This window comes from Myxocyprinus asiaticus, chromosome 29, assembly GCF_019703515.2.
Source record: "Myxocyprinus asiaticus isolate MX2 ecotype Aquarium Trade chromosome 29, UBuf_Myxa_2, whole genome shotgun sequence".
NCBI classification, from domain to species: Eukaryota; Metazoa; Chordata; class Actinopteri; order Cypriniformes; family Catostomidae; genus Myxocyprinus; species Myxocyprinus asiaticus.
The window spans coordinates 31,121,415-31,265,593 of NC_059372.1; the positions used below are offsets into that span (position 1 = coordinate 31,121,415).

The following is a 144,179-nucleotide window of genomic DNA, read 5'->3' on the forward strand; positions in this document are numbered from 1 at the left end:
CTTAAAGTCATAAAAATGTCATGGAAGTTTTTCTAGTGTTCCTCTGTTTTAAAAATATCTCATCAGCTAAATAATGCTCTTATGTAGAGTGAAACCTGAGAGCAAGCCATAGTTATGTCTAACTAAGTATCACTGATCACAAATCAGTTTAAATTATTCATTAGGAAATCGGTCTAAATCAAAATGATTTAAAAAAATCTGCATCCAGAAACACAAATGGCTGGAAAGGTCATGGAAAAGTCATGGAATTGTATTGGTCAAAAAGGGTGGGAACCCTGATAGTTTTTATTCTAAAAGATTTTTATCTCAGAATAAAAGTGTCCAGCCGGCAGATGAAAAAATGAGTTAAAAATCACATAAACTTCCTTTGAAAATGCCCCCATACATATCTAGGGATCAGGATATCATTGATACTTGAGAATGATCTTTTTTGACTTGGTCAAGTAAACAGCCATCTAGCAACCATTTAGTAATGCCCTAGCAATACTCTAGCAACGCCCTAGCAACCACCTAAAACATCTAAACACTGCATAATATAAACATATAAATATTTTTTATTTATTCATTATACATTGTTGTTGAGAATCCAAAGGCATTTTTACCAAATACAGGACTAAGATCAGTTTTTCTTCTGTTTTTAACTATTAAAGAGGTAAAAAAGGACCCAAGCATGGATAGTTAAGTATCTAGTCAATAAACCCTGGTCTCTGGGCCCAAAAGTTTTGAATATTATTTGAATATAGAAAGATGCAGATGTAAAAAAACACTTTATTGTTATCAGCAGTCATAACTGACAGCCCTTCTGATTCCAAGAATATTGTATGACCCTATTATTACAAACTAGTAAAGCAATCATTTTCATATTGTATACTTGATTGTGTGGCAATTGGATGTCATATTTCATTGTCTCTGCTCTGATTAAAACATTTGAAAAGTTCTCTGTTATGTCTCCAACCTGGCTTTATTCCATGTGGAAATCTAAGGGGAATACCAAATGTTCAGGAATCCCATCTCAGTAGATTATGATCTTCTTAAAGCTTTAAAAAAAAAAAAAAAAAAACACTGACACTGATAAATTGCCAAGTCAGTAGCAGTCAAAAACAGATTGCTTGCAACAAGGCTTTTTTGTTTGTGAAATGTCTGTTGACATCACAGGGTGAGTCTGGCAGCAGAAGATAGGACGCTGAGCTGATGATGAGTCCCCAAGGTGTTCATGTAGATGCCCGAGTCATAGGAATGCCCTCTGATCACCTTGCAGACTGCTGACGTTATGACAGAAGGGGATCTCACTGATGGCGGAGTAGGAGCAGCGTGACACAAATAGGCCAAACCAATGAGATCAAAGTTCTTGAAGCGGTGCTGTTTGAGAATTACAGTCATGTTCTTCACTCTGCTTCAGAGGCAGGTAAACAATGTTTGGACCCAACCTAATTATGACTTAATTATGTCAGTGTTGTAATAAGAGGGGAGGGAGGGGAAATGATTGGCCAATTTTATTGTCTCTTAGATTAAAGACGGGGGTAAGGTTGAAGATGGCAGGAAGCAGATAACACAATTATCTGAACTACTACCTTACAGGTGGGGGAGAGAAAATTGTCTGCATCCCTTAACAACATATCATCAATTATACCTAAAATGAATTTAACTACCGAATGCTTTTTAAAGACATTCTTATAACTCCCACAAACTAAATGCTCAGTGAAAAGCATTTCACCTAATAATGAATTAAACTACAGGTTCCTTAAAGGGATAGTTCATCCAAAAATGAAAATTCTCTCATCATTTACTCACCATAATGCCATCCCAGATGTGAATTACTTTCTTTCTTCTGCAGAATACAAATGAAGATTTTTAGAAGAATATCTCAGCTATGTAGGTCCATACAATGCAAGTGAATGGCAGGGGTGGAAAGAGTACTGAAAAATAATACTCAAGTACTGTTACTTCTTAAAAAAATTTGTGTTTGAGTAGAGTAAAAGTACCTGTCCTAAAAACTACTCAAGTAAGAGTAAAAGAGTAGCTCATTTAAAAGTACTCATGAGTAGTGAGTATTGAGTACTGAGTTGCGAAATCTATGCCCCTTTATAATAAAAACTCTATTCAGCAATTTAAAAATGTAGCACACATACCATAATTTACATTCCCTTTTATGGCTGTTTGCCAGAAAGAATAAAAAAAATAGGTATTTTATAGGTGTTTGTGACTGACAACTTTTAAAATACATCACTTATCTATGATACAGTAAACACTACATGAATCTTATGACAGAGACAGTTACTGTTGCGCATAAAACATGTTCAAAAAACAAAACAAAACAAAAAAAAAAAACACTAAAAAGCAGGGTCACTTGGCACGTCATGTCCCGCACAATAGAGGAGGTAGAGCAGTTATTTGGTACAGGGGCCACATTGGGCTTCAAAGGAATAATTCACACAAAAATGAAAATTCTCTCATCATTTCCTTACCCTCATGCCATCCCAGATGTGTATGACTGACTTTCTTCAGCAGAACACAAATTAAGATTTTTAGAAGAATATCTCAGCTCTTTTGGTCCATACACAGGTTTGGGAGGGTCACTTTTGAAATGTATTCCACTACAGATTACAGAGTACATGCTGTAAAATGTAATTTGTAACGTATTTCGTTAGATTACTCAAGGTCAGTAACGTATTCTAAATACTTTGGATTACTTCTTCAGCACTGGTAGATTTTTTCACTTGTTTTGACTATAAAAACTCTGCCAGTACAGTAAAACAAAATACACATGTTAAAAATACATTCTCTGAAAAACCTAAATATCTTATGCAGTGTTGTTTCTAAAACAAGACAAATCAAATTGATCTTGTTTTAAGGATTTTAAGATATTTTTACAGGAAAACAATACAAAAATTATTATCAAGAATAAGATTTTTGCCCTAATATCAAAGGTCTTACTAGAAAAAAGAAATTATGATCCAACGTGAACTTACTTCTCTGTCTGCTCGTATGAATGTAACACATCATAAGAAAGTGATCACATCATTTATATGTATAAATGTTTTCCATCTGAAAGGACTAAATATTAAATGAAACAAATGACAATAAAATGCAAAGTAATCTCTTCAGTAATCAAAATACTTTTTGAATGTAACTGTATTCTAATTACCAATTATTTAAATTGTAACTGTAGTGGAATACAGTTACTTATATTTTGCATTTTAAATACATATTCCCGTTACTTGTATTTCGTTACTCCCTAACCCTGTCTATACAATGCAAGTGAATGTGTGCCAGAATTTTGAAGCTCCAAAAATAAGTCAGCATAAACGTAGCCTAATCTATGTCACTCCAGTGGTTAAATCCATGTCTTCAGAAGAAATATGATAGGTTGGATGAGAAACAGATCAATATTTAAGTCAAATTTTACTATAAATTCTCCTCCCTGCTCAGTCAATCTCCACTTTAACTTTCACTTTCTTCTTCTTTTGTTTTTGGTGATTCACATTCTTCATGCATATCGCCATCTACTGGGCAGGGAGATGGATTTCTAGCAAAAATGGACTTAGATATCGATCTTTTTCTCACCCACACCTATCATATCACTTCTGAAGTCATGAATTTAACCACTGGAGTCATATGGATTACTTTTGTGCTGCCTTCATGTGCTTTTTGGAGTGTCATCATTTTGGCATCCATTCATATTGTATGGACCTACAAAGCTTAAATATTGTTCTAAAAACCTTACTTTGTGTTCTGCTGAAGACAGAAAGTCATAGACTTTCATTTTCATGAGAGAATTTTCATTTTTGGGTGAACTATCCCTTTAATGGTGCAGGAGTAGGGTTTCAGCCCTACAATAAGAGAGCTTTACTGACACCAAGTGGTAGTCACAGAGGTGTCCCTTGTAACCCCCAGACGTCTGCTTTAGTTTGTCTCCCGACTCACTGTTGGAGTAAAACGAGGATTTTTGTAAGTAGGTGCACCTCAGATGAGTCACAAAAGTCTGTCGGTGATGCTAAAATAAAATCACCTTGCTTTCAATAGCGGCTAGCAATAAAACAAATGCAGATGTTTAAACTACGAAAACATGCATATTAACCAAAATGAGATACATTTATTGACCAGAATCCGATATGTCGTCATTTTAACCTTATCTCTCAGAGTTGGAAATGCTGTTGGTTCGATGTTCCTCGTTGTTTTCCTTGGTGTGTGGCTCCCCCTGCTGGCTATTCACAGAATGTATCTAAAGGAAAGCACATAATCTCCACTTTCCCTTCTGTCATTATTACTGTATAGAAATGCAATAGAATGTTAAACAAGAAATTTCCGTACAATTTATATCTTTAAGATAGTCTGTTTTGTGGTCAGTAAAATATTGTATGTCTGTACAAACAAATCGACTTATTTTAATCGGGCAGCAGTTGTAAAATAAGGGGCTAGAGTCTATTTTTCCCATTTACATGTATATGAGAGGCAAAATGTAAATAAGTGTCAGACAATGGCAGGCCTCGTCAACATTATCTTATTTTATTATGCCTAATCCCACACTAAAAAAAAAAAAAAAAGCAGCATGAGTACAGTTTTTTTATTTAATTTATTTATTTATTTATTTTTTATCGTTCGAATCAACAGATTCGCCTGCTGATGGGAAGATCCACTCTCTTGAAAAGTTCCAGTGGAAATGACCATTACGGAGGAAGTCTTTCGTCAATCGACTGAGTAAAAACGGTCTAAATCAGCGCATGCGCAATTCATCCTCAGTCTGCCTCCGTAAGGGTGGCGATTCTCAAGCTGGAACATTGGAGGAAAAAAAGATACTGTATTTTTTTTTTTTTTTTTTTTTTTTTTTTAACATAAAACAGGCATAAAGCAACGGATGTGCTCCGGAAAACGAAACGGCTACCGCCCTCCTGATTTTAATGCACAAATTGTAAGTATTGTCATCGTTTTTTTGAAGAGCAAAAACGTTGAGTTTGCCTGTGGATGGTGTTACTTCCCCCCCGTTTTCAAAAAAGGTCCGTGGTTCCCAAAGAATGGGTCGTCCTCCGTAAATCCAAATCTTCTCTTCATACATTTCAACCCGAAACATTGTTTTTAGCACAATCTAATGGATAGCAACTTACTTCTATGGTTTGGAGAGAATGAATCTTTCCTAGAAATAAAGGGGTTGAAATGTCTTCGAGATACAGTGGTTATTCGCAGTCGAGCAGGGAGTACCGTTTATTTCCCCGTCTCTGTTACTGCCTGTTTCGCTTTGTCAGGACGGGATATATATGTGGTTGGGGATCTAAACTGAGTTGTCATCTGTCTATGTTGTGTGTTGTTTATCGACTGTATTTTGTGAAGCCCATGTAGCAGTAGTCGTGCTGCGGGAGTGATGTGTTTTCAGTGTACAGTTATTACAGGAAGAACGAGTGCACCCGGTGTGTGTGTGTGTGTCACGGGGATTACGGGCCAACAACAGAAAACTATATATGTATAACATATTTTTGGTCACACCATATAAGCATATCAAAGTGACCTGGGGAAGGGTGTTATTTTTGTAACATAGTTTTAAATCCTGTACTGTGTGCAATACATCTCGATTGCGCTGATAAATTGTTGGTTTTGGACATCTTTAGTGTTTCGAAGAGTGAAAGCGAATGCACGGATTATAGAGTTGTAGAAGGGGGGTATTTTCAAATGAAACATCTAGGATAAAACTCAGGTTATCATTTCTCACCTGTCATTTATTTTTTATTTATACAATAAATGCGCGTATTTTACGTAGTCGAAGATAATAAATCCCGAACGCTTTGCTATTTCTGGGTTCGCGTGCCTTTTTTCTGTCGAATGATGTTATTTTCGCTCCCTTTAGCTGGCCGTGTAGTAAAGCGCGCTCGCGCTTCACGCGCGGGACCTTCGAGTGAATGAATTTTGTGTGTGTGTGTGTGTGTGTGTGTGTGTGTGTGTGGGGGGGGGGGGGGGGGGTCGCGTTGCGGCGCAGAGCTTTGAACGCGTTCGCGCGTGTAGCTGCGTAGGGCACGCGCTTCGGGAACTGAGGGGAGACACTGCACTCGTGCACCTCTGACGTCACAGAGAGAATCCCCGAGGTTAAGAGATATTTTTGATGTCCAATCAATGGATACATGTAACCTTTTTGTTTCTCCGAGGAAGTTAAGCCTGGCTTTTTGGTTGTTGGCTAAAATGCATGTCTGTTACTTGATATAATGTATATCCCGTCACAGTGGAAATACGTAGGCTTCTTAGTTTGTGGTGACAACAACGAGGCCTATATTTAGCATGAAGAATGACATGTTTTGAAGCACTAATTAAGCTTCCACGTGGGCATGCCAGCCAAAGCTCACCTGATTTGAAATCTTCTGCATCTCTGCAGTACCGCTAGAAAGAGGGTTCAGTGAGCTTAGTTCATTTGGTGCACAAAATTACACTCTTAAACTCACAACTGCCATATAGGCATTGCTAAATAACATTATGTTTGCACTGAATATGTTGTAATGGTTCATCTGTTATGAATCAAACCAGATCTTTATCTTCTAAAAAGCTGAACTGGGATGCAACTGTCCTTACTGCTGTTTGCCCATACTTGGGTGATTCTCCTGTCAGATAAATGTATTTAAGTTTGTTTTCGTAGTATATATATAATCAAATATAAATATATATATATATATAATCGAATCAAATCGAGAGCTTGTGAATCTGAATCGAATCAAATCATCTTAGTTACAAACTAATTAGGCTAGTAGTTACTAGAGATGGGCACGAGGACTCGGGTACTTGGACGTGGCAGCAATTATTGATCATGAAAACGATGATCGATGGTGATCATGCATGATGTGACTTCTCAATTTGAAATTCAGTGACAATTACCTGACAACTAAACACAAATGTGTCAAAGAGGGAGCTTATTTTTAATTTTGAGATTGATTACATTGTGATTTTGAGAGGTACACTGATTGTCAGCAATGTCTCATAGCAACCAAACTGATATACGACGCTGTAATGCTATCGATATGAAAAGAGAGTGTAAGTACCGTGTTTTGAACACCTGTCTCTGCAAAACGTTTGCTAAACACGTTTTATTATAATTTAATGTAAGAATTTTGACTCATTAATGAATATTATTATTATTATTATTATTATTATTATTATTATTATTATTATTATTATTATTTTATACCCTTTTCTCCCTATTTGGAATGCCCAATTCCCACTACTTAGTAGGTCCTTGTGTTGGCATGGTTATTCACCTCATTCCGGGTGGCGGAGGACAAGTCTCAGTTGCCTCCGATTCTGAGACCGTCAATCCATGCATCTTATCACGTGGCTTGTTGTGCATGACACCGCGGAGACTCACAGCATGTGGAGACTCATGCTACTCTCCGCGATCCACGCACAACTTACCACATGTCCCATTGAGAGCGAGAACCACTAATCGCGAACACAAGGAGATTACCCCATGTGACTCTACCCTCCCTAGCAACCGGGCCAATTTTGTTGCTTAGGAGACCTGGGTGGAGTCGCTCAGCACACCCTTGATTCGAACTCGCGACTCCAGGGGTGGTAGTCAACGTCAATACTCGCTGATCTACCCAGGCTCCCAGTGAATATTATTTAATAAAAGTGAATGTTTTTCACTGTCTGTAAACCCCCTTGCCCTGGGTGCCGAAATGTTTGCGTGACGTAACACACACCGGCATCTCAACAAAATGGGAACTGAACATTTCCGCACGAGTTTCCAAGTTAGAAGTCCAAAATAAAGTGTCATTCCGTTGCACTTTCCCCAGTTGAAATGTGGAAATTCAGACTCTCTGGGTTGAATGGAACGCTTCATGAATCATCACAGCAACAACAATACGGAGCATCACGGCTTTCCCTACAGGAGCGAACACACACACACACACACACAAGGCATGTGGCAGTGGACTCTGCACTGAAGCAGGCGAGTGTTTCAAACAGCTAGATAGAGCGCAGATAAATAGAACAGAATGCAGTGTCTTCAAAACTGAACTTCAACTTAACACACATATTAAAAACCTAATGGTTATGGCGTCTCCTGTTAAGCCAACCGCGATTTGAAAATAGATGGTTCAGACAGTCACTAAAAAAACTGGTGCGCACTTACTAAGATTACTACGGTAACCTGAAGGAAGAACAGACAGATACGCGTTGTGCACATTCTTTAATTTGGACAGCGAATCTTCACATAATGACAAAATATGATCTTTTGTACATTTTGTAACAGATTATTTTATAAAAGCCTATAATAATGAATAGACGATACGCTGGAACAACAAGACGCAATGCAGCAGTCAAAGATGTTTGTCAGAGATGTTTTTATATATACAGTTATGTACATGTCATTGCCCCTCGAGTACTCGACTCGAGTAATTAGACCGAGTACTCGAGTAGACAAAATGACCAAAAAGCCTTTCTCTAGTAGTTACTAAACCCTTAGTTTGACCTTTACACTCAAACTTAAGTGAGCCCTTACACATAACTGGTACAACCGTTTTTGGTGGTGCCAGTTAATTTGTGCAGGAAACAGCCTATTTTGATAATATGGTTTGGTCTGATATGTTTCTCATGTTATCCGTAGTAATCATAGTTGTGCCGAACTGGTGGTTAAAGGGCTTGCATACACATTTATCCATTGCATTTACATTTTGTATTTACTGACTTCATAAGATACAGTATAATGATCTAAATTTGCATTTGTTCAAAGCATAATGAGCTACATCAGTAAGGTTTAGAGAGATAGCATAAGGCAGTGTATATGATATCTCAAACCACATCCTTTTGCTAGAGAAAACCAAATTCATTATATCTGCTGTAAAGGCATTATTCAACAGTAGTTCCTGAGTGAACAAAATCAGAGAAAATAGAAAAGCAATGTGACCAGTCACTGGGGCAGAATCCTGAATAAATGATTCCCTTATTCAGAGCCTTAAGGGTTGTGCAGGGTTCATAAGGGGCTAGTCTGCCTCTCTGGAGCCTAATTCAATCATACAACCGCTTAACAAACACAGCTCCTTTTAAAACAAAAGTGCTTCCCCATTGCAAGTTAAAACTGTGCCAGCTTTTACATTGCATAAGGTAATGACTACTGACTTTATCATAGCTTCAGTGAGAAGTTGTTGCTATAGCTGATTGCTTGTACAGATGCCTGCAAGATGGAATTTGCATATTCTACACTGGTTTTGGACCAAAATCTGCAGATTTCTGCTAAATGAATTTATATATGGTAAAACGTGTTAAACGTTGCTTGGAGTACTACACTCCTTAGGCCAAAGTATACAACGGTTGTCCACGTGCCGCGACGTCACGCCGACAGTGTGCATGATGTACATTTCTTCATGTGCACTGTCTGGAAGCAGCCCAGTATATCTAGACATGCGGACAGTCCACATCTGTGAGCATCATCTGCACTTATGACATAAGCTGTCGTAGTGTACATGCATTTTTGTTTGCGTTTTGTTTACTTTGTTTACAACCGGAAAGGCACATGAAAAAAAAAAAAAACAAGTGTACCCTAGCCTTTATGGGTAGCTGAAAGCATAAATAAATTAGCCAAAATATTTAATAGATGAACACACAAGGGCAAGAGGATGTGCAGGAGTGGTTTCTGCACCGCTATAAAGCCACAGCAAAATAAACTATATTTTTCCCGAGTTTGCAGTCTGAATTAAATGTGGTGAGATAAAAAGACTGCATATACAGTACAAATAAATAGAAAACACATTTTTCTATTGTGTTCTTTACAGGCTGCATGCAAAAACAAACATACAAACAATGTACTTTGATGTTGTGAACAAATGACTTTTATGAGCCATTAATAAAAAAATCAAAAAAATTCAAGTGAGTTTTTGTTTTATTTTAAATGATTAAAACAAATATCTCTGTCAGTGCGGCTACTGAATTAACATCTGATTCGTTTACTGACTGGATGCTTATATGAAAATGTATACTTAAGTTCACAAAAGAGTTTTTTTGTAATAGAGGTTATTTCAACGTTAAAATATGTTACAAAAATAGTATTGATTTGTTTAGTATGTAGTTAGGACCAATTAGGTGATTTTGAAGGGGGCTTTCAGTGAAAAGATATAATTATGTAGTATATAGTGATATGTTGATCTTTATAAATGATGGCCGTTAAAATTTCACGGAAATCTACCCAGTAAAGCCCAAGAATGTTTTTCATGATGCTGCTTGTTTCATCCAGTACTGAAACACAATGCCAGTATCATTGCGTGGCAAAACCATGCCCTGACTTGAACATCTTGTCAAAATAATTACAAGAAACATTGTATTCACTTCAGATTGTTTTCATTTGTCATTTTTTTTCTTTAGATTTACAACTGAAAAAGTGCTAGAGTAAAACTTGATGTTCTGACAATGACGTCAATGTGTAAAGAATAATTTGGGGAACAAATTGTTGAGCCCCAAAATTTCAAATAGTTTTACAGAGTTTAATTGAGACCCATACCTGACAAAAACAGTCATCGTACATGTTTTCCAGGGATACATGGGTTGCCCTGTTTGCCAGAACAGACGCAAGTGTATATAAACAACTTGCATTAAAATAGTCGTTTGCTCCATTGGGGTTTGGATTAAAGGAGAAGGCTGAAATGCAAGTCACCAACAGTTTACCCTGGTGTGACTGCTAGAAAGACAGATTTTAAGGAGGAAGTATGAGCCACTCATGTCATTTTGCAGCCATTTTGCTCTCTCTCTCTCTTTCACACTCCTTATCCTTTCTTTATGCTTAATTTACCTTGATATTATATGTAATTCCAATCCATCATGTCTCTGTAAAAAAAAAAAAAAAGGGAAACTAGTGGCCACAGTCTGTCAAACTCAGATATTAACAGATATAGAAAATCAGTTTGGTTATGAAATTTCCAGGTGTCCAAATAGCATTTAATAATGCATATATCACTGAAATATCAAGTTGTGTCCATTGAGAGGCTGGTTAGCACTCCCTCCAACTTTTCCAAACCCTTGAGTGCTCATGTTTGCCCTCCATATCTGCTTTTCTTACGCATTTCCTCACCAATGTCCTCTTTTCTTCCTCGTCTTCTGTTGACTGCTTCCTCTTTTCATGTTTAGCTTCACATCCTCCCCTCTCCTTCAGAGAGATAAAAAGGAAGTAGAGATTTTGGCCATAGCAGACTCAGCAGTGCCTTTTGTTCCCTACTAAGTCACAAACCCTTCTCCAAAAGCTCCGTAGATGTTAGCCGACAGTCCAGGAATGTTTACCTCCCCAAACTTGGAATGTAAGTAATAGTCTACCGAATATGTAATGTCATTGCATGTTCATCGTTTTAATACATTTGCTGGTTGTAGTAATGTTAGCCTATATATTTCCTCCTTAAAGTATTCATTTTAGTGAAAATAAAATATAATATTGGTTAAATAAATTATTGAAGTTGAAGTGAAAGTAATATTTTATTTTCACTTCAACTTCAGTAATTTATTTAACCAACTGTTCCTCGCTGGTGAAACGACCAGCCAAACTCCACCTGAGCAGCTGATTCTCTAGCCACCTTTAAGAATCATCTAAAGACGCATCTCTTTCGTGAGCACTTTATGCAATCCTACTAATGCAACAGTCATCTTTCTTCTTAAAAAAAATAAAAATAAATAATAGTCTTTTCTTTTACCACTGTCTCTCACCTTCCTCTCTACTTGTGCTTCTCTGAGCAATTTGCAACTTTGTATTAGCGCACTTCTCGTTTTTCTGTCTCCTTAGGATGAATCGCTAATCGTTATTTTTCTTATTTGGAAGTTGCTTTGAATAAAAGCGTCTGCTAAATTAATAAATGTATTAAGAATTAAAAAAAGATGGAGGCTTTGTTATTCAGTTATATTTAAGATTACGTGCCACTGACTGGATATGTATGTGACAATGTGTAGCTAAAGATACACATTCATGTGTTTAAACAAGTTTTGTTGTAATAAATGGCATTTAAATGTAAAAAAATGTCAATAACATAAAAAATAGTATAGTTTTGTTTAGAATGTTGTCAGCTCCCCCGTTGCAAAAACAGAATGCTGTAGAAAACACTGTTGTACCGAATTAAACTTTGTAACTGATGTCTGTTCAAATTTTCAAATTTTTCAGAAATCTGCATAGCTTTCTGTGGGCCCAGATTTAATGTGGGCCTACCGATAAGGAATGGGTTAAGCTGCCTGTCTTTTTATAAACATGAGATTGTGTAGCCAAATGGTTAAAGATCTAAGCTTGAAATCAAACTGTTGTAGTTTCCAATTATAAAAGTTCAGATAAAAATACTATCACCATTGTTCCCTTGGATTCTCTAGGAGGCTGTACCTTTAAAAAAAATTTGTCTCTTTGAATAAAATTGTCAGCTAAATGAGTTACAGTTATAGTTACAGTATAGTAAGAGTGCACATTCAAGATCACATGCCATTTTTGTTCAGTGGGTCATGGATAGACGGACCTATAGATGAACATCTGTGAACATCTGTGGCACAGATGGCTGAACATCTGGATTTCAGTCTGATTTTGCATGATTTTCAGGCGATTTTTGGCAGATCTTTATTCAACGCACTAGCTAAAGGACACAAGTTTACAGAAGTTATACATGGTGATGTAGTAAAGCTCAGTATTGGTTAAGTACTTTTTCACACTGAAGATTTGAGTGCATTTCATACACTCACTGAGCACTTTATTAGAAACACCTGTACATCTACTATTCACCCGATTATCTAATCAGCCAATCGTGTGGCAGCAGTGCAGTGCATAAAATCATGCAGATACAGGTCAGGAGCATCAGTTAATGTTCACACCAACCATCAGAATGGGTAAAAATGTGATTGCAGTGATTTCGACCATGGCATGATTGTTGGTGCCAGATTGACTGGTTTGAGTATTTCTGTAACTGCTGATCTCCTGGGATTTTCACGCACAACAGTCTCTAGAGTTTACTCAGAATAGTGCCAAAAACATCCAGTGAGTGGCAGTTCTGCGAACAGAAACGTCTTGTTGATGAGGGAGGTCAACGGAGAATGGCCAGACTGGTTCGAGCTGATAGAAAGGCTACGGTAACTCAGATAACCACTCTGTACAATTGTAGTGAGCAGAATAGCATCAACACGTCGAACATTGAGGCGGATGGGCTACAACAGCAGAAGACCACGTCAGGAACTTTATTAGGACCATAGTGTTCCTGATAAAGTGCTCAGTGAGTGTATGTGTAATATGGGCATTTTGGTAATATGGTAATATGATATAATACAGTAATGGACCTTAGTCACAGTAGACATCATATTTAATTTGAAAGACCGAAGTATAGTCTGTTCAAAAGGTTGTACTGTTGTGTACACTGCCTGGCCAAAAAAAAAGTTGCTTTTTGATTAAAATAAGCAAATACTTAAGAGCCATTGATTGGATCATTATTGCAGTGATTGATATGTTTCAGCTGGCAACAATTGTTTTAACCATAACCGATGCAGTGTGTAGCTTCTCATTTCTTAAACAACCATGTCGGAAGACATATCCTGTGGTCGGGAAAAAGATGTTACTGTGTTTCAGATGACGCAAATTATTGGCCTGTATCAAGCAAAGAAAACAAATAAGGAGATTGCTGAAATCACTGGAATTGGGTTAAGAACTGTCCAGTGCATTGTTAAAACCTGGAAGGATAGTGGTGAACTGTCAGCTTCGTGGAAGAAATGTGGTCAGAAAAAAATCTTGAATGATCGTGATTGGAGATCACTAAAACGCTTGGTAGAACTCACGGCTATGTTTAATAGTGAAAGTAAGAGCATTTCCACACACACAATGCAACGAGAACTTACAGTATTGGGACTAAACAGCTGTGTGACCACAAGAAATCCACTTGTTAGTGAGGCTAATCGGACATAAAACTACTTCAATTTGCTAGAGAGCATAAAGATTGGACTGTGGAGCAATGGAAAAAGGTCATGTGGTCTGTTGAGTCCAGATTTACCCTATTCCAAAGCAACAAGCGTGTCAGGGTAAGAAGGGAAGCGCATGAAGCGATGTACCCGCCATGCACAGTGCCCACTGTACAAGCCTCTGGAGGCAGTGTTATGATCTGGGGTTGCTTCAGTTGGTCAGGTCTAGGCTCAGCAATGTTATGCAGCAATAAATTGAAGTCAGCTGACTACCTGAATGTACTGAATGACCAGGTTATCCCATCAATGGATTTTTTATTCCCTGAAGGCACAAGCATATTCCAGGACAACAATGTCAAGATTCATTGATTCATTCAATTGTGAAAGAATGGTTCAAGGAGCATAAGGAATCATTTTCACACATGAATTGGCCACCACAAAGTCCTTACCTTAACCCCATTGAAAGTATTTGGGATGTGCTGGAGAAGACTTTACGGAGTGGTTCGACTCTCCCGTCATCAATACAAGATCTCGGACAAAAATGTATGCAACTCTTGACTGAAATAAATGTTTTGACATTGCATAAGGTTGTTGAAAAAAATGGCACAACAAATGCATGCTGTAATCAAAGCTAAAGGCGGTCCAACAAAATATTAGAGTATGCAACTTTTTTTGGCCAGGCAGTGTACCTTGTCGAATGATCAGTTGACAAAACTTTTAAAATACATCTTTCCAAAAAAATTTGTCAGTGGATAAAATAAGTCCAGAAAACATTGGTTGTGAAAATTAGATGTGACTTAAGACGTTAAAACTGTTCAACCTATTGAACGGATTGTACTTCTATCCTTCACAGTCTTGTTTTTGATTGTGTCAAATTAAACATGCCATCCACCCTGAATAGAGTCTGTAGCACAAAGTGTGGGAGCCCAGCAAGTTGTACAAGGGTAACAGTTTTGGTATTAACATTGTTTCATAAGTTTATGTGTATAAAATGCTAAATGCCACACTATTTAGATTGACTGTTTTCATTGTAATATCTCCATTAACTATTATAATTTTTTTTTTAAGTCAAACATTTCACATTCTAATGCCATATGCTCATTTTAGCAGATGATTGAACATAACATGCCTGAATAAATTTGCCTAATTCATAAAACACAAAGACAGACTTAATTAAGAGCATTTGCTTGAAGCAACTAATATAAAATCTCTCTCTTTTCTCTCTTTTTCACTCCCTATTTGTGTGTGTGTCTGTATGCATGTGCACATGTGTTTTATTGTTTCTTATATCTGCCTATGTGTCTGTTTGTGTATTTTTGTACATTCCTGCTTGTGCTCTCTCTCTCTCTCTCTCTCTCTCTCTCTCTCTCTCTCTCTGTGTATGTGTGTGAAGGAGAGGTCCGCGGTCTGCAGGGGGATGACATGCATGTGTCCAGGCATTTAACATCATTGAGGATTTTAAGACTAGCAGGCTGCCCTCTGCCAAGCCATGATGGACATTCTGGTAACTGGCTTTTCTCTCTCATTGCATTTGTGTTTGGGGTTTTTTGTGGTGGTTTATTTGTGTGTGTTTGTTGCTGTAGTGAATTGAAGAGCGTTATGATGTGCCTTTAATTAATTTTGGTCATCTCAAGTGATGTCCTCATAGATATTTATGGATATTTGTTATTGTTTTATATAAAGCTGATTAAAATTACTACAGATTAACTCAAACCCCTTGGTGAACATTTTTTTTCCAAGGGGATGCATCCCTCTTAGTGTCTATGTTGGTTATGGCCCTACATAAATGCATAAATATCTGCTTGTACATCTAAACTTTAAGGAATAGTTCACCCAAAAAAATCTGTCTTAATTTTCTCAACCTCATGTCTTTCCAAACCCATATGACTTTCTTTCTTATGCAGAACACAAAAGGAGAAATTTAAATGAATTTAGTCTTTTCGTGCACTCATAAACATGCAAGTGTCACTGAAAAATGACTCGCATGGGCTACTTTTATGATACAGTACTTTTGGGTGCTTTTTTTAAGCTTTGATGTAAAAATATATTGTTCCCACAACGTCAGAGGTTTCAGGTTTTACAATTCTTGTGCCCTCACAATGCAGGCAAACTCTGAACCAAATACACACACATATAGTACAACTTCAGAAAAGGACAGAACAAGAGACCCAGAGAGTTTAATCATAAAACAAAGACTGCTGGTATGCCTAAAGTACGGCAAAAGAGTCAGAGAAGGAGCGCAGTGGAGAGCGGGAGTGAAAAGTCACATGATTCATGGACAATCAGCCAAGGCATCTGGATAAAGTTAGAGAAAAGCAAGATTTAGATCTAAAAACAGACAAGCGGACAGACATTCATTCTGCTTGTATGTGTGTTTGTGGAAGGGAAACTTACACACATGAGTTTCCTCTCATCTTTATTAGCAAAGTTCCCAACACACTCATATCTTCAGCAGTTTGTATGGCTGCATATCTTTATAACTCCACCCAGCCCCATAGACTACAGCTGCCTGTCAGTTCGAGTCATATATTTAGATATAAACCCAAACATCACTGCATGTTCTCTATATCTTTCTCTCCCTGCCCCTCTACTGTGTTTAGTTTCTTGCCCTTAGGAGATCCCAGAGTTTCTCACGCTTGATGCCAGGTCATAGGCGTTCTGAGTTTATGGCAGCTATGTTACTACTCACAAGCTTGTTGATTTTGCTATTGCTTTTAGAAAAGCAGTGGCTGAGTCTTCTATGAGTTCTTTATTTTCTTTTTTCCTTTTTAAAGGAATGGCAGAGTGGTTAAAGATCTGGGCTGGTAACCAGAAGTCTGTAGATTCAAATCCCAAAAGACTGATCCATGAACATCATCATTGTGGCATTGAAAAGTGTCATGAAAGTTGTGGAATCATGTGGAAGTCGCTGTCGCTGCAGAGCACGCTTTGCCGTGATTCTCTGTTTGGCGGAACGTTACTCTTCAGAATCATGGATAATGTAGTTCTTCGTAAGGAATTCTGCTTTTAAACACATTTAATTAGAAATAATGCAAACTGATGGCTTTAACAGGAGCATATACAGTATCAGCGATTATATAGAGGTCACGGTAGGTCTGTCTTTAAAGGTTTATAAGTTATCGTAAAAATGTAAGTGCCATATGGAATACATTTATGGGATTTTTGCTTCTGGAAGCAGACTGTTGCTCTCTATTCTGCAAGTGGTGTCCAGTTATTATCTCAGGCCACATCCACACTAATCCATTTTCATTTCGAAAACTCAGTTTTCATCATCGTTTTCCAAAGTATACGGCACTAGAGAGCACTAGTTTTCGTTGCCTGTTCCAGTGTGGCTGAGAGGCGTAAACGTAGCAAAATCAATGTATTTTCAAATTACGTGGCCTTAGAAATGATTATTTTGCATTTTGAAACCAATTTGTGGTAAATTTAGTCCAAACAAAAACTCAGTCCAAGGAAATAATGAGTCAAAAAAGAGATATCTTTAAAATCTCTTTCAAATAAACCAAATATATTACTTTCAGGTAATCTCTCTCTGGAAATGGAAGCTTAAGTCGAGCACATCGCGTTGCTGGATACAGTATTACTTATTCCATGCACCCTATACTGTAGGTGTAGTACTCTGTTAAATTTATTTAAATGTCCTTTTTGAAGAAATTAGTGATATTAAAGTTAATGATGTGACCCAATCTGTTGTTGGGTGTGGATGAAGTGTGAGCTGGCAAGGTTAGCTCTGTTTTGCTTGCTGTTTCCTCTCCAATGGTAGTACAGGAGATGACTGGGCATCTTGTGTATTCCACAGGTAGGGTGGCGACACTGAGATTAAGGCTTCATCTTCATTTCGAGCATTTCTGCTCGGCCTCATCCTTTAATTTCTAAATGTGAAGTTTAGTAGTGTTGATCTGGACTATGAGTCTGGATGTTTTAAGATGTAGCTTGAAAGTCAATAGGTCAGTGACTGAGCAGAAGAGAAGCTACAGTTGAAGCTCAATGTTGCTTTTATGGGCTGATATATGTGTTTGCTGTGATTTAAAGCCAAAGTTCCTGGTGGGCTGCTGCTCTGCTGTGGTTTCTCTTTAGTAAAACCACTTCCTCTTCTTGTTGTTTCTTTGAGGCATCTCCATGTGTTTCAAACTCTTACTTTCATGGACCACTAATGCTTTTCTGTTTCTTCCACTCTTTCATCTTTTCTTAGACTTTGTTTCTGTACTTTTGTTTAATTTTTCTTTGTGTTTTTACCTGAAATGTATTCCTGGATTGGTTTTCCACTAGAACTACAGCACCACCGGCTAAATTGAATTTCAGTTCACTTCACATGTTCATCCTATATATAGCTGCTGTTACATTAACTCTGTATCACATTTGTTAAGGGAGAATTCACCTTGCTTTTTTGTCACAGAGCCATCTTGTAATTTTCTCTTTTTTCTTCTCCCTCTCTCTCTCTCTCTCTCTCTCTCTCTCTCTCTCTCTCTATTTCAAGTAGGCCTAAATCTCTAAAAGTGACTCATAACTCTTATTGTGAAAAGAGGAAAAGAGAGGTAACGGTAAAGTGTGTAATAATTGTTACCCGACCCGACTGGTACTGTCAAATTTTAACATGACATGGTATCTAAAAATGTGGTGGTGAAAAAAATGTGGTGCAATGTTCAAAGATGTCCGTCCAGCGCATTTACAAAGAAAAACAATTGAAAATGTACATTTGGTGTGAACAGCCCATAAATAGGCATGTCTGTGACTGAACCCCGTTTCCACCTGGTGTTAAGATGCGTTTTGGGTGATCCGATCACATGTGGTCAGCCCTAAATACAGGTCTAAACGTCGTCTAAAGCATTTTGTGATTGGATCACAGAAACCACATACGAATGTGGTCAAAAACGCATGTGACCAGATCACATTTGAGGTGTAAACGCTAATCGTTCTGTATGCGTCCCGGCAGCAGTGAAGCACCGCCCCTCACCAGTCAATCACCCACTGCTTTAAAACAGGAGTTTAAACTTTGCCGTTAAAAGGAAATAACTGTCCGATCGTAAAATAGAACAAAAACGGATACATACACAATCACAAGAGCTTCACTGATCTTCTTTGTGTTTGAAATCAACACAGATGAGAAGCACAAACACCTGAAGCTCCTTTAATACAAGTAATACACAAAAATAACTCTGAAAATAATCATTCTGCTTGACATGTTGCATTTGTGCTTGGATTATATTTCAGCCGCATCTGGGAGAAACAGCACACTGTTTTTTTCATGCTTTCTTTGTCTTTTCTTACTTTATTGTGCTTTATTATCATGCAGTAACACACTGGCATAGTGTCTGATGTATGTCGTCATGAAACAGAAACCCTTCCCTTCCAAAACTGACGACAAGTGGTTACAGGAGTTAACAGCGATGTGTCTCACCTGACCACATGTGACTGGATCACGCAAGACGCATTATAATGCCAGGTGGAAACGGGGTCTGAGCACATAAAAAGCACATAAAGGCAGCATAAAAGTAATCCATAAGATTCCAGTGGTTAAATCCATATCTTCAGAAGTGATATGATAGGTATGGGTGAGAAGCAGATCAATATTTAAGTCCGTTTTTACCATAAAGCTCCACTTTCACCTTCACATTCTTCTTCCTTTGATTTTGGCGGTTCGCATTCTTCATGCATATCGCCACCTACTGGGCAGGGAGGAGAATTTATAGTAAAAGCCTGTTTACATGCACACCAATACGCTGATAACTATCAAAAATCGGCTTATTCAATAAAATTCAACAACGCAAGAAAATCGCTTTTACATGAGACTTGAAAAGATCGAGTTATTCTCTGCTTTTGACATCAAAACGTAAACATGTATGCGCACAACACTTGCACACATTAGATAAGCCGGTAAGAATGCCCGTAAAGGTGTTTACATGCTGAGAAAAATCAGAGTAATGGGAAAAAAATGGGCTGATTGGTTTTTGCTCAACCCGTTAATAATCAGTTTAAGGCGTTTACATGCCATTACATATTGTTTGGCTTATTAAACGTAATTGGTGTAATTGTAAAGCATGTAAACGTGCTTATTTTCATTTCTTTCTATGCAGGTGAGGAATGTGCTGTATATTCAAAAGTCAGCGCTATTTGACTGCCGTAATTAATGTTTTGCTATTACTTTCCACGGACAGTACGGAGGTGGTAAACAGAATTTTAGTTTAACGAGATGTTTGTGTACATTTCATAGTGATCATGGCAGCAGTAATTCATGGCCTAGGTGATGATAAAGAAGAGAGAAATTGCACTGTGGAAATTGGGGTCCGCACTAATTTTTGGGCCTGTTTGTGATGTCACCTTATTTGCATAGTTCTTTTAATCAATCGGGTGCTAAAACAACACAGATAGCATGTACAAATAAATGACACTGCCAGTGTGTACAATTCATCCATTCTTTGTGAATTCCCCCCTCTGTCTTGTTGAAAATGTGTGGATGCGGGAATGACCCCGTTAGTCAATTAGTAACAATGAGAACTTCCATTTGTGGAAATCTAATAACAACGCATTCTTTATTCATTTGCCAGCTCATATACTCAGACTTGTTTAATAATGCTTTTGTAATTAGCGTACAGCTGTGTATTTAATGTTCACATATACTGTACTCTGATATCTTCAGGAGCATGACCTTTTTATGATCCCTAATGAGCTGCAAGGAGAGGGACTGTTTTATTGACTCATGGAGGAAGCTGGCACATCACACTGGCTCTCACCATGGGCACCGGGCTGCTTCTGCTTTTCGGTGCCCTGCAGGTCTTGAGGTGGTGCATGTTAGCTCAGAAATTCCTCAAGTGTCATGTGTCAACACATGACAAAAACCTCAGCTTCTCTTCACATAAATATAAGTAAATTTCAGAAAGTTTCTCAAATATAGAGTCCTGATCTCAGACCAGTCTGGCATTTCTAGGGACAAAAAATATCATAGAGACTTGAGGGTGGGTTCTTCTGACTTGGTCCTGTAGGCAGCCACCTAGAACACCATTGCAGCGCTCTAGCAACCACTCAGAAAACCTTAGCAACCAACTAGCAATGCACTGGCATCCACAAAACCCTAGCATCAAACAGCAAGCTTTGCATGGGCAAGCAGCAAAAAACTTCCAGAAATTTCGTTATAATCTGGATTTACTTATGTGTACTACTCATAGAAGTTTTCATTAATAAAAAATGCATTTAATTTGTTTGCCATTATGTTGCTGTCCCAACTGAACTCTACTCGGCTTAGCATTTTTCTCTTAAGGTGAACTTGAGATTACAGAATCTTCAACGGAACTGACAGAGGCTTCTGCTAGAGTACATAGATTGTGTTACATTAACAAATAACTTACTCATTAGGCAGTGTTGAGTGTGGGCGTGATATCTGATGAAGGGGGCACGTGGGATTGTATGCATATGTTAGCGTAAGCAGTTGTAGTGGTGCTCTCATTGTTTGTCAGGACTGATCCCTATCTCTAGTGTAGTGCTGGTTGTTTGGTTTGATCTGGTTAGGGTGAGCATGTAGAAAGAGGAAGAGACGATGGCTGACTCATTAGGTTTCAAGCACCCTGTGCCACTTACAACATTTGAAGAGTTACAACACTTCCTATTGCTCTCTCTCTCTCTCTCTCTCTCTCTCTCTCTGTCTGTCTCTCCTTCTGTCTTTCTGACTATGTCTGTCTGTGTCTCTCTGATTGTCACTAGTGCTGTACCAAATGTTGTATGGTAAATAGAGACATTTAAGGTTAAATTACACTCAAAGAAAGTCTTAAAGTACAAATGCACACACATCCAAACATGTACAACTTTCTTCTGTGGAACATGAAAAGAGATGTTAGGCAGAATGTCACCATTCACATTCATTTTTACAGAAAAAGGCATCCAACATCGGGCCGAACTGTGTTCTAAATATAATAAGAGTAATACAGTATAATGATATAATTGTTTTAATGAGCTAGCTAGCGTAATCTACCTTCCTGACGAAAAATGTGTGTAGAAAAATAATGTATTAGTTAAACCATCATCATGAGGATAAAACTTTCTTTATTAACCTCACCAAAGTGAACTTTGCCAGCTACCTAGAAACAAATGAGTTACCTTCGTGTTGGCAAATTGACAATCGTGAGTCGCCACTCACCAAAGCCATTTCCTTCCACGGTTAGCTAACCGTGCTGAGAAATTTAGACAGAGAACAGTTTGTATTCATATTTTTTAATGCAGTTATCTTGGGATGTACAGCACAAGTAAGTGTTCTTTTTTCACATTTATATTTACTGTACTGTGATTCAAAACGCTGAAATTTGTGATCGTTACTTACTTGGTTCTGGTTTGGACTTGTACAACATCTCCAGTATGCAACGCACACTTTTCACAATCCAATCCACAACCGATAGATAAAATCAAGTCCCCCCTACATTTGTTTCTTGTTTGATAAGCTGTTTCACTCAGAAATAGGTCACAATACTGAAGAAAATTAGTTTGCAATTTCTGTTTCATGCCGACTTTAATAGGAGTGCCTTAAAATAGCGTGTGAAAGTGAAGATTTTAGGACAGACAGATTTTACTATTGCATTCTAATATAATATAATATAATATAATATAATATAATATAATATAATATAATATAATATTTGCAAGGCACAAAAACGCTTTTACAAGATCAACAAAAGTTAGATTTAATAATGCAATAATGGCCCTGATGATGACAGTTTCAACATTTGGCCCGAAACCATCTCACACTGGAACCAGCCAAATATCAGCCTATTAATGGCTTACTTAAAGCTGTTTCTGTATATTAAGCTGGGCCTGGGATAGGAGAAAGTATTTTAATTGCGCACTTCACATAAATGTTTATTATGATGATTGTGTTCCTATTGGGAGTGTATGTGCTGGAATGTTCTGCTTATCAGTACTGTTTTAAGGCATATCAAGACTGGTTCATTACCTGTACTTCATCGCCTGGGTTAAAAGCACTGCAGTAGTGCTATCTGGTTGTTATTTCATACACAGGCTTTTGCTTTTTCCTGGGAGAGTCGATGATTGAAGTGATTTAAGGGAGAGTGTAAATATACTTCAGCTTGCAAATCCCTGCACTGACGTAGATTAGTATATGTGTGCAGATACGAGTGAAGATTTGAAAACTTGTTCTCTTTGTTGAACTGGAAGCTTGAGTTTCCGAGCTTGTTAGAACAAGATCGGAGTGAGAAAATGCTCTTCTCTTTTCTTCGAGACTCCATCCCTTCTTTTCCTTGGAATTTTCTGGATTCCATAAGTGTTTGTGGTGTGTTGATTTTACTCTGTGTGTATGTCCATCTGTGATAACAAGCAAATAAATCTGCCCCTTATTAGGGATAGTTCACCCAAAAAATGAAAATTATGTCATATATGTTGTTTCAAACCTGTATGACTTTCTTTCTTCCACAGAGCACAAAAGATGATGTTAGGCAGAATGTTCAGCCTCATGTTAGCCTCAGTCACCATTCATTTTGATTGCATTACAATACAATAAAATAAAAGTACAATAAAAGTGAATGGTGACTGAGGCTAACATACTGCCTAACATCTCCTTTTGTGTTCCAAGGAGGAAAGTAAGTCATATGGGTTTGAAACTATGTAATGGTTAGTAAATGACAGAATTTTCCATTTTTGGTGAACTATCCCTTTAAGACCCAGTTAAATTCATCTGCCTCTTTTTGTGTGTTAAAAAAAAAACAAAAAAAAAAACTTTGTTTTTAGAAATTCTTTACTAAAGCCCCCAGGTCTCATATTGTTCTTCAATCACAGCGTTATTTGATTTTTGACAGACCAACCATTCTACTGCAAACTTGAAAATGTCAGCATCGGAGAAACATTTCTAACTGTAGAAGGAAACGTGAAAATATGAAACAGCTACCAAAGTATGTGACCCTATTTATTTTACTAATGCATGTTACGTTACGTCTTATTGTGAACGATTCATCCATACAAATTTGCTATTTTATAAAAATAAAATAAAAATTGACCTTGTAATCTTTAATCAAGATTTCATAACTTGCTCTTCTGGTGATATGATTGACTATTCTCTGCTGACGTATGCAAGGCAGCGCTGCAGTAAAGCCAAGTTTTAACTCTTCAAGTGTCATGTAGATAAACCTGGCATCAAAGCAGCTAATGCAGAGATTAGGAGGTGTATTTTTGACTGTTCCCCTCTCAAAATCCTGTTCCATGCCCCAAACTACCTTGGTTACGGACCCGCTGGCTTGAATTTACATTTCAAAGGAGGAGGAATAACAGCAAATTCGCGATTGTGTTCGAGACATTTAATGCCTGAATGCTTCCAGAGGTGATCACTACTGAATACAATGGGAGTCGGATGCGTCTGGAGTTTTTTCATATTTTTTAATGCAATTATCTTGGGATATACAGCACAAGTGTTCGTTCATTTTTATATTTAGTGTATCGTGAATAGAGCCTGACCGATATGGGATTTTTGAGACCGATATCGATTTTAGAGAGGGAAAATTCACCGATTACCGATAGCTAATTTTTGAGCTGGAATGAAAACAGACCTTTTCCATGTGGATTGTGCACAGATTTTGCACCGATATAACTATGCAAAGGTACTCAGAAAGCTGCTTTCTTAACCCTCTGGGGTCTGAGGGTGTTTTGGGCCATGGAGAAGTTTTGACATGCCTTGACATTTGTGCTTTTTTCAGTTGCTTAAAAACATAATAATGGCTAAAGTCTGATAATACTGTAATCAGCACAAACTGGGCTACAATAATATGTGAACAACATGTATGTACTTGTTTGTATTTTTGAGAAAATAAAGTTTATGTGTGGTTTTTGAAGAAACACAAATTGTAAGTCACTGAAATAAGGTCATATGACACATACTAAACATTTGTTCACAAGACTTTTGAGAACTGGATCTTGTAGCCTAGAGTTTTTGCTACAAAAATGATGTGAAAACCATCCTGATCACTCATTCATACAAAACAATATAGTCATTTAACTTTTGTAAGACACTTTTAGTGTTAGAAAGGCCATATGCAAGGAGGCGTGGATGATCATGAATACTGATGTGATTCAGACCTGAGGAGACAAAGACCCCTCCCCTGAGCCTATCAATGAGGAATGTGACTGAGAGAGAATGAATGTGAGGAGACTTAATGATTGACTGTATTATCTGACTATATATTTTCTTTACATAAAGACTTTATTTAAAAACTTTAGACCTACACTACCATTTAAAAGTTTATAGATCTGTAAGATTTTTTAATGTTTTTAAAAGAAGTCTCTTCTGCTCACCAAGGCTGCATTTATTTGATCCAAAATACAGCAAAAACAGTGATATTGTGAAATATTTTTACAATTTAAAATAACTTTTATATTTGAATATATTGTAAAATGCAATTTATTCCTGTGATCAAAGCTGAATTTTCAGCATCATTACTGCAGTCTTCAGTGTCACATGATCCTTCAGAAATCATTCTAATATGTGATTTTCTAATATGGGCATATTTACAGCACATTTTACACATTTACACCCGAACAGATATTTGCAAGCACAAGCTTTGTTGATGATAATGAGGCAGCCTAAACACTAGTTAAAATCTAATCTAAACATTCATATTATTTTTATATCATACAGCATGCAATTTAAATACCTGCTTTAGCCAAAACAACATTTAAATGTAACTAAAACTTGCCTATTAGGACATATTTCAAATTTCAATACTCTGAATCCTTGCTGGCAAGTCTGGAAATAGTCCAACTAGTAAAATATGTACATGTTTATATAAAATAGCATGTCAACTAATGTAAGTAAAACTAAATGACTTACTCATCCGAAATTGTATCCTCGGCTGGATCAAATCGCTCTTCAAAATGTAAAGTTCATCGGAGTCCCACTCTTCTTCTGAGGAAAATGTGAACTCTTCCTCACCTGTGTAGAGTGCCATCTTCCAAACGTGCAGGAAAGTGAATGAATCTGATGATGAACTTGATGTTTTTTAAGGCATTGTTGGGGGCGTTTACCATTTGCATTGATCGCCTCAGCACATTACCGTATGAATAGCGCCCTCTGCTGGTGGGTGTGATCACATTAGGGATAATGAGCTGAGCCAGGAGAAAATGTACATTGCTTTGTTTCATACAGATTACATTGCAAGAGAATAATTGTTTTCAATTTGAATTGTTTTATTTAAAAGTAGACATTTTAAGCTTTATTTAGACATATGTTTCATGTTTGTGTAATAAGTATTCGTGGAGTTTCACTTCATTTTTGTGACGTGTTTGAGAAAGATGCTCGCGGAGACAGAGACGGCTGAAAGCGCACCCTGTTTATTTTCTTTATTTTACAAAAGCACAAGGTTTTGTTGTTATTGTGAGTGTGCACAAATAAAAGTAGACCCTTTATAGTTTCTAATGATGTCTTACACTTATCTGTATGCCCAAAAATGACGGAGTACTTTAAGTTGTTTCCGCTGCTATGAGGAAAAAATCCAGCAGGACGCGCCGGCGCGTCTGTCGACCCCAGAAACAAATATTTTTATCAAAGAACATTTGACATTATTATTATACATTGTCAACAAATTCTAGAAATGAACACTGAGAAAATAAAGAATAAATACAAATAAAATTAATAGCTTAATAATCATCAGTACAGTTAGTGTAAGTCAACTGCTGACCATTTAAATAAATAATAAATAAAATAAATAAAATAAAATAAAAATCAGTACTGTATGTTTAGTATGTCAATTGCCCACCATTAAAATAAAGAATAAATAAAAATAAAATAAATAGCTTAATTAACATCAGTACTGTATGTTTAGTATAAGTCAATTGCTGACCATTTAAATAAAGAATAAATTCAAATAAAATAAATAGCTAAATAAACATCAGTTCTGTTTAGTATCAGTCAATGGCTGACCATTAAAATAAAGAATAGATAAAAATAAAATAAATAGCTAAATAAAGATCAGTATTACTGTTTAGTATCATTCAAATGTTGACTATTTAAATAAAGAATAAATTAAAATAAAATAAATAGCTAAATAAACATCAGGGGCCAGTTGCACCAGCTGTACGTATGTTACAACTTAGCCTAGTTGTGGCGTAAATGGGCACTAAGTCACAATTTACGCTCTACTAAATATTTGAGCGTTGCACCATTAAATTTATGTAGGACGTAACCCTATGTATAAACTAAATATATACGGCAGCTTCCGACCAGGAGTAACTGATGGAATAAAAAAGCAGACTCATTTAATGACATCAATGAACTCATGTTTTGGTTGACAGGCATCAGTCCTTTTGACATATATGATAGTGTTGGCTTTTACACTCATTTACATTTACGAGGGAGAGAAAAAAAAACTTAAGCGGCTCTTCAGCATGAAACCGATCTAACGGTGCCGTTTTTAGGGTGCGTCGCCCGGTGTCAAGTTTCAACACATTCAAAATATATATATATATATAGGATATTAAAATGAATAAATGTCTATTTTTCCAGCCTGTTGTATTAGTATGTATCACCCCTCATTTATTTTAGATACAGTTCCTATATATTATTATTTACACAGCGCAAATATACTATTTATTAAATCTACTTTTATTACGTATCCTATTTTAATGGCTGGAATACCAGACTTTTAAATATTACATTTAGTAAATGCAACGACTGGAATTGTTCGGTTGAAGGGGGTACGAAACTGTGAATCCTGAACAAAACAGTTTGGTGAATACATGTTTACACATTAGCTTCCACTCAGCTGACAAGCAATGAAAGTAGCTACGTGGTTAGCTAGTTAGCTATAAGCTCATTGTCACATAGAGTAAAAGATGGACTTTATTTACTTTCCAGCATTGTGTCTCACCAACTAGGCAACAGCGAAGTGTGAAATCAACACTCACCACATACAATCCACCACTGCACTGTTGTCTGTTGAGCTGCAAAAAGATGCTCTGATGTTTACCTTTCAATCTGCTACATTACTGACTGCACTGACAAACTATAGCTGGCTAACAGCAAACAGATGTGATAAACATGAGTGACATGGTTGTCAGGGACAGGGTTAACGTTATATTGGTTATATAAAATGATGGGGTAATTTTTTATTAACTTTCCAGTATGTATTTCACAAACTAGTTAGCAATTTAATGAGAAGAGATCGCTCAAATCCACACCGTTTAACTCCGCCCTGTCTGTAGAACCACGGTCAGTTCAGAGTCCGCTCTGTAAACAATGGAGTCGAAACGTGCTCTGCTGGACAAACTACGCTATGACACCAATCCTAAAGCATTGTTTTCTGCATTATATGTTCTGATATATCGGTCGGGCACTAATTGTGAGAAACATTGAAACATTGTGATCTTTTACTCGCTTGTTTCTGATTCATCTGGGCTCTAGCCTCGTTGAAAGCAAAGACCGCAATGTGCTATGTGCGTTTGTGGGCTGGTAATGGGTTGATTTTAGTTAGATCATCGTTCGGTTCTCAGATCAGTGGGGCACAGTGGAAAGGAGTGTGTGTGTGTGTGTCTATGTGTCGACTGCAAACTCGCATTCAGGTCTTCTTCCATTCCGGTATGCAACGCCCACTTTTCACAATCCAATAAACAACCGGTGGATAAAATCAAGTCTTCGCCCTACATTTTTGTTCTTGTTCGATAAGCCGTTCACTTGGAAATACGTCACAATACGGAAGAAAAGTCAGTCACAATTTCTGTTTCATGCTGACTTTAAGTCAAATAACACGCTGTGTAAATACATTTAATAACATACCTCTACACTGGTGACTGTGAGATTTCAGGTAAATGTACCTGCATGTTCTTGCGACAAGAACTGACGTGTGGATGAAATGAAGCCGGCTGATCTTCAGTGCTTGTTTTCATGTTGTACTTTAACACACTATCACGGTTTATGCAGTAAACACAATGTTCATCTATAGAGAAAAAAAGTGTAGTAATAGGGATAAGTGCAGTGGAAGACGGCAATTCGAGAGAGAGCCACATGCAGCTGCCATGTGTGTGATTGTGTTGAGTGTCTTTTTGTTTAAATTAAATATTATTTTAACGGTTCAGCCGGTTCCCGCCTCCTCCTTTCCCAACCTTAACCTTTGTTACATTGGTGCCGAAACCCGGGAAGGAGGAGGGATGCACTGTCGTGGAGTCCTCGCCACTGCCATCCACCCAAAGGAGCAGCCGTGGCCATCCGCCAGGGGACGGAGGAGTTGCTGCCGGCCGCCTGGACACGGAGGAACGGCCGCCATCCATGAGGGCAGGAGGGGCTCGCAGCCGGCCGCCTGGAGCGGTGGAGCCGCTGCCAGGGGCGGAGGAGTTCCCTACCGGCCGCCAAAACACAGAGGGGTGTTCCATCCGCTGGAGGTCAGAGGACTGGCTCCGGTCTGCCCGGGGTGGAGCGGCTGTCATCTACCAGAGAGTGGAGGAGTGATCTAGGACCAGGCGACACCGTGTCTGGGAACCGGCGAGCAAGTTTTTCTCTCCTCTCTCTTTCCCGAACTACCATGTTCCGCTGCACTTATCCCTCTCCTCAGCTGATTAGCCCCCCTCCTCATCACACTAGATTATATATATATATATATATATATATATATATATATATATATACACTACCAGTCAAAAGTTTTGAAACACTTGACTGAAATATTTCTCATGATCTTAAAAATCTTTTGATCTGAAGGCGTATGCTTAAATGTTTGAAATTTGTTTTGTAGACAAAAATATAATTGTGCCACCATATTAATTTATTTCATTATAAAACTAAAATTGTATAAAAATTAAAAAAAAAGATTTTGAAATTGATGACTTGGACCAAATAATAAAGAAAAGCAGCCAATAAGTGCCCAACATAGATGGGAACTCCTTCAATACAGTTTAAAAAGCATCCCTGGGTGATACCTCAAGAAGTTAGTTGAGAAAATGTCAAGAGTACATGTCTGCAAATTCTAGGCAAAGGATGACTACTTTGAAGATGTTAAAATATAATACAGTTTTGATTTATTTTGGATCTTGTTTAGTCACAACATAATTCCCATAGTCCCATTTATGTTATTCCATAGTTTTAATGACTTTACTATTATTCTAAAATGTGAAGAAAAAAAAATTATAATAAAGAATAAGTGTTTCAAAACTTTTGACCGGTAGTGTATATATATATATATATATATATATATATATATATATATATATATATATATACTTAAAAAAATATTCCGGGTTCAATACAAGTCAAGCTCAATCAACAGCATTTGTGGCAAAATGTTGATTACCACCAACATTTTTTTTGACTCATCCCACATTTTCTTTAAAAAAAAAAGGAAAAAGTTAATGCAGCTAGATTATAACGTGATGGCTCGTGACTTATGTGTCACTGTGCATTTCTCATCGTGAAGAAAATTGGCAATATGCTGCTTTATTAATAAGAGAGAGTTTGTTTTTTGGTGAGTTAAAGATGGATTGAAGTGAATAGAAAGGTGAGAGTGGGTAGTCTTCGCCCCATTACACGCTGAAACAAAATACGTTTTTCATTTGTTTTTGTTTTGGCTTGTGTTCCAATATAAATATCTAAAAATACTTTTTAAAACAATGCACATTTTCTTTAGCAGCTATACTGCAGAATAAAAAAGGTTATCTGAGAATGTTGAATATAATATTAAAAATAAAAATATTTTTAGTATATCTAAAAAAAAAAAAAGATGCATTCACCTGAGAAGCAGCATATAAGATATTTAGACTTGCTTTTAGAGATCTTGAATATAAGTATATTTTATATATATATATATATATATATATCGCAGAAGTATAACCAAGTGAAAAAATACACTTATATACAAAATACACTTATATTTAAGATACATTTTCTTAAAGCAAGTCTAAATACCTTATATGTTTCTTCTCAAGTAAATGTATCTTGTTTTAAGGATTTTTTGACAATTTTAAAATGGAAAACAAGACAAAAACACTTGATAACAATAGGATTTTTTGCAGTGAATTTCTTTACTGAACTAAACTTAATAAAAGGTATTTATTTATATTTTTTTTTATGTTTTTCATTTAATTCAATGAATGTCATTTAGAGGTATTTTTAAAAGATGAATTTGTCCCCTATCGTTTTATACAACCTTTGAAGTCAGGGCAAAAGCTGAATAATTGCCTAAGAGCTAATGATTAATCGTTGCAATAATTGCCGTATAGTCAAATAATCGTTCTAATAATCATTAGATTAATCGATTAACAAAATAATTGTTAGTTGTAGCCCTAATGTCATGTGGTGTAACCATCAATAAAAATAAAAAATAAAAAATAAATAAAAAAACTTTCCTTGCACCTTGAATACATGACAGTGTATACACCTTAATCATTAATTTCAAAAAAGTTTTCAAACATATGTTTCAAGATAAAAAATTTTTTTTTACAAATATGAATTTTTGAGTAAAAAATATCAAGATGTTTTCTTAGGGGTACACCATATGACCTGAAGAAAATCTGCCTTTTCATAAAAATGTCAAAATATTGATATTTAATGATAAGAAAAAAAATATTTTTATTTTTTTCCTTCATAAACAATCTTGGGAGTCTACCTCTGTTTTATATTTTGTCACATGACAACAAAATGGCTACCTACATGACTTTGAAATTACTTTGAACTCAATAATTGAAAGCATGTTTATCATAGAAGAGGCGTATTCAAGTAATTGTTTTGTGTGAATTGCATTTGTAATGTATTTTTGTATCATTTAATAGATCTGGACCAAAAAATGAGCATCACGTCATTGATAAAGTGACCAAAAATGTTTGGTCAGCCTACATTTTAGCTCCTTAAATATAGCCACCCTAGATGTGTAGGTTACAGCTCTGCACACTCTAGAGATTTACTCAATCAACTTCACCTTGTATGCTTATTAAAAAATAATGAAGTAGTTCCCATATGGTATATGCTGGACACTTTTCTACAAACTAATTTCAAGCATTAAGCATAAGCTTTCAGATAAAAAATTTGTTAAGATCATGAATAACAAAAAATTCAGTCAAGTTCATCCAAAGTTTGACTGGTATTGTTTTTATATCTGCAGTATATGCTTAACTGGCCACTCTGCTCTCTAGATATCAGCATCAAACCCATATTGGTCGAGCACTAGTTTTTTTTACAGTGGTGGGTTTGAGTGTATAACGTGAATTTATACTGTTAAACGGAATATCCGTCCGTCATTTGAACTCGCACATTTAACCTTTGACCTCCCTTTTTGTACCAGACACCAAATTCCCACCTAAGGTGCGGCAGTGCTGACTCACATCAAAAGAAAGTACCACTTTTATGTCAAAATTAGATTCTACACTCAAATATCAGAGAGTGTGTGTTTTAACTTGTTTTGTACATAAACCACATGTCTTAACCTGTCTGCAGAACTGTGCCAGCACTGCACATTTTACAGCAAACTGCTCATTCATTCAAAACCTCAAGGCAGTTGTAAGAATGACCTAAAGCTACAGTTGAATTTGAAGCTCATTGTCTCATATTTGTGGGTATACTGTAAAGGTCGACCCATATGTGTTGTTTAATGGCTGGGTGGCCGATTGCTGATGTAATACTGATATATACAGTATGATATAATACAACAGTTAGGTCCAGACCTCTCATTTGAATGGCTAAGCTGTGTTCTAGGAGTACTGACAGGGCTCCTGACTAAATAAATGACTAAGGAGCCACTGACTCCTAAACTGAAACATTTAGGAGCCAAATTGCTGTTTTAGTTGCCACATCACAGAATTGCTCAAGTTAGATTGTTGTTCAAAAACAAGATAGAAAGCCAAAGAAAAGACAGCTGATAGCTCATTAATCAGGTGTATATACTGTATAGAGTGCACAAATTTGCATTCCCCTTTTGTCTCATAAGTTTTCACACCCTTTCAGAATTTATACAAATATAAGAGATACAATATATTTTTCTTTATTTACTACTGCCCTTCAGAATCTACATAACAGGTATTTACATAAAGTATAATATGCATATAGTAGTGTGTTGCCTTCTTGAGCATCAGTGAATGTTTGCACCTTGTGTAATAGATGTATATGAGTCCCTCAATGGTCCTAAATATCAAAAGCTGGATCTAACATCACAAATAAATACATTATATATATATATATATATATATATATATATATATATATATATATATATATATATATATATCATTTATTTATGTATATGGGAGTGCATATATTAAATTGATTTTATATATGATACATATTTGTATGTGTATATATATATATATATAGGCGTGCAGTCTTGTGGAACACGCACATGTAAAATGTTCTCACTCTTTCTTTGTTTCTGTCTTCTGATTTCTTTTTTCTTTTTTTTTTTTGCAAGAACAGTATCATGCTGCAAATGACCTCAGACATCTCAGCTCAGGAGGTGCTTTGAGTTCAGTTCGCTTTATTTCCACAGAGCAGTTCATTGTGACCACAACTCTGCAGCCTATACGTCTGTGATTAAAACATAAAATAATACATAAACATGTTCAACTCGAACCATGATTTATATTCAGTGATTATTATCATCATTATAATAATTATTTTTACATTTATAATTGTTTTTATGTCTTCATTTGTGTAAGTAATTTTCCACCTGCATGTTTAGACGGATATTTGCCTGATGGTAAATGGAAAGGTGGCTACTTTTATATATATATATATATATATATATATATATATATATATATATATATATATATATATTTTGTTTTTTTTGTTTTTTTTGTTTTTTTTGTTTGATCACTTCATTATTTTAATTGCTTTTTCATTTCGTTTAGAGTGCAATTTGAATTTAGAAGTGTATTTGATTTAAGTTTTTCATTTTTTAAATTCATTAATTTCATTTTCAATGCAAAATAACTAAATCAAGAATATTCACCGATCCCTCAGCTCGGGTGTTTGCCGATGTAATTGGATATTGCGTGATATATATATATATATATATATATATATATATATATATATATATATATATATCTTACAATGGGAATAGTCCGCACCAGCTGTTTTGACCTTTTCTTTCTTTTTTTTTTGTTGAAAAAATTCACTTAGCTGGGACCAAGATACATTCGCGCCGGGGAAGGTGTTCTTTATCCCCCACGGAGAAAAGACACCGCGGAGACCACATCCTGCCTGAAGTGGAGAATACATCATATTGACATACCAACTGGGAAGTACCACATATGGAAAGGCGTTTCTGCGGTAGGTCCTACCTGGAAGGGAGGAGCTCTACAAGTGCAGCGACTTGTGGCAGAGCAGAACTTTGCCCAAGGGAAGACACGGGTTTACCATCAGGGAAACCGTACTGTGGAAAATACCTCATATGGGGTTACCAACAGGGAACCACCACATATGGAGCACCTATCCCAAGTACAAGGGCTGACCTGACAGGGCATACTTCACGAGTACTGGGCCTGGCATCGAATTCCTCCACCGAATTCGCCTGCCGCAGGGTGCTGGGGGAAGAAAGACATCCAGGGTTCGCCGGTCCCAGGACCTCACATGGACAAAAAAGTGCACGTTATCCCCGGGAGGGGAAAGGCGCTGTGTGCAAGTGGTACACCCGGTCAGCTGACCCAGAGCATGCCCACTCCCAGTTGGGTGTGCTCATATTCCCAGGGGGCACGGCACGCCCTGGCCTGGTATGCCAAAGCAATGGCATCCACAATCCAGTAGGTAATCCTCTGTTTGGAGACAGCCTTCCCCTTACGCTGTCCCCCAATACAGACAAAGAGCTGCTCAGAGTGTCTAAAGCTCTTTGTGCGGTCCAAGTAAATACACAAGGCATGTACTGGACACAGCAACGACAAGACTGGGTCTGCCTCTTCCCGGGGCAGCACTTGCAAGTTCACCACTTGATCCTTAAAATGGGTAGTGGGAACTTTGGGCACATAGCCCAGCCGGGGTCTCAGGATCACGTGAGAGTATGCCAGACTGAACTCCAGATATGTATCGCTGAAAGAGAATGCCTGCAGGTCCCCAACCCTCTTGATGGAAGTGAGCACAGTAAGGAGGCTGACTTCAGTGAGAGGGCTTCTAGCTCGACTGACTCCAGGGGCTCAAATGGGCTCTCTGTAGGCCCAGCAAGACTACAGAGAGGTCCCATGAGGAAATGAGGCATGGCCTAGGAGGATTCAACATCCCGGCACCTCTAAGGAACCTGATGACCAAGTCGTGCTTCCCCAAGGACTTATCATCTACATACTTACCTGTTCATACCCACTTTCAAGGTGGAGGGGAACAGCCGCCCCTCCAACCTCTCCTGCAGGAAGGAAAGCACCGACCTGACTGCGCACCTCTGTGGGTCTTCACCTCGGAGAGAACACCAATTCGCGAACAGATGCCACTTCAAGGCATACAGCTGCCTTGTAGAGGAAGCTCTGGCCTGAGAGATAGTGTCTACCACCGCTGGTGGTAGCCCACTTAGGTATCCCGCGTCCCGTCCAGGGGCCAGACATGGAGGTTCCAGAGGTCTGGGCGTGGGTGCCAAATCGTGCCCCGCCAATTTGCCAGGGAGGGGCTGTCGCGTGGAGTGTGGGTGGGCCAGTTTGGTGCCACCAACACGGCTTGTTCTTCATCCTCCCTGATAGAGTCTGTGCAAGCAGTCTCACTGGGGGAAATGCATATTTGCGCAGGCCCCGGGGCCAGCTGTGTGCCAATGTGTCCGTGACGAGCAGAGTCTCGGCCAGGGAGTACCATAGCGGGCAGTGGGAGGATTCTTGGGAAGCAAACAGGTCTACCTGCGCTTCACGAATCGACTCCAAATCAGCTGAACCACCTGGGGGTGGAGTCTCCACTCTCCTCTGAGCGTCTCCTGTCGCGACAGCATGTATGCTGCGCAATTGGATTCGCCTGGGATATGAGTGGCCCGCAACGACTTCAGTTGCTGCTGACTCCAAAGGAGGAGATGGCAGGTGAGTTGCGACATGCGACGTGAGCATAAACCGCCTTGGCGATTTATATATGCTACCGCCGCTGTGTTGTCCATCCAGACTAACACGTGCTTGCCCTGGATCAATGGCCGAAACCGTCGCAGAGCCAGCAATACTGCCAGCAACTCGAGGCAATTGATATGCCAACGCAGTCGAGGTCCTGTCCCGGAGCTCAAGGCTGCATGCCCATTGCAAACGGCACCCCAGCCTGACCTGGACGTGTCTGTTGTGACAATGACGTGCCTGGACGCTTGTTCTAGGGGAACCCCTGCCCGTAGAAATGAAAGGTCCTTCCAAGGGCTGAACGTGCGGTGACAGATCGGTGTGATAGCCACGCAATGCATACTGCTGCACCATGCCCATCTTGGGACTCGAGTCTGAAGCCAGTGCTGAAGTGGTCTCATATGCATCAACCCGAGCATCGTAACCGCTGCTGAGGACACCATATGCCCCAGGAGCGTCTGAAATTGTTTCAGTGGGACCGCTGTTCTTCCCCTGAATGACTTTAGGCAATTCAGCACCGACTGAGTGCTCCCGCCCGCTCTGTCATAGTGAGTCCAACTCCGTCCCGGGAAAAGAGCTTACTCTTTTCCCAGTTGACCTGAAGCCCCAAATGGCTGAGGCGTCAACCAGCCCAGCACCAGGTCCCTGTGCGCACACCATAAATATCAAGAGTGAGCTAGAATCAGCCAGTCGTATTAGCGGGGCAAGGGCTGCCTCTGCGACTTTTGAAAAGACACGAGGTGACAGGGACAGACTGAAGGGGAACCTTGTACTGGTATGCCTGACTCCTGAGGCAGAATCAAAACATGAAAGCATGCGTCCTTCAGGTCTACTGCCGTGAACCAATCTTGATGCCGGACGTGCTTCAGTGCTCGCAGGTGTAAGATTGGACGCAACCCACCGCCTTTCTTCAGTACAATGAAGTAGGGGCTGTAGAACCCCTTCTTCATCTCAGCTGGAGGTACAGACTCTATCACATCCTTCTCTAGAAGGACTGCGATTTCCGCACGCAGAACAGTGGTGTCCTTGCCTATTAGTGAGGCAGAATGGACGCCACTGAACCTGAGCGGGCACCTGGCGAACTGAATCGCATAGACGAGTTGGATCGTCCTGAGCCAGCACGACGGGTTGGAAAGGGCTAGCCACGCCTCCAGACTCCATGCAAGGGAACCAAGGGGACAGTCACCTTTGACATATCTGTGGATGGGGCCTCACAGCAGGGCGGAGAAGGAGCTGCCACATTGAGAGGCCTTGCATCCCAAACTTGTGGCTGTGCTGAGAGAAATGTTAGAGCACTTACCTCACTCTGCGTACCCACCATAGGACCGGTCTGCGACAGGAGAGGAGGCTGGGCGTCCTTGTTGTGCATCACATACACCTGGTCGTGGGTATTTGTGTGTGTCGCAGCTGGGTGCGCGAAGGCGGGGGACTCTGATACGAATGTTCGGTGTATGGCTGTTGTGACCCAGAGAATGAGGAAACTGCTCTTTTCCTGAAAATAAAACTGCCGTGCCCCTTGGGCATGCGGCAACAAAAGATTCTCCTCCCGGCCCTCCACCGGGAGACAGAGTGGTCCGTGTACTCACCTCTGAGTCGCCCATCTCAGGGCCCTCCTGGGGTTCTTGGCACCAGACCGAGGGACGGGGGCGTCAGCTTCCTGCGGGAGGCTCTACGCTGAGGCCGAGCCGTCTATAGCGGAGCCGGTGATGCTGCCGCAGGTGGACACCCTCGGGGTGCTGGATCTCAGCTGCCTTTAGGTGGCGGAGGAATCACGCCGGGGCAGGATGCTGGATCGCCTCCATCTGCTTCTTGACTGCCGAGAACTGCTGAACTTACAGGCCCTGGACGGGAGCCTAGGATGTTTCTGCCAGGTGGCGGCATTTTGCGGGCACTGGTGCACCGCAATCGCCTGCTCCACCCGAGAAACCTCCGTGTACCCCCTGGCCACCCCGCCATCGAGGGTAGTGAGAGTGGAAGAACCCAAGAAACGGGACCGGGCAGTAAAAGGTGCCCGCCACGACTTCGTGAGCTCCTCATGCACCTCTGGGAAGAAAGGAACTGGGGCAGAGCAGCGCTCTGAGCCCAGGAACCAATCGTCCAGCCGTGAATGCTCAGGGCGGGGTGGAGCGTTCCACTCCAGTCCAACGCCCGCGTCGGCCCGGGCAAGCATGGTCGTCAGCACTGCGTTGGCCTCTGACTGGGCGCGCACACCGATGCTGTGATCGATACCTCATACTCATCGCGAGCCCCGAATGAGACATGAACTCGGACGTTGGAAACGAACGTGCTGAGGAATGGGAGGTCCGTGGGGATTCACCCGGCGTAAATGCTCCCATTAAAGCCCCCAAATCGCCCCCAGCGCTAACCGCCGCGGCCTCGTGCATGTAAGCAGAAGGACCAGGATGGGGAGCGACTGGAGTGGCTTTCTCTCTATGAAAGAAAGAAAGCCACGATCGCAACGTTGCCATTGTCATGCTCTCGCAGTGAGAACATGAGCCACCCACGAACGCTGTCTCAGCATGACTACAGCCGATACACGTGAGATAGCGATCGTGGCCGTCAGAGGATGAAAGACACCGACTGTGACCAGGAACTGCATGTAGACGGAAAGGCATCTTTAAAAAGCCGCTCTCCATCAGTGCTTACTCTTTTAGAGAAAATATACTCATTTATTTCTCTCAAGTGTGGCTGCTGAAGCACCCAGGGGCGTTCTCTGCACTTATCTGTGCAAGAAAGGGAGAACCCGCTGTAATGCGCCGTATATCCAACAGCCGTTTTTACACTTTCGCTTTCAGAGGTGAATGGAACACTAGTGGATTTCTCTACACTGCTCTGCTCCGAAGAACATATCTGAATCAGTGGTTGCAAGCCGTCTTCTTTTATACCCATATGTCCGGGGGAGTGGCATGCAAATTCCACTCACCAATTCTCATTGGCATTTTCTCAAATATCAGAGGTGTTTGGGGCTCCCAAGTTCAACCCCTAGTGTCACTACATCGACACAACGTCGAGTGAGTGACAGATAGGGAACTTGGTCGACCAAGACTCTTCTCATCGACTAATGTTTAGTCGACTATTAGGAGGCAGCCCTAGAAAGCACACATCCTGACTTTCGCCAGCGGCGACTAGAGTTTAAATTATTGTCGCAATAATTTATTTTTGGTCGCATTTGCAACCATTGTAGTTGCAGTCTGGAGCCCTGACTGATATTTCATATACTGTAACAGTACTGGGGCCCAGTTATAGAGCGCAACATTCGGGTTCCTGAAGTAAAAGTACCATTCATTTTCTCCATAAAGGGAATTGTAAGGGGGTTTAGAGGAAAGGAGGAGGCGAGAACCGGCTTGACAACTTAAATAATAATTTATTAACCAAAAACCCAACCAAAAACACACAACTAAAAACACAGCACAGCTGTCTGTAATTCTCTCTCTCTCGAACTGTCGTCCCCGGCCGCCTTTATCCCTCGCGCGCCCCATCAGGCTGATTGGGGACCGGGTGTGTCTCATTCCAACCCGGCCCCGCCCTCCTCGGCTCCACACTCCTCCCGGCGTTGCCTCAGGCCGGGGAGCCCCCGGCATGACGTACATCCCCCCTCACCCTTCCTCTCCGGGGGGGGGGGGGGGCATGCCTTATGCCCCGACTGCCGGCGGGTCCTCCCCGCCTTCCTCGACCTGGGAGGAGAAACACAAAATGGCGAGGGAAAGGCCAACACGGAGCGGCAGAGAGAGAGAGAGGAGAGAGAGAAAAAGAAACTCACCGGTTCTCTGATGCACCGTCGCGTGGTCCTCGATCACTACTCCACCCTCTCAGGCGGACTGCAGCCGCTCCTCCCCGGGCGGACCGGAGTCAGACCTCCGACCCCCAGCGGACAGAACGCCCCTCCGCGTTCCCGGCGTCCCGTGGAGACTCTCCTCCGCCCCTGGCAGCGGCCCTACCACTCCAGGCGGTCGGGGAGTCACTTCCCTCCTCCCCCCCGCGGACGGCGGTCTTCTCTCGACCCCTCCGCGTTCCCGGGGGACGGCAGGGCACTCCTCCGCCCCCAGCAGCAGCTCCCTCGTTCCAGGCGGTCGTGGAGTCCCGTCCCCACTCGCCTCGCGGACGGCGGCCGTTCCCCGCGTCCGGGTAGTCGGGCTACTCCATCCCCCGTCGGACGGCAGCGGCGCTCCCCTGGGTGGACGGCAGTGTCGAGGACTCTGCGACGGGAATCCCTCCTCCTTCCCGGGTTTCGGCACCAGTGTAAGGGTGTTTAGAGGAAAGGAGGAGGCGAGAACCGGCTTGACAACTTAAATAATAATTTATTAACCAAAAACCCAACCAAAAACACACAACTAAAAACACAGCACAGCTGTCTGTAATTCTCTCTCTCTCGAACTGTCGTCCCCGGCCGCCTTTATCCCTCGCGCGCCCCATCAGGCTGATTGGGGACCGGGTGTGTCTCATTCCAACCCGGCCCCGCCCTCCTCGGCTCCACAGGAATTTATTTTTAATGATAACTTTTAAAACTATAACATTTTTGCATCTGTCCATGCTGTTTTTCAATTGTTTTCCTATGTAAAGTGTTAGATGGATGCAGTTTTTCAACGTGTCGTGTAGGAGCGCATGGCTTTTTAGATGCCATGTCAAGTTAAAAAGAACTTCACAGATTAAAACGCATCTCGAGACACCTGTATTCTGTTCTACTCATTGTGCTGTGTCTTGTTGTTTTAGCGCAAAAACGTGTTCAGTCTGAACAGCCCATAAGTAATTTTTTTTCCCCATTCATAATGCTTCATGGGATTATAGTTGTTTCCCTCATGAATGATGTTTAAGAACATAGTTTGTACCATTATTTTATTTATTTTTTTCAAATACTTTTTTGCTTCAAATCAAATTTGTAATGTTGTGATTCACTTCGGAGCCAGTCGGTTTGGTTCATGGCTTAGAACTCTTTATGGGTGAATTGTTTTAAATCCCTATGGAAAAAATGAATGGGAAAAATACTTCTGGAACCATGACGACTGGAAAAGGGAGCGGGTACTCTTGCACTCTATTGGCCGATGCCAATAATCAACAAAATGGCCAAATATTGACCGATTAATCGGCCTGGCCGATATATCGGCCTATCATTAGTACCCTGGGATATTTTTTTTTACCTTTCTGGTGATTTAATCACTGATATGTGTGTATTCACAGTATTTTAGAACTTGTTTTCATTTGTTGCCATTAGTGCTTGAATTCTCCACCCTTCTCTCTCTCTCTCTCTCTCTCTCTATGACTGTTTACTCTAATACTGATCTGTGTGTGATACTATGAGGGAATAATCACACAGATTAATTCTCAAATGAGCTCTTATTGCTTAAAGCCCCGGGGCATGAAAAGCAGAGCTGTATTCAATCCTCCAGCACCACCCAACGCTGCATGTCCCAGCATGCTTTTATTCTGGTTCCCAGAATTTCTTCCTTTGCCATGTGCTATACAAGGACCCGATGACACTGGAGCTTCCAGGGGCCTGTATCACTGTCACACTGTATCCTGTCTCTCTCTTTCTCTCACACATTGTGCCTCTCTTCTATTGCTCATCTGCAGAAATAGATCTCCTCTGGGTTGTTATTTCCGTATTGTATTACAGTATTTCATTAAAATATTGTTCTGTTCAGCTTGACATTCATGACAAATAGCTATTATTCAAGTTGCATTTTCTAAGGAAAATGTGAGTGGTTCTTTGCTGTTCAAAACTTGCCTCCACAATGCCAAGGTGTTGTTGTTGGTAGCCAGGCTGTTGCTATGCGGTTGCTAGGGTGTCCTTGGGGGTTTCTAGGTGATTGCTTATGGTGACATATATTCTGTAAAATCCGGTCCCTAGATATGCAGCCTGATCTCATGAAAATTATGTGACTGTGGCAACATTTTTGCAAAATTATGTTACGTGGTTCCTCACACATATCGTGGAAGTTCCGAGGTGAAATATCCACTGTGTGGTGCTAAAAGTGAGATAACTCTTCTCCCAAACAGATGAGGATTTTAAGGTTAATGCTGTATTTAGTTTTAAATCAACAAAACCTGCATCCCTACCATAAACCTTAAACCTAAACCTAACCAATAGTGTCATAAAATCAAATGTAAGATGAAAAACGCAATTGCTAAAGCAACGACGTCATTTAGTGGTGCTTCTATGTCACTGTGGACTCTTATGTCGCCTTGCATGCTCTTCAGGGCTCGTACCCCATTTTTTTGCATCGCAAGTGCAATGCTCTTTCATTTGAGCTACTGTGTAATTCGAATGCGCTTGGACAAGCCTATAAATGTATTTGACATAAATGTATGTCATGCAAACGTTAAATTTTATCGCCTGAAGTCATGCGCTATAATAAAAGTGTTTTGATGTCATAAGGTAGCATTGTGTGAGGAACAGTGCAAAATTGTACTCATGATTTGTGTGAAAAGAGATAAAAGTCACAATCCTCTCTTGGGATTTTTTAACCTTTTTTATTGGAAATCGAAACTCTTATCTTTTTCGAATTGGTAATAGCACACCTCACCTCAACAAACTGCACAATTTGAGGTATCATTCCTGTCTGTAGTACAAACGGTACAGGAAAAGTTGTGTGCCAAAGGCTGATAATTTGGGCCCTGTTACCCATAGAGAATTGTTGTGCAACATGTATTGTGAAGCTTGTATTGGAATTTGTGAGCCCGGCATATGGTTTTCTCTCACTTCTACTTTTTTTCTCTTCTCTCACTCTCTCTCTCTCTCTCTCTCTGTCTTTGTTTCACACTCCCTCTCTCACTCTTTGGGTCAAATGGAACAGTATTTAGGGTCTCCAAGACTTGTCCAAATCCCTCCTAACAGGATTGGCGGGAGGGTTAACAAGATTAGAAAGAACTTGGCGGCTGCTATGCATCCGCACTGGACATATACACACACACACATTCTCACACAAACATCTTTATATTTGGCTGAATCAGATATTAGACTTAAATACTGCTCATTTAAAAAGTGAATGTGGTGTAATTTTCAGCACTTAAAGGAATGGCTTTGCAAATGTTAGGGACTGACAGTTTCAGTGACCATTGCCTTGCACTGTATGGAAAAAATATGCAAAGTGAATGGTGACTGAGACTAATATAGTGCCTTGCACCTCCTTTTGTGTTTAATGGAGGAAAGAAAGTCATACTGGTTCAGAACAACATTAGAGTGAGTAAATGTTGACAGTTTTCATTTTGGGCAGAACTATACTTTTAATAATACAGCTGTCTACATTTCTGTAAATTCTCTGTGAAGTCTGTAATCATGAAACTCAAATAGTTGTTTACAGGACCTCATTAGAGACTGTCATTGTGCAATCATTTAAAAGCAAACATTTAATATAGATTTTTCAGAGGGAAATATAACACCACGCACTGTGAGAATGAAGGGATGGGGGAGGATTTATCCCTTGTTTGCTTCGACATTATTTGCGAAGTGTGTTGTCAACATTTCTGGCCACCACTTACCCCAGCATAGAAAATAGCTCTCCGGCAGAGAAAAAAGCTGGAGAGGGGAGGATGAATGGGGGTTTGCCAAGAGCTAAAAATACCTCAACAGGCTGTGGCCAGCTATTCAGAGGAGAGCATTTCACACACAAGGGGGAATGAGGAGAGAAGTTGTTAAGAGAGGGAAAAACTTTGTGGAAAACAGATGAGAAAGAAAAAGAAGGAGAAGGAGTTGAAGGGATAACTCTTCTCCCCTCGTTTAAAGTCCATTAGAGGCTGAAGGCGAATGGACGGAAACCATAACAGACCACGTACAAAGCTACAAAGACAGTAGTTTTAGGTTTCATAGATGCCGGTAGTCTCGCAGAACCAGACTTTTGACTATCGGCATAAAGTCTGGTCATCTTTGGAGCTTATATTATTGCTAAGAACCGCTCAGACATGAAAGAGCCTTCAGACTGACATGTAAAATGACCAACCACAGTATATATATTTTTTTATATATATATATATATATATATATATATATATATATATATATATATATATATATATATGTTTTTTTTTTTTTTTTTTATTTATTTATTTATTTATTTATTTATTTTTTTCTTGGTGTTTAAGGGTTGGGAAATCTGAAATCAGTGAGACCACAATAATAGACTGCATTCAACAAAGTGGTTGCACTTGCAAATAAGAATGCAGCAGTTACTTTGAAAGGTTTCCAAAGAAATGAGTGAAAAATATGTTAACAGAATATATGCTTCGAACTGCCTCAAAAGGAACTCTGAATAACTTTAAATATATTTCAGTGTTACAAAATTTGCAAACTTTGAGTCTATAGATGGATGGATAAGAAAACACTGAATTTGGGGAAAAAAGAATACATAATTTAGGAGAGAATAAAACTAATTTCATTGGGCCCTACATGTTTTCCAAGCAGACTGATAAAAACATTGCTGGTACATTTGGCTAATCATTTCAAGGTGCACTTAGTAATTATTTATTTTCTCTAGCTCTTATTTGACTTCCTAAACAACGGATCTTACAGTGGTGTTGGACTTCGTACTGACATATGGATACAGCATCATGCAAAAGCAGGGAAAAAGTCTTTCAGTGAATTGTAATTACATAATACATGGGTTACGTAGCTGACACACGCCAGGCCAAAACCAGGAAAAAGAACATTGTCGGAGACTTCAAAATGAATTGCCATGAGGAGAGTTAAACGTCCACTTAAGGCGATGAAATTGTGGTGAAAAGAGGTTACACACCTCATATAGGTTTAAATCCTTAACTGAGTACAGCCTTCTTCTTGAACTTTAAATTACAAGATAACTTACCCTGTGAAGTTTACTTGTAAACAAACAAGTTATGTTTACATTTATTTAGAGGTTTAACAGACATGTGAAATGCATTTCTTTCCCCATTAATGGTATGAAATGTATATTGTTATAAATATATCAATATCAAACGATGTGAAAAAAAATGATCATGATAATATTTGTGGCCATATAGCCCAGCCCTAGTTACCAAGATAAAGGGGCAAATTCACTAAACTTTTACGCATGGTGTTTCAGCACAAAAACCTGCGTTTTATTCACTAACAACCCGTAATCTAGTTTAATGAGACGCAACCAGCGCCTGCGTCTTAGTATTTAAATTAAGTTATTGTCATTCTTTTCCACACAGAAATGCCTCCTTTTTATTTAAATTAGAGTTATTATACACTGATGAGCCAAAACATTATGTGCACCACCTGCTGCCGTTGATCCTACTTATTGGTCCAGCACATCCCACAGATCCTCAATCGGATTGAGATCTAGGGAATTTGGAGGCCAGGGCAACACCTTGAACTCTTCATCTTGTTCCTCAAACCATTCCTGAACATTCCCTGCTGCAAGAGGCCACTGCCATCAGGGAATACCATTGCCATGAAGGAGTGTACTTGGTCTGCAACAATGTTTAGGTAGGTGGCATGTGTCAAATTGACATCCACATGAATGGCCGGACCCAGGTTTTCCCAGCAGAACATTGCCCAGAGCATCACACTCCCTCCACCGGCTTTTCGTCTTCCCATAGTGCATCCTGGTGCCATCACTTCCCCAGGTAAATAGTGCACACGTACACGGCAGTCCATGTGATGTAAAAGAAAACGGGACTCATCGGAACAGGCGACCTTCTTCCACTGCTCCAAGGTCCAGTTCCGATGCTCGTGTGCCCATTGTGGGTGCTTTCAAAGTGGACAGGGGTCATCATGGGCACTCTGACCAGTCTGTGGCTACTCAGCCCATATGCAGCAGGGTTCGATGCACAGTGTGTTGTGACACATTCCTCCCATCATAAAACATTTCTGTGACTTGTGCCACAGTAGAACTTCTGTCAGTTCGGACCAGACGGGACAGCCTTCATTGCACTCGCACATCGATGAGCCTTGGGCGCCCAACACCCTGTCGCCAGTTTGTGGTTTGTCCCTCCTCAGACCACTGTCGGTAGGTACTCACCACTGCTGAAAGGGAGCACCCCACAAGCCTTGCCGTTTCAGAGATGCTCTGACCCAGTTGTCTGGCCATAACAATTTGGTCCTTGTCAAAGTCGCTCAGGTCTTTACTCCTGCCCATTTCTCCTGCATTCATCACTACAAGAACTGATTGTTCGCTTACCATCTAATCTACAGACCTTGACATGTGGCCTTGTTAGGAGATGATCAACGTTATTTACTTCACCTGTGATAAAGTTAATGGCATAATGTTTTGGCTCATCAATGTATATTGTGCTTTATTCACTAAATTAACCCCCAAAATAAGTAGTATACAGGTGGTCACTTCAATATGACCTGCTTTATTGTCAAACGTACTATTGATTTCTTTGTGTAAAAATTTGAATGTAGAAAGTCTTAGTGCACCTTTAATCAAACCATTTGTCTAAATAAATCACTCTTAATGAATCTGTTTTCATAGTAACCAACTCTCCTCAACACCCACATGAAGAAAGTGTGTTCCTGCTACCATGAGCTCTTTTAGGCCACACACTTTTACTGGCATCCATTTAGGACTCTGTCCATCTCCATTTAAAGTACTCAGCTTTGGCCTATTAGAAATTTCATTTTGTCCATAAAAGGCATGCAGACATCTCCTCATAAGACTTTATATTTCCAGCTTCTTCCATAAAGACAGACTCACAAGACTCATGTTGTGCTGCCATTTTGGGTGTGATATGCTACTTCCTCCTCATTCTCATGGACACTTCCCCTTGCTTTTTTAACTTGTGTTTCCTCATCACAGAAAAACAGCCTTTTCTTCCTTGCAGGCTGGAGCTTGTTCCAGTCTAGAGACATTCAGGGGTTTGTTGTTGGTTTTGCCAGAGGCTGTGGAAGTTTGGTGTATGGATCTGTTGTGTGTATACAGTATGTATGGAAGTTTGGTTTCTTAAATGCTCTCTATCTGTCTGACTGCACTATTAACTTATCATTAAACAACACAAAAGCTTTTGTTTTAATGCTGTGTTTCTTAGGGCCCTATGAAATAAAACTTTCCTTTTATTTTTATTAGTTTTCCGTTAATTTTTTTCTGAATTTATTTTTAAAGTTTAATGACATTTTATTATCAAAAAACTGTCTAATTACAATAAATTAATAAAGAATGAAGAATTGTAATCAAATGAAAAAGAATACAATTATTTTTCAACATACCAGTACATTATCTGTATCAAATGAAGTGCTTCTAAACAGATCCTTACAGCACAATACAAAACACAATATTGGATTTTCTTTTGTTTTTTTGTCAAATGCAGTGCTGCAAAGCAGAGCATCACAGTATTAATGAAAGCATCGATGAAATCTTTTATTCAGTACAACAGCATTCTTGCGTGTGAGATGTTGCTTAAATATATTGTGTCTTTATTTATTTATTTTTTATAATTATTATTTTTTGATTATTATTGATTACTAAACCAAACATTACATTTGACTATACAGTAGTAGTATATTTCTTTAGCAATTTCTTCAATTTCACACTTCTTGTTAAATTGAGCTTTTATTTTGGCAGAAAGCCGAATTAAGCAATTTGAATTTGTATGTTTTTGACGACAGCTTCACACCTCCAGATAAGCAGTTCACTATATGGCTTAAATGTCTTATTAAACCATAAAAGGCAATTTTGTTTTTATGACTAGATTCCATGATTCTGTCTGTGTTTTCCACGTTGCAGAAATCATAAGGCCCTAAGATCTCTTTCCCTTCCTCAATGCACACACTCATTTACACACTTTCATAGTATGTTTGTGGCTCGAGTCTATTGTGATGGTATTAGTGATGTTTGGTATGCGGAGAGACAGGGTCTCTCTCAGGACAGCTGGCCCAAATGTAATTGAAAAAGAATTATGGCTTAGGCCTTTTAGCAAATTAAAAATAACCTCAGAATTAAGAAGGTCATATGGGGAGGAGAGGGGAGTTTAAACGCATCACCACGTTCTCTGTTTCACTTTAAAGGAATGTTCCAGGTTCAATACAAGTTAACCCCAGCAGATTCTGTCAATTTCTGAAAAAAATAAATACATATTTTGACTAGTTTCTAGTTCCTCAGTTTGTAAAAAAATAAAAATCATGGTTACAATAATGCACTTGGGTGATTCTCATGAAACCTGTTAAGAAAATGTTCTGGGCTGCATTTCCCAAAAGCATTGTAAGCTTAAGTTGAACATAGAGACCACTGGCATCAATGGTTTCTACGATCTACTTAGGCTTACGATGCTTTTGGGAAACACAGCCCTGGTCATGTTTAACCCTAATCAATACACAGACACACACACACACACACACACAAAAAAAAAAACATGCAGTGCATATTAGCGTTGTGTTATGAATTGCGGTCTGACACAGATTGGAACACAACAACGCACAATATCGAGCTTGTGTAGCTAAAAGTGTCTTCATTCACATACTTGTGTAGAGTATGTTTTTCCTTTGCTTTAAAAGCAATATTTGCTTGATTTTACAAACTCAGAACGCTGTAGAATAGACGTCTGTGCCATTTAGACAGTTGTTGGTTTATATATGTATATATATATATATACACACACACACACACACACTGGCGGCCAAAAGTTTGGAATAATGTACAGATTTTGCTCTTATGGAAAGAAATTGGTACTTTTATTCACCAAAGTGGCATTCAACTGATCACAATGTATAGTCAGGACATTAATAACGTGAAAAATTACTATTAAAATTTGAAAAAAATGTTCAGAACTTCTTAAACTACTTCAAAGAGTTTTCATCAAAAAATCCAGTTTGTCCAGATACTCAGGTGACATTTTACCCCACGCTTCCTTGTCTTGTCGGGCACTTCTCACGCACCTTACAGTCTAGCTGATCCCAATGAGCTCAATGAGTTTAAGATCCATAACACTCTTTTCCAATTATCTGTTGTCCAATGTCTGTGTTTCTTTGCCCACTCTAACCTTTTCTTTTTTTTTTCTGTTTCAAAAGTGGCTTTTTCTTTGCAATTCTTCCCATAAGTCCTGCATCCCTGAGTCTTCTCTTTACTGTTGTACATGAAACTGGTGTTGAGCGGGTAGAATTCAATGAAGCTGTCAGCTGAGGACATGTGAGGTGTCTATTTCTCAAACTAGAGACTGATGTACTTATCCTCTTGTTTAGTTGTACATCTAGTGTAGACTGTAATGTAGTGTACACCTTTGTATGAAATCTTCATTTTTTTTAATTTATTTATTTTTGGCAATTTCAAGCCTTCATTCCTCAAAACAATGATTGAATGATGAATTTCTAGAGAAAGCTGTTTCTTTTTTGCCATTTTTGACCTAATATTGACCTTAAGACATGCCAGTCTATTGCATACAGTGGCAACTCAATATCAAACACAAAGACAATGTTAAGCATCATTTAACAAACCAAATAGCTTTCAGCTGTGTTTGATATAATGGCAAGTGATTTTCTAGCACCAAATTAGCAATTTAGCATGATTACTCAAGGATAAGGTGTTGGAGTGATGGCTGCTGGAAATGGGGCCTGACTAGATTTGTCTACAACAGCAAAATCTGAACATTATTCCAAACTTTTGGCCGCCAGTGTGTGTGTGTGTATATATACATATATATATATATATATATATATATATATATATATATATATATATATATGCATTTTTTTTTTTTTTTTTTGATAACTTTCAGGTAAGTCAGAAATGAAGGCTTAATTGACAACATTGTTTAAGTACAAATACACTTTTGTGTGTTTGCATTTGTTCACGGAAATCGAGCTACTCCCATATCACATGATGTATCACAATGTCTTGTTTCCTGGTACTCTTTCTTCTGTTCCCTGCATCTGCATCATTTACCTGCCCCATTCACAGACATCTAGACTGCTGACTGGAGGGATCAGGTCACATGCTCACTATTATTCTCCAGTCTTTCTGATAGGTCCCGAGGTTTGGGACCTGTCAGAAAGACTGGACTGCTTTAGGTCCCAAGGTTGAGACCTGTCCCTTTTAAAGGGTGGGATTAGGGTGAATTTGATTGAAAGCGGAATGGCTAATATTTGTCTATCTGTCAGAGGATTATGACCAAGTGGAGTTGTTTAAATGGACAGATTATGACCTCATGACCATGTGCATGTTAATTTCAAGATCAAGTGGATTTCCTGTGTTAAGCATGACCCTGGGACAATGTTTATTATAGGTGTGTGTTTCTGTGAGTTTGTGTGCATGGGCTTGTATACAATATTTACTGGGTGTGTATCAGTACACAGGCCCTGTCCCGGCAGACCGCGAGTCTCCGATGGCGGGGAGCGAGACATCCCCCAGCCATGCCCAGCATCCCTCCCCCACACAGAAACCCAACACCTGCTGCTTCTGCTGGTGCTGCTGCTGTAGCTGCTCATGGTACGACCCACACTCACCTGTGTGTCTGTCTCCACATGGTACAGTCCACTCATCACCTTTGCCAGTGTTAAATTCCATTCACATCTGTTCCTCCACATGATACAGAATTCCAAAGAAATAATCATCTAAATATTCATGTTATATTCATTGTCTCAATTCTGCATTGTTTTGCTTCTGCATTTGTGTGTGTAAGTGAAATTCTACTGTGAGTCAGGAGAGTAAATGTGGTTAAGATTGCTCTCGTTTCACTAAAGGCCCTGGAGGAAATGGGAGCCATATTCACACTCCCACACATCTTTCACACACTAACTCACTCACTGACACACATTCTTTAAGCACACCTGCTGTAAGCAGTGATTTACAATGACTGTTGAGGTCCAAACTCTGACGACCTATTGATGACAGTGGTTTACTGGAGCCAGGTACAAGTATCTTTAGAAACAAGAGTAAATCTGCAACCAGCTCTAGTATCACGATCCTTCTAAATAAAACCGCATGATGAGTCTGAAGGATTGACTAATATTTAACCAGCTCTGATAAAATCTAAAGTTTTGTCAGGGGCTTGGAAGTTAAACATTTATGATTGGTTACCAGGTAATATAGCTGACATGCCCATTGTAGCTCCATATGCTATGTGTCTTTAGCTCTCTGCAGACTACCCTGACTACTGTAGGCTGTATTCAGGGACTTTTATAGATATTAATATAATTTACACGTTACTTGATGTTCTAAAGAAAAATCACAAATGAGATCTCTGAAAGAGTTGTTATAAGAAATAAATTGTTTCTTCCAGACAGCAATAAGATTAAATGGAGAGCAAATGTAGATGTAAGAATTTTGCTTCTGAAGTTTCTCCTAAAAAAAAAAAAAGAAAAAAAAAAAGGTAATCTTGCTTGTATCTCCTTTATAGATTCAGAAGAGGGTCACAAACTCAGATTTGCAAAGACACCAAAGTCTGCAATCAAAAGTCAGAGATTTCAACATTAACTCTCATTTCTCACCAAATGCTTCCAAGTCCAAGCTATGCTATCCTTATTCATTTAATAGCCCAACACTGTCAGCAGCTGTCTTATATGATTTTATTTTTGCATGTCCCAATGAATTTTAGGAGAAACATCCTGGACGCAGTTAATTTGATATATGAAATGATACCCTAAACTATGAAAGGGCTATCTTTTTTTTATTATTTCTGGTCTTACTGTGTATGAATTCAACTAAACTTGAAGTTGTAGGGCATTTTGTGTTTGTGTGTGAGCATGTAATATGTGTCTAGGTAATGTTGTTTTGTTCAGGCACTGCTGTTATTTCTCAATGCCATTTTACCACCTTCTAGTCTCACTGTTAGGAGTGAAGATGCCAAGCGCGGGCGGAGGAAAGCCCAGGAGACAAGGCTGGAGCCCTTTCCATGTGAAACTTGGTGAGAACACACACACACACACACACACACACACACACACACACACACTCACTCATGGTCACAGATTCACATATACATACAGGTGCATATATTGATAGAGCCTAATTAAAAATGTTTAACTGTTTCTGTAACATTACTGGATGTGAGATATTAGATTACAGTTCATTATGTTTATAACACAGCTCTCTGGAATACTTGATTTTAATTGGTCAGTAATGGCATTCTGCAGTCAAATATTTTTGTATAATGACTGCTAAACTGTATAACTGACCATTGTAATTTGATTTCCTATAGAGGTCAACTGATAGTGGATTTTGCCTATACTGATAACTAATATGGTGGGAAAGGCTACTAACCGATTAATAGGTCAATCATTTTAATAAATAAATTCGCAGTCTTTCTTTACTATGACAGGCACAGACATAAAGGGCTACAATGAATAAAATCCCAGATGCAGTTTATTATTCAACAAAATTCAACATTATATTCGCATAATGCAGGACTTTTAAATATAAACATGCACCGGGGCCTCTTATTTAGAAATGACGGAGATTTGGCTACATTACAATGCTTGATATTTACCAAATTAAGCCTTTTATAGCCTATAAAAGGATACAAAATATGGATGAATACTGTCAATGTACTGAATATAAGAGTGTCAGGATTCTGACAATACTGTGGAACCAAGACATTCTAAATAAACCATCCTCAAGCGTCGGCCACAGAGGAACTCTGATGAATACAAATCTTTTTTTTTTTTTTTAACTATTCAACAATCGGCATAGATTATTCGCAGAAAAGCAAAAAAGCAACTATTGGCACCGATTCATGGGTAAACAGATATATTGGTCTACATCTTATTTCCTATGTAACTGTGTTTCTAGTTTCTGTGCTATTTACTCATATCACTCCCTGCTGTATTTCCAAAATCAGTGTTTCATGTCCATCTATTTATTTATTTGTTAGGTAGCCATGTAATAAGTGGGATAATGTACTGTCATTCGGTCATTACTGCAGGTCGAATGTCACAAGTAGTCATAGCTGTACTGAAATTCAGTACTGCAACACAATTGCAAGTGTGAAATTGCTTTTATACTACAGTTTAATAAACAAAAAGTTAATATCGAGTTACTTTTGTAATGACCGGTATGACTGTATGTCATCCGTTACTTAAAGTATGTGTGGTTATGTTGTTCAGTGATTCTTGATCTTGTTTATATTTTGGTGTATTTATTTAAAAGTTGCCTAATGTGGGTGGATCTCTCTCTCTCAGCACCAAACCAACGGTGGAAGATATAAAACAGTGGTCGCAGTCTTTTGATAAGCTGATGAAGAACCCGGCGGGGCGGAACAAGTTCCGTGAGTTCCTGCGGACAGAGTACAGCGAGGAGAACATGCTCTTCTGGCTGGCCTGCGAGGACCTGAAGAAGGAGATCAACAAGAGCGCCATCGAGGAGAAAGCGTGTGTGATCTATGAAGACTACATCTCCATCCTCTCACCCAAAGAGGTAGACACACACACAAACCCCCTTTCTAATCAACACACGCAGTGACAATGTAAGGTAGAACAGCTGTTTATTATAACATTAATGGCTTTCTTATTCAGTTGGACTTGATAGCTGATGGTATACCTAGTAAGGATATGTGGCGGAAATGTCTGTGAAAGAGGAAAGCATCATATTCTATTTTACATAGAAACATCAGACAAATTTAAAACTGTATTTTCCAGGCCTGGAAAATCATGGAAATTGCTAAAGTGAATATAAATTTTTCTAGTTTTTTCTCTGCATTAAAATTTCTCATCAGGTAGATATTCCTCTTGGGAAAGGTGGACCTTACTCCATACTAATGTCTGATTTGTGAGTAAATCATTTATTTGAGTCAATTAATAGCTCAAATATTTCACGTATCTTTTTTCAAAAAAATAATTCATAAGCGAATTGATCTGAATTAAAATGATAAAAAAAAATACAAATAAATCTGTATCCAGTAATCACAAATGACTGGAAAGGTCATGGAATTTTATTGGTCAAAAAGGGTGAGAACCCTTATTTTAATATTTATGAACAAACATCTTATAAGCATCTTAAAAAGAGCAGATTCGCATGCATTCTAAATCATATATGTTGAAAAAACATTTGCTCAGTATCATTCTAACATCCGAAAAGGAACATGTATTGCAGATACACTCTAAAAGCAGTGACGCAACAAGTTTCCAATTTGTCTGTCCACACTGAAAAATGCTGCATGATGCAACACAGTCACAGCCAATCAGAACATATTTGATGTTTAGTATACAGCTATGTGGAGCTGCATTTTAGACCAATGAGATTGTACTGTGGGAGGATCTTCCCAGGGTGACGTCACAAAAAAGAAACTGAGCAATCAACAGAAAGTCTAGTCATCCGTCGCAGTCATGGCTGGTTAGGACAAAAACTCGTTTTTTTTGTTTTTGTTTTTTTTTACGTGGAAGAGCTTATATTGCTTGATATTGTGCGTGGTTAGGGCATAGTGTCAGATAAAAAATTGTCTGTGTTTCAGACCACAGAGAAGCAACAGGCTCTACGTCTGTGGTAAGAGAGCTGAGGAAATGGAGTTGTCCTAATGCATATTGCATAGAGACACACAAATACATTACACAAATAAAGCAGTGAAGGGATTTTCACACATACAGCGATGGTCATTCATTTTCAATGAGAGTTAAATTTACATTGATGCAATTGGCAGACACTTTTATCCAAAGTGACTTACAGTGCATTCAGGGTATACATTTGATCAGTTTGTGTGTTCCCTGGGAATCAAACCCATTACCTTGCCGTTGCTAATGCCATGCTCTATCAGTTGAGTTACAGGAACAGATTTGGCGATTTCCAGCAACATGAGCGGCAACAACCAATTCTGATTAATCTAATAAATAATCAAGAGAAAAGAGATAACAATTACAACTGCCACAAATAACTAATTCCTACACTCACTGAGCACTTTATTTGGAACACTATGGTCCTAGTAAAGTGCCCGACGTGGTCTTCTGCTGTAGTAGCCCATTCGCCAAGGTTCGACATGTTGTGCATTCTGAGATGCTATTCTGTTGAGTTACCATAGCTTTTCTGTCAGTCTGGCCATTCTTCGTTGACTTCTCTCATTAACAAGGCATTTCCGTCCACAGAACTGCAGCTCACTGGATGTTTTTTGTTTTTGGCACCATTCTGAGTAAACTCTAGAGATTGTTGTGTGTGAAAATCTCAGGAGATCAGCAGTTACAGAAATAATCAACCAACCTGTCTGGTACCAAAAATTATGCCACATTTGAAATCACTGAGATCACATTTGTTCCACATTCTGATGGTTGATGTGTACATTAACTGAAGCTCCTGACCCGTATCTGCATTATTTTATGCATTTCACTGCTGCCACACAATTGGCTGATTAGATAATGACATGAATAAGTAGTTGTACAAGTGTACCTAATAAAGTGGTCGGTGAGTGTACTTTAACAGTGCATCTTGAATTATTGGTTTTTATTATGAATATATTAATAAAACAAGTTTTAACAACATAACGGCAAGCACACAAAGGTTATGCAGCTACACGAAGACAGCAGTCTGAAGTGTCACTCGAGTGAGCAGGACATTCCATTTTATAAATACTTTTTTTTATTTCAATTCCTCCGTCGTCATTTCCTTTCCTTGCATCTATTCCTCATTTCCTAAGATGGTGGAGCTAGGATGCAAGGAAAGGAAACTAGGATGCACAATTTCAGAAATGAGAAGTACCCTGTATCTACAGTATATATGTACTGTGTCCTCTCAGTGTTCATGTTTGTACCTCTGTATGTGTTTAATGTGGGGTTGCATGTGTTATAAACCTTATTATTGTAATTGGAATGGACGGATTGGTGGCTTTTCCTGAAAGGGGAACATTTTGAGGGTGTTTTTATCTCCCTTTGTCCTCTCACTCTTTTATGGAATGTAGATTCCATAGTATGTTCAGGTCTGTGACTGGCTGCGGTCTGACCAATGGCAAGCCAATGGGGCTTTATCTTTAAATACAAAACATACAGATATACCAACACACTTCAATATGGTGTAGTGTGATCTGTAGTACTTGACCCATTGGATTCTACTAGCCTAATAGTATTGTTGGTCATTGATTTCTGTAATGACACATTATATTTTGTAAGGCTCATTTCCCGAGACACTAATTCAGGCCTTGTGTACATGTGTCACAGAGTGTAACATCATAAAGCAGGTTTATCCTGCTTTCTATTATGAGCTGTTTATGTTTCGTCTCCTATCAGTGTCAGGCAGTTGGGGGCACATGTATACAACACTGTCATTGCATGCTTCTGTCTGTCTGTTTTCTCTGTATGCAGGTGTGTTTTATTTATTGTGTTGGCATGTTGAATGCCCCTTTATTATCTGTGTGTACACAGCACTCGCATCTTCAAACTACTTTAGTTTCTTGGATTAAATTAAGAAACTAAGGTTGACCACAGGAAACTATAAATTGATCCCTGCTGGCCTTCCTACTGTAGAGCATTTCTATAAATAGGCTGTAGAGTGAGAGAGGGAGTGAATAAGGGTTAGATGGATGGGCCCCTCTGTCAGCCCAGTGTTTGATTTGTGTTGCTCTGAGCCACTCAGCTCACAGTACACCCTTGTGGATCTAATACGAAAATGTTTTCAAAAGGAATCTGTAAAAGTAGTCTTAGTAGAAAGTAAACCAGAGAGGTCAGTGCCCACAAACTATCTAATGAACCATCTAACGAACTGTTGACGCCGAACGTGTTTTTTCGTCTGTCCGCACTGTTTTTCAATTGTTTTCATATATAAACATGCATTAGGCAGACATTCATGACCGTTGTGCATCTTGCTGTTTTTTCAGCGTTTCGCCAGGAGTGGCAAGTTTAGACACTGTGTCAAGTTAAAAACTGTTTAAAACACATCTCGAGACACTTGTGCTCTGCTCTATTTGTGGTCCTGGACATGCGTTCGGTGCTAACGGGCCCTAAAATGGCAAGAGTTTGCAAAATTCATTAATTCCATTCTGTTTGGCTGATTGCTACACAACTTCCAGGAGTTGGGATGCACATGTTTTTATTAGTCTGCTAAGCAGAAAAGTTCTGTTTACAAGTCAGCTGCTACAATGACTTAGTGATATCCAGTTCGTGAACGAATCTTTTTAGTGAACGAGTTAAACCAATTCACCAAATCGGACTGAAACGTTCGTGTCTCGATTCAACACTGATCCACAAGTTACTCTATCTTAACCTGTTTCTCGGACATGCATGGCACTCAGCCGGGAGTAATATGATCCTAGAACTGGTGATAACTGCTTTTCCTAACTCTTCTTTGCAACGAACCACTCAAAATAGTTCACAAATCGGACTGAATGCTCCACTCGTAACAGTTCTCGAGTCAACAGTACACTGAACTGAGAATACTGAGAACTGATGAGCTGCTGACGTTGAGCATGCGTGTGATTAAGGGGTGAAATGTATGTTTCAGGTGTATTTTGCTGAACAGCAGAAAGTATAGCAAATAAAACATACTGGAAATATGTTTATGACTTGATTGTATTACCGTTTTATCAATGAATGATGATGATCCGGTCACAACAGTTCTCGAGTCAACAGTACACTCACTGATCCGGGGACAGCACAGCAGCTCTCGAGTCAACAGTACGAGTCGCTCGTAACAATTCTCGATTCGAAAGTACACTGAACTGAGAATCGCCTCTTTCGGAGGTGTCTGAAATACTGAGAACTGATGAGCTGCTGACATTGAGCATGCATGTGATTAAGGGGCGAAATGTATGTTTCTGGTGTATTTTGCTGAACAGCAGAAAGTATAACAAATAAAACATACTGGAAATATGTTTATGACTTGATTGTATTACCGTTTTATCAATGTATGAAGATGATCCAGTCTACAGTTCTCCAGTCAACAGTACACTGATCCGGGGACAGCAGCTCTCGAGTCAACAGTACATCGAGTCGATCACAGCAGTGGTCACTGCTGATCAGTGAGCTGTTGATGAGCATGCGTGAACAAAGGACGTGAACAAGGGTCGAAATGTTTCAATCGAGAGATGAAAATGAATTTTACTATTGAGTATTGTGCATGCAGATTATATTTGAAGTTGTTATGAGCTGGATCATAGTTTCTGTAAAAAAGGCTGAGTTGATTAAGACTACTTTAATCACTTTAAATGCTTTAGACATGTGTAGAACATCCACGTTTGTATATCAGTGTCAGTACTGGGTGATTTAGGTGCAAAACTTTAATGTAATGTATTGTAAGATCAATGAATGAAACACTGATGACAATATGTATCCTTATTAGTATAACTTAATTAAATAAAATGTAATCTGCAATATGCACTTTCATATGGCTTTATTGAATGTGTTTGAGTGTGTATTCTATGACGCCGGTGTATTAGCATTATGTACAGTGACATCATTACATGATAACGTAAATGAACTGGTGAATCGGTTCATTGAAACGAACCGTCTGAAAGAACCGGTTCGCGGAAAAGAATCAGACTTCCCATCACTAAAAATGAGTGCTTCTAAGGAAGAACAGTGGCTGCACTGCGTCACTGAAGACTCATTTGCATAAAGTTCAACTTTATCGCATCACCAGTGGACGCTGTCAGGCTTGTTGCATCAAATCAACAATTCTCATTGAAAATGAATGACTAACATTAAGGAAGCACCAAATTGAAAATGTTGGGCCTCTTCCAATACCGTTTTTAACAACAACAACAAAAAACTATTGCTCCATACTGATACCAATATTTTGCCACTTACCATATTTTGTCATCGGATCACTTTTTTGCTCAGAAATTATGTTTTTCAAAATGCATAAAGAGTACAAAAGCTTTTTATTATTCTAAAAATAAATAATTTCCATTAAACATGGATTGGATCTGTTGAACACAAAATTTTAAAGAGAGCCACAATGAAAGATAAATAGAAGATAAAAAAAAGATGTAAAATATATATATATATATATATATATAAGTATGATAAATTATGTGGAAAAAGATTATTTGTACTTCTAAAACCTTTTTGTACTTCTGTTTTTGCAGTTCAAAACAACAGAACTCAAATTTTACATGTTTGTACTGTATATAATAGAACATCACAAATTCATTCTGGGTAATTCCACGGAAATGTCAAGCACATCATGGAAAAATAAATAAGGAACAATATGCCCTTTTAAGTTCTATTGTGGGATAATGGATAATGCCATACACACCGCTAGAGGGCACCCCTTGCTTACACAATGCTGACTGATTCGCTGAATGCAGTCTATTTTTAAGCTTTCAAGGTTCATTAATCGCACAAGGCCATATTGCGATTTCAATCTTAACTCAATCAATCTTGAAGCCTTAATGGATACCATACCAATGTCTAAGAATTCAAAGTCATCATGTAAGTGCAGCTTTCACAACTGTCAAATGAAGATTGCAATTAATCAGAAAATGTATTGTTTTACCCAGCCCTAATGACTACCTGACTATGTTGTTCAGTATTCACAGTTCATTTCCTCCCTATGTCTTTAAGGTGAGTCTGGACTCCCGAGTGAGGGAAGTGATCAACAGGAGGATGCAGGATCCAACCCCTCACATATTTGAGGATGCACAGCTGCAGATCTACACTCTCATGCACAGAGACTCCTACCCACGTTTTCTCAACTCCTCCATCTACAGATCACTGGTGCAGGGGGGGTCACGCTCCTCATCTGAGTCATAGTCCCCCTCTCTTTCTCATCCGTCTCTCCCTCTGTCTCACATTCTGTCCAACCATCCTTCTGTTTCTCCCCATTTCTCTCGATCTCTCTCCATTGCACAATCACTCAAGGAGAAAGTACTCCTTTTTTGTGTGTCATTATGGTTGGATAATTTTTTCCGTTGGTCAGTTGTCCTCTTTAATTTTTGAGGGAATCCCTCATTTTTTGGTGTTTCTCCTGAATCTGCACAGACTGAAACTTGAAGACACAGGGTTGATTTCATCCTTTTTCCCTGTACCATCATTCCAAGTGTATGAGGCAGCAGCATCAACTACTGATTTACACAGCCATCTTTTGACTTTTTTTCATCAAACATGTTTTTCTTGTCTTCTAACGTCTCTAGTTGAAGAGAGCTGAGAGGGCCTCTGCAATAAGATACACTGGAGTGGCCTGACCAATCTGCGCCTCTCTCCTCAATCCTGTCCACTGTCTCTGTGCTTTGATTGGCTCTCTGAGGTGAGGGGCTGAGTGGTGATTGGCTGGCTAATTGTAAAGAGAGGAACAGCACTTTTTCCAGGTGCAAAACAATTAGGTAAAAAATAATAGTTAGAGTACTAATCAATTTACAGACCCAGGCAGAATCTGATGACCTTTTTTGTATTTTATGCATTGAATTTAAAAATGGTAAAATGTGTTAAATAGAGTACTATATTCTTATTGGTAGCTGAACGCATTTCACATTAGCTAATTTATTTAACAAACAAAATTGTATGGGGCACCAGATGTGTAAAATGTTATACATGACGGACATTCCGATTGGTACAGATTCCATATGGGCCTGATAATTTCTAATAACTGATATCAATAAGATGAGAAAGGGGAGGACCACCAATTTTAGATAAATAAAAAAAAAAAAATAAAAATAAACATGAGAGAATGCCAAGGTCTTAATTAGACTGGTCACTCAAACACATTTCAAAATGAGTATTTTTAATGTTATTTATTTTTTCATTAAACTGTGATTTCTGTGTTTATGTCTGTTTTTGTCAGAAATACTTTTTGTAAGAGACACTAAAGTATCAGAACAGAACCAACAGATTTTAGGAATCACAGGCACAAGACGTACTATTTAAAGGTGCACTTAGTCATTTTTTTCCTCCATTAAAAAAGTTTAACTCCTAAAGACTTGAATTGTAATTTTGCAATATATTTAGGAAATCATGACCACTCATATATATAAAATATGTTTTATTCTACATGGAGAGGGTCTGCACATGGGGGCTGCCATGTTAGAATCACATGACCAGCCAAATATTATTCGCAGTCCTGTTATTTGACACTTTCACTCATTGATTAAAGTAATCATGGCTGATTGTGAATACTAAATTTCTACAAAGGCATCTGAAACTGAAAACTATTGATTTAAAATGATGCTGTAACCAAGCCGCTAGGTGTCAGTGTCAGTCCAAGATGACACAAAGACAAAAGTTACTGAGTGCACCTGTAAAAGATTATGCGCATTATAATGTTTTTTTTTGTTTGTTTGTTTTTTTTTGGCTAAATTAAAAGAGCAATTCTCTGAAACATAAGATAATCTATTGCCACTTTTATACAGGACACCTGATAAATTGCAGTAAAATTGCTGTATTTACCTTTTCCAATAAATGTATCACATCTGCTATTTACACATGCAGTAGCTTTCCATATTTGATCTGTTTTGCTACCATTCTCACATCAGCACCAAAATGCCATTTAAATGTCAGAAATGTCGGAAATGCCCTGCTTAGATAGAGAGAAGGGATAAATTTGAAATCGCATGCTACCATAATACACTTACTATTTCTGATGTATACAGAATGTAGCCAAGCTCTTTCATTTCACTGTCTGTTCAATTTGACAAGATATCTGTCCATAATGTGATCCTGATTTTCAAATCTTGCATCACAGGTACACCATTAATATACATCTTTCTATCATGGTAAAATACATAGAAAGGTGTTTTTCTACACCTTTGTCTTTAAACTCTGTATGTGTTTTTAAGGGGACCAAATCTCCTACAATATTTGTCAGCATTAGCAAATAAGAAAAAGCACTGTGTGAGTTTTATATACAGTATTATACAGGTACCCTTACAAAGAAGCCATTAACTATTATAAAACCCCATTTTAAGACAAGAAATCAAAATAGTCTCTGTTCATTTATTTACACCCTTACTGGTATTATGCTGCATTATTAAAATGCTGATTTTAAATGTTTTCTGGGCAAAATACAAAGCACATATCATTTTCACTTAGGAACATTTCAGTTATGTGATGTCACACATTTCAAGTTTAATGCTCAGATAGTGAAACAGTTTCAGTGTTACACATGCACTCATGCTAAAACTTAATTGAAGGCATTCTAAGTTGACATACAGTGACTTTTAAAGGGATTGTTCACCCCAGAATAAAAACTTATTGTTCCAAACTTGTATGACTTTCTTTTTTCCATGGAACACACAAGAAAATTTGCTGAAAGTTATCATCAGTCACCATTAACTTTCATCATTTAAAAATGAATGGTGACTGAGAGTGTCATTCTGCCTTACATCTCATTTTGTGTTCCACGAATGAAAGGAAATCAAGGTTTGGAACATCATGAGGCTTAGTTTATAACAATTTTCATTTTTGGGTTAACTATTCCTTTTAACCAGCTAGATATTAAGAATATAGAGAGAGGGAGATGATAGTGGAATTGGTTGAATTGGTGTTAACACTGTGCGCTCAAATATTTTTTTTATCTAAACATTTCATAATGTGAATCTGAAAGCCAATCAGTACTGTGCAAGAGGGTCCACACAATAGCAGAGACTTTCCAGTGTGGATTTTATTATATCATTTGTCTTATGTTAGCACTGATCTAAATATTGATTAATGAATAGTATGTGTATAGAATCTCGTGTCCTCATTCACTGGAGGTTAGTATTTCCTATGAGCATCAATTCTTAAACAGTGGTGGTTTTATGCTCCATGTAGTTTGAGCAAACTGATCTGAGACCAGTAGTTGAGAGAATTCTCAAAACATTTCAGAACTCTCATTTCACATTGAAATGGGACAAAAGCATCCACATCCGCCTGGTACTTTCAGGATTTTGTTATTTGTAAATATACACATTAGAGCAAAATATACAAATCTATATTCAAATAAGGAAGCTTAAAATGCAGATTTTCAGACAGTGACAATGTATAAGATTTAGTTATATTTGGCATTTTTGCCAAACATAATTTAGAGGAACTTCATGTACTGTAGTACCTAAAAAAAAAAAATTAAAAAAACGAGTGATGCCTTTATTTTATTTTTTTATTTCATCGGTTGCAGTATGCATGATGTACATTTTTGAATATTTGTGTAATATATGTGTGTATATGGGTATATATGTACATGAACTTATATTTAGTATTGCTCTTGTTATCCGACATGATGTGACCAGTCTAACTTAAGCCAGATTTCTGAATGTATGGGAATGTGTGTGTGTCTGGTCAAACAGTTATGTATAAGGTTAAGTGAACTGTAGTAAGACAATGGGAGAGAGATGTCAGTATCATTAGGGCCTTTGGAAGCACACTCTCAATATGATATTACACAAGGATACGCACAGTTAAATACAATCTTATTCTTTAAATAATATACGCTTTAAAACACCGTAAAAGAGGGAAGTGTGCTGGTGGACCTCTCAGAGTTTCACATCGCATGTGCAATTTGCGTTCACACTGAACGCAATTAAATTGCTGGAGGGTCGCCGAGTCACTGTACTGTACAACCACAGCATAGTATCAGAAGGCGGATCACATGGTCACACTGTCTCCACTCCCATTGGTAGTCACTGCTCATTTGCATAACGTTAAACTTTGTCGCATCCTCAATGGTAACTGTTGCTTACGTTGCCTCAAATTGCAAACTCGTCAAAATGAATGACTTCCTATGGATTTGTTGCTGCAAATCACTGTCAGTGTGAAGGACAAAATTCGAACACTCCTAGTATAATCTACAAAGCTGTCTATACTGCATGTGTGAAACATTTAGAAAGCAAAAACATTACATTGAAAAGCACACTTGCAGTGTGGAAAGTTTTGCTGATTGTAATAGGTACTTTATATAACGTTAAACTCTGTGAAACTTTGTTGCATCCTCAATGGTTACCATCGCTCATGTCACCTCAAATTGCCAACTCATAAAAAATCAACGACTTCATGTTGCTTTGTCGCTGCAAATCACTGTCAGTGGAACATACAACACTAAACGATGCAATCAGGACACTCTTATTATGATAAATGGAGCTGTGTATGCTGCAAGCTTTGAGAAGGCAAAAGAATTCTTGCATTATGGACAGCTTTGTTAATTATAAACCTTCAGAATGCAAAAACAGTACATTGAAAAACACGCCTGCAGTGTGGACAGCTTTATTGATTATAATAGGTTCATTCTTATTTGTCGCAACATAGCTGTCTACACTGCAAGTGTGCAAAACATTCAGAACGCAAAACTGGTACGTCAAAAAGCACACTTCCGGGACAACTGCGTTGATTTATAGGTGCATTCTTATTTGTCGCAACAAAGCTGTCTACACTGCAAGTGTGCGAAACGTTCAGAACGTGAAAATGGTAAATTGAAAAACACGCTTGCAGTGTGGACAACTGTTGATTATAATAGGTGCATTCTAATTTGTCGCAACAAAGATGTCTACACTGCAAGTGGGTGAAATGTTCAGAACGCAAAAATGGTACATCGAAAAGCATGCTTGCAGGATGACTTCGTCAATTTTAATAGGTGCATTTTTATTTGTCGCAACAAAGCTGTCTACACTGCAAGCATGCAAAACATTCAGAACGCAAAAACAGTACATAGAAAAGCATCCTTGCATTGTGGACAACATTGTCAATTATAATAGGTGCATTCTTATTTGTCGCAACATAGCTGCCTACACTGCAAGTGTGCAAAACATTCATAACGCAAAACTGGTACATCAAAAAGCACGCTTCCAGAACAACATCATCGATTTTAATAGGCGCGTTCTTATTTGTCGCAACAAAGCTGTCTACACGGCAAGCGTGCAAAACATTCAGAATGCAAAAACGTTACTTAGAAAAGCATCCTTGCATTGTGGACAGCTTTGTTAGTTAAAATAGGTGCATAGGTAAAAAAAAAAAAAATAGGTGTTTTGCAGAGTGCGAAAACGGTAAATAAAAAAAACACACTTGCAATGTGGACAACTGTTGATTATAATAGGTGCATTCTAATTTGTCGCAACAAACCTGTCTACGCTGCAAGCGTGCAAAACGTTCAGAATGCGAAAACGGTAAATTGAAAAGCATCCTTACAGGATGACTTCGCCGATTTTAATAGATGCATTCTTATTTGTTGCAACAAAGCTGTCTACACTGCAAGTGTATGTCAAAATTTGTACATCAGCTTTCAGTGTGGGCAGCTTTGTTAATTATAATGGGTGTGTTCGAATTCATCGCAGTGTAGAAACTGTCGAACAGTAGGAGGCATCGTTTCCCAGATAATCCTCATTCTCTGTCAGCTGAAAGAACAGACAGACTTCTACAAACCTGTAATTGATTGGAGACAGGGACTGTGACCTAGAGCTGCTTATGTTTACATAGATTTCTTTAAGGTGCCAAATTGATTTAGCCTTCTTACAGTCTCAAACTAAGGACATTTGTGTGGATGCGTGAATGCAAGAGCGAGTCTGTCTCAGTGTGTGATGTATTTCCATGCAATCATAGTTTCAACATATTGCAACACACTGTCACCAAATAGTCCAACTTTTCCCTTTTTGTATAATATTTTGGTTTTAGTGTTTAAAACAAATCAAGATCTCTAAGTGTGCACCTCACGTGCCAGCCTCAATTTCTAGCTGTCTCACTTGCACTCATTTACCTTCATTTTATTTCATTCTTATGTTCTCTCTGGTCACTTTGTGAGATTCTCCTCTCTTAGTCACATATTCTGCCATACAGCAGTGAGATCGGTCCCTGACTCATGGACTTCTATGGACATTTATTTATTGACATTAGCATTATATTTTGTATTAAAATAAATCAAGTTGTGTTTTAAAAAGAGTATGTTTCTGGATGTCTGGACCAATTTTTTCCTTCCTGAAGTCTGTGACCATTACTGTGTAACCTCTCTTCACCTTTAGGTGCCATAGCAGGGCGCCCTCTTCAGGTTGTGGTTGGGATGGATTTAAGGTCCCCTTTAACCCAGGCCAGCTCATTACCAGAATTCAAAGATGATTTATTCATGAACTCATCTGTAATAATCCATAACCTCTGACTTGGTTGCAGAATTTTCTTTGAATTTTTTTTTTTTTTTTTTTTTTAAGAGAAAAATTACTATAATGATAATAATAAAGATGTTTGTGTTATTCATTTACAACTTTTCAAGATATTTACTGTAACTGTGGTCTCAAAAAGGCCTTTTTACACTACGCTTAACATCTTTTTAAACCCCATGTTAAGGATACATTTAAACCCTGCATTAAAGGAATATTCCAGACAAGTTCAAGACAAGTTTAGCTAAATGGACAGCATTTGTGACATAATATTGATTACCAAAAGAAAATTATTTCGAATTGACTCGGCTTTTCTTTAAAAAAGCAAAAATCAGGGTTACAGTGAGGCACTTACAATGGAAGTGAATGGGGCCAATCCATAAACTGTTTCAAAAGTATAGCCACAAGTCATAAACAATATGCATGTTAACATGATTTTAGTGTAATAAAGTCACTTACTAACCTTTCCTGTGTAAAGTTACAGCCAATTTTACAACTTTGTTGCCATGACGAGTCGACGTAACGCTGTAAACCGGTAGTCCCAGTATAAACGATTTAAAGCTCAAATAATACATGAGTTTTAACAGAAAAATAAATGCAAGTGCTTTTATACAATTCAAAACGTTATTAACAAACATTTTTGCCTTTAAACTCTTCAAAAATTGGCCCCATTCACTTCCATTGTAAGTGCCTCACTGTAACCTCGGTTTTTGCTGCTTCTTTTTTCCTTTTTTTTTTTTTTTTTAAGGAAATGAGGGACCATTTTTTTTATGGTAATCAACATTATGCCACAAATGCTGTGGATTGAGCATAACTTGTACTGAACCCGGAATATACCTTTAAGCAACGCTTTACACTTGAAAGGTAGGTGGTTAAACAATACAATACAAAGCAGTGCTAACCATAAATTGCAATTCCAAAGGAACAGTGTTATACAATGTGGCTCTTGAATGAAGCGTCAAGTTATTTACCAACAGGTGATCAATCTTAGGCCACATCCACAAGAATATGTTTCCATTTGAAAATGCATTGATTTTAATATGATTATGTTTTCTGCCAACAAAAAAGGAGACTTTCAAAAACACTTTCTAGTAACTCATACTTTGGAAAATGTTGACGCTTGGAAACTGAAAACTGAGATTTCAACATATTTGTGTGGATGTGGCCATAAACACAACAATGCTTGCCTTAAAAATTAATGCACTTTGAATAACAGAAACATTCTTGGTTTTAGCATCTGAGGAAACCAGTTATTAATTAACTTTTCTTGTAATATGTAATATTCAGAAGATTTAAGACAACCATAGCTAATGTATGAGGTGACAACATCCCTGGATGGACAAGCAGTTTGGAATATAAAGGTTGCTGTACTTGTTCAATCAATGTTGCTGCCTTTGTAAATATGCAAATAAGAACATTAATCTAGGCTTTACAAATGTAGTGTGTAATCTCAAAACCTAAATACCCCAAATTATATAACTAAATCTGACTTTGAGCAATAGTTCAGTTTTTGCAAGGAGTTTTTGTCTTTTTGTTTTGCTAGTACTGTATTTTTTTATTCAAAATTGTAAATGGTCTTCATATTACTTTCTTAATTTCACCCAAGGACGTAATCATACACATCTTTAGATTCAGATTATTGCTCAACCGATATGGGATTTTCCAATGACCAATTCTTAAACTTTTAAATGTGGTCCGCCTTAATCCTGTACAGTATGTGTAATTAAGGCATTGATTTCAGCTCACTCCCCTTACAAAAATGCAGTATTACTGCAATCTATGTAGTAAAAAGTGCAGTTTTGTGTAGTACAATGATGCTGTACTGCACTTACAATGCATTTTAACTGTACTGCAGTGAAGTCTATCAGTACTGCAATTGCAGGTCAGTGTAGTACTACTACAGTTCAGTGAAATATACCTGCATTCCACACTGGTATAATTGCAGAACATTGCAAAATTATAGCAGTTCAGTGTAGTACAATTTCAAATCAATGCAGTAGAGCTGTAGTTTGTGTAGTTCACCTGCAGTATGCAGTATAAATGGAGCTTCAATTACAAATGGATGCACAAAATAAACAACAAAGAAAAAGGTCCAAAGGACACCAAGAGCAGCCCCCTTCCAAGCAGTCTCGCAGTCTTTTTAAAAGGCCTAGAAGTACATTGTCCAGGTGTGTGCAATGAAGCAATTTGGACAAAACCAAATCGCAATGACATTGGGAGCACAGACTGCAAAGCGAAATCAGGGTCGTCACAGGGTGTGCAGTTTAGTTGATTAGACTGTTAGTTCTCCCACTAGTCAACATGTTGGGTTGGTGTCTACTAGTCGAGGATCACATGAATTCAGTTGCACTTGTTACATATGGTGATAGCAAGAGGAAAATTCCTTAGTCCACAAACTACGTTCTGTGTATTTTGTGAATTTTTTTTTTTTTTTCAAATATAGGCTATGCAAATATATTTGGAATTACGCTAAAGTGTAAATAGAGTGAACATGGAGTGCTCATAAGTTGCATGTGAACTCTCTCTCATGCAAACACACACAAGTGTGTAAGGAGAGAGAGAAAAGCAGAAAGAAAATCGGGAAAAAATAGGTTAGCACAACCTCTTTTTTATTCTATTTTCCTTCTTCGTAATAGCTCCTTCTCAGTATGGTGGAGTGGAGACATAACTTTATAAATGTAAATAATTTACAACATTTCTACCCATGCACATTACCATACATCTTGACAAATACTAACCATATGGCACTTGGCAGAGGTCCAAAAGGTTTTCCAAAAAGACTTTTGGATTGATTCCTGCTTTTAAACAGAGATGTGGCTTTGGATGGAAATTAAATTACCACAATGTCAAAAAACATTAGGTAATTAGGCCGGGAATTTTCTTGAGAAAAACACAGACATTTTGGATTCAGACAGCAATAAAATCACTGACTAGCCCCTGTAATTGCTGGAATTACCTTACATCCCAATGTAAAACAATTACTGCCCAAATAGGGCGCAGCGCTTTTCATGTGGAGTTCAAAGCAGCGTGAATCATTTGAATGCGAGCGACTTGACAACTGCTGTAGTAAAGTGGACCACCACACCCTGTCAGATTATTAAAATTGTGGAGGATGAGGGTTTAAGAGATTTAATGCCTATTGCAATGAATATCCAACATATGGGAAACTAGTTGTTTCAATCAGTCAACCTCCCAGTTAGACTTTGGGAAACCTTTAATGTTACTATTTTAGTACTTTTTTATCTTTATACTGTGAAAGGCTTTGTTTGGAAAATATTAATAAAGCATTGTTGCATATTGTTTCCTTTTCTTATATATATTACATTTTTATCCCTTTTTCTCCCAATTTGGAATGCCCAATTCCTACTACTTAGTAGGTCCTCGTGGTGGCACGGTTACTCACCTCAATCCGGGTGGTGGAGGACAAGTCTCAGTTGCCTCTGCTTCTGAGACAGTCAATCTGTGCATCTTATCATGTGGCTCATTGTGCATGACACCGCGGAGACTCACAGCATGTGGAAGTTCATGCTACTCTCTGCGATCCATGCACAACTTACCACACACCCCACTGAGAGCGAGAACCACTAATCGCGACCACGAGGAGGTTACCCTATGTGACTCTACCCTCCCTAGCAACCGGGCCAATTTGGTTGCTTAGGAGACCTGGCTGGAGTCACTCAGCATGCCCTGCATTCTAACTCGCGACTCCAGGGGTGGTAGTCAGCGTCAATACTCGCTGAGCTACCCAGGCCCCCTGTTTTCTTTTCTTTTTAAGTACTAAATGCATTTTGACAGGAAAATAAGTATATATAGAGTCATATTTCAGTATTTTCAAAACCTGATTAACTATGAAAAATCATGCGATTGAATATATAATCACATTGCCAATGCTGGGTGTTCTATACATTACAGTACTGCAGTTTAGAGGTAATGTACTGTACTGTGTTCATGACACTTGCTCTAATAATTTGTGAAAATGGATGCCTTTAACATTGCCATTTTTTCATGTTAATTTTATGCTTTTATATTTACTAGTGAATGTTTAATTTGAAATATTGTGTTGCTGATGCTCAGGTATCTTAATGGCCAGGCACGTCTTTAAAAGCTTTTAAAACTTTTTAAACATTTGAATGTCAATAAATTGCTGATTGATAATAACCTGCATTGTGTTTGCAGTCATTGGTCAGGTCAAGCTTTTAAGTATTTAGGGAAGTACAGAAAATGTATTAAGTGTGGGAGTGCGTAGTGCAGTTCTAGAGAACAACAGTAGAACTGCAGTACAAGTGTGGTAATTTGGGCACAGTATTCCTGCAGTTTTCAGTACTGCAGTACAAGTGTGGTAATTTGGGCGCAGTATTCCTGCAGTTTTCTATACCGCAGTACAAGAGTGGTAATTTGGATGCAGTTTTCCTGCAGTTTTCAGTACTGCAGTACAAGTGTGGTAATTTGGATGCAGTATTCCTGCAGTTTCCTGTATTGCAGTACAAGTGTGTTATTTGGACGCAGTAATCCTGAAGTTTCCAGTATTGCAGTAATACTGTGTCCAATTTACCACACTTGTACTACAGTTAAAAAACTACAGTTATTTTTTGTAAGGGCCATAAACATCATGGGCCAAGACCATTTCAGATAAGCTTACTATTGTGAGTTGACCAGTCTTTCAACAGGGGTTTGAAACCCTGAGGGATTGTCTCCGGTTTTATCATTCTCATTGCCATCGCTGAGAACTTACTGAGAAATACTGCATATTGCCAAAACAAACACGGCACCAGTCAGGCGGTTCTACGCCATGAACAGTGAACACTGTACATTAGCAAAGCTCTGTGTATTAGCATCTGATAACCACTGTTCCAACATCTGTGTTGCATAAAGTTTGAATGTGTGAAGGAAAAAACAAATGGCTAAAAATGCGAGACGGAAATACCACTAACAGAGAGACTTTCTCCCATCCCCCCTTTCACACACATTCCTAGAGTCGAACAAGAGGCTCAGTTGATGTTGCCATTCCAACAAGAATTTGGAGGTAGATGGTTGCAGTGATAAAGGCTGAGTGACCCCTTACCTGGGCAGATGTTATTTACAGAAACAGTCTGAGTGATGTCTCAACAAAAGAGATCGGAACAGACCCCTTATTAGACCAATAAACTTGTGAAAGTCATTCTCAAGATGCGTATTGTACAAAACAATGGCAAGAACTGGCTGAAAATTGCAGTTTCAATCTGATTGCTGGCTTTATGCAACTTCCAGAAGAGTGCACAGATTCAGTCCATCTGGAAACAAAGCCTTGAAAAGACAGTCTGCAATATTAACTAAAGCTGCGGTTTTCAAACTGGAGAGTGCCAGAGCATGTCAGGGGAGGTGCGGAAAATGATGATAAATTCACCATGTAAAATCAAAAGATACAATAATATGTATTGTGAAGATTAATGAAAATGAATATCATAAAGGGATCATGACATGAAGAATCAAATTTGCTGACAAAATATTTTAGATTTTCCTTGATCTTTTGACATTTAAGAGGTCATTGTACTATAAAAACATACTGTAAGTTTCAGAACTCAAAACTTCCTCTACACTGCAAAAAGAGCATTTGTTGAAACCAAGCTGCCAAAATGACTCGTTCTCTACTTCCTCCACATTGTGATGTCACACTGTGGTAGACATTTGCATCTGTCCACCTCCACAGCAACGCATAATTTACCTTATCACTTCCGTAGCCTGTGATGAGCAGTGAGATGGCAAGAAGAGAGCAGGTCAGTCAAGAGCAGAGAGCCAATCATAACAGTGGCCATTTACTCTCAGGTCTTTAAGGAGAAGCAACACCAAAACCGAGCATTTCTGACAGAGGGTCAGAATGAGGGTGAAAATGATCATGTTTTACAAATATATTACTATACTTAATATTATAAGTGAACCTCAAGGAACATATTAAAATAATTAAAAAAAAGGCATGTCACGACTAATAGATGATTGTCCATCTTAATAGGCCATAGCTCTAGCGTTATAATACCATTAATCATCCATGTACCGGTTTGGCCATGCCATTTGGCCAGTAACTTTTTTTTAGGAACTGCAGCATAATACATGGTTAAATTTGCACTGAAGTAATGATATTCTGATGCTCTCTAACAATGTAAGATATGTGAGCAAATCAAATGACATATAAACTGTCAATTAAGAACATCTGTTGTGACTTAAGTCTTCTTATGACTTTCACATCAGTGGAAAACTTAGCTGCACAAGTTCACCTAGGAAGCATAAAAGATTTTCCAGAACTCATGTGGCAGCACAAACGCAAAATCACAATGTGTCCATTATAACGAATTTAACATTATATCGGGTCAATGTGTCTTCATGTGTTCATGACAAGTGCTCATGTGATGTGAGTTTATCACAAATATAAATCAGTTAGTTAATCCCATGGTCATTAGGAAAAATGTATTTTTAATACAAATGTGGCAAAAATATTAATTGATTTATTAATATTAACATTTATAGCATTAATCATGCACCAGTGAATGATGCATTGCCAAATTAGTCTGTCAAACTTAATTTAAGGTTATTGACCATCATTGGTGAATTGCTCCAATTCCTGAAATATTATGAATTTTGATCATACACTAGAGGACAATGCCTGATAAAACTTCAAAGTGGCCAGAATGTACTGCTGTTGTTAGTGTAAGAAAGATATATATTTTTAATATTTATTTATTATTATTATTGTTGCATTTTGTCATTGGGGGGCTTAAGACTTTAAAAACCCCTGCAAAAAAATCATAAACCACAGAATTTTTATTTTTGGTTGAACTTCCTTTAACAGCACGGAAAAACAAAATAAATTGTTGGTTGTTTCTCATGAGTCAGGTCTGTCTCTTCCAGTCTAAGGGGGCAGTTCTTGGCCAGACAATTCTGCAATCTGTCTGGCTAAACAAGATTACCAAGAACTAAGGTATATATTTAGTATTAATATAGTGAAAAAAGTTATATAGTTATAGTGAAAATTACATTTTAGATGGCTATCTAGGAGCTTGAATCTCATCTCAGTTGACCTGTAGGTATTTTTCAGTGATGTATCAACCACTTAAAAAAAAAAAAAAAAAAATTACAACAATCCTCCTTGACTTTCTTCTTTACCTGAGGGTCTTAGCTCAGTGGTTTATTCCTTTGAAGGTCCTGGAACACTTCCTCCAAACACTGAACATTTATAAATAACCCAGTCAATCATTTTAAATCACCAGATCAAAACACTTTGCTTTGTGACCCTTTAATTCCCCAATGACTGGGGGCTGTTTTGTCCTCTTAACTGAATCTATGAAGTCTCGTTGGAGACAGTTGTTTGGGAGATTCCCACCATATTCCCTTCAATCTATCATAGGTCCTTTATTTCTCAATAGGCCCTTTATTTCTCAATTATCTGGTGGGTACTGAACTCAAAGGAGGTGTTATTTAGGAGCATCCAAGAAAGCCTGCAGTGATATCCTCAATCCAAAACCAGATCTGACAGCATTTATTTTTGGGCCACAATTAAGAAATGTTGTGACAGCTCATAGCAAATTACTGCTCAGGCAAAGGCCCGACACATTTTAGCACCTGTGTCTTACGCGAGTCACAAAGGGTCAGTTCTATTCTCAGATTTGATTAAGTTTAGCTTTGGAATATGAGGTTTTGAAAGGGAAGGTATGACCAGTTCTACACAACAGTTCTCAGCTCTAGTGGGGTACTAGTACAACATCATATTATGTTGATGCAAAGTTTAGTTAATAATTCATTCAAATTATGTAACTAAAACACAGTTGTCCCCTAGGAGTTCTCTTACATAAGTGAGGTGAGTGACAATTGGCTGATTGGCTTATTGCTCCCTCTAGTGGAAAACATGTGAAATACAAAGAAATGGCAAATATGGCCATTAAAATGTCTTTTATTCATACACCAGTGGTTCTAAACCCATATGACCTTTTTTTCCATGTTAAAAAATGTTACCCTCAGTCACCATTCACTTTCATTGTATGACTGAGACTCTGCATAACATTTCCTTTTGTGTTCCATGAAAGAAAGTAATTTGGGTTTTGAACAGCATGAGAGTAAATTATGACAGAATTTACTCTGAGACAGTCAAAGTTGCAGTGATGCACTTACAATGGAAGTGAATGGGGCCAATTTTTGGAGGGTTTAAAGGTGGAAATGTGAAGCTTATAATTTTATAATAACATTAATTCTTCTGTTAAAACTGACAAAATATATATATATATATATTTTATTATTTGATCTGTAAAGTTGTTTAAATCATAATTTTTACAGTCATTTAATGTTTGTTGATATTACATCGTCATGGCAATGAAGTTGTAAAACTGGCTATAACTTTACACAGAAAAGGTTAATTTGCGATTGTATCACACTAAAATTATGTTACCACACATATTGTTTATGTCTTGTGACTATATTTTTGAAACGGTGAGTATTTTAATATTTACAGATTGGCCCCATTCACTTCTTTTTTTAAGAAAAGGAGGGACAAGTCAAAATGTATTTTTGTTGTAATCAATATTTTGCCACAAATGCTGTCGATTGAGCTTAACTTGTATTGAACCTGGAATATAACTTTAAACTAGCAATTGTCCCATCTATTGATTTTACAAAAAGTCCGGCGTTTGAAATTCCAATACACAAGGTAAAACACTCAAACCACAATTTTTTTGTTTGTTTCAAATTTACTGAGACAAAACAGTCCAGATATTCAGATATTTCAATACATATGAACCTTCAATTATGTACCACATTGTTATTTTTTCCTTGTCTAACTGTCTAAAGGCTCAAATACTATCTATAAATCCTTTAAGACCATTTAAACTGCAACCAACCTATCAAAATTTGGTTAAATCACATGCGAAATGCATCAACCACATATACATATATGAAAAGCACACGTTCAAAGAAAATCAGTATGGATGTGTACAAATTCGTTCAGCAGTAACTCAGCACTCATATAGCAATTTAAAGGCACAAGCGCTATATCTAAGGCAAAAGCAAGAACAAGCGAGCTGACTTACTAAGTTATCTGCAGTGTATGAAAGGCAAAGATATAACACAAGTAAAAAGGAAAAAAAAAAATACAGAAACTGTTTTTTGAAGTAGCAACACTCTACATTATATATTGCAAAGCTATGAAAATTAATGTATAAAAAAAAAGGCAGACTTTTTTTTTTTTTTCTCAAAAGAAAAAAAAAAAGTACTTTCTTACACCATGAATTCAGGTCATCTCTTAATACGAAGAATCCTGGTCACTTTAGTCTTTAACAAAACTATGCAGAAAAAGGAGAAACAACAAAAATAAATCAAGCACATTTCTTAACAACTAGCAAAAGTTCTCTTTTAAGAAACTTGTTTTGTCTAGTAAAAATAATTAAACCTCCAAAACAAAATAAATTTACCTGAGAAACAAAACTGCATAAGGTGTGAAGACTTATTTTGAGATAATGTATTTTGAATAAGTATATTGTATGTAGTGGGGCCTGCTGTCGCAGTATATGGGGAAAGTTATCACTTGGAAACATGCTGTTAAATAGCATGTTATATGATTTTCAGCAACATTTAACCAGTAAAACAATTATACAACCAAAAAATAATTAAACAGCAAAATTGCCAAAAATATGACAGTTTTGAACCAACTGTTTAAGACCAACTAATTAAACCAATGCTAACAATTATAATGAGATTTATCGCAATGTATAACAATTATTTTCTAATTGCAATTTTTTGCAGTACAGACTGTCATGCTGGTAAACTCCTCTGATGTTCAACTACAGAAAGTAAATATCGCCCCCATGTGGCTTCATTATGGCATGAAGAAACAATGTACATGCATCACGGTCATATAATGAATTTGAGATTCCTAACGAAGGTTTTCTGTAATCCTGAGATTACTGAAGTCAACCAATGGCTTTTTTGCTGGCAGGTATGTGAAAGAAATCTTACCTTCCACCGGTTTCCACACTCGTTGCACAGCACGAAGGTGGTCATGGGTTCATCAGCGCTGCGTGTCTGGACCTGCAGAGAGATTGTGCATTACACACACAACATTCCTGCTTGTTTCAAACTCCCTTTCACCCTCAAGACAGTCATGGTTACGACACAAGTGTGTTTAGGACAAAATTTGTACTGAGCACAATTAGAGTATGGGGTGAAAAATGTAATCCACTATAAAAATTAAAAACACTTTAAAATGTATGAATGTCACTGCATTAAATAAACTATAAAACCAAGTGGCATTTATTCTAAAGAAAGATAGAAAGAAACAATAGTACGCAAGTATATACACCATGGGACCATGCAGCCATCATACCGCTCAAGGAGACGCATTCTGTCTCCTAGAGATGAACATAGTTTGGTGCGAAAAGTGCAAATCAATCCCAGAACAACAGCAAAGGACCTTGTGAAGATGCTGGAGGAAACAGATAGACAAGTATCTATATCCACAGTAAAATGAGTCCAATACTGACATAACCTGAAAGGCTGCTCAGCAAGGAAGAAGCCACTGCTCCAAAACCACCATAAAAAAAAACAACCAGACTACAGTTTGCAAGTGCACGTGGGGACAAAGATTTTACTTTTTGGAGAAATGTCCTCTGGTCTGATGAAACAAACATTTAACTGTTTGGCCATAATGACCATCGTTATGTTTGAAGGAAAAAGGGTGAGGCTTGCAAGCCGAAGAACACCACCAAACCGTGAAGCATGGGGGTGGCAGTATCATGTTGTGGGGGTGCTTTGCTGCAGGAGGCTGGTGTACTTCACAAAATAGATGGCATCATTAGGAAAGGAAATTATGTGGATATATTGAAGCAACATCTCAAGACATCAGCCAGAAAGTTAAAGCTCTGTCGCAAATGGGTCTTCCAAATGGACAATGACCCCAAACATACCTCCAGAGTTGTGGCAAAATGGCTTAAGGACAACAAAGTCAAGGTATTGGAGTGGCCATCACAAAGCCCTGACCTCAATCCTATAGAAAATTTGCAGGCAGAACTGAAAAAGCATGTGCAAGCAAGGAGGCCTACAAGCCTGACTCAGTTACACCAGTTCTGTTTGGAGGAATGGGCCAAAATTACAGCAACTTATTGTGAGAAGCTTGTGGAACATTTGACCCAAGTTAAACTATTTAAAGGCAATGCTACCAAAAACAAAGTGTATGTAAACTTCTGACCCACTGGGAATGTGATGAAAGATATAAAAGCTGAAATAAATAATTCTCTCTACTATTATTCTGACATTTCACATTCTTAAAATAAAAGTAGTGATCCTAACTGACCAAAGACAGGGAATGTTTTCTACGATTAAATGTCAGGAATTGTGAAAAACTGAGTTGCAATGTATTTGGCTAAGGTGTATGTAAACTTCTGACTTCAACTGTGTGTGTGTGTGTGTGTGTGTGTATGTAATATATATATATATATATATATATATATATATATATATATATATATATATATATATAATTATAACAAACTCAGCAAAAAAGAAATGTCCCTTTTTCAGGACACTGTATTTTAAAATTTTTTGTAAAAATCCAAATAACTTAACAGATCTTTATTGTAAAGGGTTTAAACAATGTTTTCCATGCTTGTTCAATGAACCATAAACAATTAATGAACATGCACCTGTGGAACGGTCGTTAAGACACTAACAGCTTACAGACGGTAGGCAATTAAGGTCACAGTTATAAAAACTTCTTCTGACTCTGAAAAACACCAAAAGAAAGATGCCCAGGGTCCCTGCTCATCTGCGTGAACGTGCCTTAGGCATGATGCACGGAGGCATGAGGACTGCAGATGTGGCCAGGGCAATAAATTGCAATGTCCATATTGTGAGACACCTAAGACAGCGCTACAGGGAGACGGAAAGGACAGCTGATCGTCCTCGCAGTGGCAGACCACGTGTAACAACACCTGTACAAGATCGGTACATCTGAATATCACACCTGCGGGACAGGTACAGAATTGCAACAACAACTACCCGAGTTACACAAGGAACGCACAATCCCTCCATCAGTGCTCAGACTGTCCGCAATAGGCTGAGAGAGGCTGGACTGAGGGCTTGTAGGCCTGCTGTAAGGCAGGTCCTTACCAGACATCACCGGCAACAATGTCGCCTATGGGCACAAAGCCACCTTCGCTGGACCAGACAGGACTGGCAAAAAGTGCTCTTCACTGACAAGTCGCGGTTTTGTCTCACCAGGGGTGACGGTCGGACTCACATTTATAGTCAAAGGAATGAGCGTTACACCGAGGCCTGTACTCTGGAGAGGGATCGATCTGGAGGTGGAGGGTCCATCATGGTATGGGGCGGTGTGTCACAGCCTCATCGGACTAAGCTTGTTGTCATTGCAGGCAATCTCAACGCTGTGCGTTACAGGGAAGACAGCCTCCTCCCTCATGTGGTACCCTTCCTGCAGGGTCATCCTGACATGACCCTCCAGCATGACAATGCCACCAGCCATACTGCTCATTCTGTGCATGATTTCCTGCAAGACAGGAATGTCAGTGTTCTGCCATGGCCAGCGAAGAGCCCGGATCTCAATCCCATTGAGCACATCTGGGACCTGTTGGATCGGCAGGTGAGGGCTAGGGCCATTCCTCCCAGAAATGTCCGGGAACTTGCAAGTGCCTTGGTGGAAGAGTGGAGAACATTTCACAGCAAGAACTGGCAAATCTGGTGCAGTCCATGAGGAGGAGATGCACTGCAGTACTTAATGCAGCTGGTGGCCACACCAGATACTGACTGTTACTTTTGATTTTGACCCCCCCCCCCCCCTTTGTTCAGGGACACATTATTCCATTTCTGTTAATCACATGTCTGTGAAACTTGTTCAGTTTATGTCTTAGTTGTTGAATCTTTTTATGTTCATACAAATATTTACACGTTAAGTTTGCTGAAAATAAAAGCAGTTGAAAGTGAGAGGACGTTTCTTTTTTGCTGAGTTTATAATTTAAATAATGTAGACTCTATACTGTTCAAAATTAAGAAAAAGAAAAAGAAAAAAAAAAGTATTTGGACACTTTCGGGTTTTCTTATGTTAGTGGCACATGTCCATAGAATTTGAAGGGAACATACAGTACTTCATACATTCACTAAAACTCACCTCGACCCCAGTTGCTTTAAAGTAATTGCAAAAATGGCTCAGAAAAGGTAGTTGTGAAAAGCATCAATTGTTTGCAGATGCCACTTGGTTTGATATTTTGCATATAATGCTAATAATTCATACATTTTATGTGCCATTTAAGTGCCAAAAATGTTTTGGGCCCACTGTATGTGTAAATAATTGCTGTGTCACACTCAAATTGATTATATATATATATATATATTTTTTTTTTATACATTTTTAAAAATGATGGCAATCATAAACACCTCCATATTCAGTCATGAATCTTTACATTGTGCATGCTGATAGCTACTTTGAACATGTAATTTGCATGCCAGTCAGCTCACACACTCCATTGCCCAAGCAAATATGTCCTTGACATATAGTCTTTTAAGCCAATCAGCTTGCATGGTGCAGCTGATAGGTCCATTGTAATCTGTTAGCCAATTCACTTGCATACTCTCTCTTTGTCTATCATTTAAATTGCCTTAGTTTTTTGCAGATATACCACTTTCACTGCAGCATGCTACAAGTGATTTTCCTCTGAAACCCTCCTCCTCCCCAGCACCACTTGTCTAGATCTGCTTCAACATGACTGTATGCATCTCCAATTGTGCAACAGCAGCAGTAGTAGCATGACTTACATACTCAACACAGCATGTCTACTTATTCTGCAGCAGTGTAGCAGCTCTAGTCCTCTATGACCAAACCTACCCACTTTATAACATTATATCCATTATAACACTTTAAATTAAAAAGAGTCATGTCTAAACTGATTATTAAAATCTGCTAGTGCAGATAAGATGTTATAAGAGTTTGCATGTACCTGAGTGTAGGTGCAGTTCTTGCCCTTGCACTTGCCACAGATGAACATGTCAGTCTCCGTGCCACCCACTTTAGACAGCTGGTGCTCTCGAATTGACTCCTTGGTCAGCGCTTTCCTGATCTCTTTCAGCTCCGCACTAGCCATCTCCTGCAACACATGCCAATTAACACAAACACACTTCACATCCTGTAGAGAAGCTACCACTTAAAACATCTCCGACCAAATCCAATCAAATCTCAGACTATCATAAAATACTGTAAACTACAAAGTGATTTTGGAAAAATGATACATTTTATACAAAATATACATTTATACAGTTTTATTTTTGACCCACATAACCCACATACTTCTGCAGTCATGTTGGAAATACGGTCTGCCGAGATGTTGCCGCACAAAACGTTCCGGCGCAAGTCTGGGTTTTTCTGGTCCTTTAGGTTGGAGATGCGACTCCTCAGTCTGGACTTATACTTCATGTCAGTGGACTTGAACTCTTGGTAGATACGTGTATCATACAGTCCAGTCAAGGAAGTAAAAGCATTGACTCTTAACCAATAAGACTCAAATGCATCATTGTACATTCTCATTTTAACCACAGATGGAATGGTAAGAAAATACACCGTCCAAGTGACAAATCTGCAATCCTACATACCTACTCTTCAAATTTGATTAGAACAAATATACTACAGTAGAAATAACTAAGGAAAGGCAAGATGTTACAGAGCACCAGATAGGGTTTAATTTAGTTCAGCACCAGAATGTAAGCAAAGCTAACAAAATGTAGTATTTGGTGATGAGAAGGATATAATCTTCAATCTGTGCTGCCAAGTGTTCACAGTCTGCACCAATTGTTTTGTAATCACCTGAAAAAATACACAAAAAGAGGGTAATTTCCTTCAAAAGAGTGTATATGTAAAGCTGCTGTATAAAATTGTTTTCATGTTATACTTTCTCATTTTAGTTATAATATGCAGAGACAACTGTAAGTAAGCCCTTCCTACTGTAGGTCGACTTTCCTGAAGTCTGTAAACACTGATGCTATGCAAACAGTGCTCTGTTTATTTCAGCAGTCTCACGTCAACTTCGGGCTTAACAAATAGCATGCATTTGGGTGGGACTAAAGTGCCTTTAAAAAGTCATCATACCATGTCAAAATCCTTATTTGTCACATTACACCCTGGAAATGTAAATACATTCAATCTAATATTTTCCAGCTGCATGTACACATTATAACCTTCTACATCAAAGTGAAAATAACATGTAAAAAAGATCAGCACCCTAAGAGTAACCATTACAAACCTGCTCAGGTGAAACCACTCACGTTTCAGAATCAGAAAGAGCTTTATTGCCAAGTATGCTTCCACATACATTTCTTGGTGACAGAAGCTTCCAGTGCACAAACAATACAACAGCAAGACAGAGATAATAATAAATAATAAAAAAAAAGAATAAAAATAAAAGATCACATACCTGGCTAATTGACCCCTCCTGACATCAATTGTAGTGGTTTTGATTACGTAAGAATAAAACCAGCTGCTCCATGAGGATTCCATTACTAGTAGTGCATGGTAATGAATTCAAGAATTCACCATGGTTGGAAAGGTGCATTCAAAAGGGCTCCGGGATAAAATTGTGGGTATAAAAAGATTTCAAAGGTTTCTATCCCTGTGAGTACCATTCAGAGCATTATTTAGAAGTGGGAAAGTGCATGGCATCACCAAAACCTTACCTAGATCGGGCCGTCCCTCCAAACTGGATGACCATGCCATAAGGATACTGATCAGGGACGCTATCAAGAGGTCAAAGGCAACTTTGAAGGATTTACAAGCCCTTATGGCTGAGATTGATTGGCCTGTGCATATGACAACAATCTCCCAAGCTTTACACAAAGCTGGCCTGTATGGCAGGGTGGCAAGAAAGAAGCCTCTTCTGAAAAAGTGCCACACTAAGTCTCGTTTGCACTTTGCAAAAAAACACTTGGAGGATTCAGATGCCATGTTGAAAAAGGTTTTATTTTAGTCAGATGAGACACTAAATTGAACTCCCAAGTGCTATATTTGGAGAAAACCAAACAGCACACCACCCAGAACATACAATACCTATAATGATGCATGGTGGGGGCAACATCATGTTATGGGGGTGTTTCTCTTCAGCGGGGACTAGGTAATTGCTCAGAATTGAAAGGAAAAAGGATGCTACCATGTACACCCACATTTTTTGGAAAAATTTGTGGCCCTATGCTTGACAACTGAAGATGGGCAGGTATTTTACCTTTCAGCATGATGATGACCCTATACACACCACCAAAAACCACACAGTGGGTTTAGGATAGGTAGGTCAAAGTCTTTGAGTGGCCATGTCAAAGCCCTGACCTAAATCCAATAGAAAACCAGTGGATGGAAAGAGCAATCAATCACCGATCACCCCTCAATTTGACTGAATTCGATCAATTCTGCAAGGATGAATGGGCATTTATTTCCCAATCTGGGTGTGCGAAGGTAGTGGAGACTGATGGCTGTCATTTAAGCAAAAGGTTGCTCTACTAAGTATTTAATCCAGGGGTATGATCACTTTTCGAACCATGATATTCTAGTTTTTCGACTTTTTTACATTTTTGGAACTGTTGCCTTTTTTTTGTTACTTGAATGTTGTAAGGCAACATTTTTAAATACATTTATAAAAAAAAAAAAAAAAAAAAAAAAAAAGGTATGGGTTTTGATTTCAGGCTGTAAGACAAAAAAGTGACTATTCTAAAGGGGTATGATGATTTTCTATAGGCACCATACTTGTAATAATCTGTTTTGTGGTATTTGTGAGTATTTCTGTAACTGCTGATCTCCTGGGATTTTCACGCACAACAGTCTCTAGAATTTACTCAGAATGGTGCCAAAAACAAAAAACATCCAGTGAGCGGCAGTTCTGTGGACGGATATGCCTTGTTGATGAGAGAGGTCAACAGAGAATGGCAAGACTGGTTCGAACTGACAAAGTCTACAGTAACTCAGATAACCGCTCTGTACAATTGTGGTGAGAAGAATATCATCTCAGAATGCTATTCTGAGATGCGGGTTAGCGCTGATTTGGCGGTATGAGGCGGACCTACACAATATTAGGCAGGTGGTTTTAATGTTGTGGCTGATTGGTGTACTATTACTATTTTCAATTTTCTTTTTTAACTTTAAATCTGCTCAATGCTTACCGTCAGTCTGTAGGGCTGCCACCAGCAGCTCTCTGCATTTAGTTCGCACGCTGTCAGTCGTGATGGGTGCAGGTGGGAAGGTGGTGAATTTGGGGGTTACAGGGGTGGTGGGAGTTTTTGGCATCTCCAGTTTGTTACTAGACAACAAATAATAACAACTATTTAAAGGAGTATACTGGGTTGATGTATGACAAGTTGATCTTAATCAACAGCATTTGTGGCATAATGTTGATTACCCCAAAATCTAATTTGAATTTGTCCCTCTTTTTCCAAAAAAAAAAACAAAAAAAAACAAAAAAAATCTGGATTACAGTGAAGCACTTAATATGAGTGAATGAGGGCATTCACTTGAACTGTTTCAAAAGTATAGCCACAAGACATAAATAATATGCATGTTAACATGATTTTAGTGTGATAAAATCACTTACTAACCTTTTCTGTGTAAAGTTATATCCAATTTTACAACTGTTGCCATGAAGATGTAATGCCGTAAGCCCTAAAACAATTGCAAAAATTACTATTTAAACAACTTTACATCTCAAATAATACACAAGTTTTAACAGAAGAATTAATGCAATTGCTTTTATAAAATTACAAGTTCATATTTCTGCCTTAAAACCCTTAAAAAATATTAGCCCCATTATATTCCATTGTAAGTGCCTCACTGTAATATCTGTAAAGATTTTTGCTTTTTTCAAACAAGGGGGGGGATGTGTCAGAATTACTTTTTTTGTAGTAATCAACTTTATACCACAAATGCTGTCGATTATGCTAAACTTGTATTCAACCAGAAATTGTTTTTAATTAAACAATTAGCCACTGTTTTTGTAACATACATATCAATGGTTAGATCCTACAAACCTGGTGTCACTGGATCCAGGGCAGTCTTTAGAGGAGGACTGGAGTGGAGATCCTCCTTTCTTCTTGTCCTCTGATTTACCCTCAGAACCATCTATAGAGACAAGAACATTTAAGTCCAGCCTTATCACTCCAGAACATACTCCTTTTCACTACTGGTTTGGTATAGGGTCTGATACTTCACTCATGTACTCGATAAAATGCTCCAACTCCATGCAGCAGCGTTACATATCATTGGTATCTCCTACGCAATATATTATTATACTTAATATATTGTTATACTTTTACTATACTTGGAAATGACAGCATTACTACAATACAGGTATCTGTATTGGCGAGTACCAAAAAGTAAGTATCAGTACTCGTAATCAGTTTTAAAAAATGGTACCGGTTTATTCCCAATTCCACTTTCACTTCATATTCATGCAGAAACATAAGGATAAATTCACTATCACAAAGTCCACTCGTAACACCTTAAAGTCAATAAAGGCAGGAAGAGAAACAAATAGCTGCCTTGTCTTTTATAAGACAACATTTATAAGGTTCTTCAGCATTCAATCTTAAGGAATATATCGTAAACTGTAAACTTTTCCGTTTTTTTTTTTTTTTTTTTTTTTTTTAAAAGCTATTCGATTGTGAATGGGGATGTAAGAACTGTACCCAGTAGTTTCTTCCAGGTCTTGATGAGTGATTTTGCCAGAATTTGCACCTCCTCATCAGAACTCTGTTTCCGCACGGCATTTACAGACATCCCGATCCGCGTGGACTGCACCGTACAGAGGATGAGAACAAGGGAAGAACATATTCATTACAAATAAGTGCTACACTGCACTACTAACATTTTTCCAATGGTTAATTCTGAACTAAATAGTGATTATTTTGTGACTTATGATACAAATTGGACGAACTTTCCCTATACTACTGTCTGAAGGCAAAGGCCATAGATTAGGGCTGCACAGTTAATCGAAACAATAATCAATATTACAATTACAGCTGTTGCAATTAAGTAATCGTAAAAACTGTCAATTACATCATTCAATTTAGATCTGTTGTAGTGTCTAGTCTATTGTAGTATCTGTAGTGTCAAAATTTCTATTTACAAAATGTTTGGTCCATTGTGTGCATGAATGCGATAGTAGACATTCAGAAAATCGGTTTAAATTAAAATAGTATTCTAGTATTGTACTGTATTTTATAGTATTGTATATACACTACTATACACTATATATATTGTATAATATTGCAAAATGTAAATGAAATTTGAAAACAATTGTTTTTTATGCAATAAAGCAATTCAGGAACAATTCTCAGCTTGTTTTGGATGTGTAGCCTACATAAAGAATATGGCATGCAGTTTCCCCACAAAAAGTATTTTAATCTAAATGAATAATCCCAATTACAACATCAAGCATAATTGTCAATTATGATTTTCGTCCTTAACGTGCAGCCCTACCTTAGACGAACTATGAGCATGAAACTGCAATGTCAGTCACAACCGTAATGGATTTGCACCAGTACACTTTCCCCAGAGCAACCTGACAACTGAGCACTGACTTCACTAACTATTCACTCTTCTGCACTAAAAATGATCGCAATATATGAATAAAGGGAGGGGAAAAAAATGAGGAAGTTCAGAAGTTCACCTATTTTATTTACTGTACGCTGCCCAATTCTTAATGATCTGCAGTTCTTGACAGATTTTTTTTAAACCACTTATGTCGAATATGTTCAGGCATTGATCTCTGGGATAGGACATATCTTGCTCTACATGTATTCATTTTTCTTCGGTTCTATTGTGTCTGAATTTCCCCTCAGGTATCAATAAAGCCTGTCTGTTTGTCCGTCTTCTCCACCCATAATGACTGAATCCACCCAACTACAATATCACTACAGACATATCACATGTCAATGTAAAGCACAAGTTATTATGGATAAATGTACACAAAGCATTCAAAATAAATGTCTGTGCATTCTAATTTTCCAAAGAAAAAACATCTGCCAACTACAATGTTACTGTTAAAAAACTGCTATTATTAACTACTATGAGGTAGTTAATAATAGCTAAATGAGCCATCTAGATACAGTCAGAAATCCATTCTGGGCCTGACTGTGACTTATTAATAGGGAAAAGTTGACAGAGAATCTTTCATATGGGTTTTTCGTCACACCTCATAGCCTTTAATCCTGCGCACAGTAGCATAACCAGTGGTGCATCAGTGATACTGTTATGCCCAGGCAAGAAACAACGATTTGTCGTAAATGTCAGTTATGATGCTTTCTATCAGGCCCACTGATTACACAATTTCACACAGAGCACATTTCCATTTTGATTTCTTTTCTCCACACGAAGACATCACATCTCAAGAAAGACACTGGCTATGCTCGGAATGGAATACTAGAAGTTCGCTTATTGCATAGGGTCTACTGCATACTGGCTTCAATTTTCAAAAAGTATGGGAAGCAGTATGCAATTCAATCTTATACATTTTCAAACAGCAGTATGCTCCATTGGTCACCTGCCCTCAATACGTTGCATGTTTAATGCTGAGAGTGCCAACCTGTTGTCTCGAAAATAAAAATAAAAACTATTATGTAATCCAACACAACACATGCTCAGCCAGCAGAACCAGTGTCCAGTACGACTGAGCTACCTGTAGGGTCTCCAGAGACATTTTCATGTTCTTCAGCTCCTGAAGCAGGTCAATGGCCCCATCCTAAAGATTAAAACACTTTAATTAGAAAAGATCACAGGCAAACAACTTATCAAATGCAGTGCTAAACATTAGGTTCGGTTGAGAGGAGAAATACAACCTAAATGCACCTGAATGTTGTGTTTTGGGTACAAAACAGGGACTGACTGGTGCAAAGTGTTAGATAAAAGAGTCTTTTGTTAGCGCTGGAGAAATTTGGAGAATAACCAGCTGCCAGCTCATCATCACAGCACACAAACGCTTCAAACATGAGAGCAAAAGTCACATGTGATTGTGCAGCCAAGCAGGTTGTCTGTCTGGATGAAACAGGCGATAATGATGTCGAGTTAGTACAACTCATGATTGTTTAATGAAACAAACAGAAATTAGCGCGTGGATAAAAAAATAAAAAAAAAATAAATAAAAAAATCAATCGGCCTCGCGCTCCTATGTAGTAATACATCAATATTTAAAAGCGTGCAATAAGTCTTAAGCTGTCACTAAACGATCTGCCATAAAAGAGTTGATGCCCAGTTACAGGAATCAAGTCACTGTTGATGTTATCGCCCAAACATATCTGTTTACATTACATGTTGCATTTACTGATGGGACAACAGTGCATTGGTGCACATAAGATTTCAAGGCAACAGATGGCGATTTGTGTTTTAGTGCATGACAAATGAACACATGCATGCATTTCTGGAATTTTCCTCCATAACTGAGTGTTGCTTTTATCTACTACCTGTTTTTCCCCCCGATGTTATAGGAAATAGCATCACACTTACTGTGTTTTTCTTATGCACCATTTTGTCCAGCTTCTTAGCAATGCGCTCCACTTCTTGGTCCTTCACCATGTTTCGGGCTTTAGGGCTGTTTGGTGGCGCCCTAAGATCGAGCCTCCATTTATGCGTGAAAATGTATGAGAGGAATCCACTGCCTTTCTGTACACTCTCGACTGTTGTGAAGCACGGCATTATGGGAAGTGAAGTTCATGTGGCCCACCGCAGAGGCTTCAAGCGAGAGGTGGTTCAACTGACAAGGCTACAGGTTAACAAAACATAGTTTTTCTGTCATTTTGGAGCTTAAAACTGAAGTATGTTACTTTTTAGGTGTAAAATTACTTTCTTCTATCCCAGTTTAATATGCAGAGGCAACTGAAAGTAAGCCATTCATAGGTACATTTTCTCGAAAACTGTAAACAATGTGTCTCTGTGGCGCTATAAAAATTCCTGTTTGTTTTGAGCGACCTGCTTAGACCCGCCCCAATACGTTACTCAACCAATGGCGTGAGTCGGGGGCAGGACTATATCTTTGTTTGATCAATGGCAGATGAGTGTATTCAGAAAGCTGTTTTGAAAACATTGTTTATTTTTTGCACTCCCATTCGGTGGTGCTGGTGTCGCAGAAATGACATATTTAAGCTTTAACAGCCTTAATCAAACTGTGATTGTGTTAAGACCTGCGTGAAGATTCATCAATATATTTTTTGTTCCACATATGAAAGAAAGTTATATTGTTTTGAACGACATAATAATGAATAATGATAAATAATGATTTTTTATTGTTTTTATTTTTTTATTTTATTTATTTATTTATTTCATTTTTAGATGGACTTTTCCTTTAACCCTCAGAAAAAAACACAGTGCTAAAATTGTGAGTTGTTTATAGCAATAAAAATACCTTTTTTATTTTGGGTAAATTTTGGTTAAAATGACACAGCTCACCATCTGCAGTGTATCCATAATACAAATTTTGGCTGGAAAATATTTACAATTTTAATCTCACTGAATGTCATAGTCATACAACTAGCCTACCAGCTGTTTTAGATCAAGTTTTGCAATATTCCAATGTACAAAAAGCTTTTGTTTACCTTTAATATTTCTCTCCAGCATGTTTAGTGATAGAAAAATGACAACATCCCAAAGATATAAAACTTTTCTGGCTCAGTTTCATCCCTATAAGGGAAAAACTATTTAACATCGACCACATATGTTTAGCTAATGATTTGAATTCCGTTTCACTTAGTAATTGTAAAGTAAATGTAAGGCATAGGCCTACACGTGGAGATAACGATAATTAAACATCAATCCGTTCACTGTATGAAACTGCTAAATGGGGACAGACAGTGGTGCAGATATTTATCCTGAGATTATTTGCCAGTATTTTGTTGTGAGGTGTTTTACTGGATTAATCAGTAGAGGGCGTCATTGTAACACAACTGAAAGAGTGTTCCTATATTTATTATGTTCAACACATTTGACTCACAGTAAAGACTTATTGACTGACAATAAAGTATGCAAGTAAACATAGGAAGAAATGCTCCTATTCATAAAATCTAAAAGGAATGTGTACATGATTCATATTCAAATTTCTATAATCTATTTTCAATTGAAATAGCTAATTTGATTCTTAAAGGTTCTAAATTGATTTCATCTGGATTGGTTCCAGATGATCAAAATCCTGTACAGATTCTTCTGTAAATGTTTGAATATAGGTTCAAGGTGAGGATCAATTTTATTCCTTATCAGTGAGTTTATCATACTTGTAATTGACAGACACAAAAATGTAATGTAAGACAAGAAAACTTTTACACAAATACAAGAAATACTACACTCCCATATTCTTTGGACTGCTGTGCATACTATGCAGCATCTTGTCCTTCATGTATTATTTAATGCTCATCCGTTTGATTCAGATTTAAGCATGTCACGTGACGTGCAGACAACAGTGATGTGCAAAATTCTCCAATCATCTCTGAGAATAACTGACCCCTAATTGACCCGTAAACAGACCCCCAAATACACACAGCATGTGCACATGCAGGAAGTGAAGCTCGTACATGTGAGTGAGGGTGACAGCGTGGCATGTTCTGAGGAAACCCCACCTCAGCCATGAGTGAATGCATTCGGAAGGGGGGAAAGTCCCCTAAATGGCCAGCTAAGGTCTCACTCACTCAGGCAGGAAACTCCATCTTCATTACCCTGCTGAGGTCATTTCTGATTATAACTGGACCAGGCTAAGTCAGCCTGGACGGCTCACCTAAACTTGCCCTGTTCCTTCCATACATTCCCTTTATAGAGGCGTTGCCATTCTTACTTTAGTTTAGACTTTTTGTGTGGTTCAAAATTGTGCTGATTGACATAAGTGTGTATGATGTCATTTATTTCACTCCGTTTATCAGTGTGAGGCTGTGGCCCTACATTAATCTATTATTACAAGACATTGTGTCATACTGGTTTTAAATGGGAATTTACAGACTAAAATTTTACTCTTTTCTTAACAACAATTTTGTTTTTTTTTTTGTTTTTTTACAATTTCAATTTTTTTTCTTAAAGTGATAGTGAATGTGAATGGTGGCCAGAAATTTGAATGTCCAAAAAGCATAAAAAAGCAGCATAAAAGTATCCATATGATTTCAGTGTTTAAATCCATGTCTTCTGAAGCAGTATGATAGGTGTGGGTGAGAAACAGATCAATATATAAGTATTTTTTTTTTTTTACAATAAATCTCCACTTTCACTTTCACATTCTTTTGTTTTTGGCTATTCACATTATTTGTGCATATCACCACCTACTGGGCAGGGATGAAAATGTATAGTAAAAAAGGACTCACCCACACCTATCATATCGCTTCTGAAGACATGGATTTAACCACTGGAGTCGTATGGATTACTTTTATGCTGCCTATATGTGCTCTTTGAACCTTCAAAGTTCTGGCCACAATTAATTCACATTGTATGGACCAACAGAGCTGAAATATTCTCCTAAAAATCTTTGTTTGTGTTCAGCAGAAGAAATTAAGTTATACACATCTCGGATGTGTGAGTGTGAGAGTGAGTAAATGATGAAAGAATTTTCATTTTTGGGTGAACTATCCCTTTAAGCAGTTGTTATCAACAATATTATTTTAACAATTTTGACTGTTATTATTAACATTTTCTTTACATTTCTCAATAAGTACATTTTTGCCAATAAAACAAGATGCTCTAAAAGTTAATGGGATAGTTTACCCCAAAATTTTAAAAATTCAGTTTTGCTTCCGTGGAAAACAAAAATTGCTGTTAAAGATGTAAAAAAGTTATTCACTTTCATTGTATGGAAGTTAATTACTTTTAAGTACATTATTTAGGTTGGACATTTAAAAAAAAAAAAAAAAAATGTATGTAATATATATTTAAAACTTGAAGTTAATATGTATGTATGTTTGCGTTTCTATGACTGCTGAAGGGTGTGTGCCCCCTAACACGCGACAAATAAATAAACATTATTTATTCAGAAAAACTAATTTTTTTTCTGCGAAACAAGTTTTAGAGTAAGTTAAAAGTAAAGTAATTAGTAATGAAATTACTTGTTTCTATGAAGTAATAAGTGGTGTAATCTTATTAAAATTTTAGAGAAATAAACAGTCATTTGTAGTGGAATACTTTCTTTGAGTAACTTACCCAACACTGATGGTGACTGATGTCAACATTCTGCCTAATATTTTCCTTTGTGTTCGATGCAAAGAAAGAAAGTCATTAAGGTTTGGAACAACATGAGGGTGAGTAAAGGATGACATAATTTTCATTTTTGAGTAAGCTATCCCTTTAAGAACTAAATACACGTGTTTTCATTTTTTCAAGTTCATTTCATTTTCGAACATACAAAGATAAGAATACCTTATCAATGTAATTGATGTGGTTTTGTCGTCACACTTCAAATATGCCTTATTTAAGCAGCATACACTATGTAAATAATATAGCAAATGAATGTTTATGTACTTCCTTGGACATTGACATGCAAGTAATACACTGTGTGTAAAAGCTTCTTCCTAGAATCCTTGCTCATTTTCATATTTTCATACAGTGTACATTTGTTTCACTCTGCCTATTGCACACAGGGGAACAGGGCTGTGTTTTTTGTACAAGAGAGAGAAAGAGTGAGAGAGAGAAAGAGAGAGAGAGAGTGTGTGGTTGTGTGTGAGAGAGAGAGAGAGAGAGAGAGAGAGAAAGAGAGAGAGGGTGACATGACATCTCATGCAGGCAATATCATGTGTGTTGAGTTTAAACAGATCACTCTGTCAGTAAGTACTTTCAAATTGAAATCAGATGCTGACCACTTCTAGTCCTAAACCTACATCCTCTTTTACAGTCACAGAGTATATTTAACAACACAAGAGTGAGTGTGACATGTCCAATGCAGTTAAGAGTCCTTTACAAGAAGCCTTCGTGTGATTGCGAACAGCTTTGGCAAAAGGACAGGTCTTATAAGATCATACCTGTATGTGCTGCGCTGTTTCTGTAAGCACGTTGGCATGTGTTTATTATGAATAACTGATGCAAGATCGCCCTGGCAGAGTCAGACATGAACGAGTATCTCGGGCTCCAACTCGAATGGCAAGATGCAGCATATCTGCTTGACCTAAATGAGAGCTAATTGTGTTTATTTAGCTCTCTGCTGTGTTTTCCATTTGTTTCCTTTTCTCCCTGTAGCATTTTTGCATTGTTGTTGCTGAAATGTGCTCTCGTATTACTTTTGTAACAAATGTATCTTTCTCTGGCCATCCTCAATAAGATAACAAAATCTAGTCTATGCCATATTTAACGTCTGGAGTAATTTTTCATGGTCTGTTCCACTCTCAGGCAGTCCCTCATTCAGCGAGATACCGTAAAACATGTGAGCCTGGTAGAAGCGAATGATAAGTTACATAAAAACTAAGGGAGAGGGGGACTGAATATCATCCAAGATCTTGTTAAAGACAAAGAAGCATTCTCCTTTTCTCTGTCAGGGGTCCTCTCTGTCTGCAAGGAAAATGCATGTTCTTGATTTTTAACACATGTATCTGAACACATAAAACAGTGTCTGTAGGACTGCAGGAACAGCCCCAGGCATGCTCTTTATGTGCTGGGAAAGAGATCCGAGGCCAGCGGTGATCTGCAGAACACAGATACAGTATAAGCAATCAGAGTTCTGCTGGTCTGCTCACATCATTTTCATCCTGAAATACTATCAAAGCAAAAAAGAGTGGAATTGATTCTCTTTTTCAAAACCCTAACCCTAAATAATAAAAGTTTATGCATAACTCGTGCCGCACTTTTACGCTACAGACATGAATGATACCTTTTGGCTTGGACTTGCCAACCAGCAATCATTCAGAACACCCTATAAACCACCTAGTAACCGCATAGTAACACCCTGGCCACCACCCAAAACATTACATTTTATTAAAGATTTGAAATATTTGCATACTGAATTGAAATCTTTCTTACACCTGTTTGCATGAATTCTGATTGGTCAACAGAAATCAAAGTGTGTCAAAATATGGTGGCAAAAAATGCACCCGCAAAGAGTTGCTGTTCCTGTTGTTTTATTAATAACATCTGATATAGGCCTAGTCCAAATACACACATCGCATTCTTCATTTGAATTTTATTTGTTACATGCCATCCGTTGTGCAGATGTTGCCGAGTCAGTGGCGGATCTTGCGCCATTTATTCAAAATATACTGTCCTAGTGATGAGTAACACTGTCGCTCCCTGTACTAGTTCCCTGCCATCGGCTCATCTCACGTTTCTGTCTGTTTGAAGAGCCTCCTCACCAGCTAGAAGCCAAAAGTGCAGGAAGGATGGATGTTATACTGTATATTTATTAAGTATATGATAAATGAGAGAACCCAAAATCTAATGTAACCAAATGCTACAATGTAGTTAATAATAATAAAAAAAAAAATAAATAAATAAATAAAAAATAGCTAATGTATTAATGGATAAATAGCCTTGATGTTAAATAAAACATTATTAATGATACAAATAATAATTTTACATTAACCACTTTTAGTGTATGAATAATATCTCTGACTAATTTTCATTGTGAAATGTTTATTTTTTTTTTATTGTTTTATTAAATTGGCATGGAGTTGCTAAGTTTAAAAAAAATAAATAAATAGTTGATTTAAAAATGAAAATTCTCTCATCATTTACTCACCCTCATGCCATCCCAGATGTATATGACTTTCTTCAACAGAACACAAAATATCTCAGCTCTGTTGGTCCAAACAATGCAAGTAAATGGTGATCAGACCTTTGTAGCTCCAAAAATCACATAAAGGAAACAGAAGTAATCCATATGACTCCAGTGGTTAAATCCATGTCTTCAGAAGCGATATAATAGGTGTGGGTGAGAAACAGATCAATATTTAGTCATTTTTTACTGTAAATATCCACTTCCTAAGGTATTTTTAGCGTGTCGCTAAGGTGTTCTGAGTGGTTTTTGGTGTTGCTATGCAGTTGCTAAGGAGTTCTGAGTGTTTTTGGTGTGTTGCTAGAGTGGGTTGCTAAAGTATTTTGAGTAGTTTTTAGTGTGATGCGATGCAGTTACTGTACTAAGGTGCTCTAAATGGTTTATGTGTGTTTCTATGTGGTTGCTAAGGGGTTCTGAGTGTTTTTGGTGTGTTTCTAGGGTGGGTTGCTAATGTGTTCTGAATGTTTTTGGTGTGTTGCTATGTGATAGCAAGGGTGTTCATGGTGGTTGCTAGGGCATTGTCTGGTGGTTACTAGGGTGTTCTGAAAAAAAAAAAGAAGAAATATAAGCACTAATTACAATGTGTATGTAAAGCATTATGAAAACATTATCATTATCATCGTCCTTTATAGATATTGTTCTGGCTGTCTGAAAGGGTTGTATTGAATTAGATCACGTCTGTGAGAGCATGCCAACAGCGAGAGTGACAGGCAGCAGACCAATTCGCCTACTTATACTATGCGCTTAAAGGTGCAATATGTAAAATTTTTCATGTAATATTCGCCTTTTTTTGCCAATGTGTGAACGGCATGTAACGCAACTTAAAAAATGAGCCCTTCCCAGACTTCCTAGGTTGCCTATTAAAGCCTGTAGACCGATTTTCATGCGAAGGGAACAGGTCACTTTTGCCGGGAAAATCCAAAGGATGTGACGTTTATGTGCGCTACCGAGAGCCTTGCCTCAGACAGTAGCTTCTCTTCTGCTATTCAACAGCGACAATAGACAGTCTGCAACATTAGGTAATGTTATCTTAGAGATGGAATCCAGCAAACGTCCGGCTCCCAGCACAACACCGACTCCTACACAAACTCAGAGTAAGCCAACACATTTATCACATTTATCTACTGAATCCCGTCTGGCTAAGCGGGAACGTGATCATCGTGAGGGCATTTGATTCCTGGAGGGAACTTCGTTCAGTTTTGGGGATCAAAACTGACCCTGAATTGGTGTTCTTCTTATTGGACAGGTAAGCTTACATAACTGCAAAGCATGTGAAATATAGTGCCATAAGGATTGATCTGTGTAATTTTAGTTAACTTGATCTTGCCTGCTAACCCTGACGAACTGCAAGCTACCTTGCTTTGTAACTTTCAAATAATTTCAACAATCTTCTCTTTACACTAAAAGTCAGGTTAATGTCAATGTTAATCTGTAATTATTCAGCAAGGTAAACTACAATAATACATTAAATGAATGCTAGACAATGTTCAAGATAATGCAAAAAGCTCCATTCATTAGTGTAACGTAACTTGGTTATACAGAAAATATATACAATCTATTATAAAACAATAGCACATCAATATATCAAAATGACAGTTGTGATGGAATCACATCAGTACTGAATTGTGTCAACATATTTATAATGTACAGTCTATTTTATAAACAGCTACTGTCATCATCCACCAAATTTAGCTAACAGCTATTGATAAATCTGGCCAGCTAGCTAACGCCGACATAGGCTATCATATAAATGCAGCCAATGTATCATGCAAAGAAAAGTGATTACTTCAAACTAAAGTCTTGCATAGTCAGACCTATATCCACACTTTGTTTTAGCCCTGTTCCAGCACTAGAGATTCAAATATAATATACAGTCTCAAAGTTTGTAGTAAAACAATCATAACTGTGTAATTTTAATTATGCTACCTCATCTGTCAGCATGATGTCGGTGAATCACATTCAGCCTGTTTGTACGTTATGTCATTGTTTTGGTCATTGCTCGCTCTCATCCCTATGGAGTGTGTGCACGAGCAAGAGGTAGCTGGCTGCAGTTCACTTAACGGCCACAGGTGTCATTAATAACAAGGGTTTCTGAATCTTACATACTGCACTTTTAAAAGAGTGTACTCATTTTGTAATGGAAAAGTGTCTACTTTTGAGTGTGTAGCAAAAATTGTGCCAGTACTGGGACATTCTGTCACGTCATGTCGCATAGTTATATGCATCCTGTCACCGTACACCAACATATCAATCATCCTGTTACAGTTATCATGACTTGCACATTCCTCATTTCATTTTTACTATAATTAATTCATTATTCTTCATGGGATTTCATTTACGATACCCAACAATGATTCCTACCATATTGGAGAAGAAACAGCGAGTCGTTGAAGACGATGGGCTCTATTTTTGTGAGTGTGCAAAGTGCAGCACAATGCGCTAAGGCTGCGCACAACATATCGTGAGAGAGCTAATTCTAAGTGCAATTTTCGTGCCAGCGCAAAGCGCAAATTGGCGTTGGTGGGAGTATTTGTGCAAATGTGGGTATGGCGTGCAAACTGTGGGTGTATTGTATGCAGTGTTGGGTGTAATGCATTACTAAGTAATTAATTACTGTAATTAAATTACTTTTTCATTGAAAAAGTAAAGTAAGGGATTAATCTTAATTTTTTGGTAATTTAATTACAGTTACTTTTGATATAATTGTGTTAAATACTGTATAGACTATAGAACAATTTTATATAAAACAATATTTATTTTAAATTTTTTCTCCCCAATTTGGCATGCCCACTTTCCAATGTGCTCTAAGTCCTCGTGGTGTTGTAGTGACTTGCCTCAATCAGGGTGGTGGAGGATGAATCTCAGTTGCCTCCACGTCTGAGACCATCAATCTGCTCATCCTATCACGTGGCTTTTTGAACGTGTTACTGTGGAGACTTAATGCGTGTGGAGGCTCACGCTATTCTCCGCGGCATCCACGCACAACTCACTATGCACCCTACTGAGAACCACATAATAGCGTCCACGAGGAGGTTAACCCAATGTGACACTACCCACCCTAGCAACCGGGCCAATTGGTTGCTTAGGAAGCCTGACTGGAGTCACTCAGCACGCCCTGGATTTGAACTTAAGACTCCAGGTGTGGTTGTCAGCGTCTTTACTTACTGAGCTACCCTGGACCCCCTTATATAAAACAATAGTGAATTTTACGTTAGAAATGTAATGTCTAATGCTAAAATGAATGTTTTCTAATTTAATGCATCCCCCTTAAATTCTTTGGCCAGTTCATGAATAATTTATTTGATTTTATATGATTTATTTGAAAGAATTAAAAGAACAATTTCATGACTGTCCTTGTATTTTTCATCTGGTCGAGGTTAATAAGTGTTTTAGAAAGTAATCAGTAATAAGTAATGCAATTACTTTTCAGACAGAGTAATTAGTACAGTAATCTAATTACACTCTAGAAGATGTAATTAGTAGTTAGTAATTAATAACTTTTTTAGAGTAACTTACCTAACACTGATTGTATGTAAATGAAGTGGTGCAATTTGCTAAGAATTTGTACGTTGCGCTAAGACGTTTCAATACCACCTCTTATCTCAGCGCAAAGTCCAAATTCAGTTCTGCATTTGCAGTTTGGAGATTTTACCAGCAGGTGGTAATAAAGTTCATGTGATCACAGTCGTAGCCGTTTTGAGAAAAAATAATAATTATGAGATATGTTAAACTATCTAAATTTCATGGCTTATTTTTCAATTATTATCATTATGTTTATATTTACAATTGTATTTATGATGTAATTTATATAATTTTTTTGTTTTGTTTGTTTTTGTTTTTTTGAGTGATTTTTAAGTCACTGCAAAAAGGGCCGGTGGAAGTTGGAGAGGGTAAAATGTATCGTTTGAATTGTAATTTGAATGTAGAAATATATTTGGTTTAATTTGTTCGTGTTTCAATAAATAAATAATTTTTTTCAAAATCAACCGGTAGAAGTGAAGTGTGTTCTGAGACAATCACTGTTAATACCAGGGACTAAAAACTGTATTTTTTCGTTCCGATTCATAACTTCAGCAGCCTTCTTTCTAAATGGTAACTGGTTAGAACAAAATAAAAGGACGGTTAATAACGTTCTTTTTAAAATGATAGTACTCGGGGGGGGGGGCCTGGGTAGCTCAGCATGTAAAGACGCTGACTATTACACCTGGAGTCTTAAGTTCGAATCCAGGGCATGCTGAGTGACTCCAGTCTGGCTTCAAAAGCAACCAATTGGCCCAGTTGCTAGGGTGGGTAGAGTCACATTGGGGTAACCTCCTCGTGGTCGCTATAATGTGGTTCTCGCTCTCAGTGGGGCATGTGGTGAGTTGTGCATGGATGCCGCGGAGAATAGCGTGAGCCTCCACACGCGCAAGGTCTCCGCGGTAACGTGCTCAACAAGCCACGTGATAAGATGCATGGAATGATGGTCCCAGACGTGGAGGCAACTGAGATTCGTCCTCCGCCACCCAGATTGAGGCGAGTCACCGCATTGGGAATTGGGCATGCCAAATTGGGGAGAAAAGGGGAGGAAATTCCCTCCAAAATAAAAATAAAGTAAATAAATTAAATAAAATGACAGTACTCTGTGCTGAGAGATGGGTGAAATACCAATTGCAGTGTTGCCAAATCTCGCAAGAGAAACAAGTGACCTGGTCTGGAAAACAGTGTGGTGGATTGATCAGCATAGAAATCATAAAAAGCAGTTAATTAACAGTTAAGTATAATTTTATTTACAGATCTGCTTCTCAGTCAAAACCCAGCAGCATGACATCTGTATTAATGCATCATATCTAACAATAATTCAGTGAAGACTTGGAAACAACTGAGAAATGTACTTTTTACCTCTAATAAAGTTTTCCTTGTATTTGGATCAGCCGTGCATGCGTACTGTATGTAGTAATTATACATAGTTATTAAAAAGGTCTTCATTCAGAGAATGCGACATCCACAGTGGGCAAATAGGCAAAGATATGTGTGTTGCATCAGTTTCCCCTTTAGGATCAAAGCACATTTGTATTTTTTTGGGGCAACATGAAGTAGTGTAGTTCCAAAAATTTATTGTGATAGACACTTTGGCCTTTGGTTTCATGAAACAATTACAGGAACAAAATTAACCGGTTATAACCAGTTACCAGCATTTAAAAATAATGTTTTCACTCCGGAACAATTGAAAATTACTTTGTTCCGGTTTTCGGTTATATCCTGCTAAAAATTTTGTTCGTTTTCGATTTTCGTTCCTTGAACCATTTTTAGTCCCTGGTCAATACTAGTCATGGTTTGTGTCAGTATATGAAAATGATTAATAATACTTACATTCGGGGGGGAGGGGGGGCAGCTTAGTGAGTATTGACACTGATTACCAAATCATTGGTCCTTTAAGGAATGTACTATATAACAGGATGCAGATGCTGAAATAAATGGAGAAGAGCCTCAGAATTAAATTGCACTTGGTCCAGCCTGTTGCGGGTTTCACACATGATTTCGCCAAACCCACTTGCGCTTAGGCTTAGCGCACGCTTGCACAAAAACACCAAAACTTCATGGCCATGCCCATTGACTTTGCACTTATGACTTAAGGCATTGCGTTGCGCGTAACACTTGCACTCTTAAAATTGGGCCCCTTATTTCTTTTCCTATCATTATCTCTATTTAATATGTGATGTTCACAATGTGTTGCAGATGAAATATAACATGGATAACATTTATATTTAAATTTAAAGATGTGATCTTATGAGTCATCATCAACTAAAGTAAAAATATAAAAATATATTTCAATGATACAATAAATGACAAAAATAAAATGAGAACAAACAATTGTGTTAATTTGGTTCATTTTCTGTTTGTCATAATCCCTTTTTAAATCGATATGGAGAGCTGACATTTTTCCTTAAAGATTATTTTTAAGAAAGAAGCTCTTAAGGAAACATAAGAACATCCACAATAAGCAGTGCAAATAAAGAAGATGGACATAAAAAATGCATGATGGTAAAATGAGGATTATTAACCACCCTTTTCTGATCACTGTAAATGGAGCCGCTTGAGCATTCGCAATTCAATGAGCCGATCAGCATCTTCGCCCTACAGCGAGAACAAAGTAGTTTCTCTTCATTGTGTTCAACCAAACTTACGTAATGTTTAATGTTGATTTTATATTGTAAAAACATGATGTACTGATGATGCGCCGTCGGTCTCACCACAATGTTTGTAGTTTTTCACGGATGACAATTTTAGTTCTGAAGCAAACAGTCAAACTCCTCTTCTGTTGAGCAAGGGATTGTGTGCAATATTAGCCGAAAAAGTGTTTACAGATACACACTTCGAAAATCTACTGGAAACAGTAGACCATCTGGGCAACTGTACTATGATTTGGGCCACCCTAATTCTAATCTCAGATACTGTTTAGGTTGGATAGGGTGCGGATTGGGATGCAGGGTGAGATGCTGAAACAGCCGAAGGCCTAATTTTGCCAGTGCTAGCAGAGGAAATGCGCACATCTCAGGTTTACTGTCCCCCCTATTCTTTTGCCAATCCCACAGGACAGAGAAGGGGTGAGCAAGAGACATGAAAAAAGAGAACAGAACAAAACAAGCACAAAAAAACAAAACAATAAAAAAACAATAAAGGCATGTGTGAGCGCGATGGCAGCAGGCAGCAGGAGGAAATGCTCAACGGGAAGAGCGCTGAGGTGTGTGTGAGAGTGAGAGAGCTGATGGCTTCCCACACAGCGCCCTGCAGCACAGCAGCATGGTAACCCTGCTGAGACAGGCCGAGGGGAAGCATTCAATTCCCCTGACAGATCGGGTCAAGGCTGGGCACGAGAGAGAGGGGAGGGGCTGATCAGATGGAGGCTGTTGGTGGTCTTGATGGTGGGGAAGGGGGGCGGGGTCTGGAGCTGAAATGGGTCAGTGAGCTGAAGGTGGTGTATATGTAAAGAAGGGCTTTGGATAAATGGGGAAGGGGTTTGGAGGTGTGAGTGCTAGGACTGGGTAAGAATATCGATTTTCCGATGCATCACAATCTTCATTTGAACGATTTCGTTTCGTAAATCCCATCTTTTATTAAATGCGCGACTCTCTACAATGCAAGTAAAACACTCACACGTTTTGCGACCAAATTTCGCACTATGCGACTAGCCACTGGTTGATAAATGTTTAGATTTAGCTCACTAGTGATTGAGTAATATACTGACAAAGAAGTTTGGCATCCTTTCACTGTGTGTTGAGAGTAAAAGTTAAGTTTAACTCGTTCCATTTAAAGGTGCTGTAAGCGATTTTAGCCGTTCAAACCTCCACAAGACTGAGATGTTGATTAAGCCACGCCCCCTCTTTCCAAACACTGCACTGATACCATTGAGACAGACACAAAGCATGTTCCCATGGTTGTCAAACACAACAGTAGCGAAATAGCATCCTCATCTGAAAAAATTGTAAATCAGAATGTGGCATTAAGCATCAATAATTCGCTGCAACTACAACACTATGAGAATGCGCAAAATGATCGACAGGCAGGAAGCGTCAGAGGCCGGGGACACATTTTTGTTTGCTGTTTACAAAGTCTAGAGCTGTCATAGAGACCGGTGAGATATCTCATGACACTTATTTCAGTAATAATATCTTTCAGGGAGTAGGACAATTTGTTGCATGCCTTTCCATGAAAAAATTGCTTACAGCACCATTAATGTGTCCAAAGACGAGATCCACGCAAATCTCTTTTAACACCCTTTTTATTCTTTACAGTCAATTGTTGATCAAAAACAAAGAAACATAAACATTTAATTCTAATCACGATAGTATGGTGAGGTAAAGAAACCTTTGAGTCCTCTGTTATTAATATGCCCACATTTTCAGATGCTCTTTACACAGAACTGCTTGTTTTCTTAAAGAGACAGTACAGATTTTTAGCATGTGTTATAGAAATCAATGTAAATACATGTAAAAAGTTTAAATTATGCATTAAACACAGAAACATGTAACAAAATATAATATATGCAATATAATATCATATTTATTGATTAAATACATGGATTTGTACATTTTTAAAAAGCTAAAATGTGACCAAAATGATAAAAATACAAGTATAATATAATTTTTTTAATATTATTATTTTCGTAATGTACCTATTTAGAAGGTTCCCTGTATGATTATCAGCTTTAACTGGGAGATAATTTCATATGTAAGCAAAATGGACATTATAACTGAAATATACCCATATAAATAGATATCAGAACGAATCGAATCGAATCAAGAGCTTGTGAATCAGAATCGCATAGGGAAATCTGTATCATTACCCAGCCCTAGTCAGGGCTGAATCGTGTATGCATACTGTATGTATGGTTCAGGGGCAAGGCCAGAAATCTCAAAATGAGTGGACCTTGGTGAAACAGGTTGGATCTCTATTCTGTGCCTAATTTCATCGTGAATATAATGAACCATGCCCATTTCCTCAGCATTTATGCATCAATATTCGTTCATTTACCTAATACTTAGAGTTTCATGTGTACAATAACAATAATTCTTTTTTATTTTTTATTTTTTTATAATTATTAAGCTTATTATTAGAAATTTAGCTTAATAGGTCATATTGATGCAATTGTAATGGGTTTGTTTCTGCATTGTGTTGAATAAAGCACTCAATTGACACCATCTCATGCCTTTGGTGGATTTTATTCTGTTTAAACACATTGAAAAGCGGTGGTCAGTCCCAATAATCATGCTCACGCATGTTCCACCACAACCACTCTCTCGGCTGGCGCAAATCTTAATCTTTATGTATGAACATTATAGGACAGGTATACAATAATTACACATATTATTTAAAATATAAAGTCTGTGCCTGTTTAAACACATTGAAAAACGGTGGTCAGTCCCAATAATCATGCTCACGCATGTTGTATAATGAGGATGAACATTAAATCAAACATTACTACACATAAAACATGGTAGCTTGAGAAGAGAGCATACAATACACTTTCATACATGGCAAAACAAAATACATGTCGATTTTAACCCCCCAAAAAACAAGATAATATTATTCCGGGGAGCATTCACCCACCACAACCACATTCTCGGCTGGCGTGAATCTTAATGACCCAACCGGAACCAGTTCACTACACAGCACCAGCCAATGGGTGGAGAGTGCAGCTTAAATATAATTAAAGAGTCATACACCAAATTAAGTAAAGCAAGTGGAAACACCTTTCTGACCCTGTTACACAATGAAAAATGAAATGACCATAGAAATAAATACAATAAATTAAAATAAGAGATATTGCAGTAAACATTATTATTAGACACTTTTCAGTCCTCCTGCTTTTCACAGGTGTTGGCTGGTTTTCCCGAAGCACTAAGAAGAACATTAGTAGCACTTAAGTAGTACTTAATCTCTACAGTGCATTTCCAAAAGCATCATTATCTAAGTAAAAACGTTTGTAAATTAACGAGAGCTTTGAACCACTCTTAAGTCCATTAAGTGCAACTTAAATGTATCTTTCTCGCATCTTTCACAGTTTATCAGAGACAACGGGACATTGAATAAATTATATTAATATATTTTGATCATTGGAAAGCCATTGTACACGGTTTTATAGGATAAAAAAGTGTGAAAAAATCGCATTGAAATCAACTGGCAGACTGTCTGTGCATGCAACGTGATAGGTCTAAATTAGGTCTAAAGATAAATCTAAGTTTACATAACACATAATACAGTATAACATTTTATTGGCATTATTTGATAATCATAACTATGATAGCAATAGAAAGATTATCTTATTAAACAGGTTCCTTTAGACATATGTGATTAAAGTGACCCTGTAGTATATGTAAACGTAAATAAATAGGCCTAAATAAATAAATAAAATAAGTTTATCAAAGGAGGTTAGAGTGAGTGTGCAATGAGAGATTCCCTTCATTCTGTTTAGAAAGGTCTACGAGTAGTTCAGTACTGATGTCTGTCATTTTAATTCTGTTCTTTGTGTATCTGTTCAGTTTCCAGCCAAAGAAACAACACAGGCTACGTGAGATCCCCTTATTATGATGTGATGCTCATCGAGTACATTCACGTTACATGCACTCTTGCCTCACTTTTATTAATCTCTATAAGCTGAGCAAACCTCTGAAACCCTGTCTTTTCCTAATTATTTATTTAATTGAATTCTGTAATAGTTAATAGATTCTGGCGCTTTGACAAGGTTACAAACAACTTCCATGTTTGTTAGTATTTCCACATTATTTTCATTTTGAGAAGACAAACACCTGGACATACACTATATTGCCAAAAGTATTCGCTCATCTGCCTTTAGACGCATATGAACTTAAGTGACATCCCATTCTTAATCCATAGGGTTTAATATGACGTCGGCCCACCTTTTGCAGCTATAACAGCTTCAACTCTTCTGGGAAGGCTTTCCACAAGGTTTAGGAGTGTGTTTATGGGAATTTTTGACCATTCTTCCAGAAGCGCATTTGTGAGGTCAGACACTGATGTTGGACGAGAAGGCCTGGCTCGCAGTCTTCGCTCTAATTCATCCCAAAGGTGCTCTATCGGGTTGAGGTCAGGACTCTGTGCAGGCCAGTCAAGTTCTTCCACACCAAACTCGCTCATCCATGTCTTTATGGACCTTGCTTTGTGCACTGGTGCGCAGTCATGTTGGAACAGGAAGGGGCCATCCCCAAACTGTTCCCACAAAGTTGGGAGCATGGAATTGTCCAAAATCTCTTGGTATGCTGAAGCATTCAGAGTTCCTTTCACTGGAACTAAGGGGCCAAGCCCAGCTCCTGAAAAACAACCCCACACCATAATCCCCCTCCACCAAACTTCACAGTTGGCACAATGCAGTCAGACAAGTACCGTTCTCCTGGCAACCGCCAAACCCAGACTCGTCCATCAGATTGCCAGATGGAGAAGCGTGATTCGTCACTCCAGAGAACGCGTCTCCACTGCTCTAGAGTCCAGTGGCAGCGTGCTTTACACCACTGCATCCGACGCTTTGCATTGCACTTGGTGACGTATGGCTTGGATGCAGCTGCTCGGCCATGGAAACCCATTCCATGAAGCTCTCTACGCACTGTTCTTGAGCTAATCTGAAGGCCACATGAACTTTGGAGGTCTGTAGCGATTGAAAGTTGCCGACCTCTGCGCACTATGCGCCTCAGCATCCGCTGACCCCGCTCTGTCATTTTACGTGGCCTACCACTTCGTGGCTGAGTTGCTGTCATTCCCAATCACTTCCACTTTGTTATAATACCACTGACAGTTGACTGTGGAATATTTAGTAGCGAGGAAATTTCACGACTGGACTTGTTGCACAGGTGGCATCCTATCACAGTACCATGCTGGAATTCACTGAGCTCCTGAGAGCGGCCCATTCTTTCACAAATGTTTGTAGAAGCAGTCTGCATGCCTAGGTGCTTCATTTTATACACCTGTGGCCACGGAAGTGATTGGAAAACCTGAATTCAATTATTTGGATGGGTGAGCGAATACTTTTGGCAATATAGTGTATTTGCCAAAGTGATCAGCACCTTTGGACCGGACAGCTCCTGAGCACTTAAGTTCAACTTTAATGAGCAATCTACGTGCTGGTTTGGGAAACAGGCATTACTTCATCATAAAATAAGGAACGATGTCAGTTAAGATGATCGAAAAGGCTTAACTTGCAATGTTATGCCGCCCACACACTATACGACTTTCAAAGTTGTTGGATTGCTGTACTGTTCACATTACACAACTGTCTGTCTATAATGGGGTATCTTGAAGTTGCTGTGGTTTGCACATTGCACGAGGGATCTGTGACAGGGGGTCACACATTACAAAACTTTTCACTAGGAAGAATCCCAGACAACTCTGTCTGGTCTCCAACCTACGTTTCACAACAAAATGCACACGATACTGGAAATGACTTAAGATCACGCGTGAGATAGGAGTTTTCATGCAAGACTGGAGTTCTTCCCTCTAAAAATGGTGGTGGTCCGCAAGAAGCTTACGATCCAAGTTTTTTTGTGTGCTGATTTGCAGCGAAAACCCAAAAAAGAAAAAGAAAAGAATATGAAGGACAGAATGGTTGGGGATATGCAGGTAGCAAGGACTGTCTGTTCTGCAGAGAGTGTTGGAGGAAATAAATAATTTTGCAATGAACGCAGGTAGCTGCCTGCTGGTGTTGTGGCTCGTCAAGGACTTGTTTGTGCTTTGTTTTTGATTCATATAATTTAAAAGGTTATGTGTATGCAAATTTATTCTGATAGAAACTAAATTTCAGCTAATTTAGTGTGATAGAAACTTTAATCTCCATTAACAGAAACAGCGTTTCTTGTCATTTGTCACTCCGAGAAGGACGTCTTAAAGGTCGCCTGCCACACAGTTGCGGGTAGATGACGAGCAAAATTACCTGCTAATTTCATACCCTGCCATGTCATCTACACAGAAACATCTACCACACTTCCACATAAAATAATAATAATAAATTAAGAGAGACAAAGCGTGGATACATTATCTTAGTGCTAAGCACATTTACATTTATGCATTTGGCAGATGCTTTTATCCAAAGCAACTTACAGTGCACTTATTACAGGGACAATCCCCCTGGAGCAACCTGGAGTTAAGTGCCTTGCTCAAGGACACAATGGTGGTGGCTGTGGGGATCAAACTGATTACCAGTTATGTGCTTTAGTCCACTATGCCACCACCACTCCAGCACAGTAAGTGGATCTGTTTACAGGCATGACTGTAGAGAGCTGCGCAGTGCAGATAACATGAGCAACACATTTCAGTTCACCATAATCAAATCAAACATTTTATTTAAAAAAAAAAAAAAAAAAAACTATGTATATATATATATATATATATATATATATATATATGTATATATATTTATATATAACATGGATATGATGATTATCTTGCATGTGAGCTATTTTGCGTCCAACAAAATGCAGGGTTTTTTTTATTTGCAAATTGTTCTTATATTCCTGCAGTTCCCTATCTGTCACTCACTCTACATTGTGTCGATGTAGTGACACTAGGGGTCACTCTTGGGAGCCCGAGACACCTCTGGTCTTTGATAAAAGGCCAATGAAAATTGCCGAGTGGTATTTGCATGCCACTCCCCCGGACATACGGGTATAAAAGGAGCTGGTATGCAACCACTCATTCAGATTTTCTCTTCGGAGCCGAGGGGTCATGCTCACTGAGCTGAATTCCCACGACTGTTCATTCACCTCTGTTGAATCTGACGGCACATTTCAGCGGCTTCTCCCTCCTCTGCACTGGTGCACTGCAGAGAATGCCCCTGGGCGCTTCGGCAGAAATAAGAGTATATTTCTCTAAAAGAGTATATTTCTCTAAAAGAGCGGCACACGGAACGTCTTTTTTAAGACGTGTCTTTTCAAAGATGCCTTTCCTTTGTGTGTTATTCCTGGTTGCGCTCATTATCTCTCGCCTTCTGACGGTCACGATCACTGTCTTTCATGTCTGGGCACTGCTCACGTGGAGACAGCGTTTGTGGATGGTCATGTACTCATCGCGTGGACATGTCCGTGGCAATGATGCGGTCGCGGCTCGCCTTCATAAGAAAGCAAGCCACCCCAGAGGCTCCCCGCCTCGGTCCTTTTACCCACGGGTATGAGGCCAGCGCGGCTAGCACTGGGGGCGATTTGGACGTGGAAGCCTCAGCTGGGCTCCTCCCTTTGGGGACAATTGCCCAGTCACAGGCTGACGCGGAGATGATGACATGCTTTCCCGGGCAGCCGCGAGTGTCAGCTAGAGTGGAACCCTCCGCTCTTCCCTGAACCCTCGCGGCTCGATGATTGGTTCCTGGGCTCGTGGCGCCACTCAAAGCCACGCAACGCCCCCGTTCCTTTCTTCCCGGAAGTGCATGAAGAGCTGACAAGGTCGTGGAGGCACTTTTTTAATGCCCTGTCCCGATCTTTTCAGCTTCCCCGCCCTCACTACCCTCGATGGTGGGGTGGCCAAGGGCTATTCTGCAATCCCCCGGTGGATAAAGGCGCTCGCGGTGCATCTATGCCCACAGAGTGCCGCCACCTGACGCGGGTGCCCAAAGCCCCCATCCAAGGCCTGTAGGTTTACGTCGTCTCTGACGGCCAAGGCCTACGGTGCTGCTGGACAAGTTGCCTCCGCCCTGCACGCCATGGCTCTCCTGCAAGTCTGCCAAGGTGCTAAAGGAACTGCACGAGGGTAGTTCCGCCCCGGGATTGATGCAGGAACTGCGCTCGGCGACCGACCTAGCTCTCCGAGCGACGGAGGTCACGGCACGGTCTCTCAGGCGGACAATGTCCTCATTAGTGGTCCAGGAGCGCCACCTTTGGCTCAACCTGGTCGAGATAGGTGAGGCCAACAGGACACGGTTCCTTGCTGCCCCCATCTCCCAGGCTGGCCTATTCGGCAACACCATCAAAGACTTTGCCCAGCAGTTCTCGACGGTGGAGCAGCAGACGGAGGCTATCCGGCATATCCTGCCCCGGCGCGGCTCAAGATCCCGCACCCCATCTGCTCGTCGCCAAGGGCGTCCCCCTGCGGTGACTGCACTGGCTCCGCCGCAGCCCGCCCCTTCGGCCCGGCCCCGGCGTGGAGCCCACCGCAGGAAGCAGACGCCACCCATCTCATGGCCGCCAAGAACCCGTGAAAGGCTTCAAAGCGCCCTTGAGACAGGTGACCCAGGGATGATGAAACCCGCTGCTCTGGAGCTGGTAAGCAGACCTCTCCATCCCCCAGTCGAAGGCTGGGAGGAGAATCTTTTTGTTACCTTTGCATTTAATTGCGCTGCATGCCCAAGTGGCTGCAGTATTCAAGAGTTCAACAATAGCGGTTTTCTTGTTTCCTGGGTCACGTATCCGGTGTGCACAGCCGTCATCACGACCACCGTCCACCACTCTATTTGGCAGGTTTGGCACTCCAGCGGCGGTCTCCCGCCCCTGAGTGCCCAGCTGTGCATTTTCCGATTGAGCTGGATCCTAATTAAATTTCCATCCGATTGAAGGGGGTGGTGTAGACCTAAAATAATCTGATTAAAATAAAAATATTAGCCATGTAAATGTTTGAATCCAACTACTTTCTCAATCGTATTCAAAATACCTTGTGCTCATGCGCAGATTTGTGGTGCGTATATATGTTTGTACATGATACTCTTCATGGGAACCTACAAAGCAATGACAACATGCATTATTAATGGTATGCGGGCTCACACTGAATATTCCGCAAGGCACATATGTTCTTTCATGACATCACATAAAGCAAAAAGAATGTTGTGTCATTCTTAATAGGGACTTTAAGCAGCAGGTGTGGTTCTCTTGCTGTTTTAAATAGCCTACCTTTCTTTCTTGAATGATTAAATGCTCCTTTCCACCATCATTATTGCTTAGTGATTTTTGCATTGTGTCCCATCTGCTGATGTTGCTTAAAGTCCCTATTATTTTGCTTCCATTCCACATCTGTAAACTCCTTTAAGGACAACTCTCTCCCACATGTCTTTATTTCGGACTCGCATCCAGAGATGCCTGCAGATCATTGGAGGAATGGGCATGAGGCAAATACCAAGCCAGACAGGGTATACTAGACGCTGCTTCTAATTCTTTGTTTGCCAAGTAGAGTGAGTAACATAAGAAGAAAGATTTTCTGTGATATTTTTTTATTATTATTATTTTTTATTATTATTATTTTAGATATCTCAGCAAAGAAAAAACACCAATTACGGTTTTTGGTGCCATTCTCACTTTCACAGCCTTTCTCCGCTTCTTCAGAACACAACGACTGACGCTCTTCACATGTGCAGAATTTGGTTCAGAATACATGTAATGCACATGTAAAGGAATATTTGTGTCGGATTGCAAAGTTTAGGGGGCATATAAACAGTACATTCGAAATCTGCAATCGGACTGAATTGATTTGGATTGATGAAAATCAGTGCATGTAAACACAGCCATTGAAATACATGATTCAAGAATAAGATCAGGTTTTTGTCATGAGCAGGAAAATATTGAAGTGTATTATAACTGTTACTGCATTTATTTATGAGAACTGATTAGGGTGTATTGTAAGGCATTATGAACAGTGTAATTTAACCTTTTCATGAGTAGGGTCTAAATTCCTCTGCAGCGCCTCCTGGAGTGAGTTATTTTTGCACGTGACACTGCACATCCGGTAGAGGTGGGCAGAGTGTAGAGGAGTATTTATTTATTTATTTTATTTAAATTTGTGATTTCTTGTCATAAAAATAAATAAATAAAATGAACTGGGCTCTCCACTTCCCTCAGTGTTCCGCTCCTCTTCTCCCGACTCCTAATTCACTACACCTATACACAATCAGCTCTCTCATCAAGGACTGCTTAAATATGTCACTTTCACTTCAGTTCTCAGTCAAATCTCACTTAGGACTATTGTTTGACCGCACTGCTCCTATGCAGTGTTTTTGCTCCTTTGTCTAAATTAATCGAAGCCTGAAGTTTTACCTTATCGCTTGTTTTATTGTGACCAGTTTCTCTGCTTGATTCTTCCTCCTAAGTATTGTGGACTATATTTACTTGGATACTCACCTTTGTTGTTCCCTCGTTACCCAGAGAAGTCTACTTACTGTAACTTACCTGTATATTTACCTGTGTGTAACCTCCAGTGTACCGATTACCTGTGTCATCTCATCTGTGTCTTCATCTCACCATGCATACCCTGTATATCCTGTGTGCTTTCATTAAACTCTTTCGCACCTGGTTTCAAAACAAAGCTTGTGTATTGAGTCTGTAACAATCAGCAGTCCAGTTTGCCTATATGCACTGTTTGACTTCTCAGACATTGTGTGTGTGTGTGTGTGTGTGTGTGTGACAAGCACTAATGTAAACAGACTTGGCTGCGTGCATCAGTTAATCACGTTCGATCAGCATGTTTTCACTGTGAGTACACAAGTTTTAAACTGTTATCGTGGAGCTTTTGTGATAGTTTGGCTGTCTGTTTCAGAAAACAAACATATTATATGCCTGAAAAGACTTTTTGAGTAGCTGTTTGTTTGACGAATGATGCTACTAATGTAAACAAATGGCAGCACGCATTGGAGGAAGATCATGTTTGATGTATTGACTGAAGAGCTGTAAACTTTTTGCTGTTTGTGTGAATGAAAACCGCATCTGCACCTAAGCAGACATGACTGCGTGCATGGGAAGATCACGTTTAGATATGATGGCTGTGCATATACAAGCAGTGAACTGTTATTGTGGTACTTTAGTGACAATTAGGCTGTTTGTTTCATAAAATAAACATATTATGTGCTTGAAAAACTCTGAGTAGCTATTTGTTTGACAAATGACGCTACTAATGTAAACAAATGGCAGCACGCATCGGAGGAAGATGTGCGTATAAGAGCTGTAAACTTTTTATCCTGGTACTTTGGTGACGAGTTGGATGTATGTATATAAAATAAATGTATTCTGTGGTTTAAAAGACTGTATGAGTAACTGTTTGAGTGAATATAAATTACAGAAGTTTGACCAGCGCAGCCTGTGTTGGTGCGAAAGCCGATTTGAATCTGGCAGGTTGTAATGTAACTAGCTGTTGCAGAAATACATATGTGTGATGGTACGTATGAAAGGGTTAATTACAAATTTAATTACAAAGTAATTAATTACAGAAATCTATTCATCCATCCATCCATCCATCCATCTTCTATAGCCATTGTCCTCTGTTGTGTCATGGGTGGTGCAGGAGCCTATTCCAGCTGTGTCGGGCCGAATGCAGGGAAACACCCTGGGCAGGTGACCAGTACATTACTGTGTATGTTAGCAGGGCTAACATACACAGACACATTCACACTCTCACACTTACCTACAAACAATTAAAAAAGAGAGTTACCAATTCACTTGACCTGCATTTTTTTTGGACTGTGGAAGAAACCAGAACACCCAGAGGAAACCCACAGGAACACAGGGAGAACTTGAAACTCCACACAGAAAGGCCCTGGGTGAACTGGGTCTCAAACTGGGGACCTTCTTGCTGTGTGGAAACAGTGTTACCCAGTATCCACTGAGCCACCGTGCCACCCCTTACAGAAAATACAAAGAGCGTAAGACATTATATTTTAATTAAGCTCATTTTTAGTACATTACTTGGGATACACATATTTTTTAAGTAAAATAATTTATGTAGAATACAGTGGCATGCAAATGTTTGGGCACCCCTGGTCAAAATTTCTGTTGCTGTGAACAGTTAAGTGAGTAGAAGATGAACTGATCTCCAAAATTCATAAAGTTAAAGATAAAACATTCTTTTCAACATTTTAAGCAATATTAGTGTATTATTTTTATTTTGTACAATTATAGAGTGAAAAAAGAGAAAGGAGCACCATGCAAAAGTTTGGGGACCCCAAGAGATTTGAGCTCTCAGATAACTTTTACCAAGGTCTCAGACCTTAATTAGCTTGTTAGGGCTATGGCTTGTTCACAATCATCATTTGGAAAGGCCAGGTGATGCAAATTTCAAAGCTTTATACATACTCTGACTCCTCAAATCTTGTCCCAACAATCAGCAGCCATGGGCTCCTCTAAGCAGCTGCCTAGCACTCTGAAAATTAAAATAACTGATGCCCACAAAGCTGGAGAAGGCTATAAGAAGATAGCAAAGTGTTTTCAGGTAGCTGTTTCCTCAGTTCATAATGTAATTAAGAAATGGCAGTTAACAGGAATGGTGGAGTTCAAGTTGAGGTCTGGAAGACCAAGAAAACTTTCTGAGAGAACTCCTTGTAGGGTTGCTAGAAAGGCAAATCAAAACCCCTGTTTGACTGCAAAAGACCTTAAGGAAGATTTAACAGACTCTGGAGTAGTGGTGCACTGTTCTACTGTGCAGCGACACCTGCACAAATATGACCTTTATGGAAGAGTCATGAGAAGAAAACCTTTCCTGCATCCACACCACAAATTTCAGTGCCAGAAGTTTGCAAATGAACATCTAAATAAGCCTGATGCATTTTGGAAACAGGTCCTGTGGACTGATGAAGTTAAAATCTAACTTTGTGGCCGCAATGAGCAAAGGTATGTTTGGAGAAAAAAGGGTGCAGAATTTCATGAAAAGTACACCTCTTCAACTGTTAAGCACGGGGGTGGATCGATCATGCTTTGGGCTCGTGTTGATGCCAGTGGCACAGGGGATCATTTCACTGGTAGAGGAAAGAATGGATTAAATTAAATACCAGCAAATTCTGGAAGCAAACATCACACCATTTGTAAAAAAGCTGAAGATGAAAAGAGGATTGCTTCACAACAGGATAATGATCCTAAACACACCTCAAAATCCACAATGGACTACCTCAAGAGGCGCAAGCTGAAGGTTTTGCCATGGCCCCCATAGTCCCCTGACCTAAACATCATTGAAAATCTGTGGATAGACCTCAAAAGAGCAGTGCATGCAAGACGGCCCAAGAATCTCACAGAACTAGAAGCCTTTTGCAAGGAAGAATGGGCGAAAATCCCCCAAACAAAAATCGAAAGACACTTAGCTGGCTACAAAAAGCTTTTACAAGCTGTGACACTTGCCAGGGGGTGTTACTAAGTATTGACCATGCAGGGTGCCCAAACTTTTGCTTCGGGCCCTTTTCCTTTTTTGTTATTTTGAAACTGTAAAAGATGAATATAAAAAAGTAAAATTGCTTAAAATATTAAAGAAATGTGTCATCTTTAACTTTAAGCCTTTTGGAAATCAGGCCAACTTTTGCTCGTTTAGCTATTCACAGCAACAGAAATTTTGATCAGGAGTGCCCAAACTTGCCACTGCACATGTATCTGTTTATATTCATATTTCATAGTCATATTAAAGCGCAAATCAATAAAAAAAATAAAATAAAAAAAAAGAAATAATATTTAGCATAAAGAAATCAAGATTTTTTGCATTGTGACAATACTGACAATGCACTTAAGCATTGCGTTTACATGACCACACACGTTGTTGGCTTATTAAGCATAATCAGTGTAAGAACGTGCATGTAAACATGCTCACTGATGAATTCATTATGATTTCCTTTATAATGCAATATTTCTACAGGCTTCATTAAAATATTACCAAATTGTCCTGTTAAAAACCCACCTAAACCTAGATCATATTCTTTATCAGTTCTAGTTTTGGTGCCATGGCCCGTTCATTTCTTCAAAAGGTAACTGGGAAGACAAATCTGTAATCCATCTCTTTAAGAATTGTTTTCATATTGTTTATGATCCACATCCAACCCCATGCTGTTTTATTTTTACTTAAGTGAAAGCACTAATTCTTTGCATTCATCTCCACCCATGCTGATCAACACCACAGAGATTCATCCATCAGCCTTTCTGGATTCACCAACAACCAGATCTGCTCACAAGAATCTCAAAGTATGGGAACTCTCAGCGCTGTGTGAAATATTTAGAATGATGTATCTCGTGATCTCACTGCACTTTGATTCAGTCTGACTCCGGGAGGGTTTTTGTAGTAACGGACAGATGCTGCAACGAGCGGGGCCCGGAGACATGTGGCCGTTATATATTTCAGCATGCCTGCACACATTGTTTGAGGTCTTGTGGCATGTCACTATGGTATTGTTTTTGAAAGGCCTCCTGGGAGTGTGTGAGCATGTGTGACGTTATGCGTGCGCTGGTTGGATAAAGGCCATGGCATTAACTGGATCTTCGACTATGCTTAAGTGCGTGTTTGTGTATTTGGCTATGCTACTGTAAAAACATTTTTATCAGATAACCTAAAAAATATGCTTCGTGTGGTAACATCTAAATTTACTGGTTTAATTTAATTCAAAAAAATTATTCTGACTAAATTTACCTGACAAATTAGGTTGCACCAATGAAAGTAATTTCTATGGATTAGATCAAGTAGAAATAGATCCTTGAGGTATTATCAATGTGTTCTGAATAGCATACTAACATACTACTCACACTATGTCTGCAGTATATAGTAGGCTATGTATATTGTGCACAGTATGCAAATTATCTGTATGACCTTGAAACTTGACCTTCCATTTCAAGTGTGATGAATGAAATGGAAGTCACAATTTTTAATATCTCTGTTTCGATTAATTATTGATCAGACTGCCAATTTAGGTCATTTTAACATAAAATGTAATTAAAGCTGAAAAACTGCTGTATTTATTTCCAAGATAATAACTGGATGCACTCATATGCAATGTAATGAGGTCATGTGACATGTCATGTGATGGTCTGTACAGGCTGAAAAAGCATGCCAAAAAGGACTCTCGCAAAATGTTGACAGTGCACTTGACTACGCTGCATGTCTGGATATATGATTGGGTAATTCTCATGAAACCTGTCTAGAAATGTCCTGGTAATACTTAAAGGGGTAGTTCATCCAAAAATGAAATTTCTTGCATTATTTACTCACCCTTATGCCATCCCAGATGTGTATGACTTTCTTTCTTTTACTGAACACAAATGAAGATTTTTAGAAGAATATTTCAGATCTGTAGGTTCATACAATGCAAGTGAATGGTGGCCATAAATTTGAAGCTCCAAAAATCACATAAAGGCAGCATAAAAGTAATCCATGAACTCCAGTGGTTAAATCTATATCTTCAGATGCAAAATGACGGGTGTGGGTGAGAAACAGATCAATATTGAAGTAATTTTTTATTATAAATCTCCACTTTCACTTTCATCTTCTTTTGTTTTTTGCAATTCACATTATTCGTGCATATCATCACCTACTGGGCAGGGTGGAGAATGTAAAGTAAAAATGGACTTCAGTATTGATCTGTTTCTCACCCACACCTATCATATTTCTTTAGAAGACATGGATTAAACCACTGGAGTCTTAGGTATTACTTTAATGCTGCTTTTATGTGCTTTTTGGAGCTTCATAATTTTGGTCACCATTCACTTGCATTGTATGGAGCTACACACCCTAGATATTCTTCCAAAAATCTTCATTTGTGTTTGGCAAAAGAAAAAAAAAGTCCTTTACATCTGGGATGGCATGAGGGTGAGTAAATGATGAGAGAATTTTCATTTTTGGGTGAACTATTCCTTAGAGCTAAAATTGTTAATAAAAAAAAAATGCAGTTATATTTTGCTTTAGGAAAATGAAGCCTACATTTAGGACCATTAATATTTTCTGCATTGTAACATTATTTTTTAGGACACTTAAGCACATATTAAATTAAATACAATTAATTTTTTTATAAAAATAAATTTTTATTACTTTGATTAAATTTATGGCGACGACTGGAGCAGAGAGAAACAGAGGTGAGAAATCCTGGTGAATGGAGCTGATAGTAATGGCTGGAGCACAGGAAAACAGGCAAAAATATCCAGACTAAAAAATACAGAGAACAGCGTGAGAACACGAGTAACAAAGCACAAAACAAGAGAACAATCCGATACTGAACTCACACAAAAGGGCTGCTTATAAGGGAGAGAGAAGATAGTGTGCAGGTGCGAAGCTAATCAAGCAGCAGCTGGTAATGTGCGTTTCTGGGCAACGCTACCGCGTGATTAACTCCGCACCAGCAATAACATGACGGAGACACACAGAAACAAACCAGCAAAATGAATCCTCCCATGACAGTACCTCCCCCCTACATGCACCTCTCGGAGTGCTCAGGACGGGTGACCTGCTGCTGATGGAAGCTGTCAATGAGAGAATGGCCAAGTATGTCCCGGGCCAGGATCCAATTCCTCTCCTCTGGACCGTAACCTTCCCAATACACCAGGTACTGGAAATCGCGCCCCCTCCGTCTAGAATCCAGTATACGCTTGACCGAATAAGTGGGTTCCCCATCTATGAGGTGCAGTGGTGGTGGAACAGGGGCAGGCGGATTAATAGGAGAATGAATGACCGGTTTAATTTTGGAAACATGGAAAGTGGGGTGAATCCTTTTGTAAGCTGGGGGTAATTTGAGACGAACTGCTACCGGGTTAATGTTAAAGGAGTCCAGCTGGAGGGGTAAAGGAAGACTTGGAAATAGCACAGACAGAGCAGGAACCAACAAATAGGCGAACATCACGGGCCATGGATGGCCACCAAAACCTCTGCTTGACTAGAGGCTAACTTGGAAGAATGGCTCCAATGGATGACATCTGAGCGAACTGATTCCGGCACAAACAACCGACTTGGTGTGGTTTTAGATGGGGGCGTTACCCCTTGTAAGGCCATGCAGACCTTCGACTCGATCTCCCAAGAAACCGTCGCCACCACCATTTCGGTAGGAACGATGGAATCTGGGGAGATCGGTCGCTCGGAATGATCAAAAATACGAGACAGGGCATCCGGTTTGATGTTCTTAGAACCTGGAAGGTAAGAGATGGTAAAGTCAAAACGACCAAAAAAAAAAAAGAGCCCACCGAGCCTGCCTGGAATTCAGACGTTTAGCAGAACGGATGTATTCAAGGTTTTTATGATTGGTCCAGATGATGAAAGGTACCCCAGACCCCTCTAACCAATGGTGCCATTCCTCCAAGGCTAACTTGATAGCAAGCAGCTCATGGTTGCCAGTATCTTAATTTCGTTCAGTGGGAGAAAGATGACGGGAGTAAAAGGTGCATGGATGCATTTTGTCATCAGAGGGACTTCGTTGGGAGAGTACTGCACCTATCCCCACATCCGACACTTCCACCTCTACCACAAACTGAAGAGAAGGATCAGGATTGATTAGAATTGGGGCTGAAACAAAGTGGCCTTTGAGTTTGGTGAAGGCTAATTCAGCCTCCTGAGACCACTGAAACTCAGTTTTGGCAGAGGTGAGACCAGTCAGAGGCGCGGCTAGTTGGCTGTAATTGCGAATAAAACAGCGGTAGAAATTGGCAACCTAGGAATCTTTGCAGGGCCTTGCGAGAATCTGGGGTTGGCCAATCCACCACAGCCTTAACCTTAGCTGGATCTATCTGAATTCCCTCCAGTGACACAATGAATCCCAGAAAATTTACAGATCAGGAGTGGAACTCGCACTTCTCAGCCTTGACATCCAGCCCATTCTCTAGCAGCTGTTGGAGCACTCGTCTGACGTGCTGAACATGTTCCTGGAGAGAATGGGAAAAAAATCAAAATGTCATCCAGGTAGACAAAAAGAAAATTGATCAACCATATCTCTCAGCACGTCATTAATGAGAGCCTGGAAGACTGCGGGGGCATTGGCTAGACCAAAAGGCATAACCAAGTATTCAAAATGCCCCCTAGGGGTGTTGAAAGCAGTCTGCCACTCATCGCCCTCCCTTATGCGGACCAAATGATAGGCGTTGCGGAGATCCAATTTCGTGAAAAAGTTGGCTCCCTGCAGACACTCGAATGCCGAAGACATCAACGGCAAAGGGTAAGTGTTCTTCACCTTGATGTCATTCAGCTTACGAAAGTCAGTACAGGGACGAATGCAACCATCCTTCTTATCCACGTAAAAGAACCCCATGCCAGCAGAGGAAGAACATAACCTAATGATCTTAGCTGCAAGAGAATTGGAAATGTATTTCTCCATGGCCTCCCCCACAGGAGCTGAGAGCGAGTATAAACCACCTTTAGGGGGACACGTACCTGACTTAAGCTCAATAGCGCAATCGTAGGTACGATGCGGAGGAAGAGAAGCAGCATGGGACTTACTGAACACCTCTCTCAGGTCATGGTACTCCACAGGAACACAGGAAACATCCACCGGCTCATCCTGCAACACAGAACAAGACACAAGGAAAGGAGCAGACAAAAGACAAGCAGAATGACAGTAAGTGCTCCAAGCCAATATTTTGTTTCTGGACCAGTCGATGTGGGGATTGTGTGAGGATAACCAGGAGTGACCTAAGAAGACTGGAGCCAGGGGAGAGTCAGTGACAGAAAGAGGTGAGTTCAGTGTGGTTACTGGAAATGATGAGTCTGTTGGTGGTGGTGACCTGGGTGATTTTGGTGAGTTGATTGTTACAGAGGGTATTAACCGGAATCGTGTGCTGGAGTGTGGAGGTAGGAATCTTGAGGGATTTGACTAGGGATGCATCAATGAGATTAGATTATGCTCCAGAGTCTACCAGGGTGTGACAGGAATGATGAAGGATATCCCACTGCAGCCGTTCCGGGAGGAGAGTAGATGAAGAGGGTTTATGTAGAGAAGTATCTTGAAAGTCTCAAAAATATCAATAACTCATTTTCGACCAAAAACGAAGTTACGGCCTTTTACCTTTGCACGGCAGTATTGGTGGGCTCTGTCCTTTAAACAGGCAGAAATGTAACATATGACCAACAGATCCACAGTACAAACAGAGACCATGAGTGCGTCGTTGATCCCTCTCCTCCCGGGTCAACCTTGCTCTGCCCACCTGCATGGGTTCTCCTTCTGATGACTGGCTGATCGCACCATAAAGACAGGAACTCCTAGGTGGCGGAGAGACGCTGGGAGTGTGCTCTGGACGAGAAGCTAGTGCCAAGCGTGTGCAACATGGAAGACGTGAGTCCACTCGAATGGCGAGGTTGACCAACTCATCGAAGGTCTTGGGTAAGTCCAGAGTGTAAATCTCATCCTTGAAGAGATCAGTTAACCCATGCAGGATTAAGTCCCACTGCGCCTCCTCGTTCCAGTTAAAGCTGGCTGCCAACGTGCAAAACTCTATGGAGTAATCAGAGACAGACAAAGTACCTTGTTGTAGTTCCGCTAATACTCGGGCAGCCTCTCTGCCGTGTGCAGAATGGTCGAAGACCTGCAGTAGCTCACTTGAAAATGACTGGAACGAGGAACAACAAGGACGTTTTTGATCCCACACCGTCATACCCCAAAGGCATGCTCGGCCCGACAGTAGTGAGATGACATAAGCCACCTTGGAACCTTCAGTAGGGAAAGCAGATGGCTGCAAAGCAAAAGCTAGAGAACATTGAGACAGAAATGCTCTGCAGTAGTTCAGCTCACCCAAATAGCTCGCTGGTGGGTTGATGCGAGGTTCGGATCGAAGCGTGGGCGGCATCGCTGGTTCTATAGACGTTGGTGGTGGCGGTGTGGGTGCAGGGGACTCACTGGGTGCTGGACTCTGTTGGATGATAGATGAGAGCTCGGTGAATTGCGCCACCAGAGCCTCGATGGCCGTCCTGGTGGTTTTAGCCAGTTCCTCCTGTTGGGTGCTGCGTGATTCCTGGTTGGAAAGATATTGTTGTATCTATTGTTGTACCTGCTGGGTCCATCTTGATCAGATCGTTCTGTCGTGATATAAATAGGACCCAGACACAGGAGTAAAAATATAGCAGTGTTTAATGAGTGAAAAGTTCAGGTATATGATGAAAAAATATGAAGTAGCACAAACAATGGAACAGTCCAGAGATGAGGTGGAAGAAGATGAAGGTGGAGGACTCTGATGGCGTCAGCTGCAGCGGGGAGAGAGTAGAGGTAATGCATATTCAAGGGTGTGAGATGGTGACGACTGGAGCAGAGAGAAACAGAGGTGAGAAATCCTGGTGAATGGAGCTGATGGTAATGGCTGGAGCACAGGAAAATTGGCAAAAATATCCAGACTAAAAAATACAGAGAACAGCATGAGAACACGAGTAACAAAGCACACAACAAGAGAACGATCCGATACTGAAATCACACAAAAGGGCTGCTTATAAGGGAGATAGAAGATAGTGTGAAGGTGCCGAGCTAATCAAGCAGATGCTGGTAATGAGCGTTGCTGGGCAATTGATTAACTCCACACCAGCAACCACACGAGGGAGACACAGAAACAAATCAGCAGGATGAATCCTCCCATGACAAAGACTAATTTACATAGACAGGAGGTGTGTTTATGCTGAAAAGAAAGACAATTACTTAATTTAAATATGCACGACGCAGTAATATACCAGTAAAATTAAGCAATTTCTGTAAAAATTGGATCACTGGTCATTAGTGAACTTATTCTTTGCTTATTAGTTCTTGTGCTGAAATATGCACGCAAAGTGATGCAACTGTTTATTGCAAATACTGTACATAGAAAATTTGCATACTGTGCATGACCCTGTTGCATATTAGTTTCCACGCTAAAAACATGAGCAAAAGTGGGGCTACTGTTCAGTAAATTCTGTTAATTGACAGCTAAAAGTCTGCATTTATTGTCCAGGAAAACAATGTTATTACACAGGCACACAAACACACACACACACACATGCACAGCCATACCAGCATCAGCACAATTCCAAGAAACATCTCAGGGCATAGTTTGAACTCTCTCTCCAGAGAGAAGGCATGCCGGGTGCCAGGTCCGTGCTCACACATAAACACGCACACATATAGGCCCGCAAGAGGCCATGCCCAATGTCTAATGGGCTCTTTTAACACGCCACACACTCATCCACAGTGGCTTCATTCTCTTCTCTGCAGTGACCTTGTGCTTTTTTGTTTGTGAGTGTAGTTTTACTACGCAAATGTGTTTTCGCTGTTGTACTGGACTGCTGACTCAGCAGTGTGTGTGTCTCTGTGCTTTCATGGTCGCAAAGGCCTCCTGTGAATGTGTGTGGCCCCTCTGCACTTTCTATACCCTGATGTCCCCCAGCCAAACAAACCAGCCACTGGCCAGCACAGCAAAGTCCCCAAACAGTGACCAGTATTTTTGTGTGCACCCAGTTGTGTCTGTGTGTGATGGTACCCTCTCTATGTTTAAAGCCTAATTTCACAAGCGTGTGTCTATATCTGTTAGTGTGTTAACACTGCTCCAAGACAGCATGAGTGTTAGCTGTGCCAGTTAAGGTCTATATTTAAAGCTAATTGTTGGGGAGACGCTTTGTTTACCCCCCTCTGGAGCCATGTGGCTTGTCCGTTACCAAACCAAAGTATACACACACACACACACACACACACACACACTTAAAATACGCTCACATATTCTGCTTATTCTAAAACCATTTCACAATTGCAGTCTCTTACAGATCTTATAGGAAAGCAATATGCTACGAGAAGCCATATATTACAGTGATTTTATCACTCGTAATTGGTATCCCTAAAGAAATAGTTCACCCAAAATTTTAAATTCTGTCATTATTTACCCACTTTCATGCTGTTTCAAACCCGAATGTTGTGCTTTCTTTTGTAAAACACAAAAGGAGTCATTTTTAAAGGATGTCCCATTCACCGATTACAATAAAAAGTTAATAGTGGCTCACTTTAAAGCTTAAAAAAATTGTCATAAAATAGTCCATCAAATCATTGCATCATATTCCAAGTCTTCTGAAGCCATACGATAGGTTTTGGCGAGAAACAAGTTAAAATGTAACCAGTTTATTGTGAAAAATCGTGACTTCTGCCATGGCCTATTTTGTGAGAAACAACTTGAAACATAAACCCCCCTGTTGGTGACAACAGCAATATGACAAAAGACACCAATGTTCAATAAACAGTTACATTTATGAATAATAATAATAATAATAGTAATTATTATTTATATTATGAATCAAAATAAACAATTATACCGCTAACTAAAATAGTTAATTAGCCTAACTGTAGGTTGTTTGCAGTTGCCAAGCAACATATCAACTTACAGTCACAGGTGTGCGTTTATAATCATTTTACAATGGCTTTTTATTGGGCATATCCAATAAAAATTAGAAGTGTGAACTTTCCATTTTTTTTTTATTTATTTTTTTTAATGTTGTTAATGCACGAACAACAAAGAAGTTTGTCGAGAAGCAATCCTCACGTCATTCATCACTCATTTACACACTCCCGAGTGAAGTTGAGAAATACCCTCCCTCACGTATTTAACATTTTCCAAATAGCTGTGCAAACCACAAAATAGTTCCCCTCGTTTTGTGGCAAACATAAACATTGGAGACTCTCTCCCCTCGAAGATAGCTGCCCCATCATATGAAGAGTTTTCAGTGGCTGACTGCAGCTCTACTTTCTAATTTTGGGGGACTGACAATTATAGCATGGACACCACATCGGTAACGAAGCATTAACTAGAAGTTGCAGAGTCTACAAACATTCACTTAAGAATGTAATATCATTAAGTATAGAAATTTAAATCAAAGCTCACTCTTCCCAAAGATAAACAGCACTTAAAATAACACAAACATAAAACTCTCCAGTTGCCTGAGTGAAAATTTACCAACAATGCAAAATTCTATATCTCTGTCAGCAGGCAGCTGTGATTTTCACATTTGCAGCTGAAAAGGCTTAGAAGAAAAAAAGGTACAGAAACTTTACATTGTATAACATACATACAGTATAACAATTTTTGTGGATTTTGTGAGCAGTGTTGGGGAATGTTTAAAACTAACATTTCATTATTGCATTATGTTACATTGTTACTTTTTATGGAAAGTAGTGATACTTTCTATTACTTTTACATTAAAGTGTGTGCTTCCTCTCTTTCTCTAAAATTGCTAGCCTACTACTATTGCAACATAATCACACAGGAAGTTGGTATATTGTTTCTGAGAATTCTGGTACATTAGGATCGGCCACATTATGCTGACTCACCGATAAGTAGCATCTCCTATCAGACATTTTTGCATCGTCTCCAGTGTGTTTACCTTCCCCTGTGGTGCGACCGGAAGCGCGGTGCATCAGCAGCTTGGGAAAACCGGGTTCTGATCCTGCGCTGAAACCAGGAAGTATTCGCATTTGCATAATCAGTAACTAGCGCAATTTGGAGGTTGCAATTTTGCCTCTAGCATTACAATTTTACTCCACTGATAGTTAGATTTAGATGTGGTGTTTGGATTGGGTTGGGGGATACAGTTTATAAAACATGCATTCGCATAATCAGTAACTAGCGAAATTTGGAGGTTGCATTTTTCCCTCTAACATTACATTTTTACTCCGCTGATAGTTAGATTTAGGGTTTTAGTTTGGGTTGGGGGATACAGTTTATAAAACATGCATTCCTTTAAACTGTATTACAGCCTGTACAGCTAAACAAAAAACTTGCTTCACAACTCGCTTTTGGTGCCCTTCTGTGGACATTTCCCTGGAAAATGGAGCTCATACGCCCAACAACACTTACCGCTTTCACCACTGGAGGCACTGTTTCACATTTCGGTAAGCACAGACCGATTTTAGCTAAAGAAAAGTCAACCTACTGTTTCTAATTTCATTGTGAGATCAGTTTTAACTATTTTTAAAATGGCAAGCGCTTTGCTCAAATTAAATAGAGATGCAAGTCACAAAATATGACTTTCCATGTGTGTTTGCTTAGTTTACTTATTTCATTCATCATATTTGTTCATCTTATCACATTTATATTAAAAAAAAGTATGCATTCAAATAAATAAATGTATACATGAAATAAATAGAAAGCAGTCTTGTTTTAAAAAGAGTCAGCATACTGTTGCTCCCACTGATTTTTCCTTGTTATTTTGGTCGAGCGCCTGTAAGAATTATTTTCCTTAGGTGCTGTTCACACTGAACTCATTTGTGCCTCTGTCTGTGCTGTTTTTAAATGTTTTTCTATGTAAATTTGTGCTAGACGGATGTCTTTTGCACTGCGTCTTGCTGTGTTTTCAGCATCTATGCAGGAGCAGCATGTTTTTAAGAGGCTGTGCCAATTTAAAAGAACTTCAACTTTTAAAAACGCATCTTGAGACACCTGCATTCTGTTCCATTCTTTGAGTTGCGTCTAATTTGAAGAATGTGTTCTGTCTGAATGGCCCCTTTGATATGCTTATGTTGTTCACTTTTACATGTAAAATGTGTAACATGGACACTGTAAAGTGTTACCAAAAATGTATCCAGACTCATAACAGAAGTCAAAATCAGTGGCAGAGAGCAATACATCTCTACTCCCTTCCCTCCCATATGTTTGGGTGAGCCCTGCTTTGACCTTAGGGTGATGCCTGACCATCCAAACTCTTTTGCTGATAAAGGTCAGCTGACGTCCTATGGTGCTCTGTTTTGTTGCAATCTGCGATCACTGGGTTCATGACTTTGGGCCAAGTCCCTGTGTGTCCAAAGCTGATAGCATTGACCTACGAAATCAACACATCTGATTTACGCTCCCACAGTGGAACTACAAAAGAAGCCTGGTTATCTGCTCACCAGCTTTTCTTATTGCATTAAACAAGCCTCACTCATTTTTGAGCACATAGATGGCAAAGAGAGATTGGTTCTGGAAATATACAAGAGTCTGAGTTTAAGAGTTTACAGCAATGAGAAATGAAACACATAAAAACACAGCAGACAAAACAGTCCCCGATCTATTTGTTGTGTAGCGCAAGAATACGTGAAATTTTGCAAGATTCCTCCCAAAGCAATATTTTATCACGGGACTGCATCATAAATAGTGCCACCCTCTGCTTATATCTAAAAATCAATGTATTGTTCAGATTTTAACCATTACCTTACTAGCATAATGAGATAAAACACAAAAATACCATAGTAGGCATTAACAGTGATACTAACAACTTCAGCTTTTGTAGAAAGGTTGACCTCATGAGAAAGCCAGTTCATTTAACCCACTTGAACTCAGCTTTACTGTGCCCAAATGTTTGCTAAACTTGTTTTAATAGCAATTACATTGAAATAATGATTGGTGTAGGTTTAGGCAGCGTCAAAGTGTCATACGAGGTGAACATATCTCTTTTGGATAACTGCAAAGTGTTTTAAGGTGTGGTTCACATTCTTAGTGTATTTATATAACAATATTATGATACTAATTGCAAGGTTGTGGTTAACAAGATGTGGTTAACATAAAACCCCTAAAACCTCCCTCTAATTTCAAGAGGAGGCGGGGAGTATATAACAACATCTATACCCCAGTTGGAAAACTATATGTGACAGCAATTGCATATGGTGAAAATACATATTTTATTTTTACCATAACCATTTTTTTTTTTTTTGCACCTATACACAAAATCCATCACTTGCATTCTTTCCATATTGTAAGCATAGACACAATTATAACCAATATATTGTATTGCTATTAAAATAATGATAATCCTAAAACAATAACAACAATAATACTACTAATAAACGATATAAATCTCCATTCAGTTAAGATTGTAACTATTTGTGTTTTACAAAGTAAATATTAGGAATTGGGAAAGAAGAAGATAAATAGCCAAATAAATAAATAGATTTTTTTTTTAACCTTATAAAGCCTGAAATATGAAATAATTATTAATAATGTATTAAATAATCAGATTCTAATTTTTCTAAAATTATTTTTTATAAATAAATAAACTGACTGAAACATAAGATAACTGTAAATACAATTGTAAAAAATAAATACACAAATAACAAAATGGCCTAAATAAACCAAAAAGTACAGTATTTTTAAATGATTTTTATTTTTATTATTGTGAACAAAGCTTGACTGCCTAATAAAAAAGCAGTAATTAACTTTTCCAAGTTTACCAGAAAAAAATAAAAAAATAAAATAAATTACAAATAACGAGCCGACTTCTCACTTCTCCTGTATTTCACATACTTACATAAAGAAACACAGAAAATATCAATAATAAATATTATTACCAGCAAAAATGTAAGTCAGATGAGTCATTTGAATGATATGATTTAATGAAATTTCAAATCTCAAATAGTCCTCTTGTATTATGGTAACCTAAATAGCAAATTCTTCCCCCAGATGTTATATCTACGTGATATTGCACATAGTTTGGAAAATATTACAGAATATATCAGTAAATATATTCACCCTTACAACAGCTCTTATAGTTTGTCATTTAGCATGGTTTGAACCCACAACTCATCAAACACTCACACACACACACACACACACACACACACACACACACACACACACACACACACACACACGTTGGTGCAGCTATCATTATGAGGACTCTCCATAGACATAATGATTTTTTACTGTACGAACTACAGATTCTATCCCCTACCCCTAACCCAACCCCTAAACCTAACCCTCACAAAAAACTTTCTGCATTTTTACATTTTCAAAAAAACATCATTTAGTATGTTTTTTTTACACGATTTTAATTATGGGGACACTAGAAATGTCCTCATAAACCACATTTATAGCATAATACCCTTGAGATTACCAGTTTGTAACCTAAAAAAAAACTTAAACCTACACACACACACACACACACGACTTCTATGGTTTAGCCTCCCAAAGCCCTTTCCATCCTTTTTGTCTCACTGGAACAGCCACAGGGCTAAATCTAAAGGTACTTCCGTTTGCCTGTTCCCGCACCACAAGTGCACTGTCATCAACTGTATATTCTTAGACCCAAACCCGGTTGCTAATCATCCTCGCTAGCCTAGCGCTGTTTATCTGTGTGACATGACTTTGATTCCTCATTCTGCTTCTTCTTTAAAAAAAAAAAAAAGAGATTTATTTAAATAAATAGCTCTGGCTTCCTTTGTCTCAAGCCAAGTCACTATCATAACATGACCAGTCAGAGGGCCAGAGGAAGGTAACGGGGAGATGGAGCTCAGCTGCAGACTGCAGATAGAAGAGGTGTACCCTGGGAAAGTGACCTACGCTCCGCCACACCTTAAAACTTAGTAAGACACTCATATGTGATTATTAAACATAAAGGAAAGAGAGAGACTGACGGGCCAGGCTTAATTTAGTCACTTCCTAACTGAGGGCTCCAGCAGTTTTATCCTCACATTACTCAGATGGGGTCATCAGAGAGGAATGTGATATGGAAGACAGCCAGAGGGAGAGAAAGAGGAATATGATATTAAGTTTCTATCGTCGTTTGCAGTTTAAAAATTGCTCAGCATTTTTGCATAGGCTGATCTGTCAGTCATCATGATGTTTGTGTGTCTAACAGTCTGGCTTTTCGGTTTATGAATTAAGACTTCATGCTCTACTGATACAAATATACTTGTTAATCTATGGTACACGCCTCAGTTGAAGCCATCACTCAATATCTTTTTAACTTCATTTTTTTAAATTAATGTTTAAAGGTACACTCAGTAACTTATTGTCTTTGTCTCATCTTGGACATACACTGACACCTAGCGGCTTGGATGCAGCATCATTTAAAATCAATAGTTTTCAGTTTCAGATGCCATTGTAGAAATTTAGTATTCACAGTCAGCCATGATTACTTTAATTAATGAGTGAAAGTGTCCAATAACAGGACGGTTACTGAGATTAAGTGAGTAGTATTTGGCTGGTCATGTGATTCTAACATGGCAGCCCCTATGAGCAGACCCTCTTCATGTGGAATAAAACGGCTTTTATAAGGTTACTGATATTACTGGAGTGTTCATTTTAATGTGAGTGGTCATGATTTCCTACATGTATTGCAAAATTACAATTCACGTCTTTTGGAATTAAACTTTTTTAATGAGGAAAAAAATTACTGAGTGCACCTTTAATAGCAGAATTCCTGGTGAAGAACTACACTACCCATGATCCAGCAGAGAATGATCCACCAATCAGAGAACTGAGCCCAGCAGGGACCGCCCACTTCCATGACGCACTGTGAAATATTTTCCAATATACTTTAAACATATTAATTCTATACTTATAATCAACAACTTCAATAGTTTTATATTTTTCCATTGTTTGTAATTCAACTACGTCATTTGCAATGCTTCATGGGATTGTAGTTCATTCTCACATTAAATATGTTAAATACAAAGTCTTGTACCTTTGCCTCGTTATCCGATCTTCAAACACCTTTTGGCTTCAAATCAAAGTTTGTAAGCTTGCGATTCACCTTGGAGATGGTTGGTTTTGTTCATGGCTTACAACTCTTTTATGAAGGATTTTATATAATCTTTTTGGAAACTGGACAGTCACTATTGCGCTCTATTAAGTAAAGAGCTAAAATAAAATATGGCTGTTATGTCGAAAACATCAAACCTCATTGGTACTCACCACGTCTTGTGAACAAACGTGCAACATGACATCATGCTGTTCGGTGAGAGTCGTGATTAGAAACAATGAGGTTTTATATTATCAATTTAGCCTCCAAATATGATTCAAGTGCTTAATTTAATTTATTTTATTTTATTTGAGAGTGCATAACAATTTAAATTTCAATATGTTCATTGCACAAAGTGATTGTATCACTTCAGATGAAATATAGTGTATGATTCGTATCAATTAACTTTACAGTGGTTTTATGGTGTTTTTTTTAATTTTTTTTTTATTATTCAAGCTTTGCAGACCATCGTCACTATTCACTTACTATACATTATGGCAAATAAACCCTGTGAAAATATTCACAGTTTGTGTTCCACAGAAGAGAGAAAGTCATACAGGTTTGGAGCAACATTAGGGTGAGCAAATAATGACATAATTTTCTTTCTTGGGTAAACTGTTCATTTAAGATCATAAGAAACATTTAGTGAAGGGTATCCAAACTTTGACTGGTAGGCTACTGTATATCTTAATGTTGATGAAAGTCTGCATGTGTGTGGATGTTATTCTATGGGTGTAAATTGTTTTCTCTCTGTGTGTCAATATGTGCGTGAGTTATTGCATATTGTTAAAGTGGGGGATTCCCAAACATAGTTTGTTCCATCCATCAACACAAATTTCCCTTCTTCAAATGATAGAAAATAGAACAGTGCACAAATATTTCATATGAACCTTCCCCTCAAACACACACAAACAGATACACACACATGCACATAAATATAACAATTTGGACTTCAGCATATTCATTAATAAACAGCACACACACTCACTGACCTCATTAACACAGTCTTCAACAATCAAAATGCCTTTATGCATATATTTGTGTGTGTATATTGTGCCTGTGTGTGTCCTCCCCTGTACAGTAAACATAGAAATACAAGATGAGAGAGTGTTGTGAAGTCCTCCTCCTCTAGCCGCTGAGTCTGGAGTTTTGGCCAAATTTCCGCTGTGGTGTAGGTGTGGTGCCCGTCTCCTGTTCTTTCACATAGACACACACACACTGACACAGAGACAGCGGCAGACAGCACTGAAGTGGGAGCGCTGTCGCTCACGGCGGGCTGGAGGCCAGTGCACTGCAACGCCAAACTTGCCGCCTCCAGACTCAGAGAAGGACCAGAAGGGCTGGGCAGGTCAAAGGTCAACTGTCAACCTAGCCCTTGTTCTTCAGCACATTAAAATGTAAAAAAAAATAAAATAAAAACATTTTCATTAATTGAAATAAAACGAATAATAAAGTAATACAAAATAAACATATATTATAATAAAAACTTTGATCATTATTTGATTAAAAAAACCTTCTACCATGATTGCTAGAAAATGTGCACACACACACACTTAATTTTAAAAACAAAATTCAGTTTAATGCCTACTTTCCTTGGGCAGCAATAGCACAATGTTATTACAGTAAGCAAATAGCAGAGTTTTGTGAATGACAATGACTTAATTTAAAGATGCAAACCTGTACAACCTGCCCTCACTGAACATGAAAATACTAGTGCTGTCAGTCAATAATTTTTTTTTTAAAATCACGATTAATCGGATCATTTTTTGTGTTAACCGTGATTAATCGCAGATTAAAAGTGCTGACATTTGACACTATACTGTATATACTTTATTTCCATCTTAGGAAAGAAAACAAAACAATATAATGCTTTATTAACATTTTCCAAACAAAAACAATATAAAGACAATGGACTAAAATAGCACCAATTCAAGTAACATTAAACGTTTCCCAAAGTCTAAGTGGAAGTTTGACTAATTGAAATAACTAGTCCCCATATAGGTTGCATATTCATTGCAATGGGCATTAAATCTCTTAAACTCTCATCCTCCACAATATTAATTTGCCAGTAAACTGATACAGCAATCGTGAAGCTGCGTTCATGATTCGCATCAAAGCAGCATCGCCAGCGTTGTGCACCGCTTTGAACTCAGCATGAACAGCGCTTGCAGACAAAAATGTCTCATTCTGCATTTTAATGACAGTTAAGATTTGATGTGCTTCTGTGGTAATTAAAACGTGCCTTACATAGGCTGAAAAATACTTGATTTCTATCACAAGTCCCATCTGTGCTTGTTTTGTACATCAAATAGTGTTAAGAGGTCCTTTCTCCATTATTTTATCACTGAAAGAGAAGTGCTGTCAGAGATTCTTTTATTTACTGAGATAACAACCTCCACGGCTCTATCATAGGAGAAAGCCTAACGTCAACTTGCGTGTTACGACAGCTGCGGAGCTGTCGATGGGATCGCCGTATTATGCTATTTTATGCTTTACATGTGGGCTTAACTTGGTAGAAGGCCTCTGGCGCTGTGGTGTGTGCATCAGCGTAATGACTCTGGACACACTACAAAGGTTCCACCCTTCACACCAGTGTTTATGCTGTATTAACGGTAAATGCATTAATCGCGATTAAGAAAAATTAACGCGTTAAACTTTTTAAATGCATTGCATGCGTTAACACATTAATTCTGACAGCTTTACAAAAAAGATTAAGTACTTTCTACATTGAACTTGAAAATAAGTAAATACTACATCTGTTTTTAATTCAAACATGTAAAAACTAATGCTTTAGCTTATAAGTAAATATTAGTTATGATTATTTGTTATTTTTACAATGCGTCATCATGTATCAATCCTAAAGTATAAAACCTTGTCATATTTATTAGCTAATTTGAGTAAATTTCAGTGGTAAATAAAATAAGTAAATTTTACTTAACTTTTCGAAGTGGTTTTTCCCAGCATGCACCTTGCTTGAATAATTAATGAGCTTGCATGTTTTACTGTTTGCAAGATTATTTACACCATTTTTATTGTTGATCATTTTGTTACATTTGGAAAAATTTTGTTTTGTGAAGTCTGAAGTTAATTTCTACTCAGAATTACTCGTTCATTATGTGGATTGTCAAAATGTGGTATGTTCTACTGAAATGTTCATTTAAATTTGACTAAGCTTATTGAAATACTATGTACATCAGATTTGTAAATAAAAGTTACTGAAATGTTTAATTTACATTTACTCTCTCACTTCAATCAATATTATGTAATGAAATTAAGTAGATTTTACTTTAAAAAAATGTGCGTGAAAACTTGCAAAATAAAAATTAAGTAAACCTTACTCTTCATTTCAGTTTAGAACTAACATTAATTTAGTAAACATTCATTTAGTAAACAAAGAAAAACTTTCAAAATAGACAAATGTAAAATAAAATAGAAATAACAACTAAAATTAAAAGATCAAAATGATACTAACCTTCCCTTTCTTGGTATCTCTTGATCTTATCAGGTCCCGTCATGGCAGTCAGCAGGAACATCCCTGACTTCCTGTTTCTGAAGGTGTGGGGTGAGGGAGCAGGAGGTGGATTGGAGGAATGGTGGGTGAGACAGGCAAAGCACACACACACACACACACACACACACACACACACATTTACTGTGAGAATGTCCAGGGGGGAACGCAGAGCAGACAGCCAGGCGAAGACAACTGTCACGTATCCAACTTTCACCATCTACAAGGGAGAGACCTTCCCGTCCATACAGCCCACACAACATCTGCCAGTAAATCACTGACACAGTGAGTGTGTGTACACATAGACATTGTTCAAGAATTTATGAATTATTGAAATCATAGCACAAACACCTCATGCCAAGTCTTTCAGGTCAAGCATTGTGAATACAAGAATTAGTCTGTTTCACTTTGTGTAGGTTTCCCACCTGTCCTCTTGCCTTTTCAAAGAAACAAAAAACCATGAGAGACTGTGAATTTCATTGATTTTACCATGTGCTACAGATAAAAGACCCCAGTAAATCATTAATAATAACTAACAACAGTAATAGAAAAATAATAATAATAATAACTGTGGTCATTATACAATAATATTTGACCTCAGAATGCCACAAGTGAACAATCAGAAACGTGTAAATAACCATCATCCTCACTGCAAGCTCCCAGAAACTCCCAGATGCAAGACAAATGCCAGCACCATTATATTTAATAAAATAATGAGAAGTACTCATAGATTAAACAATAAAAAGCCTCTCGTGGCCTTTTGTGGCCTGTTCCTGAACTGCTTACTGGACTAATGGAATGAAATCCGCTTCACATTTACACAAAATTCCATTTTCCCTCTTGATGTGATTCTGTGCGGCCTGAACTCTGACACCTCACCTTGGATTTATTCATAGAGTCGAGAAATATTGATGTAGTGCTCAGTGGGGGAAGAAATTGGCTCATTGCAGCTGTCTAAGACTGGATGGATTGCATAGGTGTGGAGGCGAGCAACTGCAGCACTAATTTGTGGTTTTCACACAGACGTTGCAAACCTCAGAATAGTTACTTTGTACAGGCTTCACATTCTCGGCTCTTACAAGGTAAATCAAAAGGCAACTTAAATGTGTGTGCACACACACACACACACACACACACACACACACACACACATGTGTGTGTTTTTCTATCATAGTGGGACTTTCCATTGAATTCTATTGATTCTATACTAAGCAAATGATATATTCTATCCCCTAACCCTTCCCTAAATCTTGCCCTTACAGAAACCTTTATGCATATTTTCTTGTTATAATTTTAGCATTATTTTGTATGTTTATTAAACTGTTTGATCATTGTGTCCCCACTATGTAAGGTGATTTCTGGTTTTATTATCTGATAACACTTTACAATAAGGTAAACATTTTTTAACATTAGTTAGCAACATTAGTTAATGCACTATAAACTAATCTGAACAATGAACAATTGTAACTAACATTAACAACGTTTTAATAAATGCTGTAAAAAATATGTTGTTTTATTGTTTGTTCACGATACCTAATGCATTAACTAATGTTAACGAGTAGAACCTTTTGTAAAATGTTACCTATCATCCTTCTGGAGACATTTGGACCCAGATATATACATTATGTGTATGGGTAGTGGACTTTTTTTATTCAACAACAAGATTTTAGCTAAAAATGTATATTATTGTATATGGAAAGCGCATGCTGTGACTGATTATTTCTTTCAAGTTTTCACCATTTTTAATTACCTTTTTTGTGTACACTAGTGCACACATTCAATTACGAGATCGTGGTGTGACCAATTAATTTTTGAAAGCACATCTTAGGGGAGTCTCTAGATTACAATGAGGTCATAAAAGCTGCATGCATATTATTTATTAATGAATTAGCAAAATGCTGTTAAAAATAGGTTTAAATGGAGTATAGCATGTGAAACTGAAAGACATGTCAACTTTCCAAAATGTAACATTTTAACTACCTCTATGTATGGTTTTATTCAGTATATATACCTAGCTTTTTTCAAGCATTTTTCTTTGTTGCAGTGTTTGTGTGTGGATTTGTCCATATCTGCAAGTGTGCGTACAGTGTGCACTTAGCTCTACTTGTGATGTTAAGTGATGGTCTTTAACTTTCACATCCTCTTGAGTTGTTTAAGGTTAAACGATTGTGTCCCACTTTTGTTGACCGTGACCCTTCTCAAAGCAGAGAGAGGCAGACCAGCATCCCATCTCATTAAGAGGTCGCCCTGCCTGACCCACTCAATGTTTCTTGTATATTTATAATAATAGAAGAGCTGGAGAGGGAGAGAGAGAGAGAGTCTTTCACTTCATTAGCAAATACATCTATTTTTATATTCTCCTTGTGAATAAGCTCATTGTGAAGTGTGAAGTTCATTGAAATCACATCTTTATAATGGCTCACCACCTCCCATGCTGGATTTTTTTTACTAACAGCCGTGTAATAAATGCTGCTGTCACCCAGCATGCGAATAACACTTGCATTTGCATACAAACCCAAACAGAGAAGAACGCTTGCTCACACTGACCCTATATGACTAATACATTTTTATTATAATGTAATAAGGCTATTTACTATGTACGATGAAGGCTATTTGTATAAATTAATTATGGTGGACCACTGATATCTAGCTGTGAAAAGCTATATGCATTTTTACTTTATACAAAAAAATTATAAAGCTATATATAATATATAACCGACTATGTTCATAAATAATGTAATAGAAAAAAATATGTAAAAATTTTAGCAAAATTACAAAATATATAAATAAAAACCACAAATGTTGCAGGTTTTGGTGGGAGGTAGGAAGCGAACTATAACATAATCATCTGTCAGGTAGCGCTGGGAAAACAGTTTATGTAAATGAGCCGGTTAAATAAATTATTCGTTAGTTCACTTAATTAAATAACTATCAGGTCTTCAGAACTTGCAGAATGAAATAATATCATCTAATTGTTATAGTTTATTTAGTAGTGCTGTCAGTCAATTAAAAATATAAGTTAATCTCAATTAATCAAAGATTTTGAAAGTGCTGAAATTTGTCTCTAAATATACTTATTTTCCTGTCAAAATGCATTTATTTCCTTCTTAGGACCAATATGTACCAATTTAATTCTTTATTAACATTTTCCAAACAAAACCTTCCATAGTATAAAGATATAAATGCACTAAAATAGCACCAATTCAAGTAACATTAAACGTTTCCCAAAGTCTAAGCGGGAGTTTGACTAATTGAAAAAACTAGTCCCCATATAGGTCGCATATTCATTGCAATGGGCATTAAATCTCTTAAACTCTCATCCTCCACAATATTAATCTGCCAGTAGGCTGTGACTATCCACTTTGTTACAACAATCGTGAAGCTATGTTCATGATTCATGTCAGGGCATCAGGGCCAGCGTCAAGAGCCGCTTTGAACTCCACATGAAAAGCGCTTGCAGACAAAAATGTCTCATTCTGCATTAAGGTGAAATTTAAGACTTGATGTGCTTCTGTGGTAATTAAAATGCACCTTACATAGGCTGAAAAATACTTAATTTCTGTCACAAGTCTTATCTAGGCTTGTTTTGTACAGCAACTATCATCAAGAGCTCCTTTCTCCATCACTTTATCACTGACAATGGGTGTGTTCCATTCAGAAGTGATCATCCCTATGCCCTATTTCCTTCGAAGACTTTACCATGCACCGTGAGAGCTTTGGAGGGCTAAAAGGTATGGCTCAAAAATAATGGTCATTCGGAACTCCATTTTTAAGTGATTTTAATTGGAAATTATTTTAGAACCGATACTACAGCTTGACTATCATGATTGTTTTCCCTTCAAAGTGCCCTTCGGAGGGTAATTTATCCCATTTGAAATGCAGGGAATGAATCACTGCTATGTGTTATTGTGTTGTGCACATAAGTGTAATGACTCCGGGCAGTTTCAAAGTACCTTCCCCGACACTTTTGTTGAGGTTGTTTTTCACCTACAGTGTCAATTATTTTTGGTTTAAAAGTGACTTCAGTTATATTAATGATAATGATATATAAATAATATCCAGTATATGTGAGTAAAAATGAAAACATTTTTGCTCTGGTATTGATGAAGTGGTACTTGATCCTTACTGTTGAGACTGTGGTGGTACATAAGACAAAAAAGGCTGTGAAACACTGATCTATGTAAATGAAAGTTAATTCACATCACCAATAATGCACAGAGCCATCTTTCCCTTTTATTCAGATTGCATCTAAAATTGTGATATTAATCTAGTGTATATGCGACTTTGGTCTGTGAAAGTATGTTTAGTTTGTGTTCACTCTGACTGACATGTCTTTACACTGGTGCTCCTTTTTACAAGTTGTTAACACTCAAGTGCGCCCCCCCCCCCCCCCCCCAAACACACACCCACACACACCCCAGTCCTAACAGGGTTTATGTTGTGTGCATAAGTATGTTACGAGTCTATGTATGTGCCCTATATGATTGTGTGTGTGTGTGTGTGTGTGTGTGTGTACAGACCTGAAACAATGGTCTTCTCAGATTACATCTTTCTGTCTGTAGAGGCTACAAAGGGGGGCTGGTGGGGAGAGGCTGAACTGTCCCTGGCTACCCCTCCCTCCTCTTTTGTTCGAGCCAAAGCTCTGATTGGCTCAGGCCATGTATATATTTACAGCATGGGTTCATTAAAACTCACTACAACTTTCAAACTCAGCACAAGAACCATACAGTTACTCTGGAGAGCTGGAGTTACAAAACACTAACATCTGTGGGATTTTATACTTCTGAAACATCAGAACAAATAGTGCAGCTTTCTGCTTGTTTTTTTTTTTTTTTTTTTTTTTTTTTGGCAGCTTTTTTTGTGATTCTTGTCATTTGTGTTACTGAGCCTGTATTTAAAGTAACTACAACAGAACAGCTAGCCCTGGTATTCCCTCTATCCAAAGAAAACAGCGTGCTTTAACTGTGCTGGTCTTGCTGGAATGAATATATCTGAGTCTAGTTGTTGTCAAGAGGCCAGTTCTCAGCCCAGCCAGGTTGCGGAGCGTGGAACATGGGGTGCCAGCACACTAGGCCCTGACAAGGGACATGGTTTCGACCACGGCCGGACCACAGAGCTGGTGCCAGTGCCTGGATCTGGAACAAGGACAGGGTCTCGAACCGGAGCCAACGGAGGTGCGACAGAGGCCAGGACAGGAAGCCCGGACACTACCCGACCTGGAGCTGTGACCCTGGGCTCCACCGAAGGAAAATCAGGGGGTGAGTCGAGAATCAGGAGGCCGATGAATGCTTTCATGGTGTGGGCAAAAGATGAGCGCAAACGCCTGGCCCTACAGAACCCGGACCTGCATAATGCTGTGCTCAGTAAGATGCTGGGTAAGACCACTCACTATAAATCACTTGTAGGGTTAAGCTGGGGTCATTCTAGTACATCAACAGGGTGCAATGTACATGGTATGCTTAAAAATGAGAGTTGCTCTGAAGTGTTTGGTGCTTTCTATTATTATATACCAAGTGCTTTTAAAAGTTCAACACTTATTTTTATTTGTCTGAACTGCAGAATAAAAATAAATAAATAAATAAAAAAAATTGATGTGATTTTCAGAACTCTAAGTTGAAATCATTGCCTTTCTGGTCTTAAAATCAAAGATCAATAAATACCATATTACTAATAAATGTCATTGCACTGGGCCATACAAACCTCACTACGGTATTATTTGAAGCATTATACTGGAAAAAAAGTTTTTACCTAAAATGTTCATCATGTGGTAACATCTAAATTAACTGGTTTTATTCAAGTCAAAAATATAATTTAGCACCACTGAATAAACTTGAATACATTAAGTTAAATCAACATAACTCATTTTAAGGGTTAGATCAGGTCGAAATAGCTCATTAAGGTAATAATTGTAGATTGCCATTTTTTACAGTGTAGAAAGGGGCATAAAATTAAGTTCATGGTAAATATAACTGATTAAAATGATGAGTAAAAATTATACTGGTGTTGCACAAAATCTTGGCCCAATTCATATCCTACGGTTTTCTGCATAATCATAAAGTTTCATTTTAATTTAAATGAACTGCAAGCTAAATTTGTTTATAGTCATGGATAAAATACATACTTACACATGCCAGTGTATTATTATCATCTTGAAAAATTTATAATTTAGATTATTTTACTGCAGTTCCAAATTATAGATGAGAAAATGCAAGCCTGGGCACACATGATGGAAGTAATTCTTAAAGTCTGTGGATCTTGCACAATGTTTGTGTTTCACTGTTTCTGAGGAGACAAACTGTCCTTATATACACTGTATACAGTATATATATATATATATATATATATATATATAAAGCAAATGTCCTGTCACTAACAGGGCTGTAGCAGACACAAGCTGCTGATTGTCTGTAAGCAGTGACCCATTAATAATTCAAAAACTACAACCCCTGTGTGCCCAGCACCAGTTACATACAACAATCTGGTCATGTTGCATGCACTTGTGTTAGTTCTTCTGTTACATCTGTTTTTACCAAAACAAACACTGCAGCAAAAAAACATCACAGTGACAGCTCACTTTATTACAAATAATTTGTGATGACTGTGAGTGTTTTGTAAAATGCATGGTTTTATATATATATATATATATATATATATATAACATTAAAATGTATTTCACAGAATTAAATCATATGTTTCATAAATATATTTTCTTTGCTTTCATGCACTGACAAAAATGGTAACCTTCAATTGTTACCTTAGAGAAGCTATTTCTACCTAAAGGATCTCCCTTAAAATTAGTTTTCTTGGTTTGACCTAATGTTGTCAAGCTGATTCAGTGATGTTTAACAATATTTGTCACTTTTCTCAAACCAGATAATCACATGAAGCACATTTTTAGGTTACATTTTGTTTTTCTGTGTAAAGATTTAATAGAAATCAATAACTTTCCACTTAATAGTTTACAGTATTTTACAGTATTCATTGAATTTGAACAATTTGGACCATTTTTTATGTGCTATTTCTAGATCTAACCCTTAAAGTTAGTTGTGTTGATGTAACCTAATGTAGTCAGATTAATTCAGACATGTTAATTACTATATTTGATGTTGGAATCAAACCAATTAATTTAAATGTTACCAAATGAAGTACATTTTTAGGTTAAAATTTTTTTCAGTGGATATAACAAAATTAGTAAATCTAATGATACTAATTCATGACCTGAAGTTGTAACTCAGACTGAATGTTGATTTTAGGTCAATCCTGGAAGGCCCTGAGCACACTCGACAAGCGTCCGTTTGTAGAGGAAGCTGAACGACTTCGGTTGCAGCACCTTCAGGATCATCCAAACTACAAATACCGACCTCGCCGCAAGAAACAGCCCAAAAAAATGAAGCGAGTGGAACCAGGTCTGCTCCTTCAAGGTCTAGCCCATGGGGTCGCTGGAGGTCCAGGAGATACTCCTCACCGTCATGCCCATCATCTACTGCCTCCCCTTGGACACTTCCGAGACCTCCACCACTCTGTAACTCCAGAGCTGGAGAGCTTTGGCTTGCCCACACCAGAGATGTCCCCATTGGACGTGTTGGAGGAGGGGGGTGGAGATTCTGTCTTCTTCCCTCCTCACATGCAAGAAGATGTGGGTCTGACTTCATGGATAAACTACCACCACCCCCAACATCCCAACCCCAGCCACCTCGGAGGCCATCAGAGTGCCCACCATCCTCCAAGCATAACTCTCCACAACTCCCATAACCTCCAACATTCCCACCCACACCTCAACCAGAAGTCTCCACTTGCTTGTCTCCCACAGCAGGAGAAATGTCTGGTCATTGAGTCCACAAACCCTAATGCTCTCTACTCTTCCCAACCTAGCATGAACCTCCCAGAAACATCCAAGGTTCCTCATGGCCCTAGCACTCCCACACCTGTGGGCTATTACGGTCAGATATACGGGAGCAGTCAGCCTGCATTCACCTCCCATCTGGGCCAGCTATCTCCTCCGCCTGAGACTTCCGTAACCACAGTGGCTCCGGCTCCTCTGCCCTCTCTGGACACAGTGGACCAGCTCGGACCCTCAGCGGAGTTTTGGGGTGAAGTGGACAGGATTGAGTTTGACCAGTACCTTAGTGCAAGCAGGACTCGATTGAGCAGGAACGCTCCCTGTGAGGAGAGCAGTGCTTTGATATCAGCCCTGTCTGACGCGAGCAGTGCCGTCTACTACAGCGCATGTATTACTGGATAAAACTCCCTCCATTTTCATGACTCAGCCTGGAGTCCTGAAGTCTGGTGCACATATGGCATTTTTGAGTCTCAGAACTTTTTTTGATTATTTGAGTTACATTATTTGATTAATTCATCAGGGAGTCATCTTGACTGGTTTTCCGAGTCCTGTTTGACACAATTTCTCTTTTTAAATATGGAAGGAGGTCACTGAACTCTATACAAGTCAAGGATGATTCTCATAGTATAGACTTGCATTTCACAGGATGCCTAGTCATTTCTGGCCATGATAACCTGTACTTTCTGAGGCTGTGGTCAATTTTAACCGTTCATTTTGCTGACTCCCATCCAGCTACATGCTTACGGTCTCAAATGAGGGTACTGGGACGTGGAAGTCAAGAATGTGAATATTTTTGCTACATATATGTTTGTCTCTTTTGTTTGCTTTTCATATTTGTTTATTTCTATTTTTATAGACATTTTATTAAAGGTTATATTGAAAGACAGTTTAAAATGTTTCAGATTTTGCACTGGGTATGTGAAAACCACTCAAGAAACTTTTATACTGCACTTAATATCTTTCAAATATAATTTTCCATGGCTGAGAGATCCGCTGAAAGAATTTTGATGTATTGGCGACTTATATAAATGTTGCATTCTTCCTCTGTGCATGACTGAATATGTTTGAATTGGGCATTTAAATGTGTGAAACTCTCTCCCTTTTGGCAATAATTATCTTCAAATAAAAAGAGTTTGCAATAAAATTGTCTCAGCGCTATTAAATTTAATCAAAGCAATTAAATTAAAAACACACAATTGTACATAGTATTTCAGTAAAACACTTTCCCACACCACTGAGTGCATGTGTTTTTCTAGATATTTTTTGTTGTTGCTTAAGAACAGTTTTTAATTAAATAAAGAAAATTGTACTGCACATCAAAATGTATCAATGACTATTTCGCAGAATAAAATTGTCACCAAATATGGGTTACTTGTCAAAATTATTATAATTGCATATAGTATGTTTCTTACTTGAAAATATTATTATAACTTTGTCAGAAAATGATTTATGTAAAATGCTGATGTGGCTGCAACTTTTGTTGCCTTTTGAGAGAAACATACACACAGAGAGAGATGGAGAGATAGAAAGAGAGAGAGCACCACAATGTTTAAGTTGTAATCCAGTCCTCTCTCTCTAATTCCCTCCTCCAAGATTTTTGATCAGCCACAAAATGAGTTTGGCTCTTTAAGCTATTTTTTTCCCCTAAAACCACTGACAAAATGAAAACATTTTCAACTGAGGAGAACAAAACTGAAACTGTCTTCTCTTATGTCTTCATCCAAACGCAGGCAGCTCTGAGATTAAAGAAATGTTCCCTCATGTTGATTCATTCAATATTGGAGAACAAAAAGAGTGATATAAGCCCGTGTTTCAAAAGGGAAAATGGTCTTTCCAAATCATTTACATTTTTGGCAGAATGCCTTGTGTTTGTGTGTGTTTTATTCTTTAAATCAAATAATACACATTTCATGTGTTCTTTTCCTCATGGTACACCCATATCATGCTGACTATATTTGGATGTCTGTTGAATGACACCACACATTATGTTGCCAAGGCGTTAAGTTAGCTTGCATAGGCACAGGTCAGCTGCTATGAGATAGAATTTCATTCCGCCAGTTAATTAGTCATAAAATTAGCAGGAATTTCAAAACAGAGGAACATCCTGGGGAATGTCGGAATAGCTGGAATCTGATTTTCGGGAATATCTCCCTGTAGTGTGTGTGTGTGTGTGTGTGTGTGTGGGCGGGTTTGGGTGTGTGTGTGTGGGCAGATTTGGGTGGTTTACGAGGACATTTATTTAGGTTACAAACTGGTAATTACAAGGGTATTATGCTATAAATGTGGTTTATGAGGACATTTCTAGTGTCCCCATAATTCAAATCGCTTAAAGAACATACTAAACAGTGTTTTATTGAAAATGTGAGGTTTAGGGGTTGGGTTAGGGTTAGGGGATAGAATCTGTAGTTCATACAGTATAAAAATCATTATGTCTATGGAGAGTCCTCATAAGGATAGCTGCACCAACATGTGTATGTGTGTGTGTGTGTGTGTGTGTGTGTGTGTGTGTGTGTGTGTGTGTGTGTGTGTGTGTGTGTGTGTGTGTGTGTGTGTGTTGCTGCAGGGGGAAGGATGTTAAAGGGAAGAAGAGTTTATTTGTGTCCAAATGCCTCACCCCTGACCAGCTCCCTAAATGGAAAGAACAATACTGACCAGTCATGCAGGTCCAGCAATTCTTATGTCCACTTTGCAGTTCAGCAAAACTACACCATGTGTGCTTGTAACTGCATATTGCATTCTTTATGCAGTTTTCCAAAGGTGTTCCACAAGACACCACATTTCCCACTGCACACTTTTGTGTATGCAGTTACATTAAAAGAGCATTAAAGAGTAAGTTTTTAGTTGAGTTGTATGTCTTCCCTTTTGCTGTTCATTTCACAGTTCCTTTACAGTATATTTAACATCTGTGGCTTCATGAATACATTAGCAAAGGTTTCACACTGCAAAAAAATAATTGTCTTTCTCTTGGAATTTTTGTCTTGTTTTCCAATAAAAAATACCAATATAAAAAACATCCATACAACAAGATGCATTTACTTGAGAAGCAAAATTGACATAAGATAATGGGCCAAATTTTAAGAGCATTAGTGCCAAGCACAGTTCTATGCCATAAGTCATACACGCAAAGTCAATGGGCATGGCATTTAAGTTTTGGTATTTTCGTGCAAGCATGCGCTAAGTCTAGACACAAGTGTGTTTGTCGAAATTGCACAAGCAAAGCGCTAATGGGCTGGGTCAAGGGTAATTTAATTCTACGGTTCTTCTCCCATTACCGGTGCATCCAATTATATTGTCCATTCCCTGTCATGCACCAGTGATATAAACAAAGATAGCACATTCATAAAAAGTTGGTAGTGTAAATAGACCTTATGCAATGAATGATAAGAATAGAAATATGGACTTATGTTTTTTTGTGCATTAACTGAGTCCTTGATGAATTTCACAGTGACACACTAATTTTATATGCAAGGAAAATGTGGTTCTCATCAGGATTTGGATTTATGCTCCGTTAAATTATAGAGAATGTAAGTATTTTTAATCATTTTCATCTACAGACACACAAATCATGGCTAGTATTAACAGTGATTGTATCAGGAATGCACTTCACTTCAATCAATTTTGATTTTGAAAAATATAATTCATGTATTGAAACACGAACAAATTTAATCAAAAATATTTCTAAATTCAAATTACACTTCAAACGAAACTAAAATATAATCAAAATAATGAAATGGTAAAAAAAAAAATCACACCAAATTGAAACATTTTACCCTCTCCAACTACTTCCACCGGCCCCTTTTGCAGTGACTTAAAAATCACTCAACGACAACAGGTGGATAAATACCAATAAATATTAGATCATAAATACAATTGTAAAAACACTGTCTGGCCTTCAGCTTTGATTTTGGCGCGCATTCATCGTGGCATTGTTTTGACAACCTTATGCAACATCACAACATTTATTTCCGTCCAGAGTTGCATACATTTTTGGCCGAGATCTTGTATTGATGACGGGAGAGTGGAATCACTCCATAAAGTCTTCTCCAGCACGTCCCAAAGACTTTCAATGGGGTTAAGGTCAGTGATTCCTCATGATTCCTCATGCTCCCTGAACCACTCTTTCACAATTTGAGCCCAATGAATCTTGGCATTGTCGTCCTGGAATATGCTTGTGCCTTCAGTGAATAAACAATCCATTGATGGGATAACCTGGTCATTTAGTACATTCAGTTAGTCAGCTGACTTGACCAACTGAAGCAACCCCAGATCATAACACTGCCTCCAGAGGCTTGTACAGTGGGCATTATGCATGATGGGTGCATCGCTTCATGCGCTTCCCTTCTTACCCTGATGCGCCCATTGCTTTGGAATAGGGTAAATCTAGACTCATCAGACCACCTTTTTCCATTGCTCCACAGTCCAATCTTTATGCTCCCTAGCAAATTGAAGTCGTTGTTTTCTGATTAGACTCACTAACAAGTGGCTTTCTTGTGGCCACACATCTGTTTAGTCCCTATCCTGTAAGTTCTCGGTGCATTGTACATGTGGAAATGCTGTTACTTTCACTATTAAACATAGCCATGAGTTTTACTGTCTATTTTTTACGATGTGACTTCACCAAGCGTTTTAGTGATCTCCGATCACGATCATTCAAGAATTTTTTCTGACCACATTTCTTCCACAAAGCTGATGGTTTACCACTATCCTTCCAGGTTTTAATAATGGGTTGGACAGTTCTTAACCCAATTCCAGTGATTTCAGCAATCTCCTTAGTTGTTTTCTTTGCTTGATGCAGGCCAATAATTTGCGTCATCTGAAACACAGTAACATCTTTTTCCCGACCACAGGATCTGTCTTCCGACATGGTTGTTTAAGAAAC

At 38.5% G+C, this 144,179-nt stretch overlaps 3 protein-coding genes across 10 annotated transcripts; 2 read left to right on the plus strand and 1 right to left on the minus strand.

Moving 5' to 3' along the window:
* Positions 1-4,770: 4,770 nt before the first annotated feature.
* On the plus strand, positions 4,771-64,604 carry LOC127420407 (regulator of G-protein signaling 17-like). 5 transcript variants are annotated; one of them, XM_051662684.1, is made up of 6 exons: positions 4,771-4,909; positions 15,257-15,367; positions 50,041-50,180; positions 51,514-51,597; positions 52,871-53,105; positions 59,168-64,604. In XM_051662684.1, exons 2-6 carry the CDS (start codon positions 15,353-15,355, stop codon positions 59,354-59,356), a joined length of 663 nt encoding a protein of 220 aa, XP_051518644.1. In that variant the 5' UTR covers positions 4,771-4,909; positions 15,257-15,352; the 3' UTR covers positions 59,357-64,604. The 5 variants fall into 5 exon arrangements, with proteins under 5 accessions (XP_051518644.1, XP_051518641.1, XP_051518642.1 ...); XM_051662683.1 differs by lacking the exon at positions 4,771-4,909 and adding an exon at positions 11,103-11,255; XM_051662681.1 differs by lacking the exon at positions 15,257-15,367 and having other exon boundaries at positions 4,802-4,909.
* Positions 64,605-73,570: 8,966 nt separating this feature from the next.
* On the minus strand, positions 73,571-87,319 carry LOC127420404 (transcription elongation factor A protein 2-like). Of its 4 annotated transcripts, XM_051662676.1 has the most exons (11): positions 87,140-87,225; positions 86,316-86,378; positions 84,325-84,430; positions 83,668-83,758; positions 83,239-83,302; positions 82,807-82,943; positions 80,414-80,470; positions 79,958-80,112; positions 79,611-79,757; positions 75,622-75,693; positions 73,572-74,948 (listed from the first exon to the last, which is right to left on the minus strand). In XM_051662676.1, exons 3-11 carry the CDS (start codon positions 84,403-84,405, stop codon positions 74,940-74,942), a joined length of 813 nt encoding a protein of 270 aa, XP_051518636.1. In that variant the 5' UTR covers positions 84,406-84,430; positions 86,316-86,378; positions 87,140-87,225; the 3' UTR covers positions 73,572-74,939. The 4 variants fall into 4 exon arrangements, with proteins under 4 accessions (XP_051518637.1, XP_051518636.1, XP_051518638.1 ...); XM_051662677.1 differs by lacking the exons at positions 86,316-86,378; positions 87,140-87,225 and adding an exon at positions 85,118-85,236 and having other exon boundaries at positions 73,571-74,948; XM_051662675.1 differs by lacking the exon at positions 83,239-83,302 and having other exon boundaries at positions 73,575-74,948; positions 87,140-87,319.
* A 48,847-nt stretch (positions 87,320-136,166) lies between these two features.
* On the plus strand, positions 136,167-140,662 carry LOC127420392 (transcription factor Sox-18A-like). Its single transcript, XM_051662659.1, has 2 exons — positions 136,167-136,835; positions 138,714-140,662. Exons 1-2 carry the CDS (start codon positions 136,442-136,444, stop codon positions 139,700-139,702), a joined length of 1,383 nt encoding a protein of 460 aa, XP_051518619.1. The 5' UTR covers positions 136,167-136,441; the 3' UTR covers positions 139,703-140,662.
* Positions 140,663-144,179: the final 3,517 nt, after the last annotated feature.

Bases quoted from the DNA above. Each gene is read 5' to 3' on its own strand.
- LOC127420407 (XM_051662681.1), top strand. From the start codon at position 4,856: ATGTGCTCCGGAAAACGAAACGGCTACCGCCCTCCTGATTTTAATGCA. The intron at 4,910-50,040 runs GTAAGTATTGTC...GGTGTGTATCAG, and splicing joins CTGATTTTAATGCACAAATT to TACACAGGCCCTGTCCCGGC. The intron at 53,106-59,167 runs GTAGACACACAC...TATGTCTTTAAG, and splicing joins CCATCCTCTCACCCAAAGAG to GTGAGTCTGGACTCCCGAGT.
- LOC127420404 (XM_051662675.1), bottom strand. From the start codon at position 87,208: ATGGTGAAGGACCAAGAAGTGGAGCGCATTGCTAAGAAGCTGGACAAA. The intron at 80,471-82,806 runs GTAAGCATTGAG...GTATTTTTTCAG, and splicing joins GGCAGCCCTACAGACTGACG to GTGATTACAAAACAATTGGT. The intron at 79,758-79,957 runs GTATGTGGGTTA...CATGTGTTGCAG, and splicing joins TTTCCAACATGACTGCAGAA to GAGATGGCTAGTGCGGAGCT.
- LOC127420392 (XM_051662659.1), top strand. From the start codon at position 136,442: ATGAATATATCTGAGTCTAGTTGTTGTCAAGAGGCCAGTTCTCAGCCC. The intron at 136,836-138,713 runs GTAAGACCACTC...TGTTGATTTTAG, and splicing joins TGTGCTCAGTAAGATGCTGG to GTCAATCCTGGAAGGCCCTG.